Genomic DNA, 129,009 nt, shown 5'->3' on the forward strand with positions numbered 1-129,009 from the left:
TGATTTGTTTACCTGGGAGCTTCATTAGGGATAGAGAGACAGGGGAGGCCGCGCTGGTAGCTCCCCTATCCTCCCTGCTTGAGTATAGAGTTTCCTCTGTACGGAAGAGGCTGCATTGATTAGCCATATGCCTGGGAGGCTGGGGGGGATGTAGCCTCACCCTGTGCCATCACGATTGACTCTGGGGGACTGAGAGCTGGGGAAGTTGAATGTGCAGAGATACACTGTATACAGGATAGGGCCTACTTTCCCCTAGTGCATCTTTGCATTAAGATCTTATCTGCATTGGTTACCAATAACACAGTGATAATCTGGACATTAATATGGGAAGCCTTGGCGAGGGTTTTCCAGGAAAGAAGGAAACTGTATGTCAATCAACAGAATGCACACAAACAGACCAACGCATGGCTTCATACTCAAGCACACACATGCTGTACTGATGACTGCCAAGGATCTAAGGATTGACTTGTTTGTCTAATTTCTATAGCACGTTTTGAAGTTTATTCACATCTTGACTTTAAATCTGCTCTTCTACTGTTTTTCTCCCCTGTTGTCACTTTTTCTGCACAGACACTGCTTCACTGGCCACGTGTTTGATGGGTGTTCTGTCCGGTGGAGCTAGTCTGTGGTGCGATCTTCACAGAGTCTCTCTGTTAGTCTCTGTTGAAGAGCGCTCGCTGATTATGGTTTTGATTACATTTTATCAGCTTCTCTGTCAGCGCTGCTCCCTGTACGGAGCCAGCTTTGTAAGAATGATGAATGGCTCTTTTAATTGTTTCTAATTGATAACTGCTCTGAAAGACTTTGTTATGAAACACCGCCAATTTAGTAACACCGATACACTGTAGTGCCTTATTAATTCTCTCCCGTCTGGCTCGAGCACTGTGCAATTGAAAAGAACTCCGTCTGTGCGTTTGTGGGCCGACTAGGCAGCAATATTTCTTGGTGTAAGAGCATGCCAGTTTTTAAATGCCAAAACCCTTTTATTTTTATTCACCTCCCCGTGTCCAAGCCTTTAGTGTATTCAAGTACTCCATGCCTTAATTGTTTAAATCTTAACAATATAATCTCTGCTGATTTACTACTCTGTTTAGGTAGCTGGGATAGAGATGTTGTATAACTATGTTACTGGCTGGTTTATGTGTTTATCATTATCATTTATGATGAGGTGATATTGGATGATAAATCCTCATCCTGCTACCCCGTGGCAGGCATGCTCTGCTCTACTGGTGAGCTGCTTGGAGAGAACATTTGCATACATATTGTCTCACACCTTTAGATAGACTTTCTCTTTCTCACCCACGCTTACTCCATATCTACTTTTTCCAAGGTACATTTAATGAATAAAAGAGGAAATGAAGGAAGCGGGAGGGGAGGGGAATGTAAAGAGTGAAGCATGCTTGAAGGAGGTGGTTGTCAGTCAGCAGGCCTACAGAGTGAGACACCTGTAACCTCTTTGGACCTTTTGTTCTTTATGGAGGCCATTCACACAGGTGAGCCGTTAATTTAATGTGTCTGTTTCCACCTGCTTTGCCTGGGGGGTAACCTATTTCCTGTTCCACCTGTGGCTGTCGTATCAACTCATCCAGGTGTTAACATGACATTTCCATCTAGATCTTTAGAAAATGAAACTAACAATAAATGAAAGAAAAAAAAAACAGAGAAAGAAAAAGAGTTGAAGAGATAAACTCCAAGAGAAGGAGTGACTGTGCCTAGAATAAGGGGCCGACTGCATCAGACACGACTGTTGACACACCTTGTTTGACACTTCTGTTTCACTGCAGGTTGGCAGTTGGCAGAAGCATTAACACCAAGGAACTGCCATTTACACTTTGCCCAAGTATATTTTAGCATTACATGAGTCCTGTTTATAGAGTGTTAATAGTCTGTTTGGATTTCATTTGCCTGTTTTAGAAAATTTTTTACAAACCAGCTGACTTCGCAAGCTGCCAAATGGTGCTAATTAATGAAATAAAAACACTGCACCTTCAATGTAGAAGTGCAAATTCAAAGGTTTCATTTAAAATGTTTCAATAGATACAGTTTTACACAAATGTTTGGCCACCCCTCTGCAAATTCTATATTTTGTTTATTTTTGATGTGAAAAGAAGCAAATACAACCGCTACAGCAGACACACATCAAAAATTAACTTTGTTTCAAATGTTAACTTGTAACTTTTCTTTTCATTAACTTGAAAATTAAATAATTATTGTGGCACGTACAAAAGTTTTGGCACACTTCTGGGTCAGCACTTAGTAACCCCCATTTGACAGATATGACATCTTACCAAAAGATTGTGTAGCAGGAGAAGAGTCTTTCTATTCTGGATTTAGAGATTTTCACCCACTCTTCCATCCTGCACTCATTTTGCAGATGACTTCAAGTTCCAAGACAGGCTGTCTCACCTGTACAGCACGTTAAAGATCTACCCACAGATTCTCAGAGGACTGTGAGGGTCGTTCCAAAAACTTCAGCATATGTTTGTTGTAGTAGTTGATGGTGGATTTTTTTGATCTGCTTTAGATCATTGTCCTGTTGTAGAAGTCAGGCTCTTTCATTCTTTCACATCTGCAGCACATTTGCATCCAGAATCCGCTGATATTTGGTTGAATCTATTCTTTCTTCTATCTGTCACTGGCCGCCACACAACCCCAAAGAATATTTTCACCCGCACCTTGCCAACTGCTTAACATTGGCAAGGTGTTGTTTTCATCAAATGCTGCTCCTTTTTCTCCAAACACACATTTGGTGAAAAAAAAAAAAGCTTTTTTCAAACTCAATTTTAACTTCATCTGTCCACAGCACTATTTTCCAGAACATCTGGCTTATCCAGATGTTACTTTGCATAGTTCAGACGTTGACTTTTGTGATGAGGTCACAGGTAAGGTTTCCATCTAATGACTCCTCCATATAGACCCTGTTTGTGCCTCAACGCTGCACAGTGGAACAGTGCACCACCTCTCCTGTGTCTGCTAAACCTTCCTGCAGCTCCTCTTCAGTCATATGGGGGTTTTTCTTTGCCTTTCTGCCCAGGAGACATGAAGCTTTGTCTGAAAGTTTTCTTGGTCTTTCAGATCTTGTCTTGACTTCTACAGTTCCTCTTAACTACCATATCTTAATGACATTCCAGACAGTGGAAATTTATACTGGAAAATTCTACATAGATTTTTTTTTTTTTTCATGAAATCAAAAGTAACAGTGCATTAACATTTGAAAAGAAAGAGAAAACAAAATTTTACCTTTTTAAGAAAATTTGTAAAAAATTATTGGAAGGGAGTTTCATCAGAACATCTGGCCTTTAGATACTGGCTATATCTTTAAAAAGCCAAACTTATAATACTGACAAATAATTCACTCACTTGTCAAACGTTTTCTCTCAAAATTTAAAGCATGTTGCAACCCAATTCCCAATTCCAGCTTCTCATTATCATTGCTCCATTTTCTCACCTCTTTCCTTTTTTTTTATTCTGCATCTTGTCTCCATCATGTTTCTCCCTCTTCTTTTATCTCTCTCTTCTCCTGCTCCCCTTCCCCCTCTCCTCCTACTTCACCTCCTCCACTCCCTCCATCCCCACAGTGCTCAGGTTGACAGATGTTTGGCTGGCTGGCCTGTCATAATAACTGTGGAGCTGGATGTCTCAGGTGGCTGGCACTGGCTGCTCTTTGAGTACTTCACAGCCAGGACAGGACAGGACAGGACATTGCCTGGGGCTATGGGTGAAGGAAGGAGAAATGAGGATAAGAGCAGGGATGACAGGAGAAAAACTAAGACCGGAAACAAAAGTTTTAATATTGGCTGATTTCATAATGCCTTTTACCCCAATTTCTCAATACATACAATATATTTCAATAAAGGACTAGTGAAAATAAAGTCACCTCACAGACAATCAGTAACACATTGCAGCCCGATGAGCCAGTTAGAGCGATGACAATGCTAGAGGGCAGAGGAACGACAGAAGAAAGATAGCAGCAGAAACAGAACATAAAAACAACCCTGCTGCTAAATTAAGTTTGCTTTGCCAGTTACTAATTGGAGGCAATGTAATTGATTTCTGGATTACTTTACATGCAAAGCACAGCAGAGGACAGGTGTCCACCCCTGAATTCCACATTTTGGCAAGGAAAATGCATCATTCAGGCTGAAGTTATAATCAATAGTTTCCTTATATAAAGCTACATATATCTTATATAAAGATTGTTCTATACCACAGTCTTTCGAGTCGCTCAAACATAAACCATAAACCATAAAAATGTCCGTCCTGCTGTAGTTACTGGAGCAAATATTGTAGAAGAAGAAAAAGAAGAAATATGCTGACAGTGAATGTTTTGCCGGTACGTTTGATATGAACATTTCCTCTTTATGCTGTTTTAAACATAATCCAGGCAGAATTATATTTCTTCCAAATCATATTTGCTAATGCATATGAGTTGTGTGTGAACATCATTTTTAGGAGACAGGGTTGATATATTAGAGGACAGGCTGAGGTGACAGAAATAGAGAGGGGACAGGCAGAGAGGGGTTGCAGGGTTGGGGAGAGAGGTGGCAAGGGGGCCACAAACCCTTCAAGCCAGCAGGAGGCTGTCGTTGCTGAGATTTATAAGTGCTCTGTAAGCTGGACCTTGCAGCTCGCTGTCAGCCTCTCTCTCTTTATCTTCCTCCTGATGCATACGTCGTTTCCCTGTAAGATTGATCTATAGCTGCTCAAGTTTTCTTAAAGTAGACGTACGGGCAGTGGCGTGTGATAAGACAGTAATAAGAGATGTAGATGAATTTGTCTTGTCTGCGAATGCTGTCGTCTACATACTGGTGCGGTTATGTGTTTACGTTTGCTGCCCTGTCATGGCTGGAGATGTTTTCCCAGTTTTTGATTTCATAAGAGACCTTTATAAATGTCTGGCTTTCTGAGTCTGATATAGACAGACAGAGGGAGGGACAGGCAGACAGGCACTCAGACAGGTCAGTTCCAGACTGGATGAGACCTGCAGTAAGCCCTATATCAGCCTGGCTTTGCTGTCTTATTGGACACTAAGGCTCTCCAGTTTACATCGAACTCTGTAGATCCAACCACAGAGCGGAGAGAGAAAGAGAGAGAGAGAGAGTTTGGGGACATGATTGATCTTTGCCAACAATATTGCCTCTGTGGATGGCAATGATTGGATTACCGTGTTTTGCGATGTGTTTGCAGTGTTTACATGGGCTGTTCGTCTTGCTGAAATTATTGATGTTACAAGAGGCATTCACTAGGCTCCTTGCAGCTTGTGGGAAATATTGTCTCTTAATTTAGGCTCATTTGTGACGACATGTGCAATCATGAGTGTGAATTCTGTCAGTTTCAAACCTCAGTAGAGCTTATTTCATTTGATGGCTTTGCATTATGAATCTGTAGGTAACTCTGAATACATTATAGACTTTATGAAGAAGTGGCTCAGCTCATCTAATGAAACCGTGGTATGCAGGAGGACACCGGGGGAATCGGTGTGCACCACAGCACCTCCCCAGCAGCCAGCAGCCCTGTGTGTCTCTGACAGACAGACAGTTATGTAAGAGGGGAGAGCTAAAGGTTGCCTTGTCTCCTGAACCACCAGAAATCCGCCCAGACACGCCAAGCAGCGGTGAGGACAGGTGGCCCTCTCGCCTGCTGATTATAAAGGCTGCTTCATGCAATATTAAAAATGGTCCTCTACTCCTCTTCAGGGAGCACAGATATGTAGATATACAGTAATGCATCAGCCTAAATATTATGGATCTGTGGACAAACTCACAGCCAAGGCTCAACCACTCAAAACATCTCGTCAGCATTATAGAAATCACTGTTAAATATAAACAGCCCTAACCTAAAGCGGTTATTAATAAATGGGCAAAGTTCAGTGCTTGATGTATGAATAATTATTATGGTCTTCAGGGAGCTGTCCATGTAAAATTAGATTGCTGCCAACCTAAATAATTAACGGCAGTATGATTATGGGAAGCGTAGTTCACTGTGTTCCACACTCTGTAGCCTTTACAGCCGTCATATGGCAGTTTAGGAATAATGAGCATTCAGTATGGGGACATTGTGTGGGACAGCGTGGCGTGTTGCTACCAGCCCAGATGCTAGCAGCAGCGTTAACAATCCGCTGTCTGAGTCACTCATCACCTTGACAACCCATAAAGCTGTCACCGGGGAGACAAAATGTCCATGCCCTGAGCTATGTGACCAAGACGTGTCAGTAAGTAAATTAGTTCACGTGTGTGTGGTTAACTGTGCCTCCCTGTGCACAGACAGCCTTGAACTCAGGTAAAGCACTAATGAGTCTCCCCTCCTACCTGCTGCCACTCATACGTAAGTCGCTGTGTTAGAAAAGTAACCAAAATACACAATAACACTAAAGATTTAAATCACTCCAGAGGGAAGTTTCAGAACTGAAACTTTTTGTCTAAAATCAATAATGACAATATCTAATGATATCTACTATTACTCTACTAAAACCTGGACTTATACCAAATAAATACATGGCAGTGCATTTAGGTCACATGATGGTGTGTAATTTAGCAGCCCTAAAAATCCACACAAGTTAACAACGGCTTTATATTTCAAGACTCAACTATATTTACTTCAAATCCATGCAAGACTTAACCATAAACAGTGTGGGTAAAGGCTGGGGAATTCTTGCACACACCCTAAGTGAAAAGCCAGCCATTACAGAAAGTGACGACACGCAGTAATCACTGACACATGGGAATAATGGCGCACACTTTTATACAGTCTCTCCCAGAAGGAATTCATGGTGCTGCACTTGTTTGTACACACAAAGTGAAATGTTTATGTAAAAATAAGAAAAGACAGCGAGAGAAACCCCTGCCTCCCTTTTCACCTTCTGCACAGCTGGCCAATCGTAGTGATGAGTAGATGTGATTGTTGGATTGTCTCAGAAAGTTACAGAAATTGTTGGCTGTAGTGTGGGGAATGGGGGTTTCAGACAGTTCTACTATTCAACAAAAACTTCTGTTGGAGTGTACTGGCACCTTAAACCGAATCAGTCAAGACCATAATCAGTAACCATCCTCTAACTGCCTTTGACGACTTTAATAAAGGTTGTTAATCGTCTGCGTCTGCTGTTTAGTTTCTTTTCAAAGTTGATTGGGCGTTGCTGTAAAAGCGCATACATTGTCAGCCAACCAGCGCTGTTAAATAAATGTATTGTCACCATGTGGATGTGTGTCTGATGGAGACAGTGTGTGTGTTTACAATATAATAATGTGTAATTTACTATATTGTAATTACTCTAAATACTGTATTTACTGAGTCTGTTTTGCTGCATAAATCGCTGTTGAACTTTGCAGTTATTATGTGATGTTGAATGAACCATACATAACATGCAATTTGATCCACACACACTCATGGCCAGAGTGGCCATCATAAAGCCACGGCCAGTCACTATACAGTAGAGCCCCTGAATGCGGAGCAGAGCGAAGCATCACACCTGACTGTCAAACGTCACCTTAAACCAAAGACCGCTGCTCTGTAGTAAGATGTGGCTTGACCTGAATTATCATTACCGTTCTCTCTCTCTCTTGTTGTGGCTTGTAGTCTCCCCTTACACTCACGACCCCCCTCTCCCCCTACCTCATATTCAGCGGGCAACCAGACATTCTTGACATTTTGCAAAGGTTGAAAGACAAAGAACCTTTGTCTCCTAATAAGGCCGGGCTCTATACCCCACCTGAATGAGAATAGTGGGGGTGTGAGATAGGCATGTGTGAGGAGGTCTGCATGTAGGGTGGGGTGTTTGTGTGTGGTGATGGAAGTGGAGACGAGAGGTGTGTGTGTGTGTGTGTGTATAAAGGGATACAGATGGGAGTGTAAAAATGTAAATGAGGATTGAGAATGTGTGGGTGGGACCAGGAAAGAAAAGGAAAGCTGCAGGTAGGAAGAGACATGAAGGGGTGCGTGTGTGTGTGTGTGTGTCTATGCGTGCGTGCGTGCGTGCGCGCGCGCAGGTAAGATCTGAGGGAGGATTAGGTTTGGGACTGTAAATGATCCTCCTTGGAGAGAGAAAAAGTGAACATTGTTATGATCAATCCCCTGTCAGTAGGTTGAGAGTGATAACAGTTTGGTCACAGAGGCTAGTGTAAGCCATTGCTGTGAGAGACACGGCAGCGCACATTGGTGCTTCGCCCTGCAGTCACACACACAGACTCGGATCCTCTACAAGAGAGCGATATTCTCCATCACTGCAGGAGCTTGAAGCGGAACTCACAACACCCAAGGTCCTTCTGGTCTCTTCTCATCTCTCTCTCTCATCCATCACACCCCTCAGCTCTCCCTCTCACCTCCCTCACCGCCTACCTCAATCTCTCTTGCACCTTATTCCTCCACAGTATTCTCCAAAAAAACTTTCTCCAAAACAGCTGAAGCGAGGGAAAAATAGTCTTTAAGCAAGTGTAAGCAAGGACAGAGGTGCGATGAAATGGAGTGGTTTAAATAGTTGGAGCTCACCACCTGGTCAAGCACCTTCCAACCTTTGGTTTAGTCAGTTCTCGTTTTCCACTCTGCTTGTGTCACTTTGAGTTATCACTACCTTATTCCCTCCACTTACCATACAGCTGTGGCCCCGTGTTATGCAGCGTCCCCGCATTGTCTCATCCGCAGTTTTCAAGGCAGTGCAATTTTTGCGAAGGCGCAGTTAAAAGTGAGAGCACAACACAGATTTTCTGTGTTTTGTCTCAGCATTACATAAGCAAAAGGTAAAAATATCTGGACCTGTCTTTAAAAGCAGATGGTGTGGTTATGACATCAGGCTCGTTAAAGGCAGCTATAACTAGGAAGAGCCAAGGGTTGTTGTGAAGTACACCTTATAACCAGCTTCCTCTACTAACAAGAAGAAATGAGTATGTGTGTGTGTGTGTGTGTGTGTGTGTGTGTGTGTGTGTGTGTGTGTGTGTGTGTCAGAGACAAGCTATGAAACCTAACAAAAGTATGTGCTGCAAAAATCTTTAAATTCTCCTCTGATAGTCTCTTGTCTTTCTCTATATTAGTCTCTGTCTTTGCCCCCCGCCTCCTGTTTCTCTCTCTTTCTGTGTGGGTATTCTGTCACTCACTGGAATGTGGGCAGATATGGGATCATATTCAGACTTCCAGATTCATTCTGCTAGCGACTCAGGAGCCAATATTAGCCATGCGGTCGTTGTTTTACCCATGAGCCCGTTGCCTTGGAAACGTTGCATAAGAGGGAGTGGGAAAGCGGGATGCCCCTTGCTGATTGGGAGACAAGGTGGCAGATCTCTCTTTCTCTCTGCTTTTCTTCCCTGTATCTTCCTCCTGCATCTTGTTCTTTTGCCTCCACTCAACACTTGCTCTAACTGTATGTGTCAAAACACTGGAGCTCCAACTGTCCCCTCATGCCACGTGTTGAGTCAACTCAGCGCCCAGCACCTCCAAACAGAGCTTTGCAGTCACAAACAGCGTATCTATTACATTTAGCCGGCCCTGCACCAAAGCTTCAACTAAATTAAAGCTCCTGTTGGAACAGTGATTTATAGCCCAGTTGGAAATGTTTGTCCACACAAACACACACTTCTACACACACCGCTCCATGAACTGTGTTGTGTATCATCCTTGGCTGTGGGAGGCCTTGGCTGGAGTCGGGCAGTATAGTGCTTTGTTGAATCCGCTGAGACCACATGTTCAAGACTGCATGACTTGGCCTTCCATTGCTTCCATACAAGCAAGGTCATGCTGTGTCTACATACCAGGAGGATGAGAGAGAGGGGGAGAAAGAGGGATGAAGAGGGAAGGATGGCCTTGGCTCTGGAGACGGGACAATTTATCTTCTGTTTCCTCACCGACTGCAACTCCTTGCCTGGTTTAAAAAAGTGAAAAAGAAACAGGATCAGACACTTAACATGGTCAGTTAGGAGCCAGGACTACAGTTCATCCAAAAAAAACTACATGACACACACTCTGACATACCTGTATAGGCAAAACCAGAGAAGTTATTAGTAATCCAAAAAAATCAGGGCTGCTGTTGTAGGTTACACACTTTTCCAATGGAATAACCTCAAATTAAGTTTCTTGTGTAATTTGCATTTTTTTCCAGCATGTAGCGAGCCAAGAAAAGAGCAGGATGGGCAGCCCCTGTGTGAGGGAGCTGTCTTAATCCATGTGTTTAGCAAGCACCATCTGCTGCTTTTATTCAGATGGGAGCAGAAATATTTTGTTGATTAGGAGAGGATCTGTGAAGGATAGCCGCACCGTTACCACCGGTTACAAAGGACACACATGCTCGATTCTGTCAACTGGTGTCTTGGAAAACAAACAGAAGACAGATACACCAACATCAACATGCAAGTGCCCAAAAAAAGTGCACATGTGCATATGCGAATGTGTACGACAGTAGTGTTCAAAAGTCAAACACTGACGGATTAACAAGGAACTGCTGCACAATGAGAAAACGGTAAAGAAACAGCACAAGACACAACAGTATCATGTATATTTGGTAAATGTCAGAACATATTTAAAGCAGCTATGATGACAATGTGTAATGTGAGAGGCGTCGCTCCTACTGTAGTGATGAATTTACAGAGAGTTATCACCTGACTCTGCTGCTCCCCTCAGCTTCGTGGAGCTTTACAGAGAGTTTCAGCTCATTGTTTCGCTGTCTGGCCCACAACTTTACTGTTTTGCTTTTAGTTGGATGCTGTTTAATGAGATTGGTACACCAGTATCTCAATCAATTATTTATTCCAAATAAAAAAGAAGGGAGTGGATTTTTTTTCTTCCCTTCATCCCTGCAATGTTGATATTTGTATGCGTATTAGTATATGTGCCAGTTTTAATGCCTCAAATCTCCTTGTCTAATTTTTATTCCAAAACGTGTGTGTTTTTCCAACTCTAGGTGCTGATCTCGGCGGTCTGATGGACCTGGAGTCTCTGTACCGCGGTGTGGAGCAGAGTATCAACCACACTCGAGCGGGGCGAACGCGCCGACAGAGCCTGGACAGGGCCTACAACATCGAGGTGCTGCTGGGCGTCGACGACTCCGTGGTCCAGTTTCATGGGAAGGAGCACGTCCAAAAGTACCTGCTCACACTCATGAACATTGTAAGTGAGGCTGTGGCCGATCTGAGGTATCACATCAACGTGTGAATCCGCGTTAATTTACACACCTCATGAAGAGTTACCCAAATGCCCAAAAGTGACATTTGTTGTTTTGCTTTCAAAAAATGAAATTATTAAAACTGTTCCATTTGAGTTGAATGGGGAGTAAGTCACAGAGAGGTCAAACAGAAGGGGTAAAAGACACACACTCGACATGCACTCGCACATGCACTCACATACACACACACACACACCATCTGAATGAGGATTCAATTCCCTTCCTACATGTTCTCATCCAGCAATCAGCCGCAGGTAATCCTTTCTTCTCTATCTGAATATGATGAGATTTCATTTGTGTGAGTGTGTGTGTGTGTGTGTTAGATGAGCCCTGTGCTCTGAAGGGGCTCCTACATATCGTTTCATCAGGCTTTGTGTCATGTCATCATTCATTGTGAGTGTTTGTGTGTGTGTGTGTGTGTGTGTGTGTGTGTGTGTGTGTGTGTGTGTGTGTGTGTGTGTGTGTGTGTGTGTGTGTGTGCGCGTGTGCGTGTGTGTGTGTGAGAGAGATATGCAGAAACAGCAGGCAGTATGCTCCAGGCCACAACAACACTTTGCCAAGCACTCACACTCCCAGGTGTTTTTACGTTTGTGTGTATGTGTGTGTACATGTGTGTGTTGGTGTGACACTGAACACATTGCAGACTTTAATCTTTGCAAATTAAACCTGCGGTGAGAGTGCTGTTTGAACGCATTCGTACGCGTGCATGCCCTTGTGTGTTTATGTGTGTGTGTGTGTGTGTGTGCGCACATCTGTTTGTCTGCATTCTCCTGTTTGCTTTTGCTCGGATTGCGTACTCCTAATGCGCAAGGAACCAATCTCCGACTGTTAAGCAGGTGCAAGCACAGAGCAACAAATCCTACCGCACCTCTTTGTCTCAGCTCAGCGCTTGAGAAAGAACAAGAGACGCTGTGCTCTCTGCCTCCCCTTTTAGATATTTGTTAGACAATATAGGAGAAGGGAATTCGCAGCCCTGTCGCAGCCCCCCTCTAATCTGTGGGGAAGAAATGGAGAGACAGAGGGAGAAGGAGTATTTTAAACAGCGCATTCGGAATAAATTACTGACAGCCAGATAAACAGAAATAAATAAATAAGGGCTGCCTCCCACGCGTGGCATCTGGGCGACTTTCTTCTTGAAAGTTTGCTTTGCTGACTTCAGGATGGGTGTGCTCTCTCTGTCTCTCTCTCTCTCCCTCTCTCTTTGTCTCTGTTTTATTTCTTTTCCTCTCTGTCTTTCTCTCACCCTCCCTGTCGCTCGGCAGAACTGACTCGCTCTGCACTGAGCTCTTTTTGCGTTGTTAGTCCTCCCTGACTGGGGTAGTTTATGGCAACAAATCCTCAACGATGGTGAAAAAAAACAAACTTTCTAAGTATAATGTGAGTGATAAATTTGGGATAAGGACAGTGATTTTAGATGATATATTTGCCACAGGTGCCCTCTAAAGGCATTCATACGTAAGACAGGTCTTTGAGTTATTGTAATAGTGTGTCTGCTCAACTACACAGAGAGAAATAGAAATACTTTTCTTCCCTGTATTGCCCGTTCCTTGAAACAATTAAGTCATTCATTTAAGGGTTTAACTTTTATTAGGAAGTAGCGTTTTTACTAATTTAACTTTAGTGGTGTAATAAAGTTTATATGGTCATGTCTATATGGTTTTTACAATTATTGTTTAACACAAACCTGAGAAAATAAGGGCACTGTTTCAACACTGTAAAACCATCAACTTTATTTCATGATGTCTCGTCTCTGCTCCTCTGCCACTCTCGTATTTTTCCACTTTCCACTTGTTCTTCTTTGTCAATTCCTCTGCCCAATTTCTCTCCTTACTTCCAGGCTGAATTGACTGTATCTGATCTCTGCCTTTCTGTGTGTAGTTACACTTTCACAAGTGTGTAAAGTGATCCTCAGTCTTTTGTTAGAGCAACTGTTATACTGTTGTACAGGCAAATTCAAAGGATAATTCAAGCGTTTGTGTTTCAGTGCAAGGGGTATTTTTATGAAAAATTAAAATATATGCATTGTTTCTCATTGGGGTCAAGGTGGACTATGCAGTCTGTCTGTCTGTCTGTCTGTCTGTGTGTGTGTGCTTGTGTTGTAGAGTAGTGGGCAGTATTGCTGTCTACAGGACATCAAAGAGCTCCTACAGAAAACCACTAAATCCTGTCTGCAAAGTTCAACAGGAGTGTCAAAGGGTGTGTGTGTGTGTGTGTGTGTGTGTGTGTGCGTGTGCGCGTTAAATGTGTGAATTGGTAATTCTGCTTCCCACTCCTTTCCCATGTGTTTACCTTCCTTCCTCATGTTCAGTTGCATCAAAGGACTAAGAATAAGTCTGACCATGTGACACTTCACAAACTATCAATGGATGAAAATGTTCACGCAAAAATACACAAGTAAACATGTGCATTGTAAAACAAAAAGAACTGCCTCCACAAAGAAGAGCAGCAAAGGAAATCAGACACGTGAATGTGAAAGGCTCACTAATGATTAAATGAAACTGGTACAGGTGAAATTAACAACAATTAATGGACCAGACTGCATCAAAAAAAAAAAGAAAGAAAGCCAGAGCCTATTGTCTTATGTCTCTCTCTCTTTCACGCTCTCTCTTTGTCATTCAACAAAAAATCATAAAAAGAGGATTTCATTTGAGATGATTTCTATGACTGAAGAGATATTTAAGTGATCTGGGGAGACGGATGGATTAACGGCAACTGAAGGCTTCTTCACCTTTTTGGTGAAAAAAAAGTTAAAAACAACTTGTACTGCTGAAGAGGAGCTTCATAATTGTGATAGGACATGCTAACGACTAAAACTGGGAACTCTTCTTTTCTAGAGTTGTATGAAACCCAGGTCATATCCACCTTGTTTAAACAAGGGTATGGGCACTCCTGACCCTTCAATCAGAAATCAACTTAAAATCACGTCATCGTGGGTTAAGTCTTGACTTTTTGCAAAACTTGTCAGTTTGACAGAGGAGACTGCTGTTTTTGTTTTTTTTTCCCTGACAACAGACAGTGTCATTAGTATTGGTTTCTTTTAACCATGACCACGATTTTTCCCTTAAATTACCTAAACTTTTTCCACCGTGGTGCCAGATTAGAAAACACCCATTTTATTATTTTAGTCTTACAAAGTACAGTTTATATGATATTATATTGAATTAATTACAAAGTACCAGTGTAGTCTGTGTGTTGTGATCTTAATGTGTGTGGCTCTATATGCTGCAAGTTTTGTTGCAGAGAGTGCCTCTACATTCATTTGCGCATGATAAAATATTGGAATTGTATGTGGGTTTCCATGCACATTTAATTTATAAAAACAGAGTGTTGTAGCAACAGTGTAAATCTGCTGTGTGCCAAATGCCAAGTGGAGGCCATTGTGCAGTAATCTTCCTTCGTGGTGATAGATTTAGTAGCCAACGGTGATCCGTCTGTCTACCTGTCTGTTTCACCCATTAATGGAGACCTTTAGAGAGGTGCTGCATACTGTTAATCACACTCTCAATGGATATGAATAGTCACTGCTGATGAGGAGTGTGTGTGTGCATGTTTAATTTTAATGATGCATATTGGTTTACCTGTTGGTTTGCCTCTATTATGTGATAAGCATCATTTCTGTAAGAGCCGGGTGGAAGCAGTGCAGATGGTTCAGTCTGGTTTTTACCAAAGCTCCTGGAGGCAGAGAAAAGTCATATTAATAAGTGGAAGGAAGAGCTGGAAAAAGGGGAGGTAGTCCAGGTAATAACAGACACCTTGTTAGCTGGAAGTGTCATAGATATGTAAGGAGCACTGTCAGACTGCGAGCTCAAATTCTCGGTCTCTAGGTTTTTAAATCTTCCCGTTTGTGTTGACAAAAAGATGTAGAAAAGCTGTCCAAAGACTTCTAATTTATGTAGCACTCCAGCCAAATTTTATTAGATGACTCATTTCTGTCTCATCAACAGCTGAGAGTGTTTTTAATGCATATTTTCAAAATGTTTCCTGTCAAATTTTCATTGCCTATTAAATGAAGCCCACTCACCATGATGAGTTGATTAAAACACATGAGCTCAGTGTCTAAAGTACTGTGAAAATATTCATATTGTTACACAGTAAGCTTGAATGTATCGTAGGCCTTTATGAGCTCATTACTACTAGGTATCCCTTAGTCTTAGTAAGGGCCAAGAAACAGACAAATCCAGACAGAAATAGATTAATTCTTTCCTTATATTTCATTTTAATGTATAAGGTAAGGATTCACTGTAATACTAAATGGAGGTGTGAACTTGTGGAGGAGGTACCAGCAGCTAATAAAGTGCAGATTAAAAGTAGCAACCCTATCGCTGCCCTGTGACACAGCTACACTCTTGTTCTCAGGTGTCAGTCTCAGTTATCTCTTCCTTATTCTGTCTTCTAAAACATTTACCACCCTTTCCTTGCACTGCGTCCGCCTTCCTTTTCATGCTTCAGGTTTTAATTAATTCTCTTACCCACTGCTGAAATTACAAAAACAAACTGACATGTTGTAAATGCATAGACCAACAACAGCTAAAGGTTTATTTACATGGGTTTTGTTTGTAAACAGGATGTATTTTCTAATTATCATGCACATAAACAAACAAAATCCTTGTTCATTTTAAAATCAAGCATTTAAATTATACCTACTGTTTATATGAATAAGCTATTACTGATGATGCCTTTAATATGGCTCACTCTCCACGTTGCCAGTTTTCTCCTGCCTTCCTACTTAATTTTGTCCTCCTTCTTGCAAAGTTAAGTGGCAGGCCGTGTCTGCATTATTTATCTTATAGTAATGATTTTGTGCCTTGCTGACCTCTAGGCCCGCATTACTTACTACACGCACAGACTGACACACACACACACTCACACACACACACACACACACACACACATACACTCACACAGGCAGCTGGACAAATCTAGGCTAACCTGGATACCTGTAGCCTGGATGGTAAGTAATGACACCTGCCATCGTCCTTCAGAACGTCAGCGCTCAGCCAGCAGCATTAATGAGAGACATGCCTGTACAGTTGCTAACAAGGAGCTGTGTGTGGGTTTGTGTGTTGAGTGTTTATGTGTGCATGCATGGGTGAGCACATCTCACTGAATGTGTGGGTGTGTTTGGGATTATGAATTGCTGTGGCACATCTGTCTTCCAGTGTGCAGCATCTGTGTGTGAAGGGTCCAACTGTATGGAAGAGTTAAAGCGCATGAAGACTAAAGATGGGACTGAATGGACTCCACATTGCCTCTCTGCGTGTGTGTTTGTGTGTCTCATTAGAGTGGAACTTGTGGTGTCTGGGTCACCTGGAAGTCAACCGCTCTTAATTGGCCTAACAGTTGTCAAGGAAACGGGCTGGATCAGGCCAAGTGTGAACTGACCCACCCAAGTGTCCATGTCATCTCAGATAAACAAACACGCGTGCGCGCACACACACACACACACACGCACACACACACACACATTTCCGTATACTTCAGCCTGCCAAGATAACGAGGGAGTGAGACAAATGTTACCAAATGAGAGACAGAAATACCAGTAGGTAGCCAGACAGATAGGCAACACACACACACACACACACACACACACACACAGTCACAGACAGGGTTAAACTGAGAAAACAACAGAACCCTCTGTCTTTGTTTGGTGGTTGCCTAGCAACTCTCTGTTTTTTTATGTGTGAAAGCAGCATCCAAAACATGGAACTGAAGGTCGGCGGAAGAAAACCTTTCCCTGTCTTCTCCTGTGACCTGCACTCTGAAACTTGTCCCATCTGTTCTTCCACCTGTCATATCAGGAACTGAAGCCCATTATCAAGTATTAAAAGTTGGCCAGTCCAACAATACATGTTATCATCACAGTCTGCTGCCCCTAGACATTTTGTATTGTGTTCAGATCGATAGATAGATACTTTATTTATCCCCTATACTAGGGGAAATTCATGTGTCCATTAATTCATTGTTGATAATAATAATAACTAGAAAATTCCAGGGAAATTTTGAGTGTCACGGGGGCTACTGTCGGGATAGGGTTAGGGTAAAAAATTTTCTCTGTGTCACTGTAGCGATGACATCACGCAGCCCTTGGCTGTCAGAGGTCAGGTCAGGAGCTGCCGTTGCCATGGCAATGTGAAAATCTGCCCAGAATTTGGCTTCTACATGGCTTCAAACAATTGCAAATTATGAGAAAACTGTTACTTCTTTTCAAAAACCAAAAACACCGTGAGAGACACTGAAGCCAGAAGTTTCTTACAGTCTCTATTTTATTCAGATATTCCTTAAAATGAGTGAGTAAGCTCAGTGCGAAGACAGAGTGAGATTCTTTTGAAAAAAAAGACGATTACATTAGGTGTCAATGAGAGTGAGACAGGTATTGCTGCTCGACTCGGCACCCCCGTTTAAATTTTGTGCAGACCCTGCCTGTCAAAGTTACATTTTATGAATCACAACAACTATGTCTACATTTTGAGAAAGAATTATTTGTGTCCTTTTTACGGTTTGGCCGTGAGCTCGAGTCAAAAATAAAAATAATGGTTATTTTTTAACTGCTTCACGCACTCTAGCCAACTGACGCTGTCACTCTAACTTTGAAGAAAAAGTGATTTCCACTCCTCCTTTGAGTGCTCATAGTTTGAAAAGTTTACATGTTATGTAAAAACAGTGGTTGTGTTTTGGAGAGAGCAGAAGTTTTCCTCCGTTTTATAGTTTGAATCACATTTCTACGTGCAGGTATGAGAGAGCTGGGTGACTCAGAAAAAAGGTGAAATTTTGTAGAAAAAAGGTGAAATTTTATGGGTTTTTAAAGAAATTTCCAATGCATTCCTAATGCATTATTTATTCACAGTATTTTGGGAATAACTGAGAAAAATTGGAATTTTAACACCAAAAGTCATAGCACCTCTTTCGGGATCAAGACGCACGTTTTGATGTATATATTACCGGGGTTTTCTCAAAGCTGCGGGACAAAGAATAATAATAAGCATGATGAATATTGAAAGATGCCTCGGAGCTGAGCACCCATGGCACTAATTAGTCCACTTCCTTTGGCTGGATGATGTACAGCCTGATGGCAGTGGGAACAAAGGATCTCTTGAACCTCTCTGTCCTGCAGCGCAGTGAGATGAGACGTTTGCTGCACCTGTAGATGCTTCTCTGTCCTGCCAGAATGTTGTGGAGAGGATGATTGGTATTGTCCAAGATGGCCTCCATCTCACATTGCATACGTCTCTCCACAACAGTCCTGAGTCCAGACTCCTGCCAAGCACAGACCCAGCCTTTTTTACCATTTTGTCCAGTCTCTTGTGTTCATGTCGGACATGCTGTTGCCCCAGAATGTAAAAAAAACTACATTTCAGTTTTGAGCCATTTGTACTTTACATCAGTATTTCCATTTTATGCTACTTCATTGAACATTTCAGAGGAAAGTATTCCTTTTTACTACATTCATCTTAGTTACTTTGCAGATTAGGATATTACATCCAAAACATAAAATATTATGCATTGTTATAGATTAAACAGCACAACAGTATGAGACAAACTGCAACTGTAAAATGTGACAGAGGTAGAAGAAGACAACATTTTTCTGCATAATACCTCCGTGGTTTTACTTAAGTGATATTTTAAATGCAGGACATTTAATTTAGTATTTTACTTTCAATTTACTTTCCTCCTGCCTGAATACATCTTCTACTGGTGAAAGTAGTAAGACTCACTAAGAAATATATAAAAGAGTTCATCAGCAATATGAAGTAGTCCTATAGGAATTGTACAATTACAATTAACTGTCATGCAGGACTTTTTGTAAGTTCTTCAGGAGTTTTGTCAAAGCTTAGAAAAGAAATCCTGGTTTTGGCTTAGAGACTACACATTTTTAACAGAAAGCCTGACATTAAGCAGGTAGGAGGATTTAACAGAAGACGCATTAAAAAGTGTAGAATCCAGTGCTTTTGGATGTTGACCTCAGCATTTGCTGCATCAATTTTGATCATTTATTTTTTAATCCATCTCCTGCAAGTTCGCCAACTTTATTGTGGTGCAATACCAAACTCTTAATGCTACTTAATGTACAGAAGTTGTGTCGGCTTACGATGCCTTATTATCACAACACAAGTATTTCTCTCTCCTTTCCCTCATATAATACTCTGTTCCATTCACAGCTGAAGGTCAAATAATCCCAGTTAATGTCACAGACAGTTACATTCTCCATTAGTTCTACTGTTCCAGTTTGGAAAACCATGGATTCCCACAAGATGTGACTTTACTTACGTAAAATGCCGCTTCAGCACTGCTAATGTTACTTTAGTGATATTTGGCTACATCAGAAAGTTAGCTTAGAATGCTGGCACCAGTGCGCTTAACATTTCAGAGGGTTAATTAGTAAATCTCATCATTTACCGGACAGATGGTCCTAATAACACAAAGGTCATGCAGTACTGCAAATCAAACATGACTTTATTTTGCGGTTTCTGAACATGATGTGAAGCTGTTAAGGCTTTACATTACAGGCATGTTTATATGTTGATGTAATCAAACACATTTATTCCAGACGGTTTGTGGTTAACAAATTATAATTCTGACTTGAAGGATCACTCAGTTGTTAGCTGGAATTTCCAACTACACCACGTATGGAAAAGAGCATTAAGTTACTCCAGACCCTTCTCCGCAGTTCCATGCAAAATTTGTTTCCTAAGAATGCATCGTTTCCACTGCCTTCCAAGCTCTTACTCTTTTCGCACTTTGCCTCTCTGCTCCCTCTCTCCTCTCTGCTTCTTGTCTCTTCCCCTCTGCCTCTCTGTCTCTATTCATAGCATTCCTCAATTCTCTCTCATACCTCTCTCTCACTGGATGTGTCTGCAATGTTGCTCCTCATCTCTGTACGTGTGTGTGTGTACAGTATGTGTCTCCTTCTCCACAGCATGTCCATCAGCCATCTCATTATGGCTGTCTGTTTTTACATCCCTTTGCCTCATTAGGCACCACACACAGCCACTGAGGACAGCAGGCCTCAACTCCCGCGCCAATTTACCTCTCTCTCTCTCTCTCTCTCTCTCTCTCTCTCTCTCTCTCTCTGTCTCCCCCTCTCTCTCTCTCGCTTTGAGTGTGTGTGTGTTTTTACCGTCTTACTTTGTTTCCTTACACTAGGCTCTTTCCTTCCTTTGCATTTTCCTTCCTTCATCTCATCTCCATCTGTGCTCATGGGAAACTGAGTTCCTTGCGCTCTCTTCACCCTCATGTTTTCTAATTGGGAAAATCACTCTAATCAAACTATTATATGGGAACGAACTACAGAGCCATTAGTTACAATTTACAATCCATTTAGATCTTTTAGATTTTTTTTTTTATTACTGCTACTGATGTTTGTGTTCCCTCTTGTGTTTCTTTCTATGTGACTCCAGGTGAATGAGATCTACCATGACCAGTCTTTGGGAGCAAAGATCAATGTGGTGCTGGTGCGGATTATCATGCTGGGCTACGGCAAGGTAAGACCTCACCAGACACGGGTTCTAGTGAACATTCGATTGCGCTGCAGTTCCTGGAAAGTGCGTGCCTTGTCTCTCTGTCAGCACCATCTTTGATACCAGGATTTGGCAACAGTCACTTTAAGTACCTACAGTAAGCACAGCCAAGTCATACACACACTCATAAACAAACACACAGACACACACGCACACTCATCAGCACGCATTGATGCCGGGAGCCTGTTATTCCAGTGGACTGAGCAAAAGAGGAACTAAAAGCATGCAGCGTCTCAGGGGAGTGTTTTCAAGTCGCACGCCTTCACAGTTCAGCACCAAAGCACACAGAAACTCTGCCCGTTATGCAATCAGCCTTCCTCCCAGTAGGCTGCAGCAAAGAATCATGGGAAGTCCAGGCAAAGATAAACAATCAATGATAGCCCTCCCTCATTCATAAACAGAGACCAGATGATGGGGGTTGCATCCTTTTCTTCTTGACTGTAACTCTATCTGCCTGTCTGTGCTGAAGAGAGGAAGAGTGGGAGAGAGGGAGAAAGAGATAAAGCTAGAGATGGCAGGAATGGAGGAGGACAGGGATTACCCCACAGGATGATACAAATGGTTTTACTGCTGGATAGGTGCTCTGTGATACACTTATCCTGCTGTAGCCTTATCTCTTCCCCTCCTCTCTACAGTCCCATTGGAGCCTGGGAACACACACTCACACACACACTCCTACATTGGTCATTCTGGGCCAGCCCCTATGCAGCTTCAGCCAAAGCTCCGGCTGTCCATCATCCCCAATTACCGTGGCAACAGAGCTGCACCCAGACAGCCTGCAGATTGGCTATGTGACCCTGAATGCGGGCGCACCCACACACCCACACTTCACACACACACACACACACACACACATACACGCCAACACAACATGTACCCACAATACACAACGTCACAAACACATTTTAAAGATCATAAAAACACAGTGAAACACACACTCAAGCACCTGATGAACATGAAAGAGTGCACACACGTGTGCAGTGCACTCTGTCTAAGGGGCATTTGTGCAGAATGCAGACTTCACGATCCATCATGTGTGCAGAGGCAGGCCATATGTCTTCACCGCAGCTCACTCACACTACACACACTCCTTGCTGTTTGATTCAGCTGTGCATTGTGCATGTGTGAAAACAGTGAGGAAATGTAGAAAGCGAGGCAAAAAGGAAGCAGTATGAAGAGAGAGCGATGGAAAGACTTGTACAGCAGAATGTGACGAGGGGAGGGGAGCGAAGATCCTAATGAGGAAGAGCATGAGAGGTGAAGGTGAATGGGAGGAATTGCTGGCATCTGGGTGTTTGTGTGTGTGGGAGTCAGTATTATGCATTTAATCATAAGTAAATATTCTGTAATTGGACATGTTTTTGACTATTAGTGCATAGCTCATTAATAGGCAGCTCTGTGTTCAGTTTCATGTTCATTATTGAAATCATCAAGATTACAGGATCCCAAGCATTATTTTGTGTGTGTGTGTGTGTGTGCGCGTGTGTGTGTGTGTGTGTGTGTGTGTGTGTGTGTGTGTGTGTGTGTGTGTGTGTGTGTGTGTGTGTGTGTGTGTGTGTGTGTGTGTGTGTGTGTGAGACTGTGTTGTACACCTCAGCAATTCAAGATGTGCTGACAATATATAACATTGTGACACTGCCCTCTACAGGGTTGAATAAAAGGTTGTTGTACCAGAACTGAAACAAGAAGCGGGTAGAGTTCCCTGTTTTTGTATAATCTTTACACCCTCTTCTCTTTTTCCTTCTGTGTGCATGTGTGTCCTTCTTTCCAGTCCATGAGTCTGATTGAACTGGGGAACCCATCCCAGAGTCTGGAGAATGTGTGTCGCTGGGCCTTCCTGCAGCAGAAGCAGGACACAGGGGACGCTGAGTATCATGACCACGCCATCTTCCTCACACGACAGGAATTTGGCCCCACGGGCATGCAGGGTAATAAAGACATGTACACAATTTAAAGCCTCCATAACCCCTGCTGTTTAACATATAGTACATACATCCATGCTGCATGCCAAACCTCTTGAGGACCTAAAGCTCATAAGTGCTCATAGAAAACTCCCCTCTTCCTTCCTTTGCTTTGTACGGCTGCATAGCACACTGTGGGTTTGGTGGTTGGTGGTTTTCTGTGCAGCAGAGTGCAGACTAACAGGCAGGCCCAGGGGAGAGGCCTCTAAAGGCAGTGGCCTAGCTATCCAGAAGCCCTTCAGCTGCCCTTGGGCTCAGCCTTCAGCAGCAGAAAATCAATAGACAGAGCAGGGCCAGCCACAGCTCCACAATTAAAGGCAGTACGGGACAGACAAGCACACAGGGAGTTGGAGATTGGCATATGTGGGGGCGGAGGGCAACGGTTTAGGGTTAGGATTAGACACACAAACTCTCACACACATTTGTCCCTATGTGTACGCGACTAACTCCTGTGTGTCCGTATGTGGTAGACATATACAGTATATTTAGATGAAGTCTCAGGTGAAGGGTGAGTTGTACAATAAGTTACATTGGTTTCATCTTTCTGATCATTGGGGTCTTTTGATGACATGAGTGACATATGCGCGCACTCATTACAGTAAGATTTAGGAATTATGTGGGAAATGTTTTAAAGTAGAAAACTGTAAATGAAGTATTATTCAGCTTAAAAATACAAGATATACAGATTGAGTAATCAGACAATATGAACATAAGATTTATGTCACTGATTGAAACCATTTATGTCTTTGTTACTCAATCATTTTGAAAAGGGGGCAAATAAATAAGATTTCTCCTCTCTCTGCTCCCTTCCGATGACACAGTGTTTAACACCGAACATTGCAAAGGTTTTTGCTCTCCCTGAAGGTTTCAGCACAATATAACAAAAAAGTCCACAGATTTTAAAGAGTTTGTCTCTCCTCCCCGTTGCCTAGGTTACGCCCCAGTGACAGGCATGTGCCATCCGGTGAGGAGCTGCACTTTGAACCACGAGGACGGTTTCTCCTCTGCCTTTGTGGTGGCACACGAGACCGGACACGTGTAAGTGCGCTGCCATAATGATGTCTTCAAGATTGCTTACATAGTACAGGAAAAGACAACAAAGCAGCCACTTACAGGACTGTATTGATTTTTCACAGTTTTGGTCCATTGGTCTCATCATCCAATGTCTGATGAGAGGGCTGCCACTGCCTCCGTCCTTTGCTCCTTGCTCTTCTTGTCCTCTTGACCTCTCTCTCCCTGTGCAGGCTGGGGATGGAGCACGACGGCCAGGGGAACCGCTGTGGAGATGAGGTGCACATGGGCAGCATCATGGCTCCGCTGGTGCAAGCTGCCTTCCACCGCTTTCACTGGTCCAGGTGTAGCATGCAAGAGCTGGGACGCTACCTTCAGTGAGACACAAACACACACACACACACACACACACTCACACACTCACACTCATACTAGGATTTGATGACAGTAAATGGGCTTTTAAAGGTCGACACTTGCATCAGTATTTTAGACTGAATTTGCTTGTAGTTGATATTTTCAGCCAATAATCTGTGTTTTTTTTAGATTAGATGTCATTAACCTGAAAGTTATAATATTACAAAGAAAGAAAGCCTTACTGTCAAAATGGTATAATGGTTGTTTGTAAAATATGTTAATGGTTCATGGAAAACACTTCAATAAATAAGGGCTAATCGAAAGTCATTTTTAGGCAAATGTGCCAAAACACTCACTGGTTTCAGCTTCTCAGACCTGAATATTGGCTGGTTTTCTTAGCCTTATATAATAATAAATCAAATATCTGTCAGATTGTGCTTTTGGTTAGACAACCATTTCTAAGACTGAAGGCCATTTGCCACTATTTTATGATATTTTATGGACTTTATGATTAATGGAGGAAATACTTTATTTTATGAACAATGAATTGAGTAAATGGAAGAAAATAAAGGAAGTGAGTAAAATCTCATCCCATTTTTTTTCGTCTGCTCTTGCAGTTCCTATGACTGTCTCCGTGACGACCCCTTTGACCACAACTGGCCGTCTCTGCCTCAGCTCCCCGGTTTGCACTACTCCATGAATGAACAGTGTCGCTTTGACTTCGGTGTGGGCTACACGATGTGCACCGCGGTAAGAGATCCCCATAGTTTGACAGACTAACCTACTAACATAGCTAGGTTGTACTAACACTTACTACCTGCACTAACATTGTGAGGGACATACTGAAGGCAAGTTACCACCAGCTTTTTCAAGCTTAGCATCATTTTATCTCCTGAGATGATGCAGTCTTTCAGAGTGGGGGTAGACCCACTTTGAACACAGTCAGTTCAAGCTGGGTAATTGGTTTTGATAGTTTAGCTATTTCTTTTTTTCTTTTGTTAATGTTAATTATAATAAATAATCTTTATTTTAACTTTACACTTACCTTGATACCACAGTGCCTTTACATGAACCCGTCACATAGAGTATTTTTGTAAACACAAAACGTCACACAGTAGACGAGCTTCACCCGGCAGCAGCATCTTGCCAGGTATCTTACCTTCCCCCTGTCACCCTCACCCGCTCTATGACTGTGAAGCCACTGTGGCACACTGTTGAGAAGCTGTTGCTTGATTGAAAAAAAGGGCTTGTTTAGGGGCTTTGCACACATTGCTAGATTACCCTCTATTCTCTTGTCAAACCCATTCCCCTCAGCTACAAAAGGCGGGCCAGGCAGGAACGCAGGTAAGGTAACCCCACCTCCCGGAAGACATGTGGCCCGTCATTTGTTTTCTCAGATTTTCTTTTTCTATTTGTCCTCTGAAGTTGTAATTGTTTGTAATGTTGCTCCTTACTTTTCTTTTTTACTGTACTTTGTTTCTCTGTTCTACCCATCGTCATGTTTTGGACGTTAGCCTGCAGGATTCTAAAACGCTCACATTTCAAGAAAAAGTGACTTTAAAATCCCTAAAAACACTGTGACTCTACTGTTGAACTGTACCATACCCCAACTCTTTTCCTGCAAATCTGTGTTCAATCAGTGCAGTGCTGGCAGGAAGAGTCTCATTATATTGGCACACTCGTGACCATAAACTAGTGGAAAATGTTGGGAAGATGTCTTTCCCATCCAAGGGGAAAGGGCTGAGCCAGAACAGAGGCTGTTTTTCCATGTTTCACTTCAGCTTTTAGGATCCTCCAGTCTGATGTCATTGGTGATTACCTACCACAGTCTAGCCATTGATTGTGACTCGCTCTCTGACCTGCAAAGGTCCCCTGGGGTCATGGTTGGTAGGGAAATCTGTGAAAAGGAGGGAGGAGGGCACGGCTCCTCAGACACTGGACTGCAGGTTACTTTGGTGGAATCCTCATCAATGGTTCATATCAGACAAGGAGGAGAATTTGGTCCTTGATTTGTGTCTAGGGGCGTCATAGAGGTCACTAAGACCTCACCTTTTGGCCTTCTGACCTTTTGCCCTCTGCCCTCTGACCTCCCTAGTGACCTAATTAAACCACAGCTGTCTCATTCTGAGAGTCTTGTCTCTCTCGTTCATCCTTTGGTTTAGTTTGCATGAATGGCTGTGTGTTTCTCAGTGGAGCGTAGTGTACAGTGCAGTGACACAGTACAGGGTCGGTGTTGTTGTTGTTGGGTATAACACTGTTGTGGTTATTGTTGTTGTGATATCTCTTCTCATCTCTCTTTTATTTCCTATTCTCAGTGTTAAGTCTCATTCCAGCTGTCTCATGATGGTTGATTTGTATTACTGAGGGTCAGTCTGTTACCCAGTGTGTGTGTACTGTATGTTTGGGCTTTTGATTGTAAGAAGGAGTCTCTCTTTGTGCCCCGCAGTATCGCACATTTGACCCTTGTAAGCAGCTGTGGTGTAGCCACCCAGACAATCCCTTCTTCTGCAAGACCAAGAAAGGGCCGCCCATTGATGGCACCATGTGTGGCAATGGGAAGGTATTTATACCCCACTGTACTTTAACACACATTACATCTGTGAAAAATCATTTGTTCGCCTCATGAAACCACATCTGTCTTTTGTTCTCGGCCTGTTGCAGCATTGCTTTAAAGGTCACTGCATCTGGTTGACCCCTGACATCATAAAGCAAGATGGAAACTGGGGTTCATGGAGTGAGTTTGGCCAGTGCTCCCGCACCTGTGGTGGAGGAGTACAGTTTCGCACACGCGACTGTGACAATCCAAGGTATGAAGCTGTGTGTGAAAAAGTGATGTTGAAATCTTTCATTCTGTGTTCATGTGTGTGACTTGATAGTCACCTTGGCCTTCAAATAAAAGCCAGTGAATCATTGAAGTAAATCATAATACATATATAGACAGATAAAGATATTCATGAGTCACCTGTCCTGCCACCTCCTCAGACCAGCCAACGGGGGCCGCACCTGTGTGGGGGCAACCTATCAGTTCCAGATGTGCAACACCAATGAATGCGAGGATATCTACAGTGACCCGCGAGAGGAGCAATGCCACGCTTGGGACCCTCGCTTTGAACTCCACAGCAACAAGCACTGGCTGCCTTATGAACACCCAGACCGTGAGTATACACCCACAGATGGAAAGGCTGTCAGAACAAAGCCACCAACCTGAGAATCGCAAACCCTAAATGACTACACACTGAGGAAGTTGTATGAATGAAGGCCAAGAAGGGGAAGCAAACACATAATTCATGAATGTGGTTGGGGTTTGGAGGGTTTTATACATATATATAGGTTGTGTTCTGTCATGGTCATTGACATCTGGCTGTCCTGCTGAGTCTGAGTGTGCTTTGAGGTATGTCTACGCCCTCCCGTAAAAACACACCATGTCTTTGAAAAATCTCTTTAAAAACAATCTTCTTTGAACTCAGTGTCTTTTCTTTCCCCACCCAAGTCATTTGAACCTCACAAACCCTGCCTTCCTATACCTTTTTCTCCACCCATGTAGATGCTATCAGTTGATAAACTATCCGATTCCCAATGGGATCACATGCCAAAGTTCTCCACTTAATATCCAAAAACCTTTTTACATTGCAGAAGTGTGAGGATGTGTATGTGCGTGTGTGTGTGTGTGTGTGTGTGGTTGTCAGACCTACCCTGTCTCTTAAGTGGAGGTGTCACTGCCTTCCTGATATGTATTAAATTATCATCCAACTAAAGGGCATCCCTGGAGAAAAGTGCTGAGCTGTCTCCATATCTAATCGGAGGTCACGGTACAAACACTTGGCTAAGAGGCGCCTCGCTAAATTGTTTTTCTCTGTTCTTATCGTTTCTAAATGCCATATTTTTTAGCAAGGCTTTCTCGGTCTCAAATTACTTTTTCGTGTGTGTGTGCGAGAACAGATGTGCGTGTCTGTGTGTGTGAGGGAGAAAAAAGTGAACAGGTAGGTGAAATTGAATTCCATTCATGGTCTGTCATCTTCTGAGTTCCAGATAGTGTGAGGAGAGAAAAAGAGTGTCTGCTCCGAGTGTGAAATTGTAGTATTTGTTTAGAGATGTTTGACATACTGTTGGTTTTTTGTCTCTATTTGGGTCTATTCCCGTGTCAACAGATATACTGTAAAATACTCTTGAGCAAAGACACATCAAACATAAGGCTGCCCTGTTTGTGTGGCGGTTCAACCAACTGGTTAGAGGGATTCCACCGACCCTTTGGTCTATCGTATTTAATAAAAGCCCCAAACTGTCTGCTGTTTTCAGAGTTGGCACACACTCAGGTGTCTCCCAGAACTCCTCAATGTGCAAAATATGGCGGGGTCTCAGACTTTTTAATAAACACCTCGTACATCCTGAAAACCTCAAAACAAACTTTTTACACAGTCTTAAAATTCAGCAAAGTATTTTCTGTTTCTCCAAACTCTTATTCAGCAGGTAATTTTAGAAAGTGTTTTCCGTACCTTTTTTTTTTTTTCATGACATAGAATATGTTTATCTGTGTAGTGTTGTTTTATAGCCACTTGGATTGAATGGCTGACATGGGTATACTTGTGTATAGAAACCTATATTTCTGTAAATATACTGTATTTTAAATCTATCTACACTGTGATACATATATCACATCTGCACTGCCCTCTGCCTGGAGCCCTGACACAAAAATGTGTTTTCTCTACATGTTATAATTCTTCAGTAGCACTTCTGACACCTGTTTATTAGTGTCAAAGCACCATTAGACAAGGTCTTTGGATTAGGTCCATCTGTAATAAACATGATGAAGTAGGAGTGTTCATTCTCACTGGGATGAACTGCCAGGTTTTGTCTCTAGAGGCTCATGTAGTTGTAGTATGACTCACACAGACAGACAATGAGACACAGCGTCATGCTGACTCACGGAGAGCTCATTCAGAACATGAAAAATGACCACCAGTTGTAAAGATGAAATCATCAGAAAATACTGCAAACTTGCCATTCTGACGATCATTTGAATAACTGGGTCACTTTTATGTTTGTGTTTGTTTCCCAGCTAACAAACGCTGCCACCTTCATTGCCAATCCAAGGAGTCACGAGATGTGGTGTTCATGCAGAGAATGGTCCTGGACGGCACACGCTGCTCATACAAGGACCTACACAGTGTGTGTGTGCGCGGAGAGTGCGAGGTGAGTGACGTTAAGTGCGTGTATGAGAGCAAGAGAGCCGCAAGTGTCCAGATGTACATGTGTTAATCATTATGTGTCCTCATCAACAGAAAGTGGGCTGTGACGGTGCGGTAGGCTCCTCAAAGCAGGAGGACAAGTGTGGAGTGTGTGGAGGTGACAACTCCAGCTGCAAAACCTTCAAAGACACTATCACACGCACAGCCAAGAAACAAGGTAAACACACACCAACAGTCACAGTAACCCTCATCTATATCTAGGACAGGCTTGACTTGGCTCCATCAGTGTAGCAGATGTCCATCATGCTGGTAAGTACAGGGTAAATAGTTGGCCAGTGTCCTTTGTTTATAAGCCACTTTTACTCTGTATTTACTTATGTTTAACTAAACATCGCCCTCTAGAGGAAGATTTGCAACACTGTGTAAACCTCAGTGAGATTTGACTTGACATTTTTTCCATGAGGGTCAAGCATTTGCCAAGAAGTTACGTCAAACCTCGATGTGTGAGCTAACATTTGTAAGAATATTATCTAACTCTTGACGTCGGGACAGATCTACGTTATAGCAGCTAAATGTCCAGAATCAGACATTTATTCTGCATGAAAATAGTCAAGACTGCAGGGGTTTTAACTAGTGTGCAGATATGCTTGTTTGAAATGAGTAAGAGCTCTTTTCTGGATTGGCTGAAGCTTTTGGTCTGGAAACTGTAAAATGAGCTTGTGATGATGTTGGAGTCATGAACCAGATGTTCGTTTTATTTCAGGTTTCCTCAAAGTTCTTGAAATCCCCAGAGGAGCAAGACACCTACTGATCCAAGAGCTCAAAGCAACTTCACATACTTTAGGTATTTGACACGCTACACAGTTTTTCCTTCACGTGTGTATGTCTATACACTTGTATTTGTCTGGTATCTAAGTGCAATTAATGCATATTCCTCACAAATCTACAGCTGTCAAGAATGTGGCATCAGGACTGTTTTTCTTGAACGGGGAAAACGAATACCCAGAATCCCAGTCCGTCATAGAAAAGGGCGTGGAGTGGGAATATGAGAACGACAATGACAAGGAGACCCTTCAGACCACTGGCCCTCTCAGACATGGAATTCTTATCATGGTAAATAAGTGATGCTAGTGGCCGGCTAAACACAAACATTTTCTGCACATCAAATAATATAAATTACACTTGAAACATCAGTGTTTTGTCTGTCTGTCATTAGGGTCTCTCACTCATTTACTATGATCTTTCCGTTTGTAGATGAAATTATATGGAGATGAGGACGTCAATTTGTCTTATAAGTACATGATGAACATGGACAGTGACTCTGCCATTCAGAACAACATACTGGTAGAAGACAGTGCCTATGAGTGGGCCCCAAAGAGATGGTCCTACTGCTCCAAACCCTGTGGTGGAGGTACAGTTGAGCAAGGAAGGATACTTGTTGCATCACCTGTGTGAATTTTGCATGCCTGTCTTGTTTTGTGATATATTTTCTATCCCCTCCTGCTGTAGGGAAGCAGTATCAACGATACGGTTGCAGAAGAAAAGTTGACAGTAAAATGGTCCACAAGAGCTTCTGTAACAAGTCCAATATGAAACCTAGAGGAGACACCAGAGACTGCAACCAGAAGCCCTGCCCTCCACCCATGTATGCATTGTATTATATGCCACCAACTGTAAAATTATAACACAGGGAATCTGACTTCACTGTGATAGAGACAACTTTAGGCTTTTTCTGCATTTAGTCGACCCTTTTTTCCCTCCTCTGACATTGTGTACCTCAGCGTTTTGACATTTTCAGTGCCCTCTTGTTTCTCTCTCTCCCGTGGTGTTCTCCAGCTGGGTGACAGGGGAGTGGCAGAACTGCAGCAAACCATGTGGAAAGACGGGCATGCAAATACGCTCAGTCAGCTGTGTCCAGCCGTCAGATGACAACACCACACGCTCCATCCACAATAAACACTGCAACGACGACCGGCCCGAGGCCCGCAGACCCTGCAACAGACACCCCTGCCCCACCCAGTGGAGAGTCGGACCGTGGTCACAGGTGCGCGGGCTGGACATGGGTCCCTCCTTTCAAAAATGAAAATGAAAAGTTGAAAATAATCTCAGAGCAATAAGGTTTTCTAAAGGAAATACTTGTAGTGATATTTTTGTATTGAAGCCCAGCAGGTTGCATTTTTGTCAGACGTTCAGTGTTTTAAATTTCACTAGACTTCCTCAGGACTGTGTTAGTGGCAGGTTTGAATAACCTCTGAAAAACAGATCATGTGATCTTGACTGTTACTGCTTACAGTGAAAAGTTAATGTGCTTTACATGCCTTTGTACAGCTTTGAAAACATTTTTATCTTTACTAAGTGATTTGTTAAAATGTGTTGGTCTGTGTGTATGTTCTTTATCTCCAGTGCTCAGTGACATGTGGTAATGGGACCCAGCAGAGGCAGGCTCTGTGCCACACCAGGGACAACACCATCGGCCTGTGTCTCGACAGTAAGCCCGACACCATCAGAGTCTGTCGCTTGGATCCATGTCCCAGTAAGTGCTGAGGAACCTCCACCCATACATAGCCTGCCAGGGCAAACTGCACTATGTGAGAGTAGACACTCAAATTTATTTAGTTGCACAGAACTCTTAATCTTTTAAACATCACTGATACGAATTACAGTATGTCTGGCAGAAATTTGGGGAATATTATTTGACAGAATGGCAGTCTTGGGTTTGAATCAAATATCTTGAATAAGGAGCTAGAACAAAGTGAAACAGAGTGTATAATGAATGTGGAATAAGTGGACCAGTGTGGAATAAGATGATTTTTCCAGCCTTGAAGCTATATAAGGGGAAAAGGATGAGGCTCAATACTAAACTAGACAGCAAATAAACCCTGTCATCAGCACAGAAGGGAAGACGGATAGGTGATCAAACAAAAAATACATAAACCACTAAAAGAGTTCCCTTCTCACCTTATAAACTCCATCACTCTCTCTCCCCCCTGTCTCTGCAGAAGGCTCATCAGACCTCCTCAACAAGAACGGCAACATCCTGATCCAGTGGCTGTCTCGCCCCAACCCCAACTTCCCGAAGATCTCCTCACGTAAAACCTCCCTCATTAGTTCCCAGCCTGGCCTCCACAGCGGCAGCCGCAGCTGCATGTCTGTCCTCTGCTGGGCCCTGCCCATCTCTGTCCTCCTGTCTCTGCAGGGCCGGCCCCGGCTGGCCCCCTGACCCGCCCCTCCCTCACGCCCCGTGCCTGTGCCCACGCCCGTGAGCGAGCGGCAAAGCTTTCGCTTCTCTTTTGGGGGGGGGGATGTTGTCTCTCTCTCTGTGTGTCTGAGACAGCTCTGACTGGGGGGAGGTCTCTGGCTCCTGTGTGTGCTAGTTGGTTCTCTCTTGCTCTGTCTCTCTCTCTCTATCTCTCTCTCTCCTTTGTGGAGCATTGTGTTGTAACCGCTGGCCAGTCGAAAACTCAAAAGATCAACAAAAAATTTGATGTGAAAAGGATTCGAAGTGGCAAGGCGAACAGGTTTTCAGTGACACCTCCCGAGACGTGTCAAAGAGCCGTTCATGTGTGTCTCTGCATTTGGCGGCCATGTTTTGCGCGAGCTAGCTGCGTGTTGTCATGGGTTACCACTCCTGAGATGCAGCTACGGTTTTTCCTTTTTGTAGCGCACTGTCATTGTGAGGAGAAACAGGTGTGAAAATAAACAGAAAAGGTATATAAATATCTATATAGAGAAAAAAAGTTTTAAAAAAATATGAAAGCTTTATTGTGAATGTGATCTTGTCACAATGAGGACATCTTTGCTAAAGTGCTCATCTGACATCCTGGTTCCATTCGGGGATGAGAATGGTGTCTCATTCTACGTTCCATTCTCAGATTGACAGGAACTCAGCACAGGAACAGGAAGTGACATAAGCAAACCTTCTGATTTTGGGGGGGAGGGAAATTGAAGAATCTTAAAGTAAAGGCAAATAGAAAAAAAAACAAAACAAAACAAAAAAAAACAGGGTAGTCTGACCGCTTGAGGTTGCTTCCCATTTCACCTCACCATCAGCCATCCTCTCTTTGACTGTTATACTAAAGTTCAATAAATGCAGCTTATTTGTGCTTGCAGACTTTAAACAAATACATCTATAAATATATTTGTATTTATATATACCTATAAATCTAAATCTATATGAGTAACAATAATATTAATAATGTTTTACCATGAATAAGCTGTAGCTTATTTGCCTAAAACCTTTGGACTGCTATTGATCGCTTAGATCCTTGACTGTTATGTGTATTTTTTTATTGATTTTACATGAATACAGATGAATATTTAATAAAGGTAAAGTGTTTCGGGGGGAAGGGGTCAGACCTATATTATGCAGGACTTGGTCAGTTAGTTGCCTCTCCATTCTCTCAGATGGATCAGTGGTTTACTGTCGCTTCTTGTTTTCTTTAAGGATAGGATCACGTTTTGTCATGCGCATTTGCATCCATCACCTGTATGTCTGTGTGTACATATGTATATGTGTGTGTGTGTGTGTGTGTGTGTGTGTGTGTGTGTGTGTGTGTGAGAGAGTGTGTGTGAGTGTGAGTGTATGTGTGTGTGTGTGTGTGTGTGTGTGTGTGTGTGTGTGTGAGTGTGTGTGTGTGTGTGTGTGTGTGTGTGTGTGTGTGTGTGAGAGAGAGAGTTGGTGCATCTGTGTGTGTATATGTGGATGGATGCATGTGGGTCTTGGGTGTAAGTTTAGATGAGCGAGTAAATGAATGGGCGAGTGAATGAGAAATAGTCTTCTTGTTAGTGAAAGTGTGTGATTGTGCTTTGTGTGTGTGTGTGTGTGTGTGTGTGGGTGCTTAATCATTCGGGCTTTTACACATCGCAATCAGATACAGAAATACCTCATAAACTTTTGATTTGAGAGCGTCCGATGATCTCATTTTATTTTGATGAACATTAACCACATGAACAATGCCTTATCTTGGATTGAATGTAATGGCATTTATCTGTGAAAGAGATGGCTTTACTCATTCAAAGTTTCACTCGGAATAGAGGCAGCTTCAAACCAACTTAACAAACTCACACCCGCCAACCATCAAACCTACCAAGGTGATGTTGGACCAATGTCCGACTACTGGGAAGGGTTTACAAAGGGCCTAGGGTATCGACACATATGGCGTCTAGAAAAAAAAAAACACTTCAGACTTGTCATTGTATTGTGATCACATATTTCTGTTGTGACTATGTAGCGAGCTATCCAAGGTTTCCTTCTGCTGGAGTTGGACTGTATGAGACCAAGCCAGACCTAGCAGTGCGATACTGTATATAACATTGGTGTTGACTGTATTTAATAATGTTCATGACTGTTATCTTCTTCTATAATATTCTATACTATGGGTAACTGTTTTGTGGCTTCACTGGCCTGCTGCGTGGGGCTGGCTAACGTTTGGCTAACGTTGAAGAAACATTCAGATGGACTACGTGCACTGCGTCTATATGCACTTTGATTTATCAGGGAAATTTTATTAATGTTTTGTAAATGTTTCATATGACACTTAATGTGCCATTCCAGTTTTTACATCATCATGGAAATTATGTATTTTATTTAAACAGCAAATATCATTTATGTACTTCATGTTTTTTTGGGGGTTTTTTTTTTTTTTGGGTTTTTTTTTTTTTTTTTTTTTCAATCGATAAACAGATTGACTGGTTGATTTCAAAGTAATGAAGTGTTTTACCAAAGTGACTGTGAACTTGTAACTTTCAATACAGTTGAATTATTTTTCTTAAGAAAAGAATATATCTATATATTGAGCAGGGGGGGGCGTACATCTCATTGTTTCAGTTCCTGTCATTCTCAACAGCAAAGTTGTATCAATAAAAATGTTTTAAAAAGTGTGATCTTTCTCTCACTAGGAATGTTCACTGGCTAGATTATTTGTCAGAGAAAATGTCAAATATTGCTAGGAGAACAGTTATTTTTACTGGCATGGTACAAAAAGGGTACAAGTCAAGTGGTAAAGCCTGAAAATTTAACCGAAGAATGATGCGCACCTGAAGGAGAGGCAACACAAAGATGAGTCAAAATTAGACATCAAGCGTTTCAGACGGGAAAGACAGTTATATTTACAACACAAGACTGGCGACCCTTCTTTTTCCATTTCAGTTGCTCTGGACTAATCTCATGACTGCTCTTGATGTTTGGGTTTTTCTCCTCTTCCTCCCTGCATCCTCTGCTAATGGTGTGGCTTTACTACTGTACTCTGCACGGTGTGGAACCAACACACTCACACACCCACATTTATGTGCTTTCTGTATAAACTAACATGCACACAGAGACTTCATAATATACTCTTATTAATGCACATTCTTTAAGACTCAAAGACATATCCCAGCAATCACACACACACATTCACCCCTACATAGTTTCTCCCACTGGCTGTGCCCGGTCTCAGCTCTCTGTTCTCTCCTTCACAGGCCAGCGTTGTCATGGAGACCGCTCCGTGTTCTGTCGTATGGAGATGCTGAAACGATACTGCTCTCTACCGGACTTTCAGCGCATGTGCTGCAAGTCCTGCAGCAATGTCACCATCGCAGAGCCTCCACCCAACTCCAGCTCCACCTCCAGATCCACCCCCATCACCTCTATCCAACCCCGTGTCACAGCTCCTCCCCCCACCGGCACCCTCAGCTCTGGCTTCACCAACATCCAACCCACCAAACCTGTCATCACCACCATTTCAACTTCTACCACCAGTCCCTGGACCATCACTCATCCTCCTACCTTCACCACTCCTCTCCCTCATTCCACCCCATCCTCATTCAGCAACACAGACTTCATCACAAGTCATCTATCATCTGCCACTAGTGCTCCTTCCCTCCCCACCACCTCTTCCATGGCAACCACCTCAGTTATTACTACCTCTCTCAGTATTACTGCTCATCCCCTGCCTCTGCCTGTCCCAGACATAGAGGAGAGCACAGATCCACAGTTAAAGAGCACTACAAATAGCCTAACCACATCTGGTATGATAACTACAATAGACCTTACGTCAGTCATTAGTCCAACAGTCACAAATCCAACAGAATGTAACACAAAAACAGACACCCTGCTGAAATCCAAGCCCAAAAAGAATATTCCTCCAAAGAAAAACCCCAAGAAGGTGATTCCACCAAAGATCAATCCAAAAAAGAATACTGCACTGAAAAACACCACAAGAAAAGATGTTCCACCAAAGATCAGTCCCATAAAGAAAACAAATGGTACTCCAAAAAAGAATACTTCTGTCAACAGCAATCCCAAAAATGATAGACCAGAAAAAACAGCTCCCAAAAGGACTACTCCAGCAAAGTCTACACCCAAGAAGACTACTCCAGCAAAGAGTACACCCAAGAAGACTACCCCAGTAAAAACAACTCCCAAAAAGACTACTCCAGTAAAAACAACTCCCAAAAAGACTACTCCAGTAAAAACAACTCCCAAAAAGACTACTCCAGTGAAGCCTACTCCTGAGAAAAAACCCAAACCAACGCCCAAAAAGGTGGTTCCACCAAAGGCCAGTCCCAAAACAAACATACAGCCAAAGACAAAAACGTTAAAACAAACTCAAACCAAGACAAACCATAAAAAGAACCCAAAAACAGGACCCAAAATTGCCACAGCCTCACAAGCCAAGGTTAATCAGAATAAGGGCACAGCGAAAAAGACAAATCCAAAACAGAAAGCACTTGAAACGTCATCTTATTACAGCACAGCTCCCTCTCCCTACACAAGCCCAGAACCATCAAGAGACTACTTTTCCTCCACTGTTTCCTCTAGCACTAGTTTATATGATCCATCGCCTTTCCCTGGGTCAAGAGTCAATGTTACATTCATCAGTAACAACACAGCAGCTACAGATGAAACTCCACTGTGGCACCATGACAGTATGGACAATGGAGCTGTAACACCCAGTACTTTAGATGATTTCGTTACACCTGCTGGTACCAGCAATTTTGATGATGTCACGATGCCCAGTGGAATTATTCCGTATGGTGATATCACCATGACGAGCAGCGGTGATGTCACAGTAACCAGCGGGACCATTCTCAGTGGTGATGACATCACCGTGTCCTACGGCGATGTGGGTGTGGTCAGTGACACCATGGTGCTGGACGATGGCCTAACCATGGTGATCCCGACCATCAACAGCGAGGACATGACAGATCTCGCCTCCACGCCCTGGCTGGACATTTCTGAGTACATCCCTGTGAGTGTTCCCACGACTACCTCGGAGTCCATCACCGCCTCACCTCCCACCACCATCGCTCCGACAACAGAAAAACCAGCCATCACGACCACCACGGGTTCTACTATAAGACCTCAGGGGAGAGCAGAGGAGAATAGCGAGAACAACTCCATCGACATCTCATACAACAGGATCATCGGCGTAGACAACGAAATCTCTCAAAACAATCTGATCCCAAAGCGCCGGGTCAACCTCCGAGAAAGAACCAGGAACAAACGCATTCAGGAGCTTCTGGAGGAGAAGAGGAACTTTCTCCTCAGGATGAAGAGAGGCCACAGAGCACGATAGACCAAGCCTTCTCATTTCTCTTATAGAGATGAACATTTTCTTTACAGACTTTTGTAAGCATTGTTTAAACCCCTCTGTGAACTGCCATGATGCTTTCTATCAGGCCTCTCCACAAAAACGAAAATCTCTGTCATATTACTATCATGACAATCAGGACTGCAGCAGAGAGAGAATATCATGGTCAAATGTTTGAACAGTTGCTTTGAATAAAGAAAAGCCCTTTAGAGTACAGACTGTTGCAGATTTGAAGCAAATCGCCTTTCCTGTGTAAACACAATAATGAGAAACAGAAGGGATGAAAAGTGTACATCCAGTTTGACCAGCACTTTACAAAGCCAAGCTTTTATCCCTATAAACCACCCACAGTCTTGTTTGAGGATTCACCGAATGGATGATGTAGATAAGATGTAATGTAGTTTGTAAAATGGTATTATCCGTACTGGCACTTATGGAGAAACAAAATCTACAACCTACAATCCAAATCTCCATCCAATATTATATTACTGCCCATGACTGCAGCTCATTTCCCCCAAACAGATATGAATACCTCTCAGCTACCTGATAACAGCTACTGTAGCACATGATGAAAATGTTTCCTTGTTTAGTGGCCAGCACTCTGAATACCCTACACACATAAACACACACACACACTGACAATTGGAGCCTTTGGAGGCCTGAGAGCAATAGTGGTAATGCCAAACTATCAGAAAGTCAAAGTTTCCTTTTGGTTTGATTTCATTGTGTCAAGTTTATACTGCTTGGATCGTGTTGCCTTTTCCAAAGCAAACGGGGTCTTTCATCTCTCAGGAAGTTAAGATACAGTGAAGAAGTCTGGTGAGGGACATTGCTGAACACTTGGTGCTTCTTGGATTTTGATGATATATTTTGATATCTCATGAAGCTAGTTGTAAAAATACAAACTCATTGAAGACAGAAAAAATATTTTGATTGCATTTTTTGTGTTTTTGTTTTTTTAACAGTCAAGTGGTGCTTTTTTTGTCAGAAAAAAAAAGAATACAAAAAAATATAATAAACCTGTTTGTATTAACTGTATCCACATAGAAGCTTTGAGGGCCAGTATATTTTCTTTTCTAAAAGTTTTATTATTGGTACATCTCTAACTTGCAGCAACTGCAAAAGCACCTATGGATCTTTCTGTACGATATCTGTACATATGAAAAAGAACTTAATTTTTAATATTTATTAAAGTTTAAGCACCTGTGGAATTTTGCAAACTGCCAGTGTTGTGTGATTTTGTTCCAGTGACAATTATCAGGCAACCCTTCTTCATCTATTTGGCTACAACCAGTAGGTGTTGTGTCACTCGATCAGTCCTGACAGACACAGCTACTGTGAACCTGCAGCATCAGTTTTAGGTTAACTCATTCATATAAGATTTCATGGCTTCTAATCCACTTTGCAACACGCTCATCAAATTATCTTACAAGCTTTCTCTCAGTCTATATTTAACTTGCAATTCCAGAGTAATGCAATATCTGGCACATAGAGGGAGACAGAGCACATGTATTCATGTTTCATGTATTCACTCAAACCAGCCTTTTTTATTGTCTTTCTTTATCTTGACAGAATGAGAATATCAGGGGCAGGGAACAGGGGTTTTTGTGCTGTGACGTCCAAACTGTAAAGTCACTGGCTGCCAAAACTGAGACTAGTAGGCTATATATACAGTATATACATGCATGTTAGTCAGCATGACTTTACAAAGTATGTGACTGTAATAGAGACTCAGCCCAGGAAAGGAAAAACAACATTCATGACAATTGTTATAAGGCTACGTCACTGTATTACTATGAGTAGAAATTAGCTGTAAACACACTTCATGGGAATACCAGCAACATAGGAAATACACCATTACACTGTACTCATTAGATTTGCCTTAGCATCTAAGTCTGCATCTGTTTACACTCAGACTGACTTTGTGCGAAACATTATACTTTGAGTCGCTCCAGTCAAACTTGGTTTGTTGACATTAGGAAAAAACTATTTTAATTTGCATTCTTTATAAATAAGCAACATTCAACACTTAGAAAGAAAAACAATCATGAGGAAGAGCATTTTTCTGATTCCCTAGATATGCAAGACTTCAAGTTGAACCATAATTGTTTACATCTTTCATAAACCAATCTGTTGTTTTTTGGTTCTGTCTTTTCTTCTTTTTTTCCCACTTTGGTTGTTTTCCAAAGCTGGCCTGGCCTCTGTAAAGTGTCCGCACCATTCTTGTTATGGTACTTAAAGGTTCCACTGTGTCTGTCAAGAGCTCGAAAACAACATGACTGGCATCAGAATATTAGATTACTAATAAATTCTTGTCAGGAACACTGTGCAGCAAATTAGGACTGCATGGCCAATAACACTAACTGTTACCATTTCCTGGGAGACAAACAGAAAGTGTAGTGTATGTCTGCCCCAATAACACCCAGAAATAAAATACCAAGATCTTACGATTTGTGCCCCCTCATAAGCTCTGTACCCTCCTGTGTGCTGGGTTAGTGTGAGTCCACAATAGAGAGGAATTTTGTATACAGTTTTTTGACCTTTGAGTCAAGTGCTAAGCGAGTTAATTTATTCAGATGGTGATGATACAGCAATGAAAAGGCGATGTTGAAAGGGGTGCATGGGTCAAAGCAAGGTCACTTGTACCTTGCGAACTATGCAAAAAACAAAAACACAAGAAGAGAAACATGCAAGTGTTGAATTCTGAGTGTGATATGATTATAAATAATCGTAATGAAAAACACTGCAGTTTTCCGTCCAATACAGTTTAATATCAGCCCTCAGAACCACAAATTATGAGGCCCATCAAAGTGTTTTTTTTCTCTGGTCTTGTGAGATTAATTGTATCCTCCTCTTCTGACATCATGGGTTGGCTTGTTTACTCCTCCTTTAGACACAGCGGTGATGGAACTGGAGTCTTCTTTGAAATAGAAGTAATAAGTTGATGATAGTACTACTCCTGGCTCATTATTGGATAACTTACCCCATGTGCTTTCTAAAAACGTGCTCAAGGAACATGTTGCACAAAATGGTAAAGTAATTGCAACATCTTACGGTCTTTTATAGCTTATGCAATAGAGGCATTATAAGCTTCGGTATATACAGTATGTAGGATGTTGCATAACAAGTGTATTTTTTCCACCAACTGCTATTGATTTATTTTTTCCAAAAATATTTCAAAACAACTTCTTGAAAAAAGTAATCATCTCTCTGAGGAAACTCCCCTCCCTGCCCCTCAGAGGGCGCCTATACTGTACAACCATTTCTCAGAATCCCTCTGGCAGCTGGAAGCTCAGTGATAAAATTCAATAACCAGGACTTAACAATCAGAGCCTTTCCATTTATCCATCCTTCAACTCAGATTGTCCAGCTCTTTACACAATGAAGCTTTTATCAGCCATAAGACATAAGCATCCTAAGGTATCAATCTAATTCTTATTGAGCCCATAAGTGGATGAGAACAAGAGGTTCAAGGCAGAGAAGAGGTGCACTGAACAAGACTGGAGGTGTTTAACTCTCTTTTTGCCTTTATGTATAAAAATGTGCCCTTTCTGAAATAGTCTCTTTTTTTCTACCCCAGATTCACAGAACTGTTCAAATACTATGCTTTTTTGTATAATGTGTTTGTATATAATGTCAGTGCAGAAGACCCTCTCTGTTGAGTATTTTTTGACAGACATGGGGCTTAAATAATTTTGCCACTCAAAGAAAGATATCATTATATTATTATTATTTTTGTGATATTTTCCAGATCCTTTTTCTTTCAAATGTGTGTCCCTAGCAGGGCTCTCTATACATATACACATACATATACAAATTAGGGCTGTCACAAGATTAGATTTTCATGATACGATTATTTTTCCCAAAAAGGATTCACAATAACAATATTATTGTGATATCGATAGAAACTTTTAAGTTATAATAATAGTAATAATAATGCTATCAGTTAAATTCATTTTGAATTGTATTTATTGTGTGTCTCTTTTGTAGCAAATTAATTAGATTCAAATGTGAGTGTGGGGCGGTGGAGAGAGAGTCAGTCACCATAACTGTACAGAGGCGTACAAAAAGAACAATTACACTTAATGGACAGTGAAAAGGGACCCAAATGAACTGACACAATATCAAGTAATTCATTTTTTAAATATCATGGTTATCATCAATACTGGTGCATCAAAACTCCCCTAATACAAACATACAGTCACCTACGGTATACAGCATACTCACTACGGTTCTTATTGCCATGGTGACTTTTCAGTGAAATGATAATTGTTGGTGTATACAAATGTTGAGGAAAAAATAGTATAGTATACTTATTGTATGTTTCCCTGATTTTACCTGTTTACCTCAGCTTGAATGCAGTTGGCTCCTAGGCTGTGGGCTGGTGTTCATCTGAAAGCCACCAAAAACAACTGGAACCCAGCGGTGAGCTCTTTACTGTAACATGCCTGCTATGGCTGCCGATAAGACAGCTATTTCCCTGTGAACACACACAGAGCAACACATACAAATACCAGCATGACTGGTGTTGGATCTTGTTGTTTCTTTCATGAATTTAAATCCTGCCGTTTGTTGTTGATGTTCTGCCTGGTGTTTGTCATTAGCAGAATGCACATCAATGAATGAAGTCAGTGTGGTGCCCAAGAGTCTGTCAAGCCTATAACTGAAGTACGCCACGTGCCGGAGTGTGCATGCGTGTGAGTGTCTGTGTCTGTGTGTGTCTTTGAGGCAAATTTAGTTCCTTGTGACTAGTCCATTAGAGATCCATAAAAAGCCAGGAATCTTTTTATAGGCTGGATGCAAAGAAGACGTGACTCATCTGACTCATCAGGGGTTATGCTGCCCCCAACACACACACACACACACACACACACACACACACACAAACATGCAATTGAAAGCCTTTTTCCCCAGACAGGGAGGCAGATTGTTGACTGAAGGGTCTGAGGCAGAATGTTTCTGTGTATAAATCCTCTGGTGAACAGTGAACAGATCTTACACAAATATCCACACCATGTAATATTGATAATGTATACATCATATCATGTTTATGTTTCTATTGAAATACACATCCATATATTCAGGTATGTCATAAGATTTGTGGAACATATTATTAGTGAGAATATTTAGATATTTTAAGTGAAATTTGTTTTTCACGCAAAAGTATTTGCCTACTGTTGAAATATATCTAATGAATTCTATTTTGAAATGTGTATGTGATAATAGTTCTCTCCACTAAACTAACTTGTATTTAAAGTTTTTTCTGATATTTGATAAACTTTAGTAACAAAACAAAACAATTTTCTTTGTTAAATCTGCAGTGATTTGCAAAATGAACCCCAATAAAACTAATGTCATTGTTACAAATATTTTACCCTTGTTTACAAGGCCATAACTGAATTACCACAGTGGTCAGAGGCCTGCATCTCTTTTTGATGTGAGACTTTAAAGTTCAGTCCACCAGGATTATTCAAAATGCTCTCTAAACAACTTTTGTGTCAGAGAAACATGGTTCTGAATAAAAAACTAAAATCAGTTTTAGACAGCAATCAAAAGCTAAGCAGGGCAAATAAAAAAGCATTACCTCCATCCAACCACCTGCTGCCCCATTTTTTAATCTTTGCCCTCAAGCAAGACGCAAATAACAGCCAGTTGTATCACGACGATGTCCAGTGGACAGTCTTTATGTTTATGTAACTGTTCCTGTTTCTGCCCCAAATCCTCAAAAATGGGTTCTTCATCATGTTGTCCAGTTTAATACAAGCTGAAATGCTTGTTCTGGATAAAGATATCTTCATATCTACTCTATTTATCATAGCATTCACGTATGTCTTACCATTAAATGAAGCTTCCAACCAATGCCGTGTCGCTCAGGCTAAACAATGTGAGCATGCTGCCTTAATCTGCAAGACTATATTCACATTGACCTTCGAACTGGATATTATCTTTAAATCTTTTGAGACTCTTGTATTAAAAACCAAATCCATCAGCTATACATTGCTTTGTCCGAGACTCTCACCATTCCACCTTGTGGTAGTCTAAAGAACACCTGGCCTTTACTCAAAACTTTAAAAAGAAATTGGAGAATTCAGTTTGATTCTGTTTTACTTCTTATTACCAAAACTACAGTCAAAGGTCTACACCCTGGTTTACTGAAGAAACACTTGCCCTTTATAAGCCTATGGGAGGTGAAAATGCAGATGGCGAAAATCTAACCAATTTACTAACATCATAGCTGCTCTCCTGTAATGGTTCATGAGTTTTGAGACTTTCTCTGCCATGACATAGACAAGATTTGATACCAAATTACTTCCTCATCTCGGGCTTTTTCTGCACAACCAGTTGGGCATTACATTGTATCCCAGACGGTCTCTGTTTTTAACATATTTTGAGGCTATATCTCTGCAGCCATTGTTGGCGTTGGCTTCAAAACCTGCCACCTGTCTCTTCGACCCTCTGCCAGCACCTTCCAAAGATCTCTGGCCAGTTTTGGGATCTACAATCCTAAACATTGTTAATTTATCACTTACAACTGGCACCATCCCCACTAGCTTTAAAAATGCTGTGGTTTACTGGTTTACTTGATCTCAGAGAGGCTTTTGACATTATAGATCATGGTATACTCCCAGACTGACTAGAATTTGATGTCTCTGGCCTGGCATTCACATGGTTAAAGTCTTACTTTGGTGAAAGGACACAGTGTTTCCCACACTACATCAATATTTTATAGTATGAAATATGGAGTGCCTCAGGGCTCTGTAATTGTCCCTCTGCTTTTTGCTCTTTTTATTTAATCTCATGCAGTCATGAAATTAATTTTCATTGTTACACTGATGATACTCAGTTGTATCTTCCTATAAAAGCTCATGGCTCATCTAAGATGATAGAATTAGAGGCCTGCTTACCTGCTGTGAAAAGTTGGATGTCAAAAAATGTCCTGCCCCTAAATTCAGATAAGACTCAGATGCTATGGCCCGACATAGACAAAAGTTTGATCATTTGACAACAAGTCTCGAAAACTGGGTGATTTTTTTGAGGTATGACCGCCAAGAACCTTGGTGTTAAATTTGATCATATCCTCTCTTTTGCTCAGCATATTAAAGACATCACCAAGATTGCATTTTTCACCTACATAATATAGCTAAAATTCTGTCTTTTCTGTCTATGGCTGACCTTAATTCACTCTTTTGTGTCATCCAGACTGGATTATTGTAACATTTTTGTTTTCAAGAGGAGGTCATGTGGCTCAGGTCATATGAGTTAGTGGCACTTGAAAGTGGCTCAATGTCCATCCACATCATATTTTATAATATAATGCTGTCATCCTGATTGTCCATATGTGAATCTGCTTTGTTGCTCAGTTCTGAACACACAACATCTATGGGTGTTGTATGCTTTACAGATTGTTACAGATTCTTTATCCCCTTGCTGCAAATTTGCAATTTGTGATATTGGGGTATATGAATAAAATTTGATTTGACTTGACATCACATTTGCTGTACACAAAGCCTCGGGTGACAAGCTTCCTAAAACAGGTGGTCCTGTGATCTCAGCTTAGAACTGTGCACACACACACAAATACATACACATACCAGTAAACATGTGCAAAGCTCTCATATGCATGTCAAATTATCTGAATGATGCACACTACATGCTTTAAATGATAAGGTCCAACCAGTTTGTAACAGCTCCACAGTATGATGATTTCCATTTTCAGAAAGCATCATTCGTTTTGGCAGATTTACCAAAATTACACAGGGTGACTATGCTCACTTACACTGAGTCATTTTTAGAAACAGCACGTCTTGAAAAAAACAAAAACAAAAAAAACCTCTGTCTCTTTTCCTCCCCCCGTTTTTCTGTTTTGTTTTCCCTTCGTCTCCTCTTTTTTTCTCTCTCACTCACTTTCACCACCCCCCTTTCTCCTTCTGTTTCTTTGTCCTCCCTTTTTTCTCTCTTCCCTCTTTCTCTGCCTCTGTTTTTCTCTCTCCATCAATACAGTTGGCCAATGACAGTGCTGGCGGTGAGGAAATGGATGGTGTGTCTATTTTTAGAACCAGGGAAGGAGGGCAAACTAAAAGTAAGAGAGCGAGAGAGAGAGAGAGGGAGAGGGAGGGATGTGAGGAGAAGATAAATCTGCATTCTGCCACTGCCTCTGGTCAGAGACAGTTGGAGCTACAAGGAGAAACAGCATCACTGGCTGGAAACACAGTATCATACATTTTTTTTAAAACAACAACATCCAGCTGCACAAAGCCTGCACACTGATATTTGAGATTGCAAGAGCAGAGGAAAGAAGGAAGGACTCGACAAAGACCATCTGTAAGCAGGTGAGTGTGAAAGCAAATTGTGCAGAAAACCTTACATAATTACTGATAATGCATGAGGCGAAAATACACACGCTGCCTGTTCTGTGCTTCAGCCCAGAGCTGCTGCTGTGGAACCATTTTTAGCTGCTGTATACCGAAGGTGTGGTCTAAATTTAGCTATGGTTACACCTTGGAAGAAACAGGGAGAGGCTGGTATTTTGGCTTGAGCTATTTTTGGCATGGAGGTTGAGACAAAAATATATTGTGGGCAACACTCAGGGTTGCAACAATATGGGGTTACATAAGAAAATATAGGCTGACACATTCTGTGGCTTTACACGACTGAGAAGGCATTTAAAATAGACATCTATTTATGTTGCTGCTCCTTGCTGGGATTGTTTGTATATTGGGCTGTTTACACTGCCACTCCAAAGTAAGCAAAGGATGGTGTCTGAAATAGGGAAAAGGAGAGACAGGAGGAGGAGAGGAAGGCTTATATGTGAATTAAATTTGATTGCTACAATATAAGGGGCAATGTCCAGATGATTGGAAAAACACAAACATAAAGCACTCTTGAAAACCACCACTATGCTTCAAAAAAACAATATTTCATCTATGACTTGGTTACAAAACAGAGTAAATCCTCAATTATAAGTCTCAGAAATGCTGGTAAATCAAATTATGTTTTCTTGGATGGATAGCAAAAAACTTTGAAATATATAATGCTTTCTAAGATGACTTCAATTTGATCAGTAAAACCATGTCCAGCTTTTGTGTTTAAATCTGCTTTTGAAAGGAAATGCCCAAAAGACTGCCAAACCCAAAACAATTGAATGCAAAAATCACTTTCCTGCTGTTCATTGCTCTATGTGCTCCCAAACATTTGACATTGAGGTCTTCATTGTAATCATGACCTCTTTCTTCCTCGTCTTCCAGCTATGCGTCCGCGGTCCAGACTGCTGTCCAAGAGAAGACTCCTGCTGCCTACAATCAGAGAGGGCACCGAGGAGACAGTGAGGGATCTGAATGAGGCCAACGCACTCCTCATCGCCGGCCACAGCCAGTCTGTCTCCTCAGAGGACTACTTCCTCTCCATCTGCCACCTGGCTCACCCCACCTTCCCCACCAGAGATGTTTCCCCTGACAACATACACACACGGCAGCTGGATGCTGTGCACCAGAGGCTGAGGCTGTCACGGCACAGTGGGACTACATCAACCGCCTTTGAATTCAACCCCACAGAGGAGGCACAAGCCATAGATGTACAGCAGGGAGAGGAGAAAGAACTGGGTTGCGAGCTGATGTTTGGCAACTCTGACCCTTTGGAGTATCTTTACGGACAACAGAACAACCTTTCGGGAGGTGTGAGGAGGGTGTTTGTTGAGGGAAGGTTTACAAGGCAACACGGGAGTAAATGGGAGGGCCAGGCTCGCACCAGAGCACACAGCATCCCCCGTGCTTCAAGTCCAGATCTCCCACGGCAGCGCAAGAGCAGCTGCCCTGAGTTGGACACCAGCACTAACACTTTAGCTCCAAATATCTCTCCAAAACACAGCTTATCCAGGTTGGAGGCTGGGAGAGGGAGCCCAGCAGTAAGAGGAGCAGAGGGGGAGAGACAGAAACCAACCGTCAAACAATCCCTCATCTCCCAGTGGATCTCTGACTGCAGGTCAGCGTGGAGGGAGGCGCGTGTACGAGCCTGTATGCTGCCCGCCATTGCTGAGATTTAGGGCACAAATGGACAGACATTGTGACAGAAGACATTCCTCAATAAAGTATCCTGGTCTTTCTCTGTCAGTGCATGAGACATTGGCATTAGCAGATATGTAGAAGTCTATTATGCATATATACAACAGGGATACAAATAAATACACAGTTGAAAACACACAGAGGCAAATAAATATTGTCATGTCTGTAATGTTATATCAATGTCAATATTTGCACCCTGTATGCTGGTGATCATACAAAATCATTAAAATGGACAAATCTGCAAAATCTTTTTATATCTTTCTGTGTTCTGTGAACTGAGTATGAATGAATAAACCAATCTTTTGATACTCTCAGCCAAACTCTGTGATCAGTGTTTTTTGTTTTTTTTCCCGAGCTACAATCTGTGTTTTCTTGCATGTATAAACCCTTGGAAAATGAACTCCACTCTCAGCTCCGCTGGTGCCAGGCACTGGAGTTTCTATGGTAACTGTCGTGGGATCGTGAGCTGGTAAACACTAGTGTGAGGAAGCAAAGGCTGAGTGAGGATGACACTGCTGAACCTAAACACACAAGATGGTCATCTGTTGTTTCACTGCTACAACAGATTCGCCTGCAAGTCACAAGAAAAAAAGCAGGAAAACTGCAACTGCAACATTCACATTAATTCATTTCAATGTTACAAACTAATAAGATTTTATTCAACTGTAGAAAAATAAAAATAGAAAAACACAAACCAACACAAAGCAAACCTTAGATACAGTTTTGTTACAGTTTTGAAACACTAGAGGGCAGGGTTATACCATTCATGCCTCATGATAATACTTTACATAATCAACCCATCACACATTTTATAACCTCAAATCTCTCATAAGTAGTGCAATCCTTTGCAGTACTAATGATAATGAAGTAACTCTAGGTGTGTAGTAATTTTCAACCTGACAGTTAAGGATTTAACAACCAAAATTAATTGGCACCTATACGTTTTGGACCTCCCTTCTATCCTTTTGTAATGAGAGTGTAAACGAACGTGCAGAGCCTGCTGAATGTATATTTTTAACACTGACATTGGTCAGGTCATGGGTAAAGGGTTCGTTCATCAAAAAACAACATATTTTATCAGTCACCTGTATTAGTGTCACTTATACTTCAATTCAGAAAACAATATCTCAATATGACGCACTGTAAATATAGTTACATCTCTTGTTCAGTTGTTTTTCAAATGAGGATTTTATATGAAAGCATGTGACAGCCACCTCCCACCCCAACTGGTGGATGTTTGTTTCATCTCATACCCCTCTCCCCCCTACACTTCCTGTCTGTATCTCTGCTACAAAATGCCACAAAAAAGAAAAAAAAAATCTTCTGTACTTTGACTTCAGAAAGTTGTTGTTTGAATGCAGGAGTTTTACTGATAATGGAGTCCTCTTACATTTGTACTTCCACCACTGATTTTGTGTACTGTACTTGTAACCTTCTCACACCGTTCACTTCGTGTTTTGTCAGAGCTTGTCACTCATTGAAGAGATAATTTTTCAAATGAAAAGTGTGATTTGAATCTGAATGAACAAGTTTCTGCTGAAGAAATAGTACCAGATTGTTCTCAATGTGTTTTAGAGATTATCCAGACCAAGGACACGAAAGTGATGTTGCTATCAAATATAGTTTTTTCAGTGTTGTGAGTACCATAAACTAAATTAATTTCATCGTCACTGTATTGGAGGTGAAATGAATTTGATCCATCAGCGCTTATAGAGCTCCTTCTTCTCCTAGTTTACATTTTGGCCTATACTGGAGTTGCTGCAACACGGGATTATTACCAACATTTTGGGTGCTCTCACAGTTGGTTTTACCAGATACACAGTCTTAGTTAATTCTGGCTTAATAGTTGGCTTGTTTAATTGTCTGACCAGACAGGTTCTTTACCTAGTCTGACTTTATTCAATGTCCCCATGTTGCCTTGGCCCCACATCTCAGCAGCTACTTTGGTAGCACAAAAAATGAATTACCGAATAACAACCAAGTTGTAATAAATCTGAATTGTTCTGTAAATCAGCTAATGAGAAACACGTTGGTTGACACAGACACATGGGCATGAACTCAAAGAAACGATGGAACAACATAAACATCGATGGTTCCAGGAAGAGAAAACCACCTTCACTGACTTCACAAGACATGTGCACCCACATCGACTCACAATTCTGTCTTTCTTTCACACTTATCTCAGCACATCCGGATGAAAGGCTGTTGTAACCTAGCCAGTCAAAGCATATATTATATAGATTATCAAATATATCAAGATTTTTAATACTTTTTTTGATTAAAATTTCTAAAAATGAGGCATTATCAGAAAAATTAAAGTAACTGTCTTGATTTTTGTTGACTCCCCAGTTTGATTTCATTTTTGTTACTGACCTGCCCATGAGGTTAAAAATCATTCTTTTCTAATTACATATATTTATAAAACCTTTATCTTTACCTTTAGCTACACTGTATTTGAGAACAACTTGAAAACGGAATAATATTGGACCTTTAACGTATATGGAATAATCTTAAGAAGTGCAGCTTGAGGCTACCTGTACTTTACTTGTGTATTTCCATTTTATGCAACTTTCTATTTTTACTTCATTAAATTTCAGATTGAAATACTGTAATTTATACATTTATGGGGGGTGGGGGGACAAGTCCAAAAACACTAACTTTGTATTGCAGAACTTTTTGTTTGTCATTCCTCATTAATCATTGCACACACAACATTTATATTGGGACCCTTTACAGGCTGAGAACCACTGGATTAAACTGCTGAACTGTAATCCAGCTCGACCAGCTACAGCAATAAAATGCTATATACGAATTAATTAATCGATATTTACTCTCTGATCATCTAATAATCATTTTCCTGCAGAGTGAGTTTGACTGTCAGCCGGGGATCTTTGTTGAATGTCATACCCTTCTCTCTCTCTCCCCCCTTACACTTCCTGTCTGTAGCCTATGTCTGTTACTGCTGTTCAATAAATGCAAAAAAAAAGACAAAAAACAAACAAACAAAGAAACAAAAGAATGCAGGACTTTTGCTGATAATGGAATACTAATACGTTTATTTTTATTTCACCCCAGATTATTGATGATTATAAAAATTACTTTTCAAATGAAAAGAGAAGTGCAACCACACTAAGCTTTGCACCCAAAGTCTGCAGAGGAAGAGACTCTGCTTGCGTTATTAGTTCCTGTTGGCTCATGGTCACATTTTGTGGTACTTGCTGTTGGTGAAGAGATGTGCTACCTCACAAAAAGGAAACATGAATAATTAAAGAGAGTTATGGTTGGTAATCCCCTTGCACATTCAAACCCTCAATCACCCCACTCCACAGTAAATAGGGCAAATAGAAAAAAATAGCCTATTTTCCGTGAACCATGTGGTCATTCATGAACTGGACTGCAGTCACCTGTTTTTGTTCATGTGCATGTGAATGACAGAGCAAACTCTACTTTCCACTCTCCTTTCCCCAATAAGTGAAACCCATGAAATATTAACTGAAAGGATGTATAAAAAATTCAAGCTTGGTAAGTGCAGTCTGGCTGTACTGTGGCAACCAACGAATGATTTCTAAATCCCCCTGATAAGTCAACCAGAGAAATTCTACATTCATGACTCATATATTAACACAGTCACAGTCTTGTCTTGAAACAGGATTTAAAGTGTGTTATAAGCTAGATTTTGTGAGCGGACAAATCACGCTTGCTGACCGCCTGACCGTTGTCATTTAGTTTGTTCCATATGCTGTAATAGATGAAAGTCCCGGGCACTGCGCTTCATTGGCAGGGAAGACCCCTGTGTCTTAAATTAGCACAGCTGGGCTCTTTTTGTTGGCATGTCATGCAAAAGTAAATGTTTTTGACAAAACCAGAGGAAGATAGTAAAAGTTTTAACACTTTAACAATATGTATCTCTAATTATGATTATTTTTAAGATACACTGAATGATTACATGCTCCTTTTGTTCCTCATCCTTTCCAAAAAATCCACTGTTTAATCGTAACTTGCATTGTCACCATGCTTAATGGGTAGAACCACCCAGATTACAGTAAACCATACAGTATTTCCACACACTAGCAGTTTCCACGTGGACAGTTTTGATTTTAGCTACCCTGGTTTTTAGATATATGTCTCATATCTTCTGCCCAAAGAAGACAGAAATCTCAAAACCTGGGCAACTAAAATCAAAGCTATCAGCATGACTGCAGACAACTGTAGAGGTACAGTAAGTGTGAAAGCAATGTGAAAACACAACAATACAGCAGTCACATTCATCAGCCTTCTGTGTCCTTTATCAATGCCTTTACTGTTCCCTAATGCTCTCCATGGAATATAGTTTAGTACATTACAAGAAAGCAGGATTTTCAGTATAATTTCAATCATCTTCACACTTCATTTTCCTGTTGTTTCATACCAGCGGTATTCAGGGGCCAGAATACAAAAGAAAAGAGAAAAAAAATTGATAGAAGTTGACTTTGTCCAGAAAAGTGAAAGAGGACATAAAACTGAAACTCACAGCAAGACCAAGCTTTCTGATGAAACCAAGCATTTCCTTTCAAACCGGTGACATGACAAGAGGATATATGATAACAGATCTCTGTGATGGGGTGTTGATATCAAATACAGAATATGATAAGGAAATTAAGATAAGAATCTCTAAGATGAGGCCAACACTACTGATTTACTCTCACCACAAATGTCACAACAGTCTGAGTACCATGAATTACAATGGAAAGACATGAAGTCATGCCTTCATTTTTTTCCGAGCGCTCATACATTTGATTTTGTGCAATACACAAAGGTGTTAACCACAGATCAAAATACAACAGTGCATCTTGCAAAGATCACAACCTACACCTTGTGTTGCCATATATAAAATAATCAATACATATCTAAACTAGTTTGATTAAAAAAACAAAATCCAACTGGAAACTTTTTTACCATGTAAATCAGAAACATGAGAATGGCTCTCTGTGCACTGAAATATCAAATAGCTATTTCAAATTATTTATATTTATTTATATTTTACTTTATCTTCCTGGTCGTAGCAGAAGGGATATAACAGTATGCCAAATTAAAGAAATAATAATTTGTCACCCTTTTTTCTTCATTATGAGTCAGTTCAGTTATGTCTTTGCTTGATAACTTATGACTCCCCCATGAACCCAATTCACCCCAACAGAAAGACACAAATCTTATAGTTGTACTCATATAACTTTACTGTGTTACCTTTATGCTGCAAGTATAGGAAGAAAGGGGAGACAGAAAAGAAGCGACCTAAATGTCATCATGGGTTTTTTGGTTTTTTTTTTTATATAATCCATTTGTTTGGATCTTTGCACTTCATGGTATCAACATGAGAAAATGTGCAAAATGTCCACAAAGATTTGTTCATTAGTCACATGACTAGTTACACAAACAGTGTAGGTACAAGTTTGATGTAAAAGTTTTTTTCCCTTTTTTTTTTTTGCTTACAATTCTTTTTTAATTATATATTGTATCTAATGTATTTCTATAATCTAAGTTGTGGTCAAATCATACTAATATAGCCAAAGGAAAAGGAAAGGAGAATAAGTGATGAGGGGTTTTTTGTGGTTTCACTTTCCACTTGCAAAAAATTCCCTTGAAGGATGGGGTATGTGCTACAGTGTGTATTTAAAGCGAACCTCAGCCTCTACCCCTCACAGAGCTGCTGTCAACTCACTTTGCTTTCCTTGACACAAGAAAATCTCTCTAGCTGCATTTATTACAGATTTTTTCTATCATCTTCTACACAAAAACTAAGATTTTTTTCCTGCACCAGTGTCATCTTGACCAAAGAGGAAACCAACAATGTCTGGCATCATCAAAGTGTTTCTGCTCCTGGCCGTTGTGGTCTGCATCTCTAAAGCCCAGCGTAAGTTTTTATTACACTTTTTTTGGACTCTGATATAGCAAACGTGAGATTTGTTTTGCTGACGCAAAACTATTATTAATATATTCAATTAATCTTGGTGGATGTAAGTTGGAATTCTGCACAGTCAATAGCATTATGGTTTAATAAAATGTTTCTTTCCTTGTCCCCCTCTCTAGGCATTGATTCCGGACAGCAGTGTCTGTGTCACAATGTCAGGGATTCCCTCGCCAAGTCTGAAATAAAGGACATCCAGATCTACCCAGTCACCATCTTCTGTAACAAAGTGGAGATTGTGTAAGAGACATTGATTTTTATTTATTTTTTTATATATACAGCTGTGGAAATATGGGATGCTATTGGGAAGATTGATATTAATATAAAGTTAATGTAGCTCAAATAAAGCACTACATTTGTAAGGAATGAAATGTGTGTTTAAAATAACACTTAGATCATATATTCTGAAAAATACCTATATCTATTAGTCTGCCCGCATAGCTCATCTATATATCTGTTTATGTTTTCCGTAAATCCCTTCAACTGAACATATCTCTATTGTCAATTTCAACAGTGTCACCACCAACACTGGTCGCTTTTGCCTGAACCCCAACAACAAGCGAGTGAAAAACTTCCTGATTAACATCCTGTAAGTATTTGAGCAGAGCTGAATTCAAGCCTCATCTTCAAAATACACTGACCACCAATAATGAGAACACTGTTGTAAAGAGTCTAATGTTTGCCCTACTTTCATTGTCATTTCTAGAAAGAAGAAGAAAACCTTTACCACCGTCAGACCGGCTCATTTCACCACCAACTAGGGCAGCCGCAGCACGGCTCGCATTTGAGTCTCTCTTTAACTCAGGTGAACAAGAAGCTCATATGACCTCTGACCCCCCACCCCAGAAAGAGCACCTTCAACAAATGTGGATGTGAAATAAGTGAAGCTTTTTGTCTATTTATCTTCTATTTATACTGATGTGCACTTGCAGTATATCTCCGTTCTATCTTATTTCCTCTGATGTGTTTCTGTAAATACATTTATGCGCTGTAAACCAAGTTTTTCTGCATTTTGATAACTTCAGTTTTTTTTTAAATAATAAAAGAAATCAATTGAGCATTGTGTAATTTTTTTCTGTTCCAAATCTGATACTGTTTGTGTCCTATATCAACAGTGCTATCTTGTGGTTCAGAGCTGTCAATGCATAAAATACAGTGTATCAGTCAGTTCACATATCCTATGATCTCAGACGGGCTTAGGTGGCAAAGCATGAAATATCAGAGGGAGTTACGCTCTAAGGTGTCTTCTAGACACAAGTAATGGGTCTCACTAGTACTTACATGTATCACATATCAGGGGACAACAGAGCTGCAGTCAGACTGGGATTAGCGGTCGATAACCAGCAAACATCGTATTTTCCTGCTCAACTCTGACAGGGGCGGCTCAGCTCAACTGAGTATCATAGGCTGTAATCCTCTACACCCATCTCACACGCACACAAACACGCACACGCACACACACACACACACACACACACACACACCACACACACACACACACACACACACAGGTGTTAATTTATTCCTTGGGCATTTACCCTAACCTTAACCATTACCACTACATTTTATACATGCCTAAACCCAACCTCTACCTCATCTTTAACCAGTGGGCGACAGTTTATTGTCTTCTAGAAGGAACTGAGTGTCCATGATGTAGCTGTCTGAATCAGACCCTAGTTTTACAGCAAATCTTATGACTATTTATTCTTATTACTGCACCTATCCATCTCAGTTTTAAAGTATAACATTTGTATTTGGTGTTCCCGCGCACTCGGTGGCATTGTTGCATATAAAAGGCTAAGACCTCACAATACTGTTGTATTGCACCACTTGTTATTCCCAAACATGCTGCAGGGCTTTAAATTTAAGACCAGCACTTCCGCCGGTTGCGTTGCCGGGTGCGTTCACCGGTGGTGTGTGGCCGCCTCAACGCCTCTCTGTTTACTCTCTGCATGTCCAAAAGTCATGGATGAACCGAGCGCTGAGCAAACATACAGCATTTGTTCGTCCAGTCTGTTAAATCGGCGGAGCTCTGACAAAGAAATCACCGCAGCTGTGGAATAATCTCAACAGGACAGAAGAGGAAATACTGACAGGTCGAGGTGAGTGTTAATCTGCATGCATGACAAACTGTTATCCTTCATGTGAACGCTGCAAATGACTGAACAATATTAAAAAATAATATGAAAATGCAGAAATTAGCTACCACTCCATGTATGGTTCAAATACTTCATTTTTAATGTTAGGCAGGGGTCTACTCTGTGGGAAAATATCCCCACATCAGAAATGCTTTTGTTTTTATATTATGAATGGAGTTTACAGTTTCTTTTTGACGTTATTCCCACGCGTCTGGCATACTTCCTATTTTTTGCAAGTCACTGTATCTGGCTTCCTAACAGTGCTGACGAGAACAGCAGAGAGCTGTCAGCTGTCTGGAAAGTAGAGTAGTCCAGGAAATACCCCAGACCTAAATCTAATCAAGCTGAATTCAGGAAGAATTTAAGTTTAGGATGTTGCAGATTACTCATTATTTAAATGAGGGAGATCCAGGTGGACTGCAGTGAGTGGAAAGTGAGCTCAGACAAGGCTGATAAGGAGTAGACAGGTTCATCATAATACAAGAGGACTGAAGGAGGGTTTTTCTTTTTGTATTTTTCACAGTAAGGAACTCGTTGCAGAACAGGTCCCAGTCTATCAAACAAACAGTGGAGCTATTTCCTTAATTCCACAGGTTTCATTTCCTTGTGAAGATTAACCCGCTTGAGGTCACAGCTTGGCTGTTTTGCTCTACCATGGAGAGAAGTAGAGGCTGGTATATGAGGGTGACTCTGACTTTCACTCATATTAATGACACTTTAACATGCTGTAACCAGATTCTCTGGTTCTATTTGCAGCAGGTCAGAAACAGGACACCATGCTCTTTGCACAGTAAATACAGGTCTCTGATGTGTTTATTCTCTGATTTAGCCATGATTTGTGGAATAAAAAACATGCACACAAAGGCCTACATTTAATTATTATGTCTTCTGCAAGGCTGTGGTGACAGGGCTGATGTGTTGTTCTTGCACTACACAATTTGCATCCATATAGGACCAGGCTACTCTATCTGTCTAATGGCCCTGTCTAACTGTGTGATGTCATGTGATGAAGTGTTCAGGTTTGGAGTCCAAACTCAAGCAAGCATAGCTGACGACCACACTGTCAGCCTCCACAGTCTCCTGTGGCCATCCTCTCTGATCTGGTGTCAAAATGGCCTCAAGACGGGGAGATATTCCAGGTAATGTAGGAATTTAAATTTGGCAAATTAAAAGACAGGGAGGATAATTTTACATTTTCTACCTTGTGAAATTGATTTTTGGGTATGTTTAAACATGGAAAGAGAAATAGAAGAGTAGAAATAGTTTTCTTATGCAAAATGAAACACAATTAACTAACATCTGTCTGTTTATTTCTATGCTTCAGCACTGGAGTCAGGCACGTCATCTGGACTCTTCGGTGCCTTTTCGTCTCCTATTGGAATGACTCGGCATAATATCAGCTATGATGAGCACATGGATGCCCCCATGCATTCACCACCCCCAGACCTAACTGTCAACATCTTGTGGAAAGACCCTGTCATCCCACAGCACAAGTTCAGGAACACTGCAGAGGTGCTTTCCTGTTTGTTTGCACTAATACTGCCTGACCCAAATTGTATTGGAGATATGAACTGGTTAGCTGAACAAAATGTTGTTTGTTCTGGCTGATGTGTAACTTGTGTTCTTGGAGGTTAGGTGGATAGCAGTACACATTTGATTCGCTGGCATATCTGTTCTGTAACTGGTTTGTGAGATAATCTTAACAGTGTGATCTTGTGTGACTAGGAAGGTGAAAGTGGTGGGAAGTTTCTGACTTGTGAGCCAACAGCGCCAGCCAAGTCACCAGTGCCTGTGGTGAAAGCCAAAGCCACCTCTTTAATGAGTTCACTTATGATCAGTAAGTCAACAAAATCGAGTAACTTAGTTGAAGAACATACATTTAAACTTAATTTCATAAATATCTAAACATGTAAGAACACAGATAAACTTGATAAACAGTTTTCAAAGTATCAGTAGGCTAAAATGGAGTGCAGCACTTTAAAACAGTGACTAATTTTATCTCCAATGCTGACTCTATGCCCATCTTTACTTAGAGCAAACCCAGGAGAATCTCCAGAGGTTTGAGCACCAGGCAGGCCTGACAGACGCTGGGTATTCTCCCCACAAGGGCCTCTCCACCGAGGAGACACGCTTTCACCGTCTGGGTGACACACTGCCAGTGAGTATTAACAAATGTGAGTTAGAGGCTTGAAGTGTGCAGGAGAAGGGAAAAGTTTGTGCCTGTCCTTAAGTGACTGTAATAATTATCTTCACACGTTAATGTGTGACTTGTGTGTCAAAGGGTAGCACCACACAAGGTGAAAAAAATCCAGACGGTTTCACTTACAGCTCGTTTATAAAGTTTAGGTCTAAATGAGAGGTCGCAGGTCCCCCCTTTTGTTTTAAAAGTGCTTTTTTTCTACAGAAAGTGAACTTTCAGCAAGATTGAGTTTATTAGATTTCAGCAGATTGGAGTAATTTGGTTTGGAAATGTCACACAACCTCTGAATATATGTTTTCATGATCATAAGGCAGTGCAAAAACATCCCATGAACAGTGAAAACAAGAATAATGTCTTCAAAATATAACTTGCACAAACAGAAAAACAAATTTTGTGCTTAAGGTTAACCAGTTGTAAGAATTATGTAATGTGCTTTATTTTCTATACATTGAATTTTAAGCAAAAACTGTTATAGAAAGTCCCAGAGGAGGGCACTCTGCATACACACATTCACAGTAGTACAACCTGAGTGTCACGCACTGCCCCCACCCCCTTTCACCTGCTATCAACTGACCAGTCACAAGTACAGCTACATTTCAGTGCTGTAATGTTGACACACACACACACACACACACACACACACACACACACACACACACACACACACACACACACAGGACTAACCTATATTCCTACTAAAAGAATTACGGTGTCTGCATTTTATTACTCAAAATAAGCAGGCATTATCGTGGAAAATTATAGGTTAATACCATATTGTTGTAGCCTGTTGAGTGACTGCAGGCTGAACACGGAACAACATCTTGGTAAACAAATTACGTAATATGCTCTGTGCTGCTTGCACAAACCACAGCTTCTATCAGTGGTGTTGCCAGGCAACGCCCTTAAATGAATCGAGCCCCCTTATTTTCCCAAACGGACCAATCACCGAGCTCCTAACAGAACAGACGTTTTAGAGGCCGACTGTGGAGTGTACAGACGTTACCGTCTGTGTTTTCGAGAAATAGTCGTCCCTTGAACTTGTAAAAACAACAAATTATGGGCAAAATGAAGGAATATATCGGACTGGAGCGTAAAAGAAAACTAATCATAAAAAGGTATGTCAAGAAGCTATTGTATTAAGCTAGTACTATGTCTACATTCCGACCGGAAAGCAGGCCGTTAGCAAAGCAACCCAGTAGGCTAGCTGGCAAAGCTGGCAATCGAGCTAACCTTAGTGAACAAACCCATTTCTGACATTAACTGTCATTTAACAGCCTACGGAAGCTTTATGTTAGGTATTGTGGAGGTCATAACTGAGCCAGAAGTAAAAAGGGTGGCGTGAACTGATGCTGGCTAGATAACGTTAGCTTACTACGCTACTTGATAGGTTCATATTGTATCTGGTGTGTGGCAGTCTAGCCACAGTTAGCTTAGCACCTGCTAACCAATGTTAGGGCTACACTTAACGGGGATATTGGTTAATGTGAATTGAAGCTACAGGGAAGGAAATTCATCATAGGCTGTTCCTGTGACTGTATTGGGGTTTTTTTTTCACTCTGCTATAGCAGCTTTCGTGTCCCCAGGCAACCACTAGCCCCAGTTTGTGCCCCTCATATTATCATCAACCTAAAGGATAATAAACGAGTGGCACAAACTTGGGCACTTAGCCCTGACGTTTGGGTCAATTGAAAACATAATCCACACCAGACCCGTGTTTGCCTCCATAGTGTTTTCAGTATATAACTATAGAAATTATTTATGATAACACACAAGGTCTAGCCTGGAACATTTTTTTTATTTGGCTTTTTTGTCTCCACTGCAGTTCTCCTGCACTTTATAGATCACACAAAAATTGGTTTAACTTTGCAAAATATTGTTGATTCCCATTCTGGCAACAGAATACCGACCCAAATAATACAGAGGGTGTTCAAGGCCATGGGGATCTTATGTTATTCATTTGTATGATGGGCACTGCCCTGAGCAGGATGCAGGACCACATATACAAGTTTGATATGAGTTTGGAAGTACCTTCAACATATGGATCAGAATGCGCCTTCATTGAAAGGAGACTGAACACTGAAAACATTCTTCCAGAGATCATTACTGTCGTAATGTCAAGGCATGTATGGTTGAACGTGCATTCAAATTGTTACAGGTATCAGGATCTAAATCTGTTTTTTGAATGTTTATTTGACTGGCACAGGTAAGCCAGACCAGGTTATTTTCTCTTGAACTGGAGGTTTTGCAGGTGTTGCTGGTAGAGTTTTAAGCAATGTATATCATTGCAATAATGGCCTTTAAGTAATACAACTTCTCAGGCTCAGTGCTTATGCTATGAAAGCTTATTTCGATGGTTAGTAATGATGTGGGTCATAGTCAGATCACCATGATTTTATAACACAGCAGTCCTCTCTGTGTGTGTGTGTGTGTGTGTGTGTGTGTGTGTGTGTGTGTGTCCTCTCTCTTTCCACCCACACCACATGGTCACAGGTTATAGGCTCTGACGATCTGTGACGCACTTTGTTATCATTTTTGAGCTGCAGGTCCAGAAAAACACTGCTGACCTTTTGCATTGTGTATTCAAGGAGTGTTTGTTCTTTAAATAAAATCAATGTTTTGTCTCTGACACATCTGTCACAGACTGTGCTGATAAAATGGTCATGGGGGGAAAGTGTCACAGCTTTGCTGTCTTTAAAGGGTATACAAGTCAAAAATGAACAACCAGCCAAACTTGGTTTAAAAAAAAAAAAAAAAAAAATTCACTCTGTAATGTACAGGGTGATTCTGGGTCAGTGGAGGTCATTCTTTGTTTGTTTCATCGCTTATTTTTTCTGTCCGTGCAGAAGTTGAGAATGCCAAGCGGGGAGTTCAAGGAGGACAGGCTTACAACATCAGCACAATCCACCCCAAGTGGCACCCCTTCTGTCACCCCCTCCGTCACCCCCAGTGTCACTCCCTGCGTTAGTCCCCACTCATCGCCGGCTGTCAGTCGCAGGTAGGCTACGAAGATGATAAGCTCATGATGTTATTTAATAAAAGCTCCGATCAAATATCGTATGTTTAAATGAATGGAACCACACCCCGTAATCATAACATGCTTAATTTCCCAGCATGGCCTATATGAGGTGCCATTTGGCTTATCACCTCACATGTTGTCTTGTATGCTCATTGCTTGGTCGAGTGCAGGAGCTGGTTCCAGCTGAGTCCTGCGCCTTTTCTTGCCACCCCAGAGCACAGTCCAAGCACAGACATGGGAGGAAATGAAGGGGGAGGAGGAGAGAGGTGGAACTTCTTTGGATCTCGGTCTGTGGTACAGAAATCCCCCACCGACCCAGGCTCTGAAACCAGCACAGGTGAGAGATCCTGCATGTGGATATTGACTGTATTGCACTATTTTTTACATTATTAATGCACAGCAGTTAGAATAGTTTCTCGTAGCAGTAGGATAAATCCTGCAGCATGACAAACTGGGGACTTTTGTACCTTAAACCTCACCCATTAGTGATGTCATGGTGTCCTGGAGTACACCTGTACATCACTGCAGCAAGATGCGAAGTTAGCCAAGGCAAATTTATTTGTATAGCACATTATCATGCACAGAGGTCATTCAGTGTGCTTAACTTAAAGTTGAACCACTGGATATCAAAAAAGCAAGACTTAGCATTACTCTTTAAAATCATGAGAGTTAAGGTGTTGGCTGTAACAAGTAGATTTAGGTTATTAATGACAACATATACCACTTCTTCTCTCCTGCAGGCTTTTCACTGCAGTCCTACTTTGGCCTGCAGAAGTCTTCTACCATGGATGGCACCAACACCCAGGTCAACCTCAAGGTGGAGGACCCTGCCAACTTCATGCCCCCCAAGATTGAAATCTCGGGCATTAATGCCAAGCCGGCGCCCCCACGGCCACACAAACTTAAACCTCGGGATATGAATGTTTTAACACCTTCAGGCTTCTGACACCAGACCAGCTGTGTCATTACACCTCTGTACCACATCCTCAGTATTTTGTTTTCTCTCCATTTGGTTGCTCATTTGCTTCCCTGCTTTCCTCTGTCCCCTCTGCCTCCCTGAATTCACTGAGGCTGTGAGGAATGAGGACCACTTATAGTATTAGCCCACCAGCCCCAGAGACATCGCCACACTCTTACTCCTCCCAGTGGACCTACTCAGATGGATAGCTATCTTCTATTAGTTCACACCATCCCCAACTTATCTCTTCCAACTCATTGGTCCAAATAAAATACCAAATGAAGTAACTTCATTTGTCATCCCTAAAAATCATAATGCTTTTTATTATTGTTGTTCTGTCATGTAATGTGTGCATTGGCATTCATTGCCTTGCTGTCCTCGTTCCATTGTCAGTGGTAGCATGAGATTGAAGTCGTTGAAATATCTTGTCAGTCCCTTGCTTTAGTTAATCACTTTAGCATTGCCTCTTGTACTAAAACTGACCAGCTATTTCAATTCATAATGCTCAGTTGCCTCATTTGTATTATAATTTTTTTATTTTAAATAAGATCACAGGTTTGTAGCTGTGTAGTGCTTTTCTCTGTTAGCATGCAGAGTATAGTGTGGTATGACTGATATTGTGCCTAAACAGAGTGTTTGCTTTTGGCTTTCTTGCCATCTAAGTTCAGCTTTTGTTTTTGTATTATATGGAAGAGCGTCTTATTTTACTTTATTACAGTATGACTGCTGACCTGAAGTGATTTTTTTTATTTTTATTATTTCAACAAGTATTTTCATATTGCTCCATTTTAATTCAACTTTGTTCATACTAAGTAGTAGGTAGTATTTTGGGTTTATACCATTTTATATAGCATCACAATCTTGTTTCAGAATGCTATAATAATACAAAGCATCTGCCATTTTCAACTTTCAACTGATTTTATTTGTGTGTGTATCTCAATCCAAGAATCCCTGCTGTTTTATTTGAAAAAGTTGATGAATTCCAATAAGTAATTGCACAAGGGAGGTTGTCTCCCACTTACATCTGTAAATAAATCTGATAGGCATAAGCAAAAATTGTTCTTTTGTTTTTTCTTAATGAAAACATTTGGAAAATTAAATGCAAGTAGTGTGTACCGGCAGACTAATCCCATGTCGTACTGTCCACTCATGTTCACTATATAATGCATTCTATTATAAAGAAATACTATTTTGTGTTATAGCAGTTGTTACTCTGAAGAAAAGTACTCCTAACAGATTAGAGTTTTGAGTTTTACACATTACACAGGACAGTATATATATATATATATATATATATATGAATATGAATATGAATATGAATATGAATTGTGCTGTGGAAATACAGCCTAAAAACCAGACTCAACTGTCCTCTTGTTTCCCTTTAATATATTTGGAAGCCTGGAATGAGACGATGTAAAACACGCATTTGTATATTTTCCTTTTCAGGGGAAAAAAACTACTGGCACCAACTGGAAATTTCTATTGAAATATCAGCTCATAAAGGTGATAACATATAAGCATTTTGCACCAACCTTTAACTACAGTCTTTGGCCACAAGGTGGCGCAATAAGTTAAACATGCAATCACTGGGTTGTGACAAGTTTCGTACTCATTAGTTTGACACTAGTATTCCTTCATGAGTTACCCAGGCCCTTATCAGATAATAATCAAGAACAGAAGCATATATGCTGCACTTAAATGATTAAGTAGCCATGATATTTTTTTCTCTAAAATTAAAAGTTTGATGGATAATCAGGAAATTAATTCTGCTGTCATCTGCTGTGCATACACATATTTAATTAATCTTGTCCTACTGTTGTCAGAGAGATTGATGCAACAGTAATTACATTGTCAACAATACCGCACAATAGCTGAATATTATTTCCCACCCAGCCTCCCCCCTCCACAATGAAGCAAACATCCAGGCCATCAGACAATGAGCCAGCAGGGAGGATCAGTAGAGAGGAGAGTCCTTCCCCCCGGGCTCAGCCATGAACTGGCAAGGTTTACAGCCTTGTTAAAGTTCTCAGCAGTTATTGTCTGATGCTCTATTTATTGTGTGTGTGTGTGTGTGTGTGTGTGTGTGTGTGTGTGTGTGTGCGAGAGAGAGACAGCAGCATTTGTGTCAGTGTGTGTACATGTGGTAAATTTAATACAGGGTGTGCGTAATATTTACAACATATTGTACAGGAGGCCTTTGTTGACTTATTTAGAAAAGTATATATGAATTATGAATCTTACTTTTGGATTTGGTGCTGTTGTTCTGAGAGAAGCAAACCTTGACTTCACTTCCTTTCTCATTCATTTTAAAATTTTGACTTTCGTCTATTCAGAAACTAGCTGGAGCTTTTGAAGGAAACACTCCTTCACATGATTACAGGCTGTTGAGCATCCACGTCTGGTTTTCAGATGGTGCGTCAGGAACGAAGGTGAATGTCAAATGAGACAGGCAAGTGCAGACAGAGAGATGTCAGTCAAAAGGCTGGATGTGGACAGTCATTAGCGGCAATTAAAGTGATGGATAGACAGACACAAGATGAAAGCCAGAGAGAAAGACAGGATGAAGAAGGTGCAGTGAATTTGGTGTCCGGGTTTTGTAAAACTACTAACACAGATGGAGATATTCGGCCTTGGGTCACATTTCTGTTAGAGGCATGCAATATGGCAGATAAACAACTGGGCAGAGATGAGTGTGTCAGTAACACTAAACCAGAAACACAAACAGCAGTAAAGCAAAGGCAAGAGAAAGAGTGGGTGGGGGGAGTCTTGGAATGAGTGAAACAGAGGAACAAGGAAATAGAGAGCAAAGGGTGGAGTGCCCCGGCAGTCATGACATAATACAGATGGCTCTCTCTCTCTCTCTCTCTCTCTCTGGCTCTGCCATGACGTGTTTTTTGCGAGCCCCTCCCCCCAACTATGCTCTGATCCCACACTAATCATTTAGCTCACTCACAGATGTGCGATGGCAAGCACCACCCTGCCAGAGTGACCATACACCAAAACAAACAGTAGGATCCAATCTGTAATCTGACACGACAAATTCACTCACTCATCTACATTGTGAAAAACTGGTCTGTCTGAATTCCTTCCTTAACAACCTCAAAACAATGACTATTTTCCACAGACTGCATTTTAATTCCTCACCCTCTTATGACACAACTTGGTCTTGCCAGTCTGGCCAAACTACCATGGTGTAGTCTCGACGCAATGCTAGTGGCAGTTTATAAGACGCGATGTGATTTTTCTTTTTTAGGTTGCGCTCGCTCCCCCTCTCCAGGTTTAGGTGTGTTAGGGATACTATGTCAGAAAAACACTAAATGTGCAGTGTGGGAAGGTCAGCTTTGAGGAGGATTGTGTGAACTTTCATCCGATTCATGTAGGAGTGTTATAGAGGCACTTTATGTCAGGGTGACTCCAGAAGGGTGCCAGGAAATCCTCTCTCCAGGTCTTGAGTTCATACAGTCAATGATTGGGATGCTGATACCTGACCTATAAAGAGTAATTATTTTCCAGCAGCAATAAACTCCTTCAAAGACTTCTTTGACGCGAAGCATGTGGTACTTTGATGTTTTCTATATCAGCTGTACACAAGATGTTAGAGTGACAGACACGACACTGTCACTGGAATTACATTTCATTTATTGCTTCTAAGTTACAGTTTCTCTTATCCGCTAAACTCACAACTTGTAACAAGCTTCACTAATCATGGTGATGACTAACTGTTTTTTCAGATTTAATCTGGTTACTCACGCAATGACACAAACAGCGAGGGATTTGGAGGGGGTCCCTCTTGACATTTGCTGCTGGGTGGGTTCTCTGTGTCATATGCTATACTAGCTGACTCCAAAAGCACATCTGGGGCTAATTCACAGTGACATGGCCTGGAGGTGAACCGACCAAGCTGAGAGGAGTTTAGAGGGGGGTACGTGGGACCCTGAGCAGAACTGATGGTTATGTTCAGGTACTGTATCCTGTGAAAGTAAGCACAAATCATGCCTACTACCTTGGGATAGGGTTGCAGTGTTACGGCTATTAACATAGATATGTCACACACAAATCAAATCAGTGTGCTTATGTATGTAATAACAAACTGCTGTACCTCATAAATTGGGAAGACTCTGTTACAACATCTCCAAGTCCCTGAAGAGCCCCTGAAGAAAATGTACACATCTTACGCACAGTGAGGAAATGTATATCAATGTAAGCATCTGAGAAATATATTGAGTAAATACAATTTCATACTCTGGCCTTTGTATCCTGCAGGCAAAAAAATGGCAATGGAAAAACAAGAGAAAACCAAAATGAGGCGCCTGTTGATGTGAAAAAGCTAACTACTGAAGGTCATCTGTTCCAAAATATAGGGACACTACACCGTAGTGTAACAAATGAAAACTGAAAAAAAAACTCACTAGATTTATTTAGCTAAAAAATGTTACCTGTGTTATATAACCTAGTTTCTAGCCTCTGGCTTTGTGTCTTAGTGCTGTTCTTCAGGCGTTCTGCCATCCCCCACTGAGAAAGAGACAGAGAAGCAGGGAGTATTGTTGGGCCCTCCTGTACTGGCCCCCAGGCCCTAACATGAAGCAGATGTGGAAGGGGAGATCCCCCTATATGACAAGGTCTGAACAGTCAGCTGGAGGTGCTCAACTAACGAGAGTCACATCCGGCTGATGCACCAAGACCAACATTGTTTTAGAAACCACACACACTCAGAGAGTTGCTGATGGCCGAACAGTTAAAGAAATACAAGGAAGAAAACACTACACCGCACATTGCGTGTGCAGCCCTGCATGTGTGTGCATGGTCGACAGTGAAACCTTCATGTGTGTGAGATGATTCATGTCTGGGATGTGCTACTATAATAGATTTGTTTGATTAGATTAGGTGTACAGTTGAAAGTAAATGAATATCTAAATTACATAATCCAGACTGCAATGTTTCCTTAAGGGGTCTATAAAATTAAGGTGTATACATCATTATTTATCTAAAAGACTTGACTACTGACCAGATTTTTATCAGCAGTCACACAGATAGATATATCGTTGTTATTAGTGTTTACATAAACTTTGAATCAGGTTCAGAGTTCACTCCTCCGCTTGTGCTTGTGTGGTAACCCTCAAATATTCAACTGTTGCCCACATCCTGTTTTTTTTTCCTTATATGCGCCTGCTACATTTTGCAATTCAAAAGTCATTACTTTCATTGGGTGAGAATGGACATGGATAAAGAGATTTTTAGTTCGTTTTTATATGATGTGGTTATCAGAAGTCGTCAAACTGTAACTGCTGTCATTGCCGTGGGCTTACACGCACTCAGCACACAGGACTAGTTTATCTGGGTGTTTCCCTTCATATATATGACGCAGTCAGGACCATGACATGGTAGCCTGGTAATTTACTTATAATAAGTATCTAACAATTACATAAGATGAATCACCATAGTAGCAATGAAGTAAAAATGTAACCTAACAAACTAGACAACCAAAGTGAAAGTTTAAAGGCTCAAAAGCTAGAAGTGAAAATGAATTAAATATTACAACTTCTCTGAAATTCCTTGGTAAGCTGCCCCACTGCTGTTGCCCATCATTTTATATCACCATAGTGATTAAGGAACCTTTGATCTTTGGGGTGGATCCCATTGGATAACAAAGTCATGGTCCACACATAATTATACTTATTAATCCCTTAAGCCAGGAGAGGAATGCAGTTCTTTGGCTTATGTCACTGGTTCTCACTCACGCACATCCACAGCACACCTGAAGACATGTCAGCATACAACCCAAAGAAAGATGCTGAAAGGTAAAAACTTAAACTGGATTCTGTAAAAAAAACACTTCACTTCAACATCAGGGAAAAATATCCCCAACAGTTTGTGTACACAGTATATATAAAAAAAAAAAAAACAAATACATGGGAACATATACTGTACACACAAGCACATAGTAACTGAATGATATCGGTATGGCATTGAATAAATATTTAGTATCTGGTAGTTTTGTGTAGCACTTCCAAGGTGTGGATCTGGGGAATATGTTTTTTTTTTCTCCACACACTCACAATAGGCCCCTTGTAAAACGGTCCATCCCTGTTCTCCTTCATCATGATCACATATGGGCCGATGTGGTTTTGGACACGGCGAGGTGAGGCGTGTTACTTGGCCAGACGATCACACATTCCTCAAGAAGAGACATGGACAGTAAGTGGACAAGATGTCGCCAGAGAGAACTTCACACACTTTTTAGTGTTGAGCCTTTCTTTGTCATTTTTATAGATTTCCATCCCAGCACACTGTCTCACACACTCCCTCACTACCTGTCTCCTTCTACCCTCTCAATGCCTGCTGGTACCCATCCAACTGAGATACAGAGAAGGACTGTCTGTATCTTAGTGATTGAGAGAAGCAGTGTCTCTAATTCCCTGTCTCCCACTTGGGCAAAGTATTTCATATGTTTTTAAATACGGAGACCATAGTTCAGGTCTAGTTTAAATATATTATAAAGACTTTGGTCTCCTTCAGTATCGGTGTTACTCAAATGTACATAAAGTAAATGCAAAAAATCCATATAAACCTGTCCAAGTCACTTAGTTTCTATCATTCACTATTGCTCTAAATGCAGTCTTGGCATCAGATCTGAGCTCTGGCAGGTAAAACTAGAAGGAGTAGGAGTAACGTGATAACACCTTAACTAAACTGCTTTAACTGTTTTGTGAATGACATATGTGAACAATCAGATTTATCCCGTCATTAGTCAAATCAGTAGTTTAGCAATCTCTGTTCACTGTTAGCATAATACAATCACTATTGGCACAGTTCATCTAGGTGTATGTGTTTTATATGTAGGATTTCCATAAAACTGTCTCCCAGTAGGATATGTTTTATATCAACGTGTACATAGAAAGCCCTTAAACTAACTTCAAAGTTCAATGAAATCAAAAATGTTCCACTGCCCGGGAAATATTCAAAGACAATAAGGAAGCAACCTGTATTATCAGAAGGGGCAGGAATTGAAGAGATGCCAGTGGACTTAACTCCGCCAGTGTCTGTCTTTAAAAGAAAAACTCATATATTTATTATAACAATACTGTAAATATGTAATGTCTTTTGCTTTGCTTGACATCGGATCATCCTCAGTAAGAGTAGAAAATCATATCATATCATCATCATATCATATTTTTACACAGACATTAATTCATGACCAGTCCACTCTGTCGGTAACAAGTTACACAAACTTGAATAATTGCATGAAAAAAAAAAAACATTAATCAAAACTTATTTTAAAAACATTGTTTGCTTTCAGTGGGTGTTACTCCCTCTTCAGAGTTGCTCCTCCTGATGCAGGTATGCACAGAGGTAAGGTCTAGTTTTTGAGTAATTGTTTGGATATGAGGAACTAGATAATTAAACTGATAAAAAATAAGTAACTGAAACAAGCCCTGATCACATGTCTTAATCTGTCTTCATCATCATTTTGACCCTGGGTCATCCGATTCCCCACCCAAAGTGGAATCAACTCTGGGGCTTGGTGCAGGAAGTAGTTTTCCACATAAACAGATAATATTAACAAGGTACGTAAAAATAGAATCACAGGCACCATGTTGATGAACCTGTGTTATTAGTAGAGGAATCTGTGCCACTGATTCCATCTTTCCTGAATCATGTGCCAAATGACACAAAACCAATTACCATAACCAACACACCTTGATTACTATTTCTGTTGGAATTGTATAAGCGTTTCTCATGCAGTTATTCAGGAACTCACTTCAGGAGGGTAATTAACATTTTGCCCCGTTTGTTCCTGTTTCATTCCTTAGTAACTACTCGCCAAGGACTATATGTGACTTGGCAACAGTAGAAGAATACAAATAGATCACATATAGAAATCAATTTATGAAAATTGCAGCTGAAATATTCCATTTATTTTAACCTCTGATGCTTCATTCACAGTCTACATGTTTGGTGAAAACGATCCAAGCTGATGAAAATAAATCAGGACCAAACCTTCACCAAATAAAAGATCAAAGAGAGGAGTGAGTGACAACTGAAAATAATTATTTACACACGTCAGACTTGGTGGACACATTTAGTAGGGTTTACCATCACCTGTCGTTTTGTGTGTCGGCACTGCTGACGTTAACCCGCTGGGTTGACAAATAATTGAGTTAATGGCCGCCCATCCATCTACGACAGATGAGAGGGTGAACACCTGAGAGGTAGCAGCATAGTGTTAACAAGGGATGGGAGGTGTCCGAGGGGGAGGGACCGCTGGCTCTGCAGGAAAACACCATTTAAATGCACGGTGGGAGTGTGCCTGAGCCGCTCTGGATTTCAAACAGGAGAAGCAGAAGCATCAATCAAACTGGGGAACATACAAGTTGGTTTTATCACTGAAACGGTTTCAACAACGACGGCAAAGCTTGAGCCATGTGTGGTAAGGTTTTCTTTCCATCGAGTTAATTTTTAAACTTTTTGCAAGGAATTGAGCGTATTTCTCACGAAAATTGTCTTGACTGGCTCCTGCAGTGCTGTAAGAGTCTAGCGATGTTTTGCTATAGAGGGAGGAATTTGCAAAGTTGTCAGATCATAGAATTGGTGATACGTAGTTGCTACGATCTTGTTGCAGTTTTATTGGAATATGAATTCTGAAGCGCAACAGTTGGATAAATCTGTTTTCTGCGCTGTGTGGATCCTGAAGCGCTTTACACACAACTGCTACGTGTCAGTGTTGTCATGCACGGATGTAGACGGGCAGACCAGACAGGCAGGTCTTACCAGTTACTGTTTAAAAAAAAAAAAACTGCATTGCACTTGCATTCATGAAATGACTCATCCATCCTCTATAAGTAGCCTACTTAAATCTGAAGCATTAGAATCATCTCTCACATTTTTGGCAACTTCACGTGTGTCACTCGCGAACAGGCACGTTTACAGCTCAGAGTAAATCTTTAACAGTCCTTCGGCCTCTCCTCATGTCTGCAAGGAAGAGGTCATGGTTGTTCTACCGCAGCCTGCCTACCTGGCTGCTCCAACACTGCGCGCAATGTGCGTCCGTCAATGGTCAGCTGTGTGCCTGCGGGAGGAGAGTTGCCCAGGAACATTCCTACACACACACACACACACACACACACACACACACACACACACAGACACACACACAGAAGAGGCTAGGGAACACTGTATGTGTACAACATACCCAGTAGCCTCATACTGTGTACATAACGTTATATTAAATTAATATAGCCTAATAAATTAGATGAAGTTCATGGGCAAAACTAACAGAGCTGGTAGCAAACAACCAAAAAGTGAACGTTACTGTCACCTAATGACTGAGTTATTGATGTATCCTTAAACACAATATGATGATAGTTATCAAAAGAAATTAAAAAGATGGCACTGTGCCTGTTTCTTCTTCCCCCTGTCTAAAAGGAATCTTTGCCTACCTGAATTACCAAGTGCCCCGCACCAGAAAGGAGATATTTGAGACGCTGGTGAAGGGACTGCAGAGACTGGAGTACAGAGGGTACGATTCAGCAGGTGAGACACTAAGCTTCACAGAGTTGCCACACACACACACATACATACACACACACACACACACACACACCACACACACACACACACACACACACACACACACACACACACACACACACACACACACACACTAATAGTACTCCTTGGCAGCACCTGTGTGTCATGTCCTCAAAAATCAAATCAAGGCAGCATTTCACAGTATTCAAAGTTTGAAGAAAAACAATTAACCAGAGATCTAATGCTGAGTTTAACTACTGTAACCAGCTCTATATGTTTAAACGTGGCTCTACAGTCAAAACTTCTGCTGTCTCATGTTGGTCACGAGGACACCCTGCCTGATAAACTAAACTAGATTAAATAAGATAGTAATAAACTGGTGTAATGAGTTGGGTGAGCTGGGTGTCATATAGGATCACCTGTTGATAGCAGATCCTTGTGCTACCTGGATTATTAATAGTTCTCTCTCTTTCTCTCTCTCTCTCTCTCTGTCTTTCACACATTCACACACACCTTGTATTTGTTCATCCTATTTGAGCAGGATAAAGCCACAGAAATAAGAGGTTCTTTTCATGGCTGTTACATGCTGTGTTCTACATACATGCACACCCACACCTAGCCACACACCCATGTCAGTCTTTCTATAGCTGAGAGGACATAAAACATTCCCTAGCGCCTTACAAATCCAAAATAAATGCCTAACCCAGACCTTTACCCTAACCTAAACCTAATTCTAACCTCAGGTTGTGAGGACCAGCCAAAATGTCCTCACAAGGATGGTTTATCCACACAGTCAGAGAAAGACACACACTAACACAAAATAAATACAGATATTAGTGCATTCAATGACGAGTCATTTTGATGGCCTCAAATAATATTTATACCTTTACCTGTCTTTTCATAATTGATGGTCCTAAACATTCTGTCCTGGTGAAGAGTTGAAATTGACCTCCCATCACTAATACACTGAAGACACTGAATTTGTGACATTTGTGCATTTGGCGCCATTCTGTGTGACACTATGAAAGTATATATTTAACTCCTCTGTCCTTTGTCTCTCTGCAGGTATCGCTGTGGATGGCCCTAACAAGGTGACCTCTGACATCAATGGTAACACCATCTGCTTGATCAAGAAGAAGGGGAAGGTCAAGGCTCTGGATGAGGAGCTATACAGTGGGTTTATGCACAATTCACTATATATTTTTATGAACGATTTTTTTTTTTTACATCAATTGTGAAGTTAAATAAGTTTTTATGTTTGTTGATCAGTATTAAAACTGCGATATTATCACTAAGATTATAATTTTTTTTTTTTTAATGAGATGTGATAGTGACTTGGTTTTAGTGGGTGTCTAACCTGTATACCCGCATGCTAAGTGTAGTTGTTATGATTATTTCACAATCACACCATCTTCTGTTTTACCCTTATTCTGACCTCATCCAAACATTTGGAAGAAATTCTCCAAAACTTAAAATCACCTCTGCCCTGCTTCTCTGAACATTTCACATTTTTTGTCTTTAAAATTCCCTGCAGTCTGTTAATATCAGTAAAAGTTGTGGTATTGTGTTTCCCTTGTTCAGAGAAAGACATACTGGATCTGGACGCGCAGCTGTGCACACACTTTGGCATTGCTCACACTCGTTGGGCCACACACGGAGAGCCGAGTGCTGTCAACAGTCACCCTCATCGCTCTGACAAGGATAATGGTAATATGTGCTAATGTACTTATATGCATGCTGACACACTTTCATTTTCACGTTTGGTTCAGTGTCAACAAGAAAAGCCGACTTAACAAGGTCTTCTTAACCGTCTCTGTGTAAAGCGTTTGATAATAGCTTATTAGCATTACATTGCAAGGTTAGGATGCTTTATACCTGTATACCTGACATCCCTTAGTCAGTAGTGTGCCATGTTCAAAGGTGTGTCAGTATTGTATCTTGGCTTTAAACCAGGCTCATAAAGTCCAAAGTGTGTAAGTCCATATCACATGGAGAAAAACTGCAAAACCAAGTAACATTTGTATTGATTTATGGGTAGTTTATTATCTTTAGTTTTGGCCCATTATTATTTGGTAATTGTTAAGATAACGTATCACTTTATTTCTTTGTAACCTCTTTGGTTGTCGTGCTCTTCCACGTCATTGTGGTAATGTATTTGCGTCATCCGAGTTGCTTGTAAATCCACTTACACATCTACGTACATTTTCTTCAGTTCAAGTCACATCCTTTGAATAACAACAACCTGTTAGACCTGCCATACCATTAAGTGTATTGTTGTCAGGTTCTGTACATGAGGCAGTTATTGATCTACTATTAGTTTAGTCCTTGGACAACATTAAAATGCTATTAGAGTGTAAATGTAAATGAGTATCATCAGGAGAGAGGTTTTATTACGATTTCACTAGGACTAGTTTTTGACCTTTGACCCCTTGTTCTAATCTTTTCTCTCTCACTGCCTTTTCTCAGAGTTTGTTGTCATCCACAATGGCATCATCACCAACTACAAAGAGCTGAAGAAGTACCTGGTAAGACATCCTGTCATTGGGAATTCATGTTGTAAAAACACCTAAGTTACAGTCCAGTGCCATTCTTGGGCCTGTCATTCAGGTTAAAGCTAGTATTACCATTAAAGGGACTTAATAAAATATATCCTATAATATGGCAATGTATGTCATGTTGCTTTTAGGCCAGTGGTCAGAGACCAAAAGACCAACACTGGCCAAAGGTTAGACAAATACAACTTTCTGGCTGTACCATTTATTTATATTCAGCTGGCTTTGTTTTATAAGTCAGCCTGTCCACTGCATAGGTAACCACTGCAGGCAAAGGACTGTCTGAAAAATGAATCATATTAATGTATCTGGAAGATTAATATCTGATAGATATAAAGAAAACACCACAATGATAAGAGACACTTTGGATGCTTAGCACATTTTTCTGTAGTTTGAACATAATTTCATCAATTTCCTCCAATCTGTTCACCTGAAGATTTGAAAATTATGGATTTCAGCCAGTACCTCCTCAGTGTGTTTATACTAATATAAAATGTATGTCTTACCTTTCTCAGATCACCAAAGGATATGAATTTGAGTCAGAGACGGACACAGAGGTGATCCCGAAATTGATCAAATACGTTTACGACAACCGAGAGAGTGACAGCATCACCTTCTCCACGCTGGTCGAGAGAGTCATTCAGCAGCTGGTGATTAGCTCACACAATGCAACAACACACAAAAACACACTTTATGGCAGCACAAGGGGTGATTGTGATACTTAGCTTCCTTTTCCAGAAATACTATAAGAAGTTAGGTATTCACTTCTATTTTTTCACAACACAGCTTTTTTTCTTCTTCTTTTTTTTTGCTTCAGCCCTCTGCTAGGAGATGGAAATTTTTATAACTAGCTTCCTGGTAACTATGAAGGGCAGCATCATTTAGCTTAGTGTCATAAAATGTGTCATTGACTGGTCATACACACACACACAGACACACATACACGTGCATTCATTTAAGCAACTCCTTAAATTCCCTGTCCTGTAAAACACAGTACACCATCACAAAAACAGTCCCCATGGCAACCATCCTAACAGCATCACAAGTGACATCATCACCCGTAGAAACCAATATATTTTTTCTTTGAGTGGGATGGAGCGAGCCTCCTTTTTCCATTATGTGACGTTCATGCTCCAAAGCTTTACACTCTTCAGCTGGGGTGAGTTGTTTCTGTTCACATGAACAGAGGAGGCAAAAGCGGCCATTTTGGGTTTGGAGTAATGGGAACCAGATAGTTAGACCCAATTACAGCCTCACAACCATGACACCCTCCCCTTGTCTCCTGTCCCACCCCCCAACACCACACAAACACAAACACACACCCAGTTCTGCTTCTAGTAACCACCACAGGCAGCATTGCACTCAGTACTTTCGAAATACAGCTGACGTTATACAATAGAGGTCTTATTTCTCTTAAGCCCCCCCACCACCACCACCACCAATACCCCACTACTTCCCAACACTCGCTCACACCCCCACTACAGCTACCAAGCCCCACAGGGCTGAAAGAAACATTTGCTTGTGTTCAGAAAATGTTTCTCTTAAAGGTTACACACACACATTCTAGGAATACACGGGTTACTTTACCTTTTACATTTAAATTTTTATACTTTGAACAAGTTTTCCTCCTCTTCCCTCACAGCTTCATTTAACCTTGATGTATTTTCACTCTTCCATCAGGTTAATGTAAACTCTGTGTTTCCTCTGCTTCTCTCTGTCTCAGGAGGGGGCTTTCGCTCTGGTGTTTAAAAGCCGTCATTTCCCTGGAGAGGCTGTGTCCACCAGGTTAGTATACACACTCAAACACACACACACCGACACACACACACACACACACATGCTGGCATTCCACTTCATATTATGGTCCAATATCTTTGCTGTTATCCAAGACTCAATGGAAGTGACTCATCCAAGTTACAACCACTGCAAAGCAATACCAAATATGATTTCACTCATTGATTGAGCCTTAATCTCAGTTTGCATGCATTACATTTGACATATTATGACTCTGGGACGTGCTTCGCTTACGATAATGAATGATTGTGCTGTTTTCCCATGTGCGTGTGCGAATGTGTGTAAATTCCCGTCTGGCTGCATGTATCAGTCCTATCTGAGTCTTAAGACCCAGGCAAAGGGAGGAGCAGAGGTTGAATTCAGGTTCCCTCTCTCCCCCCTGGGCCTCTGGCCTCTGGGCTGCCGGCCCTACACCTCCTTCTCTGTGACTCATTAACAGAGAGACGAGAGAGTTTCCTGTTTCAGCTCCGGGAAGTGCAGCTGCCAGCAAGACTCCTGGTTAATCACTTCTCATCATTTTATTTGACTTTATACCTTTCCTGGTTCAGTGAGCCGTCATGGATCAGGAAAATGGGAGATTGCTGGAGCACGGGAGTGAGAGAGAGAGAGAGAGAGAGAGAGAGAGAGAGAGAGAGAGAGAGAAAGGACAAGGGCAGATGGGCAACAAAATGAAGCCAGATAAGCAGACAGGTTGCCTGGTAGTGCCGGTGTTAGAAAGGCCGCTTCTTGGCACACCCTCTTTTAGGGGCCAGGAAACTTTGCATATCAGTTGTCTATTGTGTGACTGTTGTTTTCTATGGAAGTTGATATCTCTATTGCTCAGCTAAACTCAATGTAGTTTTGTGGTTAATATGTTGAACAGTCAGCATTGTCTTCCAGGATGTAGGGATGGAGGAATGTTTGTGATTATCTAGTGATGCTTGTCGGCACCCACCCTTTGTCGTCAAGAATCAACCTCCCGGCAGGACTTTTACTCTCTTTTCCTCAGTTTCTTTTTCTTTTCATGTTTCACATTCTGCTGTTCTCCCCTCTTGTCTTTCCACCACCTGGTCCTTCTCTTACTTACTCTTACTTTTCTTTCATCCCTTCTTCTCATCTCTCCCTCCCTCAGGGTAAATATTGTATTGGATAGCGACCACATGTTTCTGTTTGCAAGCCTCCCTTTTTCTGCCCCACACCCCTTAAAACAACCAGCGCTCTTACGTCAGTGTAGCCGTGCCCCAGAGAGGAAGAAGGGATCCAGACAGAGAAAGAAAAGAAAAAAAAGGAGAGGCCTTCAGTTTCTCAAGAGTTGGTGTCACAATAATTGTTGTTTTGCTATACTGTTTATGATGTTGTCAAAGGATAAGTGATTTAATGACTTCATTTATTTTAAGGTTAGTCTCCTCACACACCCCGCTTTCAACTGTCAAATCTACATGTGCTTGCACCTACATGTCCAGTAGGGGAAGTCCGTGTGGAATCAGTAGCGAATGAGGAAGCACTGACTCAGTCCAGGATCTGTGAGGAAATCGTAGAGGGATGTAGACGAAGGGAGGATCAGTTTGCCTGCCAAATGTTCACGATTAAAAGGTTTAGAAGAGACTTGGAATAGATGTGAGGATATCTGAGCTCCTGTCTGTGCAGGGGCGCACTCAACTGGATTAAGTACAAAATTGTGTAAAATTAATTTTACAATGATAGAATTTGAGGTAATAAAGGGTAATAGAAATATTTATAAATAGAAAGAGATAAAGGAGGATCATAAAGAGTAACAGTATTGATTTGTTTGGAATAATACAGCAGGATAGGATGTCAGGTTGTCTCATCATTCATATTTACACAAAGCATCACATGACAGTGTGTATCTGACATAGCTGTGCATCTACCAAGCCTAATCCTCTCCTTCCTCCCACTTTACCCACACTCTCTCCCACCTCTCCCCCCTGCCTTCCGTCTCTTCCTCCCTACCTGCTTCATTCTTGTCCCGGCAGGAGAGGAAGTCCATTGCTTATTGGTGTGCGAAGTGAGCATGAGCTGCCAACCGAACAGATCCCCATCCAGTACAACAGCGGTGAGCTCTGTTCCTCTTTCTGTCTGATACTCCAACTATAACAGTTTTACTGGTCAAATAAATATGCAATTTGTTTACATGGGAATACTTCTTTAAGAGTAAGTCATTATTGGTTTTGATCTTTTCATTACTGGCACAACTTGTAAAACTAATTCAGCAAGATACTCAAGAAGCACGAAGTTAAAAACTCCCATTTTGCACAGTCAGACTTCACCACAGCCCTTCAAATCTTCAGAGGCCTCTCCCACTAAACCTTATATAAATACAGAGCAGTAGCTTTAAACGTGTCCAATCAAGGGAGCGTTTTCTCTTTGTTTTCTTACTGGATCACTGTGTAATATTGCTCTATTGATTTTCTCAGATACACTAAAACAAATCCATACTGACTGTCAAAATGATTTTCTTGGCTAACTGTGGAAGTAATGCAAGATGTTGTGTGGCTCTGTTTTTTATTGCGCAATTATTCTTTGAAAAAACTTTCTTAGAAGGCCATTTTTCCCGAGGTGTTGCAAGCGACTTTAGTGTGTAGTTTTAAAAAGTAGTCATGTGGACATTAAAATACTTCCTGGGAAGAATTGGTTCCCAATCCCAGAATCCCCAGCAGACAAAAGGGTTCAAGAGGGAGGGACTTTTTAATTGTTTAAAATACTCTTGTTACAATGAAGTCATTTTGTTGCGTCTCTGTTTCCACTGTGTGTAGGGCTTAGCCTTCACTATCTTCAGTCAGTTTGCTTAAAATTTATGGGTCTTAATGACTCAAGTGAGTCCAGACCAAAGTCCAAAGCAGCATGAGGCTGTTTGGGGGCTGGAGGAAACCAAACTGGGTGTGTTATTGTATAGCTGAAAAAAATTCTTTCAACTCTGTTAGTCCCTCATTTTTCCCACATTTCATATACTGATGAAAATCTCTATCATCATACATCCTTTTTGTTGTCATAAACACCAGAACAAACTTACCAAATTAGATTATGTTTGGTTTTGTGCCATGCCAGTGTTATTGTAAACTCAAGAGAGCTTGTTTGTTAATAGAAAGCGTTCTGAACGTTTATTTGTGATCTGTTTGGTTGAGTTTTCCATATAAAAAGTTTCCAGATTTTTACCATCAAAATACAATTTCACACAGGACAAAAGCATTTCGACAGCAGGGACCCTACTACATCTTGAAGTTGAGAGGAGGAATTCAAGTGATGAGCACATCTTGATTGTTTTAGTCATTCAAAGTCGCTGTGCAACCTCTGACCCTTGACCTCTCACTTTTGACCCTGTAGGTCACCTAAAGGAGGGACTTCAGGAGAAGAACAGCCATAACCGTCCTGACTGCTCCAACGCCAACGCCATCAATTCTGTGGGGGATGACAAGGCTGTGGAGTATTACTTTGCCTCTGATGCCAGGTGAGAAACCATTTGTCTGTGTGTTTTGTTCTGAATCTAATATGGGCCTGTATCATTGAATTCTTATTTGTCATTCTATTACACTCACACACACATCTACCCCTTCCTTCTCTGTTGCTACCATGTCTTTCAAAAAAGAATCAAAATATTTGTTTTGTACCATTTGCAAACATCAATCAAGAAGTGCACATCATCATGAGTTCATCACACATGTATCTGTCTGCTCCCTCTACCCACAGTGCCATCATTGAGCACACCAACAAGGTGTTGTACATGGAGGATGATGACATTGCGGTGGTCACCGGGGGAAAACTCTCCATCCACAGGGTGAACCGGCAGGCCGGCGAGAACCCCATCAGGGCGATCCAGACCCTGCAGATGGAGCTGCAACAGATCATGAAAGGTCAGATGATCATCAAAAGACTGTTTTGGTATCTGTTGGATATGAGGACGATTCATTGCTTTCATTTTTGTTTTGTTTAAACAGGCAGTTTATCTTTAAATTATTAAAACATATATGAGCACACCAACAATATCTACATTCAGCATGCTAGTATTTTTACACAAGTCTATTCTGCAGACTTGTGCTGGCTCGCCCTCTGCTGGCTGAATAATCGAAAACATAACACTGTTAATTTTCCAGCCTCTTTCAGTTTACCAGTTAATATGATGTACATATATGCCCCCCTTTCTCTGCAGGTAACTTTGATGCCTTCATGCAGAAGGAGATCTTTGAGCAGCCGGAGTCAGTAGTCAACACTATGAGAGGCCGGATTTTTTTTGAAACCAACACAGGTGACCAGTGACCTTATAACCTGTTTCCTACCTTCAAAGTTTAAGGATATGTAGGGTGCATGTGCGGCTCCCTGATCCCTTGAATCAATATTAGCAGGGACTAATTCAGGCTACGCACACAAGGATCTGCTCTTTTTTTATAGTCCGTCCCACCGTTGTCTGTTTGAACTTGGAATTTTGAAAGACAAACTGCGCTAAAATACTAAGACATTTATTTACACTTTGCTGAAGCACCATATGCTGTCACCCATATCTTTCACATTCATAACAGAATAACCACCATTAGCACTAGTGCAATATGTACACGTGGAATGATCTCAGACAATCAAACTGTAGGTGCATGATGTACTTCCTCAATATGTACCACCTGTTAATTGTAGAGTATACATCCAAGATTACGTGGCTGTGCCTTGGTAAATTTGTTTAAAATGTGTGCAGTATCTATTTCTGACGACTAACATGCATTAAATCAACAGTATAATCTAACTGTCTTACCTCCTGTTTCCTCAGTGGTTCTCGGTGGACTCAAGGACCACCTGAAAGAAATCAAACGCTGCAGACGGCTAATCGTGATTGGCTGTGGCACTAGCTTCCACGCTGCAGTGGCTGTGAGTACAGCTGTCAGAAATTGGAATAAGAATGATGATGATGGTTTTGTGAGGAAGACAGCAACGATTAGTAAAAAAATTAATTTCAAAACACATGAAAACATGAAATTACTCTTTGTTTTGTGAGTGGTGACGATGATGATTTTGTTTTTTCCCACTTTTTAGACCAGACAGCTCCTCGAGGAGCTGACGGAGCTGCCCGTCATGGTGGAGCTGGCAAGCGACTTCCTGGACCGCAACACCCCTGTTTTCAGAGATGATGTTTGCTTCTTCATCAGTCAGTCAGGTGACGGTAACACATGGTCTATCAGACAACACAATTCTGACCACGAAACTGACTTTACAGAACAACTTGCTTCACATTGTTACATCTTGGGTGAAACCTGATATACCACCAATTTGAATTTCTCCTCCGACTGTGGCCTAACTTTGCTGTAATTCGGCATCGTAAGTATAATTTTTATTCCCTCTGCTCCCTCAGGAGAGACAGCAGACACCTTGATGGCACTGCGCTACTGCAAGGACCATGGTGCTCTGACAGTCGGTATAACCAACACTGTGGGCAGCTCCATTTGTAGAGAAACAACGTGTGGAGTCCACATAAATGCTGGGCCTGAGATAGGAGTGGCTAGCACCAAGGTACAGTTTATATTCTACATCTAATAGTTTTATTAAAGACCCTTTTCAGAATGTGGCAACAGCCAATTGTAAAACAGACACATTTTTTATACTTGATATAAGCTGTCATGTATTACCACAAACGTTGTATTCAATTTGATGATACAATTCTCCTTGTTAAAGGCTGCATGACAACACAGAACTGTGTTATTTGCTAGATAGGCTCATCTTCCTGCCGCACCGGTCAGCACAGGATATATTTTGGTGTTTATTGTGTGTGTGTGTGTGTGTGTGTGACACAGGCCTACACCAGTCAGTTTGTGGCCCTCATTATGTTTGGCCTGATGATGAGTGAGGACAGGCTCTCCTTGCAGAAGAGAAGACTGGAGATCATCAACGGCCTCAAAGTGCTACCTGGTTAGTGCTCCAACAAACACAAATACATCACAAACACAAAGTGGCCCCAGCATGATCACATAGCATCTTTAAATGTAGACGGATGGATGCAACCACATTAAAAAAATACTGCATCATCTGTGTAATACCTGTACACTGCCGTAAGAACTTCACCTCAACTCATTATTTTCCTCAACTCCTAGAGCTGATAAAGAAAGTGTTGTCTCTGGATGAGAAGATCAAGGCTATTGCCAATGAGATGTATGAGCAAAGGTCCCTCCTGGTCATGGGCCGAGGTTACAACTATGCCACCTGTCTAGAGGGGGCGCTGGTGAGTTGAGAATGCCACAGTGGCCTTTCAGAAAACTGCAATTCATGTGAGGAAAGAGTAAAAAACATTTGACCCTTTTTTTATTCCAATGCAGAAAATCAAGGAGATCACGTACATGCACTCAGAAGGCATCCTGGCTGGGGAGTTGAAACACGGTCCTCTGGCACTCATTGACAAAAACATGCCGGTCATCATGATCGTCATGAGAGACGCCTGCTACGTTAAGTGCCAGAATGCTCTGCAGCAAGTCACTGCCAGATCGGTAGGTCCTGGAAAAACACATTTTAATAGACCTGCAGGCACATTTATACAAACATTATAACTGGGGAGCAATAGTAGACAAAAAACTCACCCATTTTGTAGGAATCATGAAGGTGTGATACAATAAGTACAAAGAGCAAAGAGCCCAATCATTATTTCAATAATCTTCATAATATAGAACAGTCATGTAATTCATTGGAAATGACTTTAATAAGAGGTACAGTAAGGCACAATGCACACACACACACACACACACACACACACACACACACACACACACACAGACGAACACGCACCACACAGTATATTCTTACAGTCAGGTCACAAACTACTCAAATCCATCATAAATGATGACATTAAATTGACTGATGTTGTTAATGACGATGTTAATGTTCTTGCCACCAGGGTCGGCCCATCATCCTGTGTTGCCAGGACGACCCTGAGGTGACTAAGAATGCCTACCAGACCATCGAGCTGCCACATACTGTGGACTGTCTGCAGGGCATCCTCACTGTCATCCCCCTGCAGCTCCTGTCGTTCCACTTGGCCGTCCTGAGAGGATATGACGTAAGTACCCGACACAGTTTTCACTCGGTCCATCTATGAAAATTCTCAATGTACATGAGTCTTTTTAACTTCAAGTAGTTTTGCTTTAACATTTGTTTTAAGTAATACAGTAGTTGAGTGCTTTTTATCTACCACAAAATCAGTGAGATGTGTGACTGTGAGATACAGTGCCTCATAAATAGCATCTAAATACTGCACATATCAGTGGTTACATTTTATTAAAGCACTGTAACTGCTTGACTTGACTGATTGTATTGACCCATCTATCATGTGATTTTCATGAGCTCAGTGTATAATATACACGCTGATATGTCATATACACTTATCAATATTATACTATGATATGATATTCTACTATGATAGTTGTAGCCATATTAATTGTGTTCATCTTTACCACACCCAACACTAAGGCAATACAGATATAAGAAATTAAGTGGACATATATTGTAAAACATCTTATGCTGATATAATTCAAACTATTTTAGTTGCATTATAGTTTGCATATGGCAAAACAAATATCAAATATTCGCCTTAAAAGACATCTCTCTCTCCAATTTGGACAGCCACTGTGTTTTTCCAGACATAGTCATGGCAGTTGTGGTTTTTATTTTCAGACCACCATGACAGCTATGTGGTTCTGTCTCTGTAGGACCATTTCTCTTCCCGCTCTTTGTTAGACTGTAAATGTGCACTTGTTTTAGTCTAAAAGGGAAGCTTATGTTCCTTGGTTATCATACAGTAAGTGCACTTTATGTGGTGCAATGTCTATAGCCAAATCCATATCATGCCAGAGTGTTATTGTTAAAAATCACCTACCTTAATATGATGTGATTTGTTAAACATGCACAGCACAGCCACAGTCACTGATCACATGTGATTTGCTATAACACACTGCTTTATCTTTTTGCAGGTTGACTGTCCCAGAAACTTGGCCAAGTCTGTGACTGTAGAATAAACGCAGCTCACAAAGCATCAGAGAGGAGGCTTGTAGATTTACAGTGCAATCGTACAATTGAACGTTCAGTATGTTTGTGTATGTTTATGTCTATGTGATATTGTGTCTGGAGGGGTTGGAGTGAAGAAGGGTCTGTGTTAGTGTGTGTGTGGATGAGAGTGTGAATGAGAGAGTGAGTGTGACAGATGAAAGAGGATGGTATACGGTACAATGCCTTTTTTTTTTAAAAAAGAGAAATGTGAAGTCTGACCAATACACTGCTGAGGAAGTGCCAGTGCCATTGAGGCCTTGCGGAACAATCTATGAAAGCAACATTCATCCAAAGCAATATGCTGTGCCTTTTTCTAATCTCACCTTGAGCCAAAGACACACAGAAAGGACACAGCAGAAAAACATTGATATTAAGTGTTTACAGTTGTGCAATATGGGGACCAAATGTGCATTATGAATGTAGGCTACACAATCACGAATGAGATGATTCATTCTCTTCCTGTTTTATGAATTTCTTATATCCATTGGGGAGCTTCTTGCCTCTCTGTTGCACAATGGGAAATGTAGGAATTACACAGTTTTATTTCAGAGTGTCATCCGGGTTATTACAATCTGATTTTATATACACTGTTGCTCATAAGGTTGGAATAAAATATTTTTTACCTCTTTCCATGAAATGATTGTGACAATGTGATTTATTCTTGACAGATAAAGTGTATATCTTCTCAAAACTTTAGTAGTTAATCTCTTCCAAAGTGATTACTGATGCATTTAAATAGGAATAAACAGAGGATTGTGTCAGAAAACAAAATTATTCCAACTTTATGGGCAACAGTATATTTCATTTTACACTCATGCAATGACTGTGCCTGGTGGGCTATTAACCCATAACTCCAATAATTTTTAGCGGAAGCTGCCAGAAGTCGCTTCATTGTTAAATTTTAATTTAAAATATATTGAATGTCTATTCTGTTTAACAGAATTGCAGTTTCCAAAGTCAGTTCATGGTAGAACATGTACCTTTTTCCAGACTGTCTTTAGCAGTTCCATATAGGCATACGAAGAAATTATTTAAAAAGCAGTCAGGCAGCAAAAAATGAAGTACCGTAACATTTAATAATACTTTTGTTTTGATGGTTATTTGTATGGGTTTATAGTAATAATAATATTCTGTATTTATCTGATTCTTGTTTTATAGGGGCTAAAGAGAGGGTTTGATTTATATCTGTAACTATGGTCCTATTTTATATGTATGTTTTATAGACATAAACAGGCACTATCAATCAATAAATAGATAAAGCATTCTATCCAAAGTGTGTTGTAATTTCTCTTTACCTGCAGTGTTTGTTGTAGTAAGTACTATTAGATTTTGATTCTATTTTCTGTAGATTTATAAAACTAAAGGTTGCTCTGTCTTTCATTGACTTTTTTTGTTTTTGTTTTTGACTGTGGTATTAGCCTGCATGGCCAGTCTAGCACCAGTTTGAGCTTCTACTATATTATCATTATGAGCATATGAGAATATTTATAAACGTTTATGGATGATAAGCAATATCACATACATAAATGGAGCCAACTGACAAAATATTCATCTCTAGTCTCTGGGTAATTGTGACAGCATTTTTCAGGATTTTCCTAATTTTTGCAAACCGAATATTTGTACAAATCAGAAGAAAGAAATGGCCGGGGACATTTTTCTGCATTGAGTAACCTACTTTTACCTTTGATACTTTAACTACATTTTCTTGATTATACTTATATAGGCTACTTTTACTGAATTATCATTTTGAATGCAAGATCTTTTATTTCTAACGCAGTATTTTACTGAGTAGCATTAGGCCACCACTTTTACTCAAGTAAATATAAAAAAAAAGGAAATATGAATCGGCAATAATAATTTCATAGGTGTAGCATAAACACTGAGGTCACTCTGCTGCATGTGTAAATACTTTTGATACTTTAAGTTGCCATTTTGTATATTTTCAGTGCAGGGCTTTTCGAAATTGATAATTTATTTATTTACTTCATTAAAGAATCTGACTACTTCTACCGCCACTAATATTATATACCGATATTAAAATCGTTAAGACTCAGGACAAAAAGTTTTTCCAAACTTTTCGTGGAAAAAAAAAAAGTTTGCTCCCACGTATAATGTGCGTGATGACGTCATCCGCATGCTCGCTCTCTGCTTGTTGTGGCGTTGCCTTCCTCCGCACCCGTCCCTCCGCGCTGCTGCTGGAGTTAGCTAGGAACCGGAGTCAGGTCTCTGTCGTGACAGCCCGGTGGGCCGTTCTCCTAAACTTTTCCAAGTCTCGGTTGTGCCTGGAACACGGAGAGAGTGTTTTATCTGTGTTTTAGATGCATGGGAGTGCCCTGGGGACAGCGAAGGGAGAAGGTAAGTGTCGCTGCTGCTGCTGCTGCTGCTCCTGCCGCTGCCTCCTCCTCTGCCTCCTCCTCTGCCGTCCGTTGGTCCGTCCGAGCTCTCAGTTCAGCCCCGGCCTGACTACCGCATTGCTGCCGACTCAAGTGAAAAAGACGGGGAGAGGAGGCCTCGTTAACTTTGTAACCTCCCAAAGGCGAAGTGAATTTAACCGACGTGTATGTTAGTGTGACTTCAGCTGTGTGAACCGATGATTTCTGACTGTGTTAAGCCACCGTGTACCAGCGGTGCTGCGGCCGCGGTGTGTCATACACGGGTGACTTCATACCTCTGAGTGAGTGTGTCTGTGTGTATTTTATAGTAGACATGCGGCGTGTGGAAATTAAAAAAAAAAATGTCAGTTTTACACCCACGTCACATCATAGGATTGCCAGTTTACGTACCATACCCATAGACCCCAGCTGATCGCTGATATATATTTAGCCAATTGAATGATATTTTTGTAGGCCGAGTGTGCTGTGGTTTTCAATACCAGTTACCACTAACGCAGATGTAGATGTTTGAAAGCTAGTGCTATATTTCACCTCCATCTAGTTTATGTGGAATGGTATGTCAGGGGCAAGTTTCAGCTTGTCGTCAGATCAGACGTCATGTGTACACGGCTTTAATCTGTCATGGCTAAAGTCTGAAGCATGTCAAAGCATAAACAGATTGGCAGGGGTTGTGTCAGAGGACATGCACAGTTGGATCATACATATGCATACGGTACACACATGAAATGATACCAGGAGTGTCTATAGTGGTACTGGAATCATTTCCCATTAACACATCCTTAACATCCATCATCCTCTTTAAGAGACTGGTCTTGCAGCCTCAACAGAGATCTCTAGTGCAGCAGCATACATGTAGTTTTACCCGCCCTTGCTGTGTGTTTTGTAACTCTGCTACATCAGGGTGAGATGCTGAGTCTTCAGGCCATGCTAATCTGATATCATAGCCAGCTCACTGACTCCCATCCAGCTCCCAGCTGAGAGCAACAGCCATGACAGACCCAAGGGCTGGACTGGACTGATCTGGACAGTCACCATGATGATGTGCTTGGGGTTGAGGATGTTTGTGTGAAGGTCACTGCTTTTATCAACTCGTTCAATACAAAATCATATTTTAAAAAATTATGGAATAAGATAAGACAAGACAAGTATAGGGGCACAATGTACTTGCTTCTCATCTTTTCATTCATATTTCTTTTGTGACACAGAATGAGTACTGCAATAAATTAAGCACAGCCTCTTTAACTATTCTGTTTTCTGACAGTTTAGCCATTTGCCAGTGTATATCTGTTTGATATTTTTATGATGAAACATGTTGCACATGTTAAACACCAATCTCAGTTCCCTAAAACTTACTGAAACTAAGAGGACTTCATTTTACATTAAATAAATATTATTAAATGGATTTGGGGCTGCACAATTGGGGCAAATATAATGCAATTGTTTTGGTTCATACTGGCGCAACTGTAGCCGCCTGTCCACATGTTTAAGTGTCTTTGAGCAAGTGCACTGGCCCCCACATGGCTTCCAGGTCTGTGTATAGGGAAATCTGCTTTGGAAAAAAAAGTGGTTGCTTAATAAATTTAATTTATTTTAAGCTCTCAGATTATTTTTATATATCTTATTTATTTTATAATATATATGTATTATATATATATATATATATGATCAAAACTACAGTCTATGTCTGTAGCTAAATATAAATGAAACTGGATCAATAATGTTCCCAAAGAAAAGCAACCAGCTCTACATAGGAAACACAGTTACATTACACTGGCAGGTTGTCTTTGTAGTGAAAGTGCTCTAGCATGCAGCCTTAATGATGTTTGGGAAGCAGAGATAATCACAGCGTTCTCTGAGGAAATGTTTGTGATCATGAGGCCGTTGTGCCTTATAAACTGGCAGTTTACTGGGCAGTTTTTTTGTTGTGACTGATCTGGCATACGTAAGGAAAGCAAAAATCCTGATCACCATTATTAAACAATTAATTGTCTGAGAGTTGTAACATTCGGTTTGTGGTTTTCCTCAGTGCCTGCCGGCCAGAACTATAACAGGTGTCTGCTCATGTGTCGGGCTAATTTCTGAGCTTGCACGCAATTTTCATTTCACTTCAGTTGTTCCCTGTCAGTGTGTGTATATTTGTGCTGAGTCAAGTCTACATTTAGCCTATAGTCACCCCTAGCTTGACAGCAAGTGAAAGATTGTACATATGCTGTGCTTGTTGTTGCTGGAATGGGTTTTGTTTATGATTAATGACCCCCTCATAGTGTTATTTAGCTTGATGTGTGTTCTGTGAATCAGTGCAACAGATGTTTAGGTAAAAAGAAAATGAAAAAATAAGAGTCTGTATTTTTGTCAAAGGGTTTGCTGGATATTTGTTGCACAAGGTGTTCATGTGCTGAGTTAAATATGTGGCCTAGAATCCACGCTGCATTTCAAAGAAAACTTGCACTCTAATTTACCACAGCCAGCACCTCTGGTTTCCTCTGCACCTGTATTTTAGAGGTTTATGTAATCAAGTGGGGAAAGCTCTGCATACATGTCATAATCATAATATTCATCAAAAATATAACTGTCAGTACAGTTCAGTGCTTTAGTCGGTATCTCTTTGAATAGGCCACAGGGAAGATGGGAGAAAACCAGAAAAGGGCACATGAGTGAGGGAATGTCAGGAGCATAAAAGAACGACAAAGAAAGACAAAGCCAAGGAAAATGGAAAGAGTGAGAGAAGCATGAAGAAAGTTAAGGTCTTTGCAGCTCTCCCCTTGGGTGTAGTGAGAGGGAGCCAGCTGGATGTCCATGTGAGAAGGAGAAAAAGGCATAGGAATAAAGTAGTGATGAGAAGGATTCATTTTTCATCTGAATAATGGTGCAGTTGCAGACCCACACCCAAAAGAGAAAATATGGCATGTTCAAGCAAGATAAGGTAAAAAAGAAAAAAACCTGGGTAAGAAAAGAAACAAACAATTCAGAATAAACCAACAGAGGAAATAAACAAGATGACAAGCAGAGACCCCAAGATTTGGAAACACAATCAAATGAGGACATACGTAAAAGCACAGCGGGAAATACTTCACTGAGATGCATGAAATAACAAGTGAAGTCACTGTAGTTGTAATGAAAATGAATGAGTGATAGTAAGAGGGAGGGTTTGTGCCTTTGTGGTTAGCATATGCTAATATGTGTGTTTGAAGAAGAGACATGAGGGACCATGTGGAGTTCATTAAATTGTTTTTTCATTTATTTTTTAAGAAGAATATTATTGAGGCCAGTGAAGTGACAGACTTCACTGCACGATAAACATTATTAGGTTGTTATTTAAGCATTTTCATAATGACATTTCATTATTACTATCTTTGCTATATCCTTATATAGTGCATATATAGATGTATAAAGAACAGGGATGAGCAAAAATAATGTATATGTTTTCCCTTAATTACTCAAAAGTTCCTACACATTTAAGGCTAATTTCACCATTAAATGTTTCACCATTAAACAGTTTTTTGTCAATACTGATACATCTGTCAAAAAATATTAAGGCTTTAACAATTCATATATTGATACTTTTTAATGTAGTAATTTAATACTTACAATGGCAAAAAAATCAGATTTTTAACTTAACTCTTAGTTATAATGTGTGTGTGTGTGTGTGTGTGTATTTGTCTAAGAGAAAAAATTTAAATTTTTATCTTTTGTTAAAAGAGAATTGCCTGCTGTTCATTCTTTTGTGATACGAAAGAAAGAAAAGCCACTAAATATGACCATTTTTAATGTGATAATAAGCAACATTTGAGTGTACTCAAATGTGTAATTGATTGTCAATAACACAGTTAATTTTCTGTCACTCCACTAATCATTTCAGACTTAAGGCTGACACAAGTCGAGCCTGTCAACTGACAGCTGCTCATTGCTCACACACTGCATTTCTTTTCAATGCTGTCATGGTGACAAAGCTGAGACAGACTTTTCTAGCTGTGATCAATCATAACCTCCCCCCTGCCGCTTCTGTCTTTTCAGTACATTGTCTTTCTGACCATGACAACCAACGAGTGCTTGTGTCCTTGCTTCCTGTCAAACAGAAAAAGCTAAAATATCAGACTCCATTTGACCTGTGGCTGTTTTCTGAAGGAATGACAAACAGCCACGACTGTTGCATAGCTACACAAATGTGTGTCCTCGCCCACATACATACACACACACACACACACACACACACACACACACACACACACACACACACACACACACACCCTGGCAAAGAATAATCCTCCTCCTCCACTTCCTGCCTGAGGAATCAATGCTAATATTGCTATTCTTTTATAAACACTGTTCACATAACATATCTATTAACATGTTTTAACTACCATGTGCTGATGGCTGTGTATACACAAGCTGGATGCAGATCAAGGAATAATGAGCATGCTCAAGCCTAATGCTGTCTGCATGAGTGTGTGTGTTATGTGTTTACTGAGCATGAATGTGTCAGCATGAGTTTGGAGATGGCAGTGAGAGCCTTAGGAACTCCAAGCTGTCAGCTGCCTCTGTTCTCCACTACACACTCACCAAAGCATTTGCAGCCTTGACTTGAGCTCCAGCTCACTGTTACCTTTGTCAGATGAACAAACTGGGCAGAATGTGCTGATAGATTGGTTGGCTGTAGACTGGGCTGAAAATGAGGGGAGAGATGCCAGGGACTGACAGATGGAACCATATTAGGCCCTGCCATTCACTGAGGATCATTTGAGTGATTCAGTGAGCTAAAAAAAAAAAAGGTTCCGGTTTGTTAACAATGTAATAATTGTATTGCACACTGATGTGGGCGTATTAACATGTTGTAACCTGTTTACCATTCTGCCTCACGATTTAAAGATTGTGTTTACAGCTGCTGGTGCCTGGGTGTTTATCTGTGTTTTTGTTTCTTTGTGTGTGTGTGTGTGTGTGTGTGTGTGTGTGTGTGTGTGTGTGTGTGTGTGTGTGTGTGTGTGTGTGTGTGTGTGTGTGTGTGTGTGTGTGTGTGTGTGTGTGTGTGTGTGTGTGTGTGTGTGTGTGTGTGTGTGTGTGTGTGTGTGTGTGTGTGTGTGTGTGTGTGTGTGTGTGTGTGTGTGTGTGACCTCCTGCAGACAGTGCCGGTGGTCCTGACTGTTCAGCAGGATGAGTGAGGCAGAGGGCCAGTTCTACAGCGTTCAGGTGGGAGACTCCACCTTCACTGTACTCAAGCGCTACCAGCAGCTCCGTGCAATCGGCTCTGGGGCTCAGGGCATCGTCTGGTGAGAGGCTGTACTTTTATTAGCATTTTGCTCATTGTATCACCAGCCCAGGGTGTTGTTGATACACAGAGTTCTTCTAATTAGACAAATATATCACTTGCTGCATGATTAAAGCGAACTTTTGCCCTGCTAGCAGTGCGTCATTATTGGCCTTTTTCCCATCCGACACGTTCACTCATCGTAAAGGGAGAAGCGCAGGTGTAAATAATAAAATTATTGATGGCTGAATTGTTTAGTTCCTGTGTTGTTGAGGTCTTAATATAGTGAATGCCCGCTCACTGTCACACTGCTTTACTGGGACACTTGAATAAAACGTAATAAATTACAACTGCGCTTTTCCTTCACAAATTAAAATGTCTGCTGTGACAAGAACTATTATGGCAATGTTGCCTTGTCTGTCTCTGTCCATCACATAAATCCACAGCAAGATATCTTGATAACAATTAGTCCCTAAACATCAAGTTTTCTTTAATTTATCCTGTGAATATCTTCAAGGTTTGAAAAATAATCTTGCCACACTTATAATATAACTTATACAGTATATTCTTTATTAGCTTGTTCTTTATCGAAGCTACATGATATTTACACTGAGCGAAATATTTACACCATACTCTTTACTTTTTATTGCTACATCATTACATTGAATAGAAATGTACAAAATGTCATGTGCATGATTTTATACACATTTCCCTGTAATTCACATTGATATATTTGGTATTTTTCCACAATTTTAAAGAAAGCTCTATGGGTTTGTTCAGCTGCACAGCATGAGTTTGTACAAACAGTGGGAATAAAGTGTTTGTATCTAAAATTGATATTCATAGTCCCTAGAGGATTGTTTGCAGTGTTGTGGGTAACCTATAAAACGTCCCCGTTGAACAACACAGTGGTCCATAACAAAGTATCAAGAAATTAAATCATGAAATTTGCTGTGGATATTATGGTGGCCCACTGACCTGTTCTCTGGCACCAATATGAAGACAAGATCTCTGCTCACTCACGAGAAATATCAAACCTTAAAGGCGGCATGAGCACATTCACGATGAGCCCTTTCCATTTTGGATACTTCATCAGCTTTTCCTAAGCTCTACCCTCAGGCAAAATTCCAGCTTTGGATACAAGCTCTAATAGCTACATTGCAATGAAATGTGCCTGTACTAATGGTAAGGTTCAAATATAGCAGCTTTTTTTCAATGATCAGCATTTTCACGTTGCTAGCAGGGCAATAGACTAGACTCTTCCTTATGAATTAAAAAGTTTTGTTCTGTAAGATGCATTTATTTTCTTGCTTTGTCTTTGGCTGTTCCCTCCTCTGTACGATGTGTGACCAGCTCTGCTCTAGATACGGTCCTCGGTATACCTGTAGCTGTGAAAAAGCTGTGTCGGCCCTTCCAGAATCAGACCCATGCTAAGCGTGCCTACAGGGAGTTGGTGCTGCTCAAATGTGTCAACCACAAAAATGTAAGACTTAATGATGATTTAATTATAATAGATTCATAATAAGTCATTCAAGCCTGTTTTCGTTACATAGATTATACAGCTGCCGGCAGTCAAATTTAAAATGAATTTAAAATTATGTTCACATCTATTCTGAGTTAAAAAATAGTATCCTTCTGATGTGATTTGCAGTAGGAAGGCGGAAATGACTGACAGCTAGAACCTTAATCATGTTAATTATCTGTTATTTAAAAAAAAATAAAAAAAATACTCTTGAGTAAACAAAGACAGTCACTTTCTGCAATGCTGATAAAGTTTCCTGCTCAGAGTGAGAGAATCCAGACAAACCCTCGTGGTTCTCTCCACTTAGTTGACTAGCTCCACACAGTGAAGTGGATGTAGATGGGAGAGTAACAGAGTGGACTAATGGCCTGTCTCTCTGCTTGCAGATCATCCGTCTGATCAATGTGTTCACGCCTCAGAAGTCCCTGGAGGAATTCCAGGATCTGTGAGTGGCAGTGTTTTTTGGCTGCAACAATCTACTCTTTAGTTTCTTTTTCAGTAGGATTCAGAGATTTTAGCTGAAGCGCCTCCTTTCTCTTTGTGTTTTTGTCCATTTAAATGGCATCCCTCTATTAACTCATCAGCCTCCTCTATTGCTCTGTCATTTTATATACTCTCTCTACTTTAATGACTTCTTTGCCTTTGCCGCTGTGTCTTTATATACTATAACTACTTTTTCTCTCTCAGTGGGTCTGTTCTGCCCTTTTAATCCACCACTCTGTCATATTTTTAATACATACTTGACTGTTCTTCATTCCTTCCTGCCCTCTCAGGTATCTGGTGATGGAGCTGATGGACGCCAGCCTGTGCCAGGTGATCCACATGGACTTGGACCATGAGAGGATGTCCTATCTGCTCTACCAGATCCTCTGTGGCATCAGACACTTACACTCTGCTGGCATTATCCATAGGGTAAGGACAAGGAATGATTGTGCCGGGGGGAGAGGAGATAATAAGGCAGACAATAATGTTTTTAAACACTGTAGAAATATCTGTGACTTAGTATCAGGCTCAGAAGTAGTATTTCACTTCCCTCTCTGATTGAAAATTTCAGGTTGTCACAACCACAACCAACAATGAATGAATTTGCTTGATAATTAGCCATTTAGTCAAGTATTCAGCCTTATATATTTATTAACATAGTTTTCCATTAGCAGAGGATAATTTCCTTGATTCTAAAATTGCTTTTGTGCTTTGGAAATATGTGGAGGTATTTAACCCTTTTGGTCCAGTTTTCCAAAATAGCTGGAGTCGTTTCTAATCTTTCACCAGCTACCGTCTGTCTAGACATAAATACCTCAGAGGTAATGTTTTTGTTTGAGTATGTTTCTATAGCTTTACAGATTTTCTGTTCCCTCAGGACCTGAAGCCCAGTAACATTGTGGTGAAGTCGGATTGTACCCTGAAGATCTTGGACTTTGGCCTGGCACGGACGGCCTGCACTAACTTCATGATGACCCCCTACGTGGTGACCAGATACTACCGTGCCCCAGAGGTCATTCTGGGCATGAAGTATAAAGAGAATGGTGAGCAAGACAACCAAGCAGCAGTCATAGAACAGTAGTTGAACAGATAAGTTTGGCACCTATAAATGCATTGTGATCATTTGATTAACATGACAATATATATTAGTGTAATACTTTCATGTGTTCACAGGAAGGAAATGACATTCTAGATGCTTAAACACAAAGGTGGCTCTTCCCTGGAGCTCCATGTTCTCTTTAAGCCAGTCGTCCACCTTTTTGAAAACCAGCTTGTTGATGATAGTTTTTCTTTCCCTGTCCAAAGCTTCATCGCAAAAATTCTAGTAGCTGCGGTTCTCTGTGGAACGAGCCATCATTATGGGTTGACACAGGCTTCTCACACATTCATTTGAATCTTTAATCTTATATCAGCTAGTATACAAAACATATATTTTACATAGCATGATGCAGAGGAAAGCGTGAGGTAATTTATAAACAGAATAATGATTACATTGTTTGTCCAATAGACTGGATTGTTTACAGTACACAGCACCACTTGAGCAAGCAAAGAAGCATATCACAGCTGAACAGATGGTGCAGGCTGTTAACAAGAATGAGTTTATTGTTCACTTGTTAGAAACCTGCCTACAGTACACAGTCTTCGATCCAGTCGTGCTCTAGTTTATCAAATTTGGTTTTATTGGTCATTGATGGTGACAGTGAATGTCTTCATTATGCTACTACTCTGCTGCAGTGGACCTGTGGTCGGTTGGCTGCATAATGGCTGAAATGATCTCTCACAAAATCGTCTTCCCTGGAAAAGACTGTATCCTTCCTTGTTTGTCTCCTTAAGCTTATCAGTTATTTTCTCCAAATGGAGACTGAAGACACTCAGGGGACATAGTTGTTGTTGTTGTTGTGTTTTTTTAAATCAGGGATAGTTTTCAGGTCATTACAACATGCAGTGTGAGAAAAGGTTTTAGAAACAGTAGTTTGACTAATATTTTTACAGTTATTTCACAGCCAAGAGTATATTCTACAGAAAGCCATGCAAGCCAACAATAAATCCACTGTAAATATTGGGATGCTGTCAGATTAGTGATTTGTGCTTCAAATGATCTGCTCTGTCAGACATACAGTGAAGTTGTTCATGTTTTTCTGAACTAGTGTAACTAAAAGTAGATGCACGTATCATGAAACATCACATAGAGGTAGGATTACAAACGGGAAGGAACTAATCAAGCTCTTTCTGTGCCCTAATCTAACAGGAAAGTCTTTTGCCAAGTTAAGAGCATAACTACAATGATTAGTGTAACCTATTTGAATTTTCAAGTTATGATTTTTGCATTGTGTGACTTGACTATAAGTCTATTGTAGTGATCTGCGGCAATTATCAGAGCACAGAGAGCTTTCAGCTTTAGTGATAGCGAAATCAAGGGAATAGAGGAGTTAATGGCTATTTGCCACATATAAACGCTCTAAAGCAAACAGTCAACACAGAGATGGAGAGAGGGAGAGACGAACAATATCCTACTCTGCTAAGCGCACAAACTCACAGGGAAAGTGAGAGAGCAACAGCTGTGTAAACTGATAAGCAGAGCTGAGGAAAAAGGCCTGGAAGGCTAAGTCGGTTTCCCAAGCCAGAGAGAGAAAAGAAAGCCAGCCTGAAGATGAATATGATGAAAGCGTTCGGCCATGGCACCGCTAGAGGATAGACCAAAATATTGAGAGTTGATGTTCTGCATATCAATGTTTGTCGTTCAAATTTAAACCAAGGAGCATGTTACTCATCTGTGTAGCTTCCATATGTCACTTTACTGTATATTTAGTGTGCATTATATTATGTGGTTGATGTTATGTGATCATTTTTATTTAATACCTTTTGTGTGTGTGTGTGTGTGTGTGTGTGTGTGTGTGTGTGTGTGTGTGTGTGTGTGTGTGTGTGTGTGTGTGTGTGTGTGTGTGTATGTACTTGTGTTTGCTCGTGTGCTCTGTTCCAGTGGACATCTGGTCAGTGGGGTGTATCATGGGAGAGATGGTAAAGGGCAGCGTCATCTTCCAAGGCACCGACCGTATCCTTCACCGCTCTCACCCTCTTTGCACCTCATCGCTCACCCTCCATCACACCTCCATTTTGGCATAAAATATCTCATTCATTTTGACAATTTGCTTGTGTTATGTTTGTTCCTGCATACTTGTCTGTCAGGGCATTTCCTTTGTTATGCCCTCTGAGCATTTTCTGTTGAATGGGGCGACTCATGATTTCCAGTTGAGAGCTTTCTTTGTTTCCCGCCCTCATCAATGATTATTAATCTGTGGGGTTGTTGTCCAGCGATCTATAATCCCCCTTAATTGATGGAACGGATGGAATTGAAGCTTTTCACATCATTTGCATTTATATTGGCCATTTCTGTGTTTCTAATGGGTTTAGTCACCTCTTCACTCACCAGTTCCTTTCAGTGACTGTCCATTTACACCTGAGTAGCAGGGTGCAGTGTGATTCTGGGACAGATTGGTTTTCATCTGGGAAAGTAATAGTTTTCTCCTGCATTTGTAAGTCAGCAGGCTTCTTGAATTTGCTTATGTGTATTTTTTAATATTTTCCTTATTGACATAGATGAAGATCCAATCATATTCTATTAGGGCTGAACAATTTTCAAAAAAAATATCATTGAAATTATTTTGACACATACTGCGATTGTGATGAGTCACAATTATAGTGCGGATGCTAATTTTTGCTATAAACTTTCACTGAAAAAATTATGTTCTGTACCAACCAAACTTGTTCCTTGTGGAGAATATGATTTGTAGCACCACAATGCTTTATTAATGGTATGTTGTGACACATTTTACCTTCATTAAAAAATTGCAGCTCCTGCGATTTGGATGTTGGACTTGGCCATGTTGCGATTTCAATAATATTTCGATTAGTTGTTCAGCCCTATATTTTATGATCAATCAATCATGGATCAATTCAGTGTATTTCTCACTTGATTCTTTGCCTTTTCATGTGTTCTTTGCATTTGCTTAAATACATACATTCCCACAATGCAGCAGGATTTTTCCATAACAAGCATGTTGTCCAGACATCGACCAGTGGAATAAGGTCATTGAGGTTCTGGGCACACCCAGTCTGGAGTTTATGAACCGACTGATGGAGACTGTGAGGAACTATGTGATGAACAAGCCACAGTATCCTGGCGTCAGCTTTGCTGAGCTTTTCCCCGACTGGGCCTTTCCTTCTGACTCAGAGCACGACAAACTGAAGAGTAAGAATTTTGGATACTTAAATACACTTTAAGTCGACTTCAACTTGGTTTTTAAATCTCTTGACAAGAACACTGCCCTGTATGTATAGACGTATGCGTAGATTTTAGTGAAAGGGAGCCATTTGTCTGCAGTATATTGATGTTACGAGACAGTTCTTAACAAAATTACAGGGACAAAGAAGCTGAATGCTGGACCTCTTACACAACTAGTTCAGAGAATGACCATGCAGATCTGCCCTAATCTGTGGCATTAAGAGCTAGAGCTCACATCACTAAAACAAGAGAACAAATCTTGACATTCCCAGAGATGTTACCCAATACCACGAAGGGAAGTAATCAGTTGAGTCATGAAGACTGCTTGAATGAAGTGATGTCGTAGGCCTGTTTCCATAGTAACATTGCCCTTCCTCTGTTGCCATAACAGCAGGTCAGGCACGGGACTTGCTGTCCAAAATGCTGGTCATTGATCCTGAGAGCCGTATCTCCGTAGAAGAGGCCCTCAACCACCCCTACATTCATGTGTGGTACGACCCTGCAGAAGCCGACGCGGTGAGGCGATTCCTCCACTCGAGACAGTTCAGTGGTTTTAACTCAGTGCAGTGGTTGTGTGTGACCTTGCTGTGATACATGTATTTCTCTTTGTTTCACAGCCTCCTCCCCAGATTTCAGATAAGCAGCTGGAAGAGAGGGAGCACACCATCGAGCAGTGGAAAGGTAGGATGCACTGCCCTCTAGGGAAACATATCAGCAGTGCAGCTTAACTTCCTTTTAGATTTTAACAAATGTACAGGAAACTTGATTTCAAGTCATGTTTCTTCTATATCTAAGATATTCATTTGATGAACTGTCCAAAGCTCTTGAAGCTGCAGCTTAGCAACACCTATGTTTATTTTCCCTTTTATCATGAAAATCCACAGGCCAGAAGTGTATGGGCATGCCATTTACATGCAAATAAAAGCAAAATTCTTCCATGTGACAAAACGTGTCTAAAACATGTTAAATCATTCTTTAACCCAGTGTCCAACACAGGAAATAAATTATGTAATAAAATGTTTTATTTCTCCACAGAACTCATTTATGAAGAGGTGATTGACTGGGAGGAGAGGAACAAGAATGGACTAATGAAAGAAGATTGCTCAGGTACATACATGCACCATCTTCGTTCATTATCAACTATATTGGTTACTAAACTGCTGTAAGAAGTGCTGTAGCTTCATCTTGAGACTAGTTTCCTGAAATATGCCATTGTGGACACATCTGTAGAAGAAATTCACTGTATTAACTCTTATTCTTATTTGTACAACTTCCTAAACTCTGTATCTCTCCATTGTGCGTGTCATGTATCAGATGTGGTGTCAGGTTCAGCCTCCCAGTCCTCCTCAGCCAACGACATCTCATCCATGTCCACGGAGCACACCTTGGCCTCGGACACAGACAGCAGCAGCATCGACACACTGACGGGACCGCTGGACGAGAGTCAGTGAACGCAGCCCATGGCCACATCTGTCCCCACCTCCCATTTACAATATCCAAATATCAGTCAATCACCACCATCCTTTCTTCTGTTTACTCCCTCCCTTCCCATTTCGGATTTTTTTTTATTATTTTTTTTTTCTTCTCAAATTAACCTCAATGAATAGGTCTATTTTTCTATTTTCTTTCCCCGTATGATCTGGTGGATCTTGCTGGTCCTCTTCATCTTCAAACTTTGTTTTGGACTGTTGCCTAGAGGTCAAAGCTATCTATGCTATATCTTGGGTCAAAGGTTTCTCTTTTCCTTCTTTGTGGATAATGTTTAACTTGATCAAGTGTAAAGATGTATGCATCCATATTGATTTTCAGGTTACCAGGAGAGGGTGGAGGATTGTTGTTTGTTCTTTATGCCTGTTTTTTAATAGTTTTATTTTTTTAGCGAATATTAAGTTGAGACCAGAGGTTATTGTCATCAAATTAGAGCAGACTCGCACTGAACACAGAGCCAGCTGCTCTCATGCATGTTACGCCAATAAGAACAAAAGCTTCCCGTAAGTCGAGCACACCAACCGTCCGATGTTCATCTGATGATCAAACACTAATCCATAGTTTGATCATTTAGCTTTAGCTATTGCAGATCTCCACAGTGGTGCTTTCTGCACAGTGTTTTTTAATTCATTGGCTTGAGTGATGTGGATTTTGAGCTTTTACTCCTGTCAGCTATGGGAACTTGTGGTTGCAGTGTTAGTTTTATTTCCTGATATAATGTACTGTATGTAAAAATGTCAAGATCTGACATTCATAGTGGCTGCAGACCCTTTCATTTCAAATACAGTAGATAAGGTGTGCTTGTTTTGTTAAGAAACTCAACATATCTGTGGAACTATATATTGCAATCATCCCCATTTGACATAAGGTACTATCAATGTGTATATCAAAAGAACATCATTGTCCTATAAATTTGGGAGAGGCAAAAAAAAACATGTAGTATTTATTTTTGTGTTCTTGCAAAATGTTGCACACAATCACCTCGAGGCCCATGGAAATCAAGCCTCTTGTCAAAACATTTTATTGACAGATAAATGCATGGGCTGCTCCTTTTCTAAACCATTCCATTAATACTGGGACAGTAACAAAATTAATCATGAATCAGACATCATGTAAAACACATGCAAAGGCAGTAAAACACAAAAGATGGTGTTTAACTTGCATGAAGGCAGCAACAATGCCTATAAGATACTGTAGTTCTTATTAAAAAGAGAAATCCGTTCAGGTCAGTTCTTTTACTTACAGTACCTTGATGTTCTTGGTTCTGAAAGCCTGTTTGAGAGATGTTGTATTTTTTTTTTGCCTTGTAAGCCTATATGTGTGTATGTGTTACCAAATGTACTGTGGGTCACTGTCCTTCATTATCTCCTTTGAATTGTCCTTAAAGACAGCAGTCGCCCCGTCCCTAAAGGCAACATCTATGGAGGAAGTTGGCCCAGCAACAAAAAGCAGACACGTGGTTTAAAATGAGGATGTGACTGTGGAGTCAAAATCTGGACCTTGCAACTGTTAAGATTGAAACTAAAAGATGAACCTTGGAAATGGACTGTGGAGCTGCTTTTTGCTGAACTGATTGCACAGTGTGATGGACATGCAGAAATATGACACTATGGAGTCACTGAGGACTTTCGCACCATGTTGTACACTATATTTTCCTTTTATGACATGACCTTATTCTTTCAGTCATGCCTTAAATGACCTGAGGAGTGGCCAATTCACTCGCGAACATCTTATCAGATAAGGACTGAGCGTTAGTGTTCAGAACATCTTGTGTGTTTACCATGTTTAAAAAAAAAAAAAAAAAAAAAAAGCTCCATTGTATACACTGTACATCTCACACTTTTGTTCAGTTTGTTTCTCCTTTTATTTTCAGAGATGTCCTGTGTGATTGCAATGACCACAATATTATCACTTGGCCAGCATCTTTGCCCTTACGCAACTAATAAAGTGGACATCAGTGATTCATTTCCTTTCAGTGAAGAAATAGCTGTACATCACTCTAATCCCTCCCAGAGAGAGACAAAAATGTTCTGGCTAGGCAGAGACAAACTACTATACAAGGTACTGTGCATTTCTTTCCTACACATTCATGTCATCACACACCGAACAGACTCTTCTTCAAAAGCTCTTGACAATATGTTCTGTCTTCTTGGCCTCATTGTTCAGCTCTCCGAAGGTGTCAAAGAACTGCTCCATCTCTCTTTGCAGTGTTGCATTGCGTTTTTCTGCGGCACCACGGGCCCTTTCAGACTCCACGATCTTAGCCTGGATAGTTTGGTACCAGTGCCGCTGCTGTGCGAGGTTTGTTTTCAACCGCACAACCTCTACCTGCAGCTCTTCATTTCTCTGCTCTAGGCTTGATGTTGAAGACAAAAGGAGGGAGGGGAAAGGTTACTTGCTTATTTGTTGGTCAATCAATGACCATTTAAGTCAGTTGTTGAGTTTGATGCCTGATATGGTTGCAGAAGGCAGAACAGGTGACTTCTAAGTTTGGGTGGAATTGTTCAGTGAAATCTATCTTACTATAAAGAAGGAATCGTCATTTTCCTCTTGTTCTTGCCAATCACCAACACCTAACCTTACACAGAGACTCGCTCTATCTATATCAGTAATAAATGAGGTATGTGTTGTGTCTAGGTCAGCAGCATGGCCCCTTAAATTAGCTCTCTTTCCAGTGCCTTGTGCTGTTTCTATATGTCAACCACACAGACTGGCTGTTCTCCAACTTACACCAACCGGCTCTCTTCTAATACAAAATATAGAATTCTTTTAATTTGACTTATAAATCAATGGGAAACGCACATACATGCACAAACAGAAAATATGGCACATCTGAGTACTGGATGTGAACCGTTGGCTGTATATGTCACGGGAGGTTTTGGGAAACTTTAATCAGCTGTTGGTGCAATGTGAACTAAACAGGATATAGGGTGAAGCTTGGGGTCAGCTGAGTGACCAGAGCAGCACAGCTGAGTGGACACACACACTTTCTGGCTCTGGGAACATTGTGTTACCCTTCGCTGGAAATACACCACAGGCTGCAAAAATTCTTATAGTCAAGTCAGTGAACTGAACGTGTAATACTGAAGCCAGCAGCAAAAGCACATTACATTTAGGACATTTCATTTGACTTTCACATGGTGTGCCTAATATGTGTAAGGTGATTATGTGCACTGTGTACTTTGAAATGGAAATGCAAAACAAAACAAAAAGAGCATTACCTGATTATCCTTTCCTCATACTCCTCCCTTTGTCGCATTATCTGCTGTTGGAGGCTGGTGAGGAGGCTGCGCAGGGCGCTGGCAGAGGGGTCAGCCAGGGGTACAGGAGGGGGCACCCTGGGAGACCAGGAAGGCTGCTCTGGGTGCTGAGCTTCAGCAGGGGGCCACATGGCCTGACACTCAGTTGGGCATAGCTGAGGGGAACTTGCTGTAAGGACGTGAGCTGACATAGGGAACTGGAGATGCAGCATCCGGTCCTCCTGCTTAAATCCACAGGATCCTGAGTCCAGCTCTGGCTCCTGTTCGTGCTTCTTGTCTTGGTCTGAATTCTGGTCCCTGTTACTGGAACGGCTTTCAGCGAGGATGATCTCACAGGACGACCAGGGGCTCCTCTCTTCACTCACTCCATCACCCTCCATCAGTCCCTGGATCTGTTCAGGGGCCCATGCCTGATACATCTGTTCCTGCACATGCTCCTGGAAACCTGTTTCCATTTGAAAGACCTCCTGGAGGCTGTCGGGGGTGACAGCGTCAGGGAGGTTATCATAAAGAGACAGAGCACTCCTGTGCTGCTCACTCTCTGATGTATTGGGACTCTGGTTCAGATGAGCTCTGTTCTCAACTCCCCCACTACCTCCCTGTTCTCCTCCTCTCTCTCCTCCTCTTGCTCTGTTTATGCCTGGACCCAGCTCTGCTTCCCAGGCCTGTCTCCCTTGGCCTCCTCTCCAGCTGCAGTAGCTGTGATCTGGCCAGGCGCCAGGCCCTCTTCCCCCACCGACCAGTGTGGGAACCTCAGCCACAGCTGGGGCCAGAGCGGGCAGAGGGCTGCAGGGGCCTGGGAGTCTGGTTACAGCCGGGCACACAACCTTACTCTCCATTTCCTTTTCCCTGGCCCTCCCTCGCTGGGCAAAAGGTGGGCAGTTGTCGTACAGGGGGTCCGTGGAGCAGGAGCTAGCTGTGGTGGGGGTCTCAGAAGGAAGACAAGGCAGCTCCATGATTCAACCAAGCACATGGGTCTGCAGAGAGCCTTAGATACAGTAACTGCCCACCCCTCCTCGGTCTGCTGTAACTGGGATTCAAGGCTGGGATTGTGGATTTGGTATGGAGCCTCCTTGAGCCAAGTGCTGATGTGTCATGAGGAGAGGAAGGTGTAGGAGCCCTCCTCCCCTTTGACTGGCTCTCTACTGCACCCTTGACGCTACTGCCTAATGGTAGACAGGTTGTAGTGTGGGCGTACTCAACAGGGACCGTGTGTGTGAGGGTGTATGTCTTTAAGCAGGACTGACATGACATCAGCTGTTACTTTAGCACAGCTTCTGAGGGAGGGACCAGGGTGTAATATAGTCAGGCACATTCCTAAAGACAGTCACACATAACTGCAACCACAGAAATAGACGGTGGCCATGAGCGCAAAGTGTGAAACACTCACAATGAATCCCATAATCTGCACACAAGATTTGTGCAGTGAACTCTGCCACACACCTTAATATATGATCTAATTCACATTTTAAGCATTTAAAGAAATAGCGCAGAGCTCATTAGGATTGCTACTATTAGTACTGCAGACCTCTTGCGTGGGCCTGTTACTTTAGCTGGGTCATCGATTTTCCTTCTCTCTTTTAATGCACTCTGTCTGCATTAACACTGTAGGATGTGTTAACAGCCAAGTGCTTGTACTTTCGACAGAGTTCACTCTGTGGAATCACCTCCAGTGCATTTGTCTCATCTTTGAGAGCTGCTCAGCACAAAACCAGTAAAATGCTGCCATAAAAGAAGCCCAGTGACAAATCACAGGATGCAGATTTAACCCATTCTGCATATGAGGATAGGGAACTCTGGCTTAGATGTTTTTCTTTTTCAGGGCAGATGATGATGTGATGACAGGCAGCGAGAGGGAAAATGAGAGGAAAGAAATAATTGTCTAAATGGCCTCAGACACACACACACTGAATAGCACAGCTTTCGTGGTCAGTGTGTATTCAACCCACAAGGTGGAGCTGCAGTCAACATTATGAAAAGCTTCTACTTGAGATGGGTGGTGTATCTTGAAATTATGGCACTTTTTGAGGACAAGGATGATAAACATATTTATATTTGATGCTGAAATATAATTTTATTTTATGTTTTTTTTTAAGTTTAAGATAACTTCATTAGGATAAGAAATTTTGTGAGATACTTGTCTCACGCATTCTTTTTCAAGTGGATGTTTCATGACTCCATTTTGGTCCAGGTTTGCAGTTTAGAGATTTTCCAGAGCTTTGTAAAGATCAGATAAGGATGGCTGATCCACTATTGATCTAGCAGCTCAGTGAAGAGCTCCCTCATTAGGGCGATGCCATGGAGGAACCACTATCAAAGGCACTTCCTCTTGATCAGGGGAAACATCTATACAGGCATTTTCTGCACCTTGTCCTTAAATCACCTCCAGTCAAACTGCTGCACAACAGGAAGGGACGCCTCTCAACCCGTGTTTTTAACCACATGTGGCATCTATGGGTGCTTTGTTTTGGGAGCAATGATTTACTCTACAACACTGAGAATAAAGTGTTCCATGAGAGACTTTGAGTTTCACTGCAACGCATTACAAAATCAAGGACGTGCTGCAAACTTCATTTCTGCATATGCACATTAAACAGTCAGTTGTCCGTCAACACTGATAAAACTCCGCTCTTATCTGCCCTATGTAAATCATCCCGCGTCCTTCAAGGCTGCGCAGGCACAGAAGGAATCACAATGTTTTATCTGGTCATAAATACAAAGTGTAGGATTTTAATGTTTTCTGCATCTCAAAAATTCTCCTTATGCCTTCCTGAACTAACACAGGAAGATGCTTTTGGAATATGGGAAAAGTGTTATTGTCACACTCAAGGTGAGACCAGAAAATGCCCTGAAATGTCCCATCTGAGACAACAGAGGCACGAGAAAGAAAACAACACTTCTGGAAATGCCACACATTTGATGCAGTCTCTCATATCCCTCTGAGGGTTTTGCCCCGACCTTCATCTGTCATTGAAAAAATGGTGGACATCCTGGCAGTGCTCACCCCTCGTCACCCCGACACCCTGAGATTTATCGCAGCTGGATCTCCTCCGTGCAGAGGTTAAGCTTCCTCCAAGACCCCTTATCGCCCCGGCCCTCCCTTCTCCTTCGTCCTTCTCCACTTCCTGTACATGTGCGTAGTTGTTTGTAGCCATGACAACAGAATCCATGGCAACACAGATCCCCATGGTTCTAAATAATAAAGGTGGATGGATGAAGGTGGGGAGGGGAGGGGGTTGGAGAGGAGAAGGGCTCTGTGGCTATTTTAGCAAGTGCCTCCATGGAGACTAATTGAGGAGGGCCCTTGTTAACTAGAGACGTGGTCTGCTGTAAGAGGCGAAGCTTCCAAGGGCAACATAGAGCCAGTTCATTGAACTGCTTAGTGGTTACAGAGAGGCATAACGTATGCGTGTGTGTATATATGTATATATATATATAAATGGTCCATAATACATATTCGTCAGTGGGTATAAAACTAAGTAAAATCAGAGAAACTAGCTGTGGATGTTGTGTGGAGGAGTGACAAGGAGTCGAGCAGATAGGCAGCAACTTGGACTGTCGAGGAGAGAGGAGAGATAAGGAAAAAAGCAGACAGCGTTTGTCTGTAATGCAAAGGTGTATTCCTGCATGCAGGTGTGTTTTTGAGAGATTAACATCCCTGCCTCTCTTTCCTCTGATCCCCAACCTCTCCCTGTGTGTGTGCTTTAAAGCTGCAGTGCTACCAGAGAAGATTATATACTGTTTCTTTGCTGTTTACTCATGTTTTATTAAAACAACTATGGTTTCCTTTTCAGCAGGCACCTCAGTAGCACTCACAGACATAACAAAACTCCAACACCGCATGGAGTGTGGTGGTGCTTTTATTGTGGGGACATTTACTGTTTTTTATTCTGACAAAAATGTTTGTTTTTTTGTTCCCTGTTTTTTCTTTTTTTAAAGACTAGTTTTAATCTGAGCTTCACAAACTAAATTCAGTATATTTAGCTGACAAAACCGTCTCATCTCAGGTTCCATTTAGCAGCTGTCCTGGAGCTTTCAATCATATAGCATGATCTTCATCAACAGGTTGCCCAGTTGTCATGAAACAGTAGACCTTCAAATTTCCATTTTTTCCCAGAGCACTTGAGAATCATTTCATGACCATGTTTATTTTTACCTGTTTATTATGCTCATTTTAAACTGTTTACAGCTTCTAATCCATTTAGAGCTCACGCATGGAGTCATTGTAAAGAAAATACTCATATTTTAAATGCAGTAAGACAAGTTGGCTTAAAAGTTGTATTGATAAAATATTGAGTTTCATTTAATATAGTCTAAATATGTGATAGTGTAGGTTCTCTACTTTCATTCTTAAAATAGACTTTACACTGAATGAAATTCATAAGATGTAGGGATGCACCGATACTGTCACCAGGATCGAGCCGATACTGAACTTGTAATCAAAATCGTAAAACTCCAATACAATACCGATACCACTGTACAGCAATGGGACGTTAACCTCATCAGTTGAGCAGGTAGGCAAGGGGCAGTGTCAGCAGTTTGAAGATATTTTGGGATGACGCGATGATGACAAAAGTAGAGCAGACTGCAAACTACACTCTGCTAAATTGTCATAGGATGGTGAAAATAGCTCCTTAACACAAGCAATTTGATAAAACATCTAAAGAAGCAACACAACACAGAGTGCAAGGAGTTTGCTAATGCTAGCAGCGGGAAACAGCATCAACCAACTACGACCCAGTACGTCACTCTTGATGACCAACCATTATCAACTGTAGATAATACAGGATTACAATGTCTTCCCAGCACAGTGGAGCAGGAGTATTTGATTCCCAGCTGTCACCACGTCACAGAAACTGTATTACCAAAGCTGCGGGACTTTGTGGAAAAGCACATCACCAGCCTGTTGCTGTTGCAGGGCATTTCGGGCTTCAACTTCACCACTGATAATGGGAACAGTAGTGTCGGCCCAATGTCTCTCATCAGTGTAACTGCACAGTCGATTGATGAGGATTTTACTCCCCGGGGAGTCGATCTACAAGTAAAGCAGCTTTTGAGTTTGCAGACTAGCCATGTCACAGCGGGTCTGTTTGATGGTGTGCTTCAGATGCGGGGCATTCTGAAATGTTCTGTTCATGATTAAGGCCATGAGTGATGCTGGACTCCCTGTGCTGCCATGTTTCTCTCGCACCCTCCAGCTGGCTGTTAACAAGGGTCATTTGGCTCAGGGAAGTGTAACTGATGCAGCGGCAGGCAGATGTAAAATAGACATTTTACACTTTTCACTTTAAACTACTCGTGCCCGGAGGACATTCGGGCGCAGCTCACACAGCCTATAAGAAGAGTCCACCAGGACGTGCAGACCTGCTGGAACAACATGTACGACATGCCACAGTCACTTCATCTTTTCTGAGTTAATCCCAAAAGTGAGCCCCTCTTGATGCTTTGGCATCAAATGTGCTTCCTGCTGTGACCGTGCTTTAGAGACTTTACACCAAAGACATAGACGAGGACGATGGCATCAAAACAATGAAGGGAACTTCAGCTGCAGCCGTCGAGAGACGCTTCACTGACACGGAGAACACCCCACTCTACTGCATTGCAGCTGTACTCGATCTGAGGTCAAGTGTGTGTGTGTGTTTGCTGAGCATGTGAGAAAGAGAGAGAGAGAGCATGATGAAAACAAAACTTGTCATTATGACCAACATAAAGCTTTTTACTGTTTCACTTCTACATAACCACTTCACTGATTTGAAGGCAATATACTGACAGTTTTACCTAAAGTATTATTTTCTCTTAGGTATAAAGATGGTTATTTTTCTCACACATCAACATTGCTATAGAGGCCGATGAGGGGGTGATGCTGGAGCTGCAGAACGTGTCTAGAGGAGAGGCAGACCAGCAGGAAGATGTGGAGGCAGAGGAGCATCAGCATCACTGAGCACCAGTAGCATAAGACCACAACTTCTTGAAAAGACATACAACTGCAGTAGGGGGGTGGGGGCAAAATGCAGAGAAGCTTCGGTGGTTCTGCTACAGTTGTTTTTTTTTTTTGTCAAACCTTAGGAATCCCCATAGTCACAGAGTGAGCAAACTGAACTAAAATTGATGGAGTTCCCCTTTAATGCATCTGCTAAGTGATCCTGAATCATTTGGTTCCATTTTGAGGCATGAGCTATTTGCAGTTCCAGCGATATTGGATGTATCTTTCTGTATGTGTGAGGATGAGGTGGCTGCATGTGTGACAACATATAGTGTCTTAATAAGGTGGGGACTTGGGATAGATTCTCCAAGTGTAAGGAACTCTATGGGAGGGATCAGCATCATTCTTGCATTCCCTCATTTGTTGTTTGATGACGGTAGTAGAGATCACCGCCCAACACATTGTTCAAAAATCTCACATTGGTGTTCAACTGGTTGGTGATTCACATCATTTTCATTTTCATCATGCCCTGACGCATGTGAGCTTCAACCAGGTCTCTGCGTTACTCAGGGTTAACACTTTTCAAATTCTGAATTCAACCCAGACCATGTTAAACAGAGTCATAAGTCTTCGTGTCGTGAAGCTTCTCTGCCTCACTTTCATCCATTTTAAACAAGTGTGTGTTTCAAGGTTTCATTCACCACAGCGGATTATTTAAGAACATGAACAAGGTGTCTTCAAGCAACAGGAGGCACTCACATGTATGCACACTGCTGCTCTCCGTCTCAAACAATCCCACAGACATAGATTTATACATTGGAGATGTGCGTCATTGGTATCCATGTGTGGGTAGGTTATGTTGCTGCCATGTTAAATTGGATTATATTTCTTTTTTTAAACCATCTCTCCATTATACACATTCTCAATTAAAACCCTCGGCACATTTTAACTTCTGACACGTTCACGCCTGCCTCTCCCTGTCCACAGGCTCTACAGTTTCATTATAGCTCATATCATTAACATTTTGATTAGATAGCTCTTACTCTCATCTCCAGAGGCGGCTGTGCGATGTGATTATCTACCCAGTAAGACGATGATATACATTTGTTTGCAGGATTTTTTTCTGGTCACAGAGCATCACACATTTTGACAGTCAATTAACAGTCCTGGCAGAGTTACCATGGGAACAACTTCTTTTAGAGTAGACAGGACAGGAGAGAGCACTCAGGAGCAACACCCTTAACAACCAAACTGTCTTTCTGACTGACTGCAGCCCCGAGCTACTGATGTGTGTGCTGTATGTATATATGCGGCCGCCAGTTTGCGTCACACAGCTGTCGTCCCGGAGTAAGGTGAGAGAGGTGTTCGTTTTACTCGAGCTGAAAATGAAACTGAGGGAAAGAAAATTTCAGTGGAAATCCCTTTTGAGCCAGGAAGTGATTAGAGAGTCCTGCTGTGAGATTCCAGGGTGAGAAGAGGAAATGTGTGAGACAAAAAATGAAATAAAAGCAATTATTACAGATATATTGGATGGATGGCTAGGGGGTGAGGAGTGAGGAGTAAAATGATGGCAATAAACAGAGGAGGAAAGGAAGAGACAAAAAAAGCAAACAGAATAAAAGTTAGATGTGGGAGAACTGAGGGGAGAGAGGCCTGGCAGACAGGGAGAAAAAGAAAAGCTATAAGAGGGATGAAAATATTTGTCTGAGCCGAAAGAAAACAGAAGCACACGGGCCAGGAGATGGAAGGTAAAAAAGAAACACGCCGCTGATTTGATGACTTATTCAGGGTTTCTCTGGAGCTCTCTTCCGAAGATCTCTTTGAAAAGGAGCATGTTTGAAGTGTCTGCATATGTGATAGCCTGTCTGTCAGTGGGAGGTGGAGCAGGGGGTGCTAGAACAGAGAGAGAGAGACAGATACAGAGTGTGAGGAGGTGAGATAGTGAGGGAGAAAGGAGAAGGAAAAGCATTATTGGAAATAGAGTGGATGTGAGCGAGGAAGAGCATATCAATGCTCTCCTCTGCTCTGTGCAGGCCTCAGCAGTCATTGGCAAGGTTAGGGCACAAAAATGGGTTATTAAAGGGGCTAATACTGATCGCACTTGTTTGGTGCAGAAAAGAAATACTAAAGGAAGGCAGGAGATCATGTTATAAAAAATGCTTTAACATGAACAAAAAGCCTTAAGTGGAACAAAGCATAGGGGAGTAGAAAATAAAAAATGAGCAAATCAATACATAAAACAGCAAGAAGAATACAACAACATGAAAAATAGTGATCAATAAAAGCTTTGAACTGATGTGAATGCAGCTCAGGAGCTGCCGGGACCATCGGCTTTTCCACGCCCTTGCGAGGAGTAAGGACATTTCCAACCTTCTAGTCGGTGACTAATGGCAGGACCGTTTCTCAGTTGGGCTCAAAGTGTTGGCTCAGTCAACGTGTGTGTGTGTGTGTGTGTGTGTGTGTGTGGGTGGGTGTGTGTGTGTGTGAATGTGTGTGTGTGTGTGTGCATGTGCATGGGTGGGTGTGGCTGAGCACACACTTGAAACACATCCAGTTTGCACAGAGCACTGGGAAAGCTCTGCTCATTGGCCAGTCCTGCGGTCGCCGTGGGAGACAGTCCTGGGATGACTGATTGGGTCTGGGAGAGTAAACAATAGCATGATGGTAATAGCCAAAGTGAGGGTCAAAGGTCAGCAGGGTGTAAGCTGTCATCTTCTTCACTATCCCTGAACATTTTCACACACACATAACATTCTTTCATGTAAATGAACATGTAGTAATCTTTTATTATTCTTGGCTTTTTCCCAAGTGTGTGTGTGTGTGTGTGTGTGGTGTGTGTGTGTGTGGGTGGGTGTGTGTGTGTGAATGTGTGTGTGTGTGTGTGCATGTGCATGGGTGGGTGTGGCTGAGCACACACTTGAAACACATCCAGTTTGCACAGAGCACTGGGAAAGCTCTGCTCATTGGCCAGTCCTGCGGTCGCCGTGGGAGACAGTCCTGGGATGACTGATTGGGTCTGGGAGAGTAAACAATAGCATGATGGTAATAGCCAAAGTGAGGGTCAAAGGTCAGCAGGGTGTAAGCTGTCATCTTCTTCACTATCCCTGAACATTTTCACACACACATAACATTCTTTCATGTAAATGAACATGTAGTAATCTTTTATTATTCTTGGCTTTTTCCCAAGTGTGTGTGTGTGTGTGTGTGTGTGTGTGTGTGTGTGTGTGTGTGTGTGTGTGTGTGTGGCAGCACTGCATGTGCACACTGCCCAGGTTCACAGGCCTTCATCCACCAGCTATACCCAGGGTCCTTTTCTATTTATAGGCTCAGAGAAAGCCTCAGCTCATATTTATTTCTACAACTGATACGCACTGAGATAGCAGAACAACTGAGGGCTGTTATTCTGCAGATAAACAAGGATGTGTGTATTTATTAGCTCATGGTTAGTGTGGCTCTATGAAGGGAGACTGCAGTGTTTTATGGAGATACATTTGTGCATCTTGGTGACCGCTCTGCTTTTACGTTCTACAGGGTTTTAACAGAAAGTGGGAAACCAGTCATAATGACTCCATGGGTGATGATTTTGTTTGTAGTGATGGTGTGTGCCATGTGTGTGTAACTGTAGATGTGTCTCTGTTGCCAGAGCTGCCAGGCTCCCATCCCCCCTCTGAGAACAGTGGAAGAAGGCCGTTTCAGTGCTGTTTACACTGTAAACGGACAGGAGCTGTGCCTGGCTTTTATTATTGTAGTAGACACACTGAACCATTGCGGCTCTATCTCATACATCAACATACAGACCTCAGGTTCTCTCAAAGCAAAATTCCACTTTATTGCAACTTGTGTCTTCTTTGTGTAGTTCTGGCCTGCTGAGATCTGGGAACTAGCAACTTTATCCAGATTATCTAAACCACTTAATTTCAAATTAAGACCTAAGATGGGGGTTCCCCAGTTTGATTCTGGTTTTGTTGCATATCATCCTCTCTGCTCTCTCTCCATGTTTCCTGCCAATCTCTATCTCGGTCAAAATAAAGGCAAAAAGGCTTAAAAGAATTGTATTAAAAAAGAATCTGTCATGGTACAGGAAAAAGTCAAAGGACAAGTACAGTGTAGGGGCATCATCATGTACCGGTATTGATGATAACTGTAATGTTTAAAAATAGAATAGTGATCTTGTGTCAATAATACACATGGTAATATTGTGATGGCAGATGCCTTGTTCATCTTTTCACTCGTCCAAACGCATGATAAACAAAGTTAAAAAGGTTTGACTGATAGCATTATTATTATTTTCACATTGTCTATAGATATTGTTATTGTGAATTCTTCCCGCCACAGTAATCGTGTAGTGAAAATTTGATATTGTGACAGCTCTTGAACCTGAAAGTAAATAAAGAATAAATAACTTTACTCTTCACCTTAATTTTCACCTCTAAAAGTATTTGATGTCGTTGCATCACCACATCTCAACAGTAATCGTAATGAGTACACTGTTATAATTAGCAGTAGAAATGACAATAAAAATTAGTATTATCATGAGACCCGTAATATGTGAAACTGGAATTTCCATTTCACATCAAGATGAGAAAATGTGAAACCAATACTGACAAAAAGGCAGAAGGTTAAAAGTTAATGGAATAGGGAAGTTAATAAAAGGAGGAAGCCGTTGTTTGTAATGTGGAGAAAGAAAAACGGCTAATGGGAATTTATGGACAATTATGGCTTTTATGTTGCTGAATAGACAAACGCACACAAAGAGAAAGATAGGTCAGTAACCTGTTGTATGTGAAGTCAAACCCCAACTGAAACACGTGTAAATGAATTTACAGGGAGCCTGTATGGATTATTAGCCATGGCTAATAATCCATACAGGCTCCCTGTGCCTGCCATCTCACACTGGCTACCTCATGTTATCACCACATACATCTCAGTCTTATCTAAAACCGTCTTATGGTCATGTGTGGTTTCTATGGTCCGACTGTGTTTACAGCAGAGTGGCTACGGGGAAAACTTGTTCTCTTTTCGGTCAATTTGACAAGCAGAGCTGAATATTAATGGTAGAACTGGTATAACAGGAAACCCTATGAGGAAGTGTATCCATGTTCCTGAGACATTACTCTAAATACACTTCCCTTGTTCATTGCCTGACATTGAAATTAAAAATTATCAGCTTCCTGTTTAAAAGTTGGTTTGACGATAAACAATATCATGACAATGACACAATAGCAGGTGTTGTTTTAGCTCCAATAGCTGAGCTGGTTGGTATCCCCAGATGTCTTTTTTTTTCTTGATATATACCTGTTTCTGTTCTGCTGCTGCTGCTAAACAGTCGATGGTGTGTCAGGAAATAGAAGGGTAAACCAAAGAGAGAGAGAGAGAGAGAGAGATTGAGACTGGAAAGCAAAGCTGAAGCTGGGTGAAAAGTAACACGAAGAAGAGCCAGAGGCATGTGCTGTGTGTCTCTATTTCACACCGCTGTCTGCCTCAGAGGGAGGGCTGATGATCACATACTCAACTGTCCACTTCTGCGTGTGATTCTGCACACCTACCACTTCCAGCCCTGCAGGCACCGACATTTGCTGTCTATAGGAAGATTGCTTGCTCTTTAATTCAGGCTCAGTGGACACTTGTGCGACAATTGACGATAATAAAAGATTCGCAGCGCAATCGTTTGCTTCCTCCTCTGGATAGTCATTCAAATTCCTGTGAAGGATGTGGGAGGGTTTTATGGTGCACAATAAGAATGCCAATACTCCATCTGCCACACATAATTCCCAAACTATAATCATTCCTTCCATTAGCAAATATCCAGGTATAAATAAAGTCTTGTGAGTGAGGAGGGAGACCATAAAGCAGGTATTTAATATACAGAGACTAAGTTCTTTTAATGTACCTGCTGCTGCAGAGGCCCTCATTCATCAGATACTCCTTAAATTCTCTCACACAATGACAGGAAAAGAGCTCATCCAAGCTTAGAATATCCACACAGGATCAAATTATTGAATATAATGCTTTCCTTCCCCTCCCGCTCTGTCTCTATCTCTCCGTCTCTCACGTTTGCACACATCAGTTCTCACTCCCTGCTCACTCCTTCCAAATTCTACTCTCTCTTCTTCATGAAAAGGCTTTTCTTTAAAAAAAAAAAAAAAAAAAGATTTTGAGATTTGGTTCCCGTCAGAAAATGTGTCAGGCAGAACAATTGAAATAGTCTTTCTATTTGCATCAGAGTAAAAAAAATAGGAGGATGGTAATTTGCTTCTCTATATAAAGCAGGATCATTTCAGAATCTTTTGGATGTGTCGCCCATTTGCAGTTTGAGCATGAGAATGAGGAGAAATGACAAAGGAAGCGAGACGTCTTTAATCTATTTTTAGAATGAAAAGATTGTTCAGTGAAATGGCACAACAGCATGAGGACACTCACATTTTAATGTCAGCTCACATCTGATCCACACCCTTCCACTACTCTATACTCACGGTGATTTATACAGTAGTATTACAAGCTGTGTGGCTACGAAGCCACGTCATTCACAGCGTTGTCTATCTGTAAATGATCCTTATCACAGCCATTGCAGCCTTGTTATACGACAGTCAAGAGGATCTGGTGTTACAATTGTCTCGCTTTCTCTCTTCCTTTTTCTCTCTCATGCTTTCCCTCTACTCCACCATCCATAACTCTGTCAAAATGGGCCTTTTTTTACAGCAGACAATTCCACTTGTAATAGTAGGAAAAGCACAGGTGTTACTAATAACATTAACAATGGCTCCATTTTATTCAAGTGTCCCACTGAGCCAGCATACACAATACCAGGGCTCTGAAACAGAAGCAGCTAGAGGGAATCGTTCATTTATTATTTACACCTGCACTTTTCTTATTGTGTTAAAATGTCTCTGTGAACAAGATGAACAAGAGTTATTCCACACTATTGATACAACTAGTATTCTATATCGTCATTTTTTATCGTATTCTGTTTTTACAGTTAGCATATAAAAAGAACAAAGTTTCTTTTTCTTTTTTACAAGTTAATATTTGAATCATCTGTAAACGGCTCTGTTCATGCCAATAAAGCTGTTTGAACTGAATTGAATTATTTCATTGTTTCAAATTCATATTTCCAACTACATGCTACGGTTCAAGGGATCGGCATTGCCCAGATCCGCAACCTTGTTTGCCACCAAGTTTGAATCACACTTGACTGTGATTCCTATCCCTGCAGGTGATGGGCCTACAGGGTGGTGGCCCCATGTAAACTCCCCTCACAGGTCTGGCTCCAGGAGGGGGCCCCGGCTTCCCTGGTACAGGCTAGAGACACATTCTTTAAGGGACAGGGAAATAAATACATTTTCCTGTCTGCTTAGAAAACACACTGGCAGGAGCTCACATTTAAACCTCTCCTAAATTGTTAAGCACAACTGGCAAAGTGTGTGGGTAGTGCCTTCATTAATGATTTAAACCTTCTGACATAGAAGTGGGATTTAACAGTTACTGACCTCACTGCTTTCAGCACGAGTCCAAATTCATACGAGTTAATTTGGCGTAGAGCAGCACCCAACCTTTTTCATTTAGTCTCATTTAGTCGCAAATCTCAAATGGAGCACGATGGCCATATAAATATAAATGCTTTTCTCACTTACTGCTAAAAATGAACGTACAAAACAGCAACACCACAAAAATATTATATCATACACACACACACACACACACACACACACACACACACACACACACACACCTGAGTCACAGCGATTCATGATCAGGGGACGATGAATTTATGAGTCAGGACCAATGTATTGAACTAACCACTCTGGTTCAACCCGGCTCCCTCAAACTACACTCTTAGTGTGACTGAAATTAATTCAATAATGAATTATCCTTCAAAGTTCACCCAATATGGAAATAAAATACCCTTAAAGCTGAAAGTGAGAACTTTAACCTTGTTTACTGTTACATTTTAAGCCTAATGTGCTACAATGCAAACCTAAAACCATAAGAAAATGTTTTGCAGACCAATTTGTGTAAGAACTGTTCATTATCTGTCCTGCTGACGTTACAATAAATGGCTGCGGGAATGAATCAGTGAAAGGTAAAGGTTTTGATACAATCTAAATCACCGATGTAGTCTACGTGATACGCCGGTATACGCCGTGAACCCACTAAGAAAGCTCCAGAATTTCTGTCTAACCACTTAAAATTGCCCAACAACATTGTTTTGTGACATAACTTGCAATTCTGCAATTTGTTTTTGTAAAAGACCTGTCGGGAGAACTGATAGTAAACTCAACACACATGTCGCAGTGTCCCGCCCACAGCACGATCTGATTGGTTATACGTCACGAGTAATAGCCTATCACCCTGAAGGCAACTGTGTACACAGTCATAGATGAGAGGAGCTCCGGTTATTGAGCGGAGCCGGTGTTGAAGGTAAGACAGCAGACATCACTGAAAGTTTAATAAACATCACATTCTTCTACACGGATGTTACAACAACAACACACTCTGATGAACAAGCTCACCTGTTGATCCAAGACACACCAGGCGGGAGAGAGACGGAAGCCAGCGCTAACTGCTAAGCTAAAGTAACTAGCAGATCCGAATAGCATGTAAACTCCTGCTGAATCCATGAAAGTCGCTCAAACAGCTGGAGCAGAGCTACTTAAGTTTAATTTTACAGCAGATAGGTAGTGAACCCGCAGTTTACCCACTAAAATAAATAAGACTACACCACTGGTCTAAATGAAGCTGTGGGTAAATTGATAAGTTAGTCTTGCAACAGAAACATTTTACATAAGTGATGTGTGACGTAAATGTTTTTCTGCATTATAGTTTACCAACATTGAATCATACTGTATATTGCAACCGTGAAGGCAGATATTAAGTGAGAACACCATGAGAATATACAGCCCCTATCTTGAATATTTCAATTAAATATACTTCAATAGATCGACAAGCCCGCCCTGTATTCAAAAACAGTAGCCTATGTGTGTGATTTAATACATTGTACAGTGTTAAATATATGATTGATTGATTGTTTATTTATTTTTTTATTTTTTTATTTGGATTTTTTTTGTTGGTTTGTTTGTTTGTTTTTTTATGCATGGTTTAATGTGGGCTAATTTCAAAAAAAAATTTCTATCATTATTTCTAATTTCTATTGTTTCATTTCAACAATAGAAATTAGAAATAATCATGTTGCAAATCATGTGGTTGCTTGTTTTTTTGGTTAATCAACCGAACAGGAAATGGATGGCAAGTGAGTCGGTAGATGATGCATACCAGCCTCTTCATTTACAAGCTACACTTTGTTGCATACCTGGTTCTGCCAGGTGGACCAGGTTTGGGAAGTGCCCAGTAAGGATGAGTATCCTGGTTTTGTAAGAGAACAAGGGAGAGAGAACGCAAGAGAGAGAGAGAGAGAGAGGTCTTTCCTCTGGATTAAGAACAGCGAAAATGCATCATTCATAGACAAATGTCTTAATCAGAAACAGAGTTGGTGAGAGAAAATGTGCGGGAGAAGTTTGAATTCATAAAACAATAGAAATGATTTCTGTTGCAAATCATATAATTGTTTATTTTGTTTTTAGGTTAATCAACCAAACTAGGAATGGGTGGCAAGCGGGTCTGTAAACAGCTCTTACCAGCCAGCCTTTTCATTTACAAGCTGCACCTTGTTGCATACCTGGTTCTGCTTGGTGGACCAGGTTTGGGAAGTGCCTCGTCTGGGTAATAACTTCTCCATACCGTTAGCACCGTAGTTAGACCCCTCCACACGTCCGCCAACCAACCACTTTGCAGGGGAGTTCAGCTTCGGTGCTTTAGTGAGTGGTGGCAGGCGAGAGGGCTTCATATCCACCATGCTGAGCTGCAAGCTTTTGCGCTCCAGGTACCGTTTCATAAAACGGGTTTGGTCAGTGGCAAGTCTGGGCAAAGGGTCCCAAGTGGTTTTGCAGTAGTAGTTTGGGTCCTCACCATCTAAAAGGAAACCATGCACTCCTGTGTTTGCAGCTAAAAGAGGTGTAACATTTCGTTGATCCTGTGCTGCCTTGTGAAGTTCACACTGAACGTACTGCTGGAGTTGTTCTTTCTTCTTAGCAGTCTGTTCAGCTTCTTTCACTGTAGCCTCATGGTCCTGCCTTTTCAGCTGCTCAACACGGGCACATTTTTCAGCAGTCATGGTGGCATTGAAGTCCCGATGCTTGATGTTATCTTCAAGATTCTTCTGAGCCTTTTGTTTTTGTTCCTCTTGAAACAACCTGTTAGACTTTTTATGGGCCTGAAGCCAGTCCTGGTTGCTTTTTTGCTCTGCCTTCTCCATCTGCTTCTTCTCCTGTATCTTTGCCTCTCTGTGAGCAGCAGCAGACTTGAGCATAGCAGCATTGTTCTCCTCCTTTTCCTTCAAGTGCTTTGTCATTTTAGCATCTTGCTCAGCCACTTCCTTAGAAAGTTTTGTCTCTTCTGCCAGAGCTGCAGAGGCAACCTGGTCCTTCACTGTGACTGCCAATTTGTCCGTTGCAATTTCTATCGGTATCTGACGCTTTCTGAGCTTTTCGGCTTGGTCATTTTTTCTTTGCTGCTGCTTAAGTTCACCATCAGACACAACACGTTTTAGTTCTTTCTCCACCATATGCAGTTTCTCTGCCTCCCTTTCTCTGTGGCGGTTTTTACTGGAGATATCCTCCAGTCGATATTTCAGATAGTTTTTCTTTGACTCTTCTTTTTTTGCAGCCAGATTTCTTTGATCCTGAGCATGCAGTTCATCAAGGTACCTGAATCCATCTCTCTCTTCCTTCTCTTGCTGTCTCTGTTTCTCTCTCAATTGTTTCTTCTCATTTATTTGCTCAGTGTGATAATTAGCCACAGACCGGGTCTGCAGCCGTCTCTGATGGGCTTTGTCTTGCTTTAGTCTGAGAGCTTCTTCCAGTCTAGACCTCATGTCCTCTTCAGACTGTTTTTTGCGTTCTTCAACAATTTTCTGCTGTTTTTTGTTAAATTCCATCAGTGCCTCATTCTCCTTCTGCGCATGTGTCATTTGGACTACACTGTTGAATTTTCTGACACAGCCAGTCTGGTGAAACCTCTTCATGTTGGCTTTGTCAACTGTTTGCTGCCAGTCCTGTCTCTTCAGTTCTCTCTCCTCCGCAGCAAGCATATTCAGATGTTCCTCCTTTGCTTGTTCCCTCAGTTTTCTTTCTGCAAGCAGCTTTTTCTGTTGACCTCTCGTGAGTTTATCTTCTGCCATGTCAAACTGACGCAGAAGGTTTTTCTCTACTATTTCCTTCCTGGTCGGCACTTTGGCCTTGGGCTTGTTTAATAAAGACTGGATTCTTTCCCAGTCAGCCCTGGACACAATAGCTTCTTCTGGTGGAGCCATTTCAGACTAAATAATTTTGTCCAAATTATTGTGTAGTAATGCGTTGTGCTAGGACGTGCTACACCGTGTTCTGCGTGTTCTGAGAGTTCTATGTTGGAACACTGTATATACTCTCTGGTTGTTAGCAGGCTGCTGGTGACATCATTCCATCTGACATCACTGCCTTTGATGTCTGTGTTCCATCGTTAGGAACTAGTGCATGTGATGTCATAGTCCTTGGTCACGTCATCAAAAGAAAACTTGGTTACCATGGTAACATCAAGTGCAGTTTAGAATAAATGGAGGGTTAGGGTAAGGGTTGGGGTCTCAACAGCAGCTCATTCAAAAAACTTCAGCATTGTGCTTCCTCTGGTTCTCAGCAATGCACCCACCTAGTTTGAAGCCGACTGGATGAGCTGTTGTTGAGGAAACCGAAGGACAGACGCACAGAAAGACAGACAGAGATTCCTCAATTTACAGTTATGGAAATTGATGTCAACAAAACTGCAGCTTTAAAATGACAATGACACATCACAGAGAGAAAGCAGAACTGTTTTCAAAAATGTAATACTTTGTTTTCTGAAATGATCGTTGAGGTGTTTCACCTCCATTTCATCACAGTTTGTTTCTTATGCAGACGAGTGAAGTTCTCCTATTTTGTTTGTGCATTGCAGTGTGCGACAATGCTGTCCATCAGGCACTGGAAAATCAAGTAAATTCAGTACAAATACTGACTTCATCTTTGAGCATACTTAAGTTTGTTACTTTTCTGTTGTGATTCCACAACACACTCAAAATCTGACTTGGATATGTCTGGTATGGACAGGGTCACAGGTCAGCTCTCAGCAGCTGAGTTTTCACAACTGATGGAGTGAGAGCTGTTCATTAAAGTGAGTTTATATAACTTTTATTTAACATCAGCACAGTGGCCAAAGGTATCAATTACTAGCAAATTAAAATTCAGTTACTTCTTAAAGAAAGTCTTTGAATTTGTGTTTTGAATTCTACTTTTCATTTGCAGAACAAAGATTGTGTAACATTGATCTGCAAAATCTACTGCCCAATTTACAATGGCCAAATACCTTCATTGTTTTAACGTTTGCCTTTGGATTTGTTTACATCTGATTTGATCATTTTGCTGCTTCTTCTTGCCATATTGGACCCATTGAGTACGTGAAATGTTTACCTTTAAAACTAAGACGCGACCCATGACAGAGTTCAGTTTTGGGAACCGTCCTCACTATGCACACACAGATGGTTTCTGAGAGCTTAGGGAGGAGGTCTATTTGAAGATGAATAAAGCATGTTTGTTTGGTGAGTAAGGATTGTCAGTATTAGTTTTTTTTTTCATTGGTAGCTATTACTTGGCAACACCATTTTTTGTCTTGTTCCCCCACTTGTTTGGTACAATCAGTATTCATTTTCCAAATAATAATCTCATTGTACACATGGTATGCCTTTGATTTTCTTTTTTCTCCTATTTTTATGTTCTAGTTGGATGTTTTTTTTTTGTTCTGTTTTGTTTTGTGTTTTTTACTCAAGTTCCCCTATTAGTGTGTTGCCTTAATATTCAGTAAACAGAAGTGTTGTTGGTACAAATTACATTCAACCTCAAATATAGAGAAATTCGGATATTTTCAGTATTGCAGACACAATATTATTTTAGTATCATAATATTTTTATTCACACAGTGTGTTCTGTACTTAAGCCCCCCAGTAATTGAGGTGTTCCTTTTAATTATTAAACGTGTGTTTCAGAGGAAACCTTTCCCTTGTTTCCCACAGTCTTTCTTCCTAGCTAGGCCTGTTTCATCACATTTGCACAGAGGTATCCTCTTACCTTGGTTTGTGTAATTGCTTTCTGTGTTTCATAAGAGGCCTCATTAAAGGAGAGGCAACACCCAGTCTCACCCACCCTTAATGACTATTCCCCTGGATCTTATTAGGCCTCGTGTTCAGGAAATCAATTAAGACCTAGAGAAAGATTACACAGACTTCTTACCCTGATCAGGCAGCAGTTAAAGATGAGATGTGTAGTCATTATTTAACCATTAGATCCACTTTGAGACAGACAAGGAGTAGATGAGGCAACAAGCCAGCTCCAGCACCACAGACAGAGTGGGAGTAATGATAGAGGAGAGAAAGAGAAGGAAAGGAAGAGGGAGGAAGGCTACTGATCGCTGTCAAAGAGAGAAAAATCTAAATTGGCCTATTGTGGAGAACTGGAGAGAAGCAGAAGAAGGGAGATGGGAAAGGACAGAGAGAGAGAGAGAGAGAGAGAGAGAGAAAAGCATTGAGTATGTGTGTCAGGTCTCTGTAAAGGTTCCTGTCACATTAGAAGGGCTCCACCAAGGCCTACAGTGCCTCCTCTCCAAAGGTAAACCTCGTTTGAATGAGCTATCGTTTTAGACAGTTTGACTTCTTAAACCAAGATTCATAGCTTTTATATCCCAGAAGCCAAATTCAATAGGGCACATCTCAGTATATGTGTGCGGTATGAAAATGTGTCCAGAGCTTTTCTAAAGGGCTGTGATGTGATTTGGCCTGTCTCCTATCCATAGTATTTTACAGACAAAAGAGAAGCCCACGCCAGCCCTCCTCCCCCTTCCCTTGCCTCCTCCCCTCCTTCCTCCCCCACTGCCGGTAGTCATTTCCCAACCACCCATTAACTGCACCGAAGAGATGCCTGGAGGAGGAGAGGAAAAGGTCCTCACTCTGTTAAAGGGATTTTCCGAGAGATGGAAGGACATGGAGAGAGACAGAAAGGGAGAGTTAGGTAACACTGAATGGGTGGTGGGAGAGAGAGAGGGAGGGGGGGGCAAGAAATGGCTTTAAAAAAGGCAGAGAATCAAGAGGAGGTGGATGGACGGCATTCAGCTTGGGTGAAAACACGGTGTAGAAAATATCCTGTGACCTACTTTGGCAATGTCAGTCATTACGTTCCTCTTGGCCGTTTCCCCGTCGCTGGTCACTCATTAACTCACTGTCCAGTCTCTTATTCACTATGCATGAGATGGGGCCATCGGTCAGAGCGTGGAGCACTGCTCTATCTGAAGGAGATGCGCTACTGCTCCTCTTCAACAGGAGAATGCATATTGTAAGGGGGATGAAGTGCTGCCCCCTTTTTCATGTGAGTCTCTGTTCCAGTACAGCCTCAGACAGACAAGAATGAGATTCTTTCATCAGTTTTCCTAAAAAGCTGAAACATGATATTGTGGGTTTTTGTCCAGATCTCCCTGATGCCAGTTTTTTTTTTTTTTTTTTTTTTTTACCAAGATAAAACAACAATGGTATTGTCAGCTACAACTTTATTTAGGTTTTGATAACACAGCTACGACCAAGGCTTTGCTGTAGTAATTCTAAGAAAATAACTGTTGTCTTATCTTGCCTTTTGATTTTCTCTGTCCAGTACCACAGTGGAAACTCATTTCATTTACTATACAGACAGAAAATTCCAATATTATCTTTTGTCAGAAAATAGGAATCAGAGAAACCTTGTGTGAGCACATACGTAAGACAAGACAAAACAAGAGCAAGTCAGATAAAATACCAAGTACAAATTGTTGGCTGTAAATTTTCCTGTTGATGTGAAAATGGAAATAAATAAAAAAAAAGAACACAATTATTGACACCTGAACAAGCTACAAGAATTCTCAAACTTCACACCCATTTGGGATTTGGGTTGAACATATTTTTCCAAAACGTCAGGCTTTGCTATGTTTTTCCAATTGTCAACTGTTTTCCAAATGCTACACAAAGTTTTAGATGTTTGATACAGGGATGAAGTCGGCCACTGATAGCTTGGGCATGGAAAAGGCCAGTTGCATTTTTAGTTCTTCCCAAACTGGGAGTCAGGACTCCTCAGACCAGTCAAGTTTGTCCATACCAAAGACCTCCATTTTGTCATAGACCCCGCTCTCTCTTTTTCAACCCACCCGGTGAAGGCAGATGGCCGTTCACCCTCAGCCTGGTTGTTTGTGTTTTCTGCCTCTTAGGACATTTTTCCTTGCCACTGTCGCCAAGTGCTTCCTCATAGTGGCATCTGTTGTATCTCTGTAATCAATATTATAAAGCGTGCAGTCTAGACCTGCTTTATATTAAAATGCCCTGAGATAACTTCTGTTGTGATTTGGCGTTATATAAATAAAAATTGACTTGGCTTGACACAGAGGCATTGTCATGTCTTTTGAATGTAAAAATAATACTTAAGTGCTTCTACTTCATACACATAACTTTGAGGTCCAAGATACCAGCTGGAGTAACTCATCATAATCTTACCTTGTGTCACTTTTGGCATACTTCTGTGTCTTTGCAGTTTCTTGCGGTCTCACCTTGTGAGAAGGTTGCCATAAGAGATAGCCTGTATCACATCTGAGTTTGCTCCCCTCACTTGTCTCTGTCCTATTGTGAGTGTGTGGCTCGACCTGAAATGTGGAGGTGTGATGCCCTTGTCAAGGGGTGCTCATAGTCCACAGGAACATAAATACACCAAAAGCCCGCTCCCTGTAGTGCAGAATGAATTTATAGATCAGTCGTGCATCAGAAACTGGGCCGTATGCACACCACACTGCACTGCACTGCACTGCACTGCTGTCTGGGTAATCTTCGCTCAATCTGCTGTCACCCCTGGGACAGAGCAGAGGTTCAGCATCTAATATTGTCTAATGGAAGGCAGACTCTCTCTCTCTCTCTCACACTCACAATATACACACATGCACTATTTAAAGGAGGTCAGGAGTGGGACAGTCACACTGTGCATCACCTGATTCCCTCCACCACAACATGGAGTCCCAGTTTGATACTGTAGAAATAGATTCCTCTGCGTGTCAGACTGCTGGCTAACTACGTGACCACAGCCTGCGGCAGCTGAGTGTTTGAGGGGAGGGGTTTTCTACTGGTGGGTAGCCAGAGCTAGACAGCTAGAAATGGCCTGATTCTAGATGTAGATCTGGGTTCAGACTCCAGACACAGTGAGTTTGTGTGCCTCATGTGCATTTATCCCCCTCTAACCTCCCAGAGTTAGGTAATGGATGAGCTAAGTTCTTTTGGGTTTCCTTAGTTTTTGTCTATTTCCCCTTCAGTCACCCTAAAAACACTTCCCCTGGTTAAGCTTGTCTTACCTTCTTCTCACATATAATGTACATTAATGGCACATTGATTATGCAGAAGTCAAATGCTTCCAATTGGCAAATTTAATGGGTATGAATGTGTAATGAGTAGCAACAGGATATATCAACCCAAAACGATGGGTTCAAGCTCGGTGTCTGGCAGGCAAGGTTGCTATGACGACATGGTACGTGCATTGCTGAGGACCTGTTAAGAAAAAAAGCCATCATCCACAAACATAGAATGACACAAAAACAAAAAGATTAAGTTGTTATGTTAGAACAATGAAATGCAGTGGTGCACATCAGCTCAAAGGGAAGATTAGCTGAGAGAATTATATACTGTGTGCATGTAAAAACCACAGATGGACATCTTGTTTCTCTATCAAGGTAGGATGATGACATACCAGATATAACACCAGTGCAACACAGTAAAACAGAGATGCAGGTGGGTTTTGTAAATTACCACAGGCTGAGGAGAAAAGATGCACCTAGGGAGGGCACATACACTAAACAAATGATGTACCTCAAAATGACTTTGCCTATAATTATTCCCAGTGGACATCTGGCAAATTGCCATGATTGTATTTTGTTCCTGTGTCTGTGTGTGTGTGTATGTGGTATATCTGTCTCTATTGGTATGAGTGTCTTTGTGTGCAACATATATTCCCCATATAATCAAAATGTAATATATATGGAGGGTAAGCTGAAGGATATTGACCCGCACGCTAACAGGACCTCTTGGGCCTGGCTGAGCTAGAAAACGATCTCATAGCCGCCTCACACACCCTCATCCGTCCTCTCACTTCCCACTGACTTTTATTCTCACACATTCAGCCTCCCCTTTGTCTGCAAACATCTCCGCTTTTCCATGTCCTTCCATACGCCCACATTTGATAATTTTTCCTTCTCTTTCCTCCCCAGAGGCCTTCTACCCCCACACCACATCTTTGCCAGAGGAACTTTCATTTCAGCTATAACTTTCCAGATCTGGGCCTTTGGCTTCGTATCACTTGTCTCACATGAATCGCTTTCGTGTACAACTAATTTGAAATTTAAATTCATGTTCCACATTTACTGTGGAAAGCAAAGTCATGTTCACACAGAACAGGTGTTAGAGGGCAGGGTGGTGGACTGCTATACAAATTTGACTTTGGACTTCAGCACCAAAGGAATGGCGTGGTGTCCTGTCTCGTAATACAAGTCAGAGTTTAGTATTTTAGTTGCTTTAATCAGATATTGTGGGGAAAAATAATAATCAGCAGCATTACATTTCTTTCAGAATAAATGTAGTTGCATGTGAATATTATCAGGAGAAAAGGCAGGGACAGGATAATTTACAGTTTTCCACAGTGTGTAATGACTGTTGCACATCATCCCTGATCGGTACATTGATTACCTTAAGTTTCAAAAATGAATGGTAAGAGGAATGTAGTGCTACTTTTGCATATTATGAATGTTATGGTGGATGAAGCAATAATCAATAAAAAGATAAAAGATATTAACAATCATCGTTACAATTAACATGAAAGCTTTGTTGGATGCTACTTTTTTTTTTTTTCTTTAGACAAACCAGCCTTACTGATAGATGTCTGTTGCCTTTCAGAAAATTTGGATCCACCTGACTGAAGGATGATACAGCAAACATTGTCAGAATTCAAGTCTTTTGGGCATCGCTGAGGTAATCACACATGATACTCAATCTTCAGTTAAAATACATTTCACTTGACTTGGTTTTAACCTTTGGTGACAGTTTGTTTATCAGTGAAGATGCTGGTTATTTCCCACATAGATTTAGCATCTGGCCTTTCATTGGACTGGATCTGCTCTCCTCTTCTCCCTCCACCCTTCACTTCACATTCATTACAGCCTCCCAGCCTCTGTTTGTCAAGCCCACTGTGTCTGATTGTTTCACTGTTAGAAAATCTAATAAGCATTTAGCCTGTTTGTAAATTGTCCTGTGACAGACTGCTTAATGACTTGGAGCTATTTACACGTACATGTCAGCTTTAGCATGTGGGCTAATTCATCAGCTGTCACACTGGCACTGCCACGGGCACTGCAGTTAGCTATTATAATGCTAATGTTATGGATTGAGAATGGATTGCTGTTTTATTTTGGTCAGCTCAAGCTTTCTTGTAATAATGTCATACCAGACAGAAACACTGTATTGCTGTAGCAGCTCAACTTAAAAGCCAAAACACCATTGACGGAGGATAAATGAGGCGGATCCAAGCTGCCTCTCATGTGTATGACAAGACTAAAGACGCTGTTCCCTGTAGGCAAAGCAGTTTCAGGATTCCTCTCTGAAGCAGGCTAATTGACTAAAGGTGGTCTGTCTCAGTAGTTCATAACACATTTAGTGTGAAAGACACGTCAGCGTCAGGAAATTGTACCTTTCCTGCAGTGTGTGAGGCCTACATAATTGTGTGTGTTTGTATCTCAATCTTTGTGAGAGGCAATTTCAGTTTTCGACTCTCAAAGTGAGGCCTTTTTTCTGCCTCTTTATTTTACATGATACATTCTGACCAGTTCTTAACCTTATCAGGGTAGAGTTAAAGAGCAAGGACTTGAGTTTAGGAATAAAGAGACGCTCCAGCGATTTCATTTTGCAATTTCACAAAGTTGAGGAGGACTCACAAGAGATAGAGTAAGAAAAAGATGACATCACCAGTGATTATTTTATCAGACTTTATAAAGGTCAAGCCACATAATACATCTTCATGACCCAACATTGTCAGTGAACTTTACAGCTGGGTTACATATCACCTGTACGCTGGGTTATTTCCTGTCTCATTGCCTTGATACTTTTATATATAATAATAATGATGATAACAACAATACTCAAAATAATCATAATCATTATCATATATTATATAATATAACAATTATTAAATGTGCATGTAATTACATTTTACAAGTTTTCATCCAAAACGAGTTATCATGCATGAATACAAATGGACATATATACAAAACACTGCATGCTGGAGAAACTGCCATGTGGGGAGACACTGCTCGGTGTAACTGATGTCAAACATCATAAAACAAACATCCACAGCCACCAGCGAAGAGTCTGTTTCAATGGCATGGCATGAAATAATGGCGAAGGCCTGGCACGTCGTTATTTCATCCCCAGAGCATAAAAGGTGAGGGAATGCTTGATTGTTCTCTGCATTTTATAAATAGTCAACTATTTTGGTCTCCACCTGTTAATTATAGATAAGTCACTATAAAAGTGATACTATAGTTATCAAGCTTATTTTGCGGAAGTCTCAAAACCCAGAAAAAAACAGTAGTATCATCTAAAACCACTGCACAACATTAAACAAAATATGGCCTAATGCAAATATGTGAAAGACAAACAAATTCAATTTGTATTCAAACTCTGTCTCAGTCAAACTCAGGTTATTTCAAAATATTAGTTTGGACTACTTATTATTTTTGATATTACTTCAATGTTGATATTGTCATTGACATTAAGACACACAAAGCCACACAGCTATTGTGCACACACCAGATCTTACAGGCGCAGTGTTTAGTGAGTACATTTCATTGTTTGGTGAACATCCCTGGTGCTAATTAGAAGGGCTGTAGATGAAACATCAGACCAATATAGGCATCAGTAACTTCAGTCAGACCCCTGTGTTTAGGAGTATTAGGCAGTGCTGTCATAAAAATCCATATCAAATAGTTGGCTATTGAACCCCTGTAACCACTAGAGGGTTATCTGTGAGCAAGAGCACTAAACTGAGAATGAAAGAACTGAACCATGAAAGAAAGAAAGATCCAAGAGTGAAAAAAGCCTGATCATGTTACATAATCCAAACAGAACAACTGATTTCAATTGTCTTGTTTTGCCTTTAGATTTTATTTTTTGTTTTTTTTTGTTTATAGTTTTTTTTTTTTCTTCCTTTCAAACATTCTGGCTCTAAATTACCTTCATAGTTATCAAACATACCAATCAGTACATACAGCCACCCTTAGTGAAGTTGAAAAAGTAAAGCAAAACTTACAGGCTGCAAGTCAATAAATG

General features: G+C 41.2%; 7 protein-coding genes across 9 annotated transcripts in view; 6 read left to right on the plus strand and 1 right to left on the minus strand.

Moving 5' to 3' along the window:
• Nucleotides 1–38,954, plus strand: part of LOC130173673 (A disintegrin and metalloproteinase with thrombospondin motifs 2-like) — a 108,442-nt gene extending 69,488 nt beyond the window's left edge. The window contains exons 4-23 of one of the 2 annotated variants that reach the window (XM_056383118.1): nucleotides 10,880–11,085; nucleotides 20,536–20,619; nucleotides 22,427–22,583; nucleotides 23,549–23,654; nucleotides 23,861–24,004; nucleotides 24,599–24,731; nucleotides 25,296–25,325; nucleotides 26,428–26,541; nucleotides 26,643–26,788; nucleotides 26,964–27,136; nucleotides 29,038–29,171; nucleotides 29,261–29,384; nucleotides 29,931–30,011; nucleotides 30,117–30,280; nucleotides 30,422–30,578; nucleotides 30,677–30,812; nucleotides 31,004–31,211; nucleotides 31,571–31,700; nucleotides 32,167–32,256; nucleotides 35,627–38,954. In XM_056383118.1, coding sequence (XP_056239093.1) covers nucleotides 10,880–11,085; nucleotides 20,536–20,619; nucleotides 22,427–22,583; nucleotides 23,549–23,654; nucleotides 23,861–24,004; nucleotides 24,599–24,731; nucleotides 25,296–25,325; nucleotides 26,428–26,541; nucleotides 26,643–26,788; nucleotides 26,964–27,136; nucleotides 29,038–29,171; nucleotides 29,261–29,384; nucleotides 29,931–30,011; nucleotides 30,117–30,280; nucleotides 30,422–30,578; nucleotides 30,677–30,812; nucleotides 31,004–31,211; nucleotides 31,571–31,700; nucleotides 32,167–32,256; nucleotides 35,627–37,725 — 4,616 coding nt within the window. In that variant the 3' untranslated portion in view covers nucleotides 37,726–38,954. The remainder of the gene's footprint in view (nucleotides 1–10,879; nucleotides 11,086–20,535; nucleotides 20,620–22,426; nucleotides 22,584–23,548; nucleotides 23,655–23,860; nucleotides 24,005–24,598; nucleotides 24,732–25,295; nucleotides 25,326–26,427; nucleotides 26,542–26,642; nucleotides 26,789–26,963; nucleotides 27,137–29,037; nucleotides 29,172–29,260; nucleotides 29,385–29,930; nucleotides 30,012–30,116; nucleotides 30,281–30,421; nucleotides 30,579–30,676; nucleotides 30,813–31,003; nucleotides 31,212–31,570; nucleotides 31,701–32,166; nucleotides 32,257–35,626) is intronic. The other variant, XM_056383119.1, reaches the window with a different exon arrangement.
• Nucleotides 38,955–45,774: 6,820 nt separating this feature from the next.
• On the plus strand, nucleotides 45,775–48,112 carry si:dkeyp-72g9.4 (uncharacterized). Its single transcript, XM_056383084.1, has 2 exons — nucleotides 45,775–46,070; nucleotides 46,986–48,112. The coding sequence occupies exon 2, from the start codon at nucleotides 46,988–46,990 to the stop codon at nucleotides 47,777–47,779; it is 792 nt and encodes a 263-aa protein (XP_056239059.1). The 5' UTR covers nucleotides 45,775–46,070; nucleotides 46,986–46,987; the 3' UTR covers nucleotides 47,780–48,112.
• Nucleotides 48,113–53,462: 5,350 nt separating this feature from the next.
• Nucleotides 53,463–54,800, plus strand: LOC130173694 (C-X-C motif chemokine 11-6-like). Its single transcript, XM_056383146.1, has 4 exons — nucleotides 53,463–53,688; nucleotides 53,865–53,982; nucleotides 54,257–54,331; nucleotides 54,449–54,800. The coding sequence occupies exons 1-4, from the start codon at nucleotides 53,625–53,627 to the stop codon at nucleotides 54,501–54,503; spliced, it is 312 nt and encodes a 103-aa protein (XP_056239121.1). The 5' UTR covers nucleotides 53,463–53,624; the 3' UTR covers nucleotides 54,504–54,800.
• Nucleotides 54,801–55,642: 842 nt separating this feature from the next.
• On the plus strand, nucleotides 55,643–63,110 carry kiaa1191 (KIAA1191 ortholog). Its single transcript, XM_056383474.1, has 8 exons — nucleotides 55,643–55,844; nucleotides 56,893–57,019; nucleotides 57,205–57,392; nucleotides 57,606–57,717; nucleotides 57,914–58,038; nucleotides 60,924–61,075; nucleotides 61,267–61,433; nucleotides 61,837–63,110. The coding sequence occupies exons 2-8, from the start codon at nucleotides 56,992–56,994 to the stop codon at nucleotides 62,040–62,042; spliced, it is 978 nt and encodes a 325-aa protein (XP_056239449.1). The 5' UTR covers nucleotides 55,643–55,844; nucleotides 56,893–56,991; the 3' UTR covers nucleotides 62,043–63,110.
• A 7,228-nt stretch (nucleotides 63,111–70,338) lies between these two features.
• On the plus strand, nucleotides 70,339–85,202 carry gfpt2 (glutamine-fructose-6-phosphate transaminase 2). The gene is made up of 19 exons (XM_056383636.1): nucleotides 70,339–70,482; nucleotides 71,478–71,585; nucleotides 72,648–72,755; nucleotides 73,164–73,289; nucleotides 74,049–74,107; nucleotides 74,650–74,784; nucleotides 75,858–75,919; nucleotides 77,902–77,981; nucleotides 79,250–79,373; nucleotides 79,613–79,776; nucleotides 80,073–80,168; nucleotides 80,679–80,776; nucleotides 80,942–81,062; nucleotides 81,258–81,415; nucleotides 81,697–81,811; nucleotides 81,994–82,121; nucleotides 82,216–82,383; nucleotides 82,788–82,949; nucleotides 83,860–85,202. Exons 1-19 carry the CDS (start codon nucleotides 70,476–70,478, stop codon nucleotides 83,902–83,904), a joined length of 2,064 nt encoding a protein of 687 aa, XP_056239611.1. The 5' UTR covers nucleotides 70,339–70,475; the 3' UTR covers nucleotides 83,905–85,202.
• Nucleotides 85,203–86,085: 883 nt separating this feature from the next.
• On the plus strand, nucleotides 86,086–101,306 carry mapk9 (mitogen-activated protein kinase 9). Of its 2 annotated transcripts, none has more exons than XM_056382758.1 (12): nucleotides 86,086–86,290; nucleotides 91,446–91,592; nucleotides 92,924–93,053; nucleotides 93,479–93,537; nucleotides 93,866–94,004; nucleotides 94,453–94,618; nucleotides 95,310–95,381; nucleotides 97,642–97,824; nucleotides 98,249–98,373; nucleotides 98,475–98,538; nucleotides 98,893–98,964; nucleotides 99,172–101,306. In XM_056382758.1, the coding sequence occupies exons 2-12, from the start codon at nucleotides 91,477–91,479 to the stop codon at nucleotides 99,306–99,308; spliced, it is 1,263 nt and encodes a 420-aa protein (XP_056238733.1). In that variant the 5' UTR covers nucleotides 86,086–86,290; nucleotides 91,446–91,476; the 3' UTR covers nucleotides 99,309–101,306. The 2 variants fall into 2 exon arrangements, with proteins under 2 accessions (XP_056238733.1, XP_056238732.1); XM_056382757.1 differs by lacking the exon at nucleotides 95,310–95,381 and adding an exon at nucleotides 96,556–96,627 and having other exon boundaries at nucleotides 86,087–86,290.
• Nucleotides 101,121–103,790, minus strand: si:ch211-247j9.1 (uncharacterized). Its single transcript, XM_056382759.1, has 2 exons — nucleotides 102,567–103,790; nucleotides 101,121–101,701 (listed from the first exon to the last, which is right to left on the minus strand). Exons 1-2 carry the CDS (start codon nucleotides 103,559–103,561, stop codon nucleotides 101,464–101,466), a joined length of 1,233 nt encoding a protein of 410 aa, XP_056238734.1. The 5' UTR covers nucleotides 103,562–103,790; the 3' UTR covers nucleotides 101,121–101,463.
• Nucleotides 103,791–129,009: the final 25,219 nt, after the last annotated feature.

The sequence above is a fragment of the Seriola aureovittata genome, chromosome 8 (assembly GCF_021018895.1).
Source record: "Seriola aureovittata isolate HTS-2021-v1 ecotype China chromosome 8, ASM2101889v1, whole genome shotgun sequence".
In the NCBI taxonomy this organism is placed as follows: domain Eukaryota; kingdom Metazoa; phylum Chordata; class Actinopteri; order Carangiformes; family Carangidae; genus Seriola; species Seriola aureovittata.

Coding starts and splice junctions, on each gene's coding strand:
- kiaa1191 (XM_056383474.1), top strand. CDS start 56,992: ATGGCCTCAAGACGGGGAGATATTCCAG. Junction 57,020..57,204: donor AAGACGGGGAGATATTCCAG/GTAATGTAGGAA, acceptor TCTATGCTTCAG/CACTGGAGTCAGGCACGTCA. Junction 57,393..57,605: donor AGTTCAGGAACACTGCAGAG/GTGCTTTCCTGT, acceptor TTGTGTGACTAG/GAAGGTGAAAGTGGTGGGAA.
- gfpt2 (XM_056383636.1), top strand. Junction 79,374..79,612: donor TACTTTGCCTCTGATGCCAG/GTGAGAAACCAT, acceptor CTCTACCCACAG/TGCCATCATTGAGCACACCA. Junction 80,777..80,941: donor GCTTCCACGCTGCAGTGGCT/GTGAGTACAGCT, acceptor CCCACTTTTTAG/ACCAGACAGCTCCTCGAGGA.
- si:dkeyp-72g9.4 (XM_056383084.1), top strand. CDS start 46,988: ATGCGTCCGCGGTCCAGACTGCTGTCCAAGAGAAGACTCCTGCTGCCT.
- si:ch211-247j9.1 (XM_056382759.1), bottom strand. CDS start 103,561: ATGGAGCTGCCTTGTCTTCCTTCTGAGACCCCCACCACAGCTAGCTCC. Junction 101,702..102,566: donor TATGAGGAAAGGATAATCAG/GTAATGCTCTTT, acceptor TTCAACATCAAG/CCTAGAGCAGAGAAATGAAG.
- mapk9 (XM_056382758.1), top strand. CDS start 91,477: ATGAGTGAGGCAGAGGGCCAGTTCTACAGCGTTCAGGTGGGAGACTCC. Junction 94,005..94,452: donor CTGCTGGCATTATCCATAGG/GTAAGGACAAGG, acceptor CTGTTCCCTCAG/GACCTGAAGCCCAGTAACAT. Junction 98,374..98,474: donor ACCCTGCAGAAGCCGACGCG/GTGAGGCGATTC, acceptor TTTGTTTCACAG/CCTCCTCCCCAGATTTCAGA.
- LOC130173694 (XM_056383146.1), top strand. CDS start 53,625: ATGTCTGGCATCATCAAAGTGTTTCTGCTCCTGGCCGTTGTGGTCTGC. Junction 53,983..54,256: donor TGTAACAAAGTGGAGATTGT/GTAAGAGACATT, acceptor CAATTTCAACAG/TGTCACCACCAACACTGGTC. Junction 54,332..54,448: donor AACTTCCTGATTAACATCCT/GTAAGTATTTGA, acceptor TGTCATTTCTAG/AAAGAAGAAGAAAACCTTTA.